We start from the raw sequence: 144,179 nt of genomic DNA on the forward strand, positions 1-144,179 counted from the left end.
GTAGATCTTACTATGTGAAATAAATGTGTACTTTATATACCAAACTGTTCCAGAGACGAAAAGTTTTAATAGGCTAACAGACAGATAGATGGATAAAAAACGATAAAAATATTTTTCTCGTGTGTTATAGTTACAAATTAGCAATTTTCGGATTTTTTCCTTTACTTGTACTACGCAACCTTGCTTTTTGCCAATTTCATGATTCTAAGTAAATGGGACGTACCGTATAGTTATCTGACATAAATGGCAGTAGCTTTTGATTGAAGTGACTAAGAAGCTTAAAACTGTTACGCCGCCAAGGTATCATAGAATCTAACATGTGACAGACAGAAGTACAGACAGACAAAAACGCGATACTACACGGGTTGGTTTTTTACCGACTGAGGTACGGAACCCTAAAAGGATGGTAATCACACTTGCTCACGGCAAAAATTCTCAAAACATATTTATCTTTTATATGAACGCATGATGTCTGTTCTTATTGGCACAGTCACCACGCGGAATCTGCATCTTATTTCGGACGTGTCCGACTGAGTAGAAAAAATGGTTCAAATGGCTCTGAGCACTATGAGACTTAACATCTGAGGTGATCAGTCCCCTAGGCTTACACCTAATTAAACCTAACTAACGCAAGGACAATACACACATCCATGCCCAAGGCAGGATTCAACCGTAGCAGCAGGACGGTTCCGGACTGAAGCGGCTAGAACCGCCTGGCCACATCGGCCGGCATCGAATGAACAGACGCCACACATTTATATAGCTGATTCGCCTACACTGGCAATGGATCCAGCTTCTTCAGTGCGGACGCACAAGTACCTTTGATCTGTGGGAAGCTCAGAGTAGCATGGAGAAAATGGACAAGAGACTGCCGATAGGTGGCGCTCGGTGGGAATGACGAGATGTCCGCGCAGTTGCGATAACACTGTCTTCTGGATGGTGCGGTGGTTAACACACCTAGCAAGTAAGCAGGAGATCCTAGGTTTGAATCCCCGTCCACCATACATATTCCTATCGTCGCCGCTGATTCGGCGCAATGTGTCGGTATCAGTCATCCATTCCCTTACCTTTCCTTTGCGCGCCCTTCACCCTCGATTTAAATAAAACGTATTTATTTGTTGAAGTAAACAGGGACACAAAGGTCTGAGCTTCACCTTCGTCACTTCGACGCAATTTAAATGGACAGCAGAGTCTGTACCGGCGCCGCTTGCCGCAGCGTACAGTGGCGTCGACCGCCGACCGTCCCCCCTCCTCCGCCCTCGGGCGCCGCCCCACCCAACCCATAGCTCCAGCCTCCAGCCGGTTCAGCGGCTGCTCTGCCATTCATCTATTCTCGTTTTTCCCGCCCGCCACTAGCGTCATGTTATAATTACCCCAATTACAAAGGAATTCGGCCATAAGGAGCAGTTAAAATTCCGCACGCTACGTAGCCGCGCAGAAGGTGTTATTTTTGCGGCAAAAAGTATATGGGATTGCGTAATTGAGAAAATCACAGAATGAGTTTCCTGCCTCTTCTTCTGCTGACACGCGGCGTATGAAATGCGGAGTCCATTATTACTCGACTTCATTAATCTGGAGCTGCTATAATGTTTCTTCTTATCCCCGCCTGCCCCCTCCTACGTGTCCTCCCTACCGCGCTTCAAACTCTCCCCTCCCCCCCCCCCCTCCTCTCCCCAACAAAGCCATTCGAGCCACGCTCCTACAGGACGAATAGACTCCAAAGAAGCATCAAGCCCTAATTCTGTCAATCTTGGCACTGCCTAATTTCAGAAAAGAATTTTGTTCGCGAAAAGTCATAGTTCGCAAAAAATGTTACGTGTGCTTACTGTTTTTCATAACATCTGCGCTAATTTCTCACACATGGAGCGGCAGTAGAATGAATGACGCTCATTAGCACTTCAGGAAATGGAGCCGCGGTTTGATGAACCATGTCTCGGATTGCGCTGCCGCTCGCACAGGAGGTTCGAGTAATTCCTCGAACATGGATGTGAGTGTTGTTCTTAGCATAAGTCAGTTTAAGTACTGTGTAAGTCTAGGGACAGATGACCTTAGTAGTTTGGTTCCTTAGGAATACACACACACACACACACACACACACACACACACACACACACACACACACACACACACACACAATCAGTTTAAGTAATGTGTTAGTCTAGGGACAGATGACCTTAGCACACACACACACATCAGAAAAGAAAAATCTGCCGAGAATGCCCTGCCTCAAAAACAATTACATTTAGTTGATCTAGAAACCATTACTTCTAGGAAATCGATCATAGTTTCACACAGGAAGGTTATTAGTTTCATAACGTGAGATCATATCGCAGTTACTGTGATTTCAGTAAGGACTGTATCTGGCGATACACTACTAATACCCAAGTTAACGCCAACATGCATTGAAGCATTGATCGCTTTCTAGTCACCACCTTTCTAACATCATGAATTTCAATATTTACAACACATTTTAATAAATTCTGTTTCTAACGCAATTCATTTCAATATTTACATCACAATCTAATAAATCAACCTATATAATATAATGAGTTGTTTTTTATAACATAGATTGCCAACAGGTTTTAGAACTTTTTAAGTTTTCAGTTATCATGACAAGATTCTTTGTTTGTTCTGTGTAACAATTAGTTGCTACTGTTTAATCGTCGAATTCATGTTGTGGCAGTATACTCCAACAGCGAATATATCTTTAGGAAAAAATGGTTCTTATGAATTATAGATTTTAGTCCTACTGATCAAATATACTGACTGTTGGATATATCTTGTCTGGCCTATAAACTGGCAAAATATGGAGCACTCATTCAGTTGTACAGTTGTACTCTGAACATGAAATGTCAACCCGTGCCCCAGGTACATAGTGACGGAATGGAAAATTTAGTTGTAGTTGATGTGTGACACTGAACCACGATATTACGTATCAACAAGAACTGTATTTCACAAAAAATGGCTCTGAGCACTATGGGACTTAACTGCTGTTGTCATCAGTCCCCTAGAACTTAGAACTACGTAAACCTAACTAACCTAAAGACATCACAAACATCCATGCCCGAGGCAGGATTCTAACCTGCGACCGTAGCGGTCGCTCGGTTCCAGACTGTAGCGCCTAGAACCGTAAGGCCACTCCGGCCGCTCCGGCTACTCCGGTCGGCTACATTTCACATCCCGTCACTTTATGCTTAGAGTATGGCACTATATAACTGAACCGCGTGTTACATAACAACACACAAATTCCATATACTGCCACTAAGTGTATGGCGCGACGTCATCAAGTTCGGAACACAGAGGAGAAAAGATATATCGAATTTTCAGCATACGCGACGAATAGGATCAAAACCTATATTTTCAGTAATTATAGCTTTTTCTAACATTACATGCAGTTTCATCTATGCCATCTGCACTGTGCCGGCTGCGGTGGTCTCGCGGTTCTAACCGCGTAGTCCGGAACCGTGCGACTGCTACGGTCGCAGGTTCGCATCCTGCCTCGGGCATGGATGTGTGTGATGTCCTTAGGTTAGTTAGGCTTAAGCAGTTCTAAGTTCTAGGAGACTGATGACCACAGCAGTTGAGTCCCATAGTGCTCAGAGCCATTTGAACCAACCATCTGCACTGAAGGTTCGAAAAACGTCTTTATTATGATTTATACACTGAAGAGCCAAGGAAACTGGTACACCTGCCTAATGTCGGATAGGGCCCCAGCGAGCACGGAGAAGTGCCGTTACGCGACTTGGCATGGACTCGACTAATGACTGAAGTAGTACTGGTGGGAACTGACACCATGAATCCTGAGAGACTGTCCAAAAATCCGTAAGAGTACGAGGGGATGGAGAACTTTTCTTAACAGCACATTGAAAAGCATACAAGATTTGGTCAATAATTTTCGGGTCTGGGAAGTTTGGTGGCCAGCGGAAGTACTGAAACTCAGAAGAGTGTTCCTGGAACCACTCTCTAGCAGTCCTGGATGTCTGGGGTGTCGCATTGTCCCGCTGGAATTGCCCAAGTCCAACGGAATGCACAATGGACATGAACGGATGCAGGTGATCAGACAGGATGCTTAGGTACGTGTCACCTGTCAGGGGTCCAATATCACTCCACCTACACACGCCCCTCCCTCACCATTACAGAGCATCCACCGGCTTGAACAGTCCCATGCTGACATGCTGCTAGGTGCACGGTTTCAGGGGGTTGTCTCCTTCCCCTTATACGTCCATCCTCTCGATACAGTTTGAAACGAGTCTTGTCCGACCAGGCAACATGTTTCAAGTTATCAACAATCCAATGCCGATGTATCAGGGGTCCCAGATCACTCCAACTGCACACCATTACAGAGCCTCCACCAGCTTGAACAGTTCCCTGTTGACGTGCAGTGTCCGTAGATTCATGAGGTGTCGCGCGGGGTAACCACGCCATCTGAGGAAAGTTGCCACGGTCCGTGGTATCATAGACCTCCCGTCGGAGGTTCGAGTTCTCCCTCGGGCATGTGTGTGAATGTTGTCCTTAGCGTATGTTAGTTTAAGTTAGATGAAGTAGTGTGTAAGCCTAGGGACCGATGACCTCAGGAACTTACTACAAATTTCCTTAAAAAAAATTCATGTGGTTGTCTCTATACCCACACACGTACAACAGTTCGATACAATTTGAAATGAGACTCGTCCGACCAGGCAGCATTTTTCCAGTCATCAACAGGCCAATGTTGATGTTGACCCGCCCCGGGAGACGTAAAGCATTTTGTCGTGCACTCATCAATGGAACACGAGTGGATCCTTGTTCATGGCCCAGCATTGAAATTTTCAGTAGTCAACAGAAGGGTTGCAATTCTGTCATGCTGAACGATTCTCTTTAGTCGTCGTTGGTCCCGTTCTTGCAGGATCTTTTTCCGCCCTCGGCGATGTCGGGGATATGATGTTTTACCGGATTCCTGATATTCACGATACACTCGTAAAAAGGTCGTACGGTAAATTCCCCACTTCCTCGGAGATGCTGTGTCCCATTGATCTTGCGCCGACTATAACACCACGTTCAGACTCACTAAAATCTTGATAACCTGCCACTCTAGCAGCAGTAACCTTTCTGACAACTGCACAAGATATTTGTTGTCTTTTATACGCGTAGCTGACCGCAGCTATTCTGCCTGTTTACATATCTCTGTATTTGAATACGTGTTTCTATATCAGTTTCTTTGGCGCTTCAGTGTAATTGGACAGATGCGAAATGAAGGATACGAAATTATGAAATAGGTTTAAGTCCACAGGTACTCGTATGTCAATATTATATAATCTTATGTCTCTTTCTTACGAAAGTAGCATATTCCTTTTCTGCATTACGTGCAGCTGCACTAAATGATCCCCTTAATGTCTAAACAATTCCAAGAATAGCACCTACTGGTGGTCTTACAATAAAAACGTTATTATTAGTTTTCTCTCTGAAATACTGGGAGAAGGGAAGTTTCAATTAGTTGATTCTAATTAGTAATAGCTTATAACTAGCTCTTAGAAGAAACAGGTGCAAAGGAATACAAATGGCCGGAAGGACTTTCGCTCGCAGGCAACGAGCACAGTAACACGTGTTAAGTACCTAAGGAAGAGTGATAAACGTGTATATTTTTCGCATATAACTAAATTCAAAATGTAATCAATTAAAAATCTGTGCAGTTAATTAGGGGATGGACCATCAATAAAGATGAATAAATCGAAAAAAATAGAGAATAGCTGTTCAAGATGAAAAGTATTTAAGAGTCCATTCTGTAGTTTTCTCTGTTTTCTTAACAACTAAATGTTGTATCCTGCCTACTCGTCAAAGATGGAGTGCCTAGGAAACCTGCTTCCTAGGATCGCTAGACAATTCAAGCAACACATATTAAAGAGAATGAGATTTTCACTCTGCAGCGGAGTGTGCGCTGATATGAAACTGTGTGCTGGACAGAGATTCGAAATCGGGAGCTTTGCCTTTCGCAGGCAAGTGCTCTACCAACTCAGCTACACAAACATGACTCACGCCCCCTGCTCACAGCTTTAGTTCTGCCAATACCTCTTCTCCTACCTTCCAAACATTACAGAAGCTCTCCTGCGAACCTTCCAGAACTAGCACTCCTGAAAGAAAGGATATTGCTGAGACATGGCTTAACCACAGACTGAGGGATGCAACAGAGAGTGCGCCGATATGAAACTTCCTGGCAGATTAAAACTGTGTGCTGGACCGAGACTCAAACTCGGGACGTGTCCGCGATAGGTAAAGGTCCCTAGTTCAAGTCTCAGTCCAGCACACAGTTTGAATCTGCCAGGAGGTTTCATATTAAAGAGTTTTATTACAGAAAATAAATGACAATACTTAACTTTGAGAAATACAGATGTGTTGCAAGCAACGGGTGACATGCAAATAAGAAATCTCTTCAGTACAAGAATATATAGTTTCTATAAAAGAGAAGTGTTACAGTGGACGCTTCCATCTAAGTCGCTCGTCTTGACGGTTCTGTAGAACTCCCAGAACTGGGGTGCGAGTAGGCGGCGCGGCTCTTATGTCTTCTCTGTGAAGAGGGCGCTGCCGTCGCGTTGTCGTGCTGGAGAGACGTCGGTCAGCATGCAATTGGCTGACGTCGTCTCACAGTCCCCTCTCCTCTAACTTTCTCGCCTGGCGTGCTGGCGCTTGATTTTACACCGGAACAGTAACCAGTAGTTAAATAAATAAAAGACACTGCTGACAAATCCTTGTACGTAATGATTAGCTGAGCACCTTGATACTGTAATAAACGTGAGAGGAACACTGGCCTCATACCATAACCGATTTTATAACCATCATCATAAACACCCTTTGGATCTGAGAAATGGAGAAGTTTATGGAATTCAGTATCTAAGAGGAACAACACAAGATAACAGACTAAAGAACCTTGTCAGTAAGAAGCGTGGGAAGAAATTGGAAGCAGACGTGTGCTTTATCCTCCAGTTTTAAATAATGAAACTACCTCCTTTCCTAATGTAATCTATGTCAACGATGCACAGAATTGAAACCTGTTTTCTTCGTTCTTCTTTCACATACATCATATCTAGGACCGGAATGCACTTCCAATTCTTCTAGGACAACAATCCTGCAGTATACTCCTCAGATCGTTTATTACGAGTAGCTGTATTTGGCTACACGTGATGAAGTAAGTGTCGTTTCCGCTTCCGATATCTATGGCTTGATTAAATGTATGAAATGTATTCGCTAAGACGAATAAGGACAACTATCAGCTGTACTGTGGAATGCCGACAGTGAAAATCTGTCCCGGACCAGGACTCGAAACCGGATTTCCCGCTTAACATGATCGGTCGCCTTACCATTAGGCTATCGGAGCACTCTTCATATCTAGACCCAAACTTCCATATCTAGTCAACCATATGTCTCCAACGTGCATTCGTACATGCATCACGTACATTCCTGTCCAGGGTAGACGCTTTAATTGAAAGTCGCTTACCCGGTGTCGGCGGATAAATACGATACTGCAGTGGCTGTGTTGTTCAGAAGTGCGATGCAATGTTCCTTCAGACATGCGACTTTCAATTAAATTGTTTCCTCTTTCGGGGATGTAAGTAATGGACGTACATATGTAGACACGTGATTTATGACCTATGGAAGCTGATCATGATGTGTGCTCGAATAGCCTAATGGTAAGGTGGTTGCTCGTGGTAAAGTGCCGCGTATGGCAACCAAAAGTTCCTGCTGTGAAAAGAAATGGCATCCCACTCCATCATTTCTGATTTACGAGTCGTGAGGCGTGTCTGCACATATGTCCTGAGTCATAAATCTGACAGAAACACAACTGTCTTCAGTGATGAGTCTCGCTTCGTACTGAGGACCGATGACCGGCGATGACGTGTCTGGAGGCGCACCAGATACTGGTGGGATGCCAAACTGACTGTCACCCGCCATATGGCCTGACAACCAGAAGTGATGGTCTGAGGTGCCATTTTGTTTCACAGCAGGACCTCTTTCGTTGTTATTCCCGTTCACAGAATACAGCTATACGTCGACGATAATCTACGACCTGTTTTGTTGCCCTTCATGGCGAGCCACCCTGGACTCACCTTTCAGCAAGATAACGCCCGCCCGAAATCAGCGAGAGTTTCTTTTGCTTGTCTTCATGCTTACAAAACACAGGTTTACTGTAACTCATGGACCTTCTCATTGACGATGAAACACAGAAATTGCATCGGGATTGAATAAAAAAAGCACAATGCCGACTTATGTCCAGGGGGATGGATTCCGATGCACCACTGCAGGTTTACTGTAACCCTTGGACCTTCGCATTGACGATGAAACACAGAAATTGCATCGGCATTGAATACAAAAGGCATAGTGCCGACTTCTGTCCAAGGGGAGTAACGCTTCAAACAGTCTGTGTTGGAAGCATTCCTGGGAGACCAGTACTAGATTCTGATGCACCACGGCAGTACTGTAACCCTTGGACCTTCACATTGACGATGAAACACAGAAATTGCACAGGGATTGAATACAAAAGGAACACTGCCGACTTCTGTCCAGGGGGAGTAACGCTCCAAAAAGTCTGTGCTTTGAACCTTTCCTGTGAGGGCACTATTCTAGATCTACATACATACTCCGCAATCCACCATACGGTTCGTGGCGGAGGATACCTCGTACCACAACTAGCATCTTCTCTCCATGTTCTACTCCCAAACACAACGAGGGAAAAATGTCTCTGTATGAGCCCTAATCTCTCTTATCTTTGTGGTCTTTCCGTGAAACGTAAGTTGGCGGCCGTAAAATTGTACTGCAGTCAGCCTCAAATGCTGGTTCTCTAAATTTGCTCAGTACCGATTCACGAAAAGAACGCCTCCTTTCCTCTAGAGACTCCCACTGGAGTTCCTGAAGCATTTCCGTAACACTCGCGTGATGATCAAACCTACCAGTAACAAATCTAGCAGCTCCCCTCTGAATTGCTTCCATGTCCTCCCTCAATCCGACCGGATAGGGATCCCAAACGCTCGAGCAGTACTCAAGAAATGTCTTATTAGTGTATTAGATTCCGATACACCACTGCAGGTTTACTGTAACCCTTGGACCTTCGCCAGAAAGTTCGCCAGATCTTTCCCCAGTGGAGAACGTGTAGAGCATTATGGACAAAGTCCTCAAACGAGGCTAGGATTCTGACGAGCTAATGCGCCATTCAGACAGGTTTTGGCACGTTATTACTTAGAAGGGTATCAACTCTTATCAGTCAATGCTAAGCCGAATAAATGCTTGTGTATGGGCCAGCAGTAGGCCAACAACTTATTCACTCGCTCAATTTGTGAAGCTCTTTCTTTGTAGTGAATCATCCATTATTTCTGATATTGTAATCATTCATTTGTTTGTACATGTACATAACAACTGCTGATTTCCATCACATTCGAATAAGTGGTGACGGTGAGACGTTGTTGGGATTCAGCGAGGAGCGGTCGCGCGCTGTCGCGTTGTTGATAGATAGTAAAAATAATTTGGTAGAAAGGTAATTAAGAACTCAAAGCGTTACGTCACATTATAGAAGAAAACTGTTTGAGTAATTCAGTCATTTCCCTTCAAAGGTGAGTGGGATTAATTATGAAATTTATGACTGAAACAGTGTTGAGGGAGAACATATTGATATTGAAATGTAAATGAAACGTCTTCCGTGATCAGTATTACCTGTCTGCTTAGTGCGGAAATGCAACTTAGCAGCGGCTATTTTAGATTGAATATGAAAAAAGAATGACTGTTAACATGAGACTGTACAAGCTTAGCCATTGTTAGGGAAGTGCTAGAGGAACAATAAAACAAAGTTATTTGAGTTGTACGGCTAGTATTTCAAGGTGCCGATTCCAAACTGAATACCTTTAATATTTGGGAAGTATGAGAGACACATATTCATATTTGGCACACGATCAGATTCACTTGTTTTAGACCGATAGCCACAAAAATGAATCCAAAATAAAGAGAAAGGACATTGGCGGAGCTTCGCAAGACGCCAAAGCCCATGGGATGTATTTGTTTCCGTTCAGTCCTGGTAGAAATAGCTTTGATATCAAATGGTTCAAATGGCTCTAAGTACCATGGAACTTAACATCTGAGGTCATCAGTCCCCTAGACTTCGAACTACGTAAACCTAACTAAGGACGTCACACACATCCATGCCCGTGGCAGGATTCGAACCTACGATCGTAGCAGCAGGGCGGTTGTAGACTGAAGCGCCTAGAACACCTCGACCACAGCGGCCGACCTTCCTGACTTCCCACATTAAGACATTCTCGCAGCTGACTTCTAACAACGCATTATGGCTTTCACGTGGGGTGACCATATCATTTCCATAGAAATCCGGGAAACAACCAACTGATCTCAAATAGAACCCCCGGCCTAAATGTTCCAAGGCGTTAACTTTTTTAATTTTTTTTATTTATGTTTTTGTAGTACATTTTATTAACCCATTGATAGCCTACTTGCTACCAGTAAAAAAGATAAAAGTAAGGTACTCTGTTTAATTTCTCCAATATCTTTTTGATTACTGAATTCTAATAGATGTAATAAAAAGTTTATTATGAATTTTTAAAGTATCACAGTCCTGGAATTTCGGTAAAATAAAATTAACAGAAGCTTTAAATATTACTAAACCCTTATGGCTGCTTCTGACTGTCCTTGTAGAAAAGAATACTTCTCACCGCCTCCAGCCGTTTCGTTCATGTATTCGTTCCTTGAGAGGTAGTGGTAAAATTCTAGCGTCGATTTCCTAGTCGTAAGGAATCCATAACGGTGCTTCTGTTGCTTTTATCAGTCCTCTAGATATTCATCAATGAAAATATTCTTTCTAAATTGGCATTACGGGGCGATATTGCAAACAAATACTTGTATCTATTAACATCTCAGAGTACTGCTGAAGATGGTCACAAGTTTCAAAAACAGACTCACCCACTTTTTATGGCACTGCATTGGTACGTCATCATAACACTTGCGTAAATTTTCTTCAACGAGATTTTCACTATCTCGAACTAATTGGAGAGAATGCAGATCTTGATTCCAGTTTTCCTCCTTCAAATAAGGAACTGTTCAACATATTCCCAGTTCGGCAGGCTCTCACGTAATGCTCTGTCAAATTCCGAAATAATAAATATGAGACGCTCCACTTCCTCAGATATTCTATGCAAGTGTCATCAAGTTTGATTTTAAAGTCCTTCCCTGCTCACCGTGTTACTTTTGCCCTTATAAGCACAGGTTTGACATTAATAGAGATGAACTGCTTCTCCTTTCTCATATTGGCGGCTTCAGAGGTGTTTTTCAGGACCTCCTTTACCTCCGTTACGCTTTTCGTACTCCTTCAGTTTCTATTAATCCGTGTTGGAAACTGCTGACTTTCTGCGAATGAATTCTAAGTAGGCATCACTTAATGGATTACTGAAAAATAGAACCAATATTTTGGGTATTTTGTCTTCATTTACACGAAAGCAAAGATTTCAATCAGCCTGGTGACTCGTTCATCTGGTGGAGATAATGATAACCAGTGGGTTTTCGAACGCCACATTATGTTCACCCGGACAGTCCCTACATAACTGCAAATCATCTTTCTGTTTTTCTAGCTGTATATATAAAAAAGTATGAGTATACGCCAAAATGATAGTTTCATCATCACAGCTCAAACTGCCTGCATTAAGTTGTGTAAAACTTGTAGGGCAGCGTATCCCTTTAGTGTTTTCATACAGTGTTCTCTTTAATATGTTAAATACGTTCCATTTGCCTTGTCTTTGAAACCACCAAAATTAGTGCTCGCATTGTCCCCACAAAACACCACGTATTTATTCTTTACTACACAAAATATGTAAACTGTTAAAGTTTTGTTAGACATTTCAAGAGATAGGGCAGTCACCTTCAAAAGCTTGCACTGAATTCCTTCAATAATATCGAAAAAACTGAACAACAAACGGAAAAATTTAACAGGTTTATGACTGCGGGCATCAGTACACATCACGTAGAAAGAAGAATTTTTGATATTCTCAAGCCTTTTCTTTAAGTTGTGGGGAGCAATGAATCCTTTTACAAAGCCGGACACTTACATTATTGGTGAAATAAACATTTTAGCAACGGGAGAATCATCAAATATAACGCTATTCAGTTTATTAGTACAATTACTATATCTAATGGTGTGATGATGTTTTACTGTGTGGCAGAATAGTGTAAGCTCGTGTGCTCACACTTCTGTCTCATCACTTGGTTGAGGTTTTATAAAATAATTTTGGTTCAGTACAACCCTGTACACTAAATCTGTGTGAGACGTCACTGAATAGGAAAGGGTCTTACACAGTGATGAGTAGGTACTGGCCCACACAAAGGGATTGTCACCACTGCGTAGACTTTATCATAATAGACTGTACAGATTAATCCACAAGGTTGGTTCGATATGTTATTAATATAGTTGCCGTGCACCTGTTTACGTAGACGATTCTAAGGAGTTCTCGGAAGAGTGGACCAGGGACACAGATTCCACTGCAACAGTTCGTAGTCTCCATAAAATATGAAGGCCCTGGAGCACTTTCATAGTAATATTTTACACGCTTTTGACATTCCTGGCTTTTTTCCATGTAACAACAGGTTTAGGTTCCCATATTGCAATCTGGTGGTCCGACACTGTTAGTTCCCCCGTTCCTAACAATCTCCGTCATTCAGGGAACATATTCCCAGCGATCAACCATAATACAACGAAGCAAATTCTCTCATTGTTGTTGTCAACAGAGTTCGATTTATTATTTACTTCATAACATGTCGTTTGCGTGATATAAGCTGGCACTTCCATTTACGATCATCAGAAACCCACCCGAGGGCAATCTTAGTTTTTGCGCTGGTCATTGGACGCTAGATAAACTTTGATTCGAAACGCAAACGTAACTTATTAAGAGACACTTATTTATTCAGCAGCATCGATACGAAGCTACTTCGGGAAATGGAGGTGTAGACTGCCAGGAAATGCTTTGTCAATCCCTTTTTCATTTGAATGTGTTGATGTACATAGTGGAAGGGTGCGATATAAGGTGTATAAACAAAATTTCAAATGTACAAGTTCAAGGAACACATACAAATGGCAAATCTATAACACTACATATTAAAAATAGATTTATAAGAGGAAAATAAAACTGGAAACCGCTACTGTCTGTATTAAGCACAAAATATTTGATTAATACGTACTCATAATGAGTACTTTGGAGCAACACAATATTTGCCCTGAGGATATAAATCAACGATGTCCTCTGTCAGTCGCACTCATGGTCATGCTGTAATCGATGCGTGGATTTCATAGCATTTTGTATCGCAAACTGAAGTTCTATTTTTGTAAGTATGAGGTCTGTATGCAGTTATCGATGTAACGAGAAGACTGGATTGCGCTGGCGGCGAAATACTACCGCTTAATACGTTTCTGCATATGTATATTTACAATTTTTAGTCAGTACGTAATGGAAGTTAAGTAGATGTATGAATATCAAGAGCTTAGATGGAGAACCAGTCCTAAGCAAACAAAATGAGCTGAAAGGTGGGAGCAGTATATAGAGATTCTAGACAAGGGAGATGTACGTGAGACCAGTATTATAGAAATGGAATACGACTTAGATGAATATGAGATGGGAGACATGATGCTACGAGAAGAATTTGACGGAGCTCTGAAAGATGTAATTCGAAATAAAAGCATGGGAGTACGGGAGTAGACTACATTCTGTTAGAACTAGTGATAGCCTTAGCAGTCAAAGCCACGACAAAACTCTTTCCTTTCGTGAGCGAGATGCATTAAACAACGAAATACTCTTAGATTTCAAAAAGAATGTAATAATTCAAATTCCAAAGAAAGCAGGTGCTTAATTCTTCAGCTTTGTTGTGAAACCTTTCTTACCCACAAAAGTCATGATTCTAGGCCAACGGGAAATAGCTTACAGGTTTTGATGAGTGACTTTTTGACTATCGAAATATGTGACACGAATGGCCGTATCTCTTGACTACATTGACTTAGCTGCTTACATTTATTTCACCGGGAACGCACCGTATACCTTAGTTCAAATGGCTCTAAGCACTACGGGACTTAACATCTGTGGTCATCAGTCCCCTAGACCTAACTAACCTGAGGACATCACACACATCCATGCCCGAGGCAGGATTCAAACCTGCGACCGTAGCGTTCATGCAGTTCCAGACTGAAGCGCCTAGAACAGCTCGGTCACTGCGGCCGGCTTGTAGAAATAGGATAAATGACTGAAAAAGGAGGAAAAAATATACAGGTGATTCAGTCGCCTATAGGTTTTATGCAGCCCGCCACACCCTCAAAAGTGTATGATTTTAATACTCGCTACAGATCATTAATCCTACATAACAAAATGAATAGGACCCTTTTTTTAGGAAAACTTTTTAAGTTTACGTTTGTCTTCCTTGAATAATTCAAAAACTGTGATCTCTAGTGAAAAAGTATCCCAGTACAAAATTTAATAACGTTAAATATCCTACTAAAATGTCCAGTTCATTTTTTTTTCGTAGAACTAATAGTTTGCAAGCAGCGAGCAGGAGCATATGAAAATTTGGCTAGTGATATTTGGAGGCGCTGAAAGCAGCATAAAATCAATGGGTAACGGCAATGGAATCACCCTGCATAAAGCAGACTATATATACACTAATGTGGTCAAATGTATCCGGACACCACCAAAAACATACGATTTTCATATTAGGTGCATTCTGCTGGCAACTACTGCCAGCTACTTTGTATCAGCGACCTCAGTATTCATTACACATCCTGAGAGAGCAGAATGGGACACTGCGGAACTGACGGACTTCGAACGTGGTCAGGCAATTGGGTGTCACTTGTGCCATGCGTCTGTACGCGTGGTTTTTCACATTGCTAAACATCCCTAAATCCACTACTTCCGATGTGATAGTGAAGTGGAAACGTGAATAGGCCAGGTACAGCACAAAAGCGTACAGGCCGACCTCGTCTGTTGACCGAGAGAGGTCGCCCACTAGAGAAGAGGGTCCAAATGTGTAATAATCTGACATCTATCCAGACCATCACACAGGAATTCCAAACTGCATCAGGATTCACTGCAAGTGTATGACAATTAGGCGGGAAGTGACGATACTTGGATTTTATTGTCAAGTGGCTGCTCATGAGCTACACATCACTGCGGTAAATGCAAAACGACGCCTAGCTTGGCCCGTGAAGAATGAGCTCCCATTCCCCAAGAATCCGTCCAGTACCTTATCGAATATCTGGCTGTGAGAGTGGAAGCTGTCATCAAGGCTAAGAGTGGGCCAACACCATAGTGAATTCCAGCGTTACCGATGGAGGGCACCACGAACTTTTAGGTGTTCGGATACTTTTGATCACATAGCGTATGTAGGTATGCAACGTATGTATGTAAGTATGTGTGCGTGTCTGGGATCTCCTCCCAATCCCTCATATCCTTTTCTACTAAATTCAGCACATAAACATAAAATTTCACGAATATTGGCAGTGTGGGATTTATAGCCTCCTAGCTCCAATAGCAGTGGAGAGATAGGGAAGCTTTTTTTTTTCAGCCACTACCATATGGGCTATCTCGCATGACTAGCGTGTTATGGGAGAATAGTATTGGCCTGTGTTATTGACATGTTTTGCAAGGATTCCATACGTGTGTGTGTAAGTATATAATGGAGGAGATGATTCTGTGGATGGTGTTGGCAAGCCATTCAGGGGCTATATGTGTAGATGTGCATAACTGACTAGAGAGAGAGAGTGGGGAGGAGATGAATAGTGAGAGCATATTCTTGCCTTTTACTAACAAACTTTCCCACATATCAAACGTCAGAGCATAGCAACCATTCGTCCTCTTCTTGCAGGTTTTATTCGGAAAATATAGATTTCCGCTAGTGCTTAGCTACTGTCAGTGCACCATTTCATAGTATCAGAACATGTTGTAGTATGTCAGTCCCCTGTTGTTTGGGGTTCTGTCATAGTTCTAATGAATCTTACGTATAATGTGCATATCTCTTGATCCACCTCCTGCTGACCCCTGTCCACCGATCACCTCATTGAGCCCTGTCTTTCAGTCTCCATCTCCCACCTGTCACACGATTTCTTCTTCTCTGTCCTCCTTCTGTCCGTCTCCTCGTTCCTCAACCCTTTATCTGTCCCTCATGCCCCCTCACCCTAAAACTCCTCCTTCCCACCCTTATTCATATCCTACCTCCCGCTCTCCCCAACAATCTCCTTCTCTCCTTCCATATCCATCACAACCTCCTCCTCTCAATCCACGCTCTCTCTGTTCCCTCTCATTCTCCTCTGAATATTTCCATCCATATTTGCAATAGAGGTCGATGGAGAAGGTTGGTACTAAACCATCAATGCACATCTTGTGCAGAACAGCCTATATGCTAAGGGCTTGGTAACCTTTTTTTCCGGTGTCAATTAGGCTGCCACGCAAAGCAGCCCTATAAAACATACTGACACTACTCCAGCACAACATCCCTATACGTTGGCAGCTGCAAAACTGTTGCTTGTTGCTGGTGTGTACACTGCCCCCCAACAAAAGCAGGTCGATAAAACAGGTTTACACTGTTCCCGTAAAACACACCTGTTGTGCATGGTAGCGTGAATGCCAGGGGCTTAAAAAACACACATGTCTGTATTTCTGTAAATATTATAGTCATGTTTGTCTTCGCAGGGCAAGGAGTTCCTGTGTCAAATTTGGGCCACTTCGACCCAGGGGTGTGAGAGGAGTTCTTACACATACATATTCAGCTTTCTATATATATACTAGTCTTTCTCTGCAGCTTCACCTGTGTACAAGCGTGTCACATGCAATGTGCTCATTTCTTGTTCCATCGCCTACTCCCCTCTTTGCACCTCACCTCCTCGCCTCCTGAACCTCCCATTGTGTCTTTACATCGCTTCCTGCCTCTTTTCGACTACATCTACACCTACATCCACTTAAATTCTACATAAGCAACAATACGGTGCATTGCAAAGGCTACTGGTCTGACTACTAATGAGTTCTTTTCCTGTTCTGGTCGCAAACAGAGCGAGGGAAAAACGACTGGTTATATGCCACTTTATGAGCCATAATTTCTTGTGTTACATCATTGTGGTCTTATGTGCACTGTGTTTTGGCAGCAGTAGAACCATTCTATAGTCAGATTAAAATGCCAGTCCTCTAGATTTTCTCAATTCTGTTCCTCAAAAGGAAGGTAGCCTTCTCTCCAGGGATCCCCATTTGAGTTCTCTAAGCATCTCCATAATAATTGTGTGTTCTTCAGAGCTACCAGTAAAAAATCTACTAGTCTCCCTCAGAACTGCTTCAGTGCATTCTCTTAATCTCACCTGCTGTGAATCCCATATACTCGATCAGTATTCTATATGCCTCTCCCTTGTAGATGAGCTACATTCTCCCAAAATTATCCTAATAAAACACAGTGGAGCATTTGCCTTTCGTAGTAACTATCTGACGTGAGCATTCCATTTCCTATCGCTATGCAGTGTTATGCACCGATATTTAAATGATATAACTTTGTTCAGCTGGGCACTTCTAATGCTGTAATCGAACGGTATAGGATTGCTTATCCTAATCATCTGCATAATTTACATTTTTCTACATTCAGAGCTAGATGTCATTCATCGCACCAACTACAATTTTGTCGGAGTAATCATAATCCTCTTTTTCTTTTTTTTTTTAATCGTAAGTCTTCTGAAAGGTTTGATGTAGCACACTACGAATTCTTTTACTGTCATGTCAGAGTAGCATTTGCTGGATGTATTCCAATCCCTGTCATCCTCTATAGTTTTTGCCCTCTACAGCTCCCTCTAGCACCATGAAAGTCATTCCCTGATGTCTTAACTGTTGTCCCATCATCTTGCCACTTCTCCTTGTCAATGTTTTCCACATATTCCTTTCCTTCCGATTCTGCACAGAACCTCCACATTCCCTACCTTTCCAATCTCCCTAATTTTCAAATTCGTCTGCGGCACCACATCTCAAATTCATCAATTCTCTTCTGCTCCGGTTTTCCCACAGTCCATGCTTCACTACCATACAATGCTACGTTCCAGACGTACACTCTCAGAAATAGTTTCCTCAAACTAAAGCCGATGTTTGATACTAGTAGACTTCTCTTGGTTAGGAATGCCCCTTTTGGCAGAGCTAGTCTGCTTTTGATGTCCTCTTTGCACCGTCCGCCATTGGTTATTTTGCTGCCCCTGTAGCAGAATTCCTTTACTTCATCTACTTCATGACCATCAATCCTGATGCTAAGTTTCTCGCTGTTCTCATTTCTGCTACTTCTCATTCCTTTCGTCTCTCTTCGATTTACTTTCAGTCCGTATCCTGTATCCAATAGATTTCAGTTAGCAGATCATATAATTCTTCTTCACTTTCATACGGGATAGCAATGTTGTGAGCGAATCATATTATTGATATCCTTTCACCTTGAATTTTATTCCTTTCCTGAATCTTTCTTTTATTTCCATCATTGCTTCTTCGACATAGAGATTGAACATCAGAGACTACATCGCTGTGTTACATCCTTTTTAATCCGAGTACTTCGTTCTTGGTCGTCCACTCTTATTATTCGCCCTTGGCTCTTGTGCATATTGTATGTTATCCATCTCTTCCTATAGCTCACTCATATTTTTCTCAGATTTTCGAAAATCTTGCTCCATTCTACATTGTTGAACCCTTTTTCCAGGTAGGAAGATCCTATGAACATGTCTTGATTTTTCTTTAGTCTTGCTTCCATTATCAACTGCAACGTCAGAATTGCCTCTCTGGTGCCTTCACATTTCCTAAAGCCAAACTGATCGTCAACCAACACATCCTCAACGTTCTTTTCCACTCTTCTGTATGTTGTTCTTGCAAGCAACCTGGATGCATTAACTGTTAACACCAACCTGATGGTTCTGAGCACTATGGGACTTAACATCTCAGGTCATCAGTCCCCTAGAACTTAGAACTATTTAAACCTAACTAACCTAAGGACATCACACAACACCCAGTCATGACGAGGCAGAGAAAATCCCTGACCCCGCCGGGAATCGAACCCGGGAACCCGGGAGTGGGAAGCGAGAGCGCTACCGCACGAACAAGAGCTGCGGACGAACACCAACCTGACTGCCACCTGAAATACGACCAGACAACCAGCAGTGATGGTTTGGGGTCACATTTCATCTCATAGCACAACCATAGTCTGTCAAACGCATCAATTTTATGTCACAGCAATACGTCGACAGTATACTATGCCCTGTTTTGTTTTTCTTCATGGCAAGCCGTCCTGGGCTTACCTTTCAGCAAGAAAATGCCGACCTGTAGACGGTGAGAGTTTCCGCTGCTTGTCTTCGTGCTTCGCGAACCCTACCTTGGCCAGCAAGGTCGCAGGATCTCTCCCCAGCCGAGAACGTTTGGAGCATTGTGAGCAGGGCCATCCATCCGTTTTTCAATTTTGACAATCAAAAGCAACAACTGGACAGAAACTGACGCCATATCCCTCAGGAGGAATCCAACAACTTTATCAAACAATTTCAGGCTGAATAACTGCCTGTATAAGGGCCTGAAGTGGACCAACCGATTATTGACTTAATCGACTTGTGAAGCCCTTCCTCTTGAGTAAATCATCTAGTTTTTCTGAAGTTGTAATCATATTTTTGTGTGTATATGTACATCACATATGCCGATTTCGGGCTCATTCGTGTTATTCTTTCGGCGTGGGCAGTATATGTATGATTTCAGAACAAAAAACTGACCAACATATTTACAACTGATTTAGACTTTGTAGTTCGCAAATACCATCATGAAGGTCTCTGTAGTGATGAAGAGTAAACGTAGGAATAAATTAAAAAAGAGAAGTAGTAGTTAGGGACATTAATAATTAACTGACGTTAAAAAACTCTAAAAATGATGTGCATATTGAGGTAAAATTTAATGTAGTGAAACTAAAAGGAAAATTGTCGTAGGAAAAACGCATCTGCTTACTCAGATTTATTAAACAACTGTTTTTAATCTAATGTTGATAATTTAATATCGTCATATTCACTTTGATATTTGTTACAGAATAACTGCTGACTACGTTCCAATAAGATGGATGTGTGTTTACAGTAAATATTGCTTGTTCTCAATCAGTTACGAGATACTTTCACTCGTTAAAGTTGGATACATAGATTATTGGTTCAAGAAATATACAAGAAGTCTCAGTTTCTTTCTTTATGAAATAGAACTAGGTGAAGTCCTTCAGACCGAGAAATAATACCTCACATTGAACATTATGCAAGCAGGCACGATCTATATGAAATCTTACATTATAAGTGTATCAACTGAATCTCAGTTTTATTATTATCAACAAATGCCGTTAAAGACTAAATTTACTGTGACCGGCAGGACGTCTGGTAACTGCAATATTACAAAACAGCTGGTGGAGGCAGAGATACTATAGTACTATTTAGCAATTTTCGGGTACTTAGTGACTCTCGGAGAATCGTAGTTAACAATCATTCTCATTACGTGTCATACAAAGACAAATAGCATTGCGATTTGGCAACGTCCATTCTTTCTATTCAGGAGAAAAGTAGTTTGTAAAATATATAGCATGAGGTTAGCTTTTGTTTGCAATTCCTTTATGTCGCGTACATTTCATTGTCTATATTGCAGTTCATAAGGGATATCCTCTGGAAATAAACCTCCTTTCCCCTTTCAACCTCCAAAGGATTGACAGGGGCTCCTTTTTTTCCTGGTTTGGTTTGCATGTGGCCCCCACGTTGAGCAGTTTTCTTACAGTTTCTATTTCAACAATGATCCTTGTTTACTACAAGAAAGAAAGTTTCGCATTCGCTTCCTGCGATGCAGAGTGATATTCTATGAAAGTTGCGTGAACTGATGGTCTAAAATGTGTGATCAATCTGCTTTAACACTCGTGGAAAGCAGGCGAGTGTGACAGGTACTCTCCCTTCTGTATTTGCAGTATTTCTGCAAGCCGCCATATTTGAATTCAAGTTAATTACAAAAATTTTCTCGTTAAGCTACGATAGTAACATTAGTGTAAACAAGGAGGTTTGTAACTGAACTTGAAGGACTTTCAGAATATTGTTCATCTTTCTTGTGAAATATTGTCATATATTTCAAGACTAAGTGAAATCCATTCTAGTGATGTATTTAAGCTCTATAGAAATTCAGAATGGGTGTACATTGGTTTGATACCACGAACGTGCACACGGTCCAGTTCCGTAACGGAACAATCTCACTCACCATGGAATTGTGTTTTCTCTGTTTAATCAATTTTTCTTGGACGGACCTATCTAAATGATTTACAGAGGAGTGTATTGTCATACAGAACGACAATCTCCGAGTGATGTTTAGAGAGTATTTCACCCAAATTTTTGAGTTACAGGATCACTACATATTTGGCATCGAGAGCATCTCAGCAGCAGAGGACAGTCTCCATCGAGCTGCGTAATTCAGTCAATTATTTTCAACACAAATTACCGGCGTCATTTAGTGATGGAGTCGTATACTGCTACAGACTACCACTAAAAGCGTTTTTTTTTCTTTTTTTTTCAAAGCTACGTAAAACCATTTAGAGAAATTTAATTCCTATATAAATTTTAATTACTTAGTTTGCACTTCAAAAATTCATTTATTTTATTTGAAACTCATTAGAATCTAATTCAGAGATTATCGTAAATTTACTGTCTAACGCTGGACATCTCTCAGGGAAACCGTTTACCCTCCTATGGACTGGAACTTGTATTGTAATTGCTGTGTGTTAATGTATGTACGTGTGGTGGAGTTGGCGTGAATTTCAAGGGAGTCAGATTCATTACAAACGAATTCTCGTCACTGCAGAAGCACAGTTAATATTCTCAAACTACCACACCTGTGTGCCAATTGACTCTAGCAGCTGTCAAACTAATTGAAGTATACCAGTTGTATGATTTTCACACAGTAGTTAGAGTAGTATTAATAAGTGAATGCTCCACAATATTTTCCAATAATAAAGTGATAAGATTAACAGTGTTCTTATAAGAGAGTGACATTATTAGGAAAGATTATCTATTTAATTTTTGTGTTACGGTCAAAACCAAATTTCAGTTTAAAATGCACCGTCAACAAGAGTTAAACGTTCAGTCTGGTAGTGAGGATTCTGATGTTGGAGAGGATGCAGCATCAGCCCAGATTGTAATGGGCCTTCTTGTGGAGATGTTGAACCATTTAAGACTACTGCAGTTGCAAACATGTTCTATGGAAGCAGATAACATTGCAGTCAAGCAATCGGAATTGCCTTCTACCGAAAGATACGCCGCATTGCCACGAGTTAAGATTTCGAATCTGTAACGGCTTAAGTTTCTCCGTTTGTGCTAAGGCGAACTTAAATCTCTAATGAGTTCGTAGTGCTGGGCCAGGCTCGGGCGAAATCTTCGCATGAATTACAAAATGTAACATAGAACCTATTGAGCATGAGAGGTGTAAATCACTGCCCATCAGTTATGCGAAACGATTACTGGTACGTCGTCACGTTATGATGGTTTAATTCCAAGTAAGTTTGATGAACATCAGACACAGTTCACGAATAAATTAGAGGACTTGGCAATGCTAAAGAGAACAGAGTGATCCATTGTGGCCGGCCACTGCTGCTCGAGTGGTTCTAGGCGCTTCAGTCTGGAACCGCGCGACCGCTATGTTCGCAGGTTCGAATCCTGCCTCGGACATGGATGTGTGTGATGTCCTTAGGTTAGTTAGGTTTAAGTAGTTCTAAGTTCTAGGGGACTGATGAACTGAGATTTTAAGTCCCATAGTGCTCAGAGCCATTTGAACCATTTTTGATCCTTTGTGCCAACAAGTGAATAGGAGACACCGTAGCTAATTTATCCTTAGATGACTTACCTTCAAAAGACCAATGTAAGAAAGATTTGAAGGAAGTCCAAGATCTACTCGGAGCTGACCCTGCTCAGAGGAGAACAGACCGCCCAAAAATTTTTGAACGATGTTGATGAGATTCGAGAGGAGATCAAACATAGTATCACCAGGTGCATGGTGAAGCGAGGTAACAGACCTCGCGTCCAGCACCAGATTCTTGCAGCGCACGTGCTCATCATGCGTGTGTTCTCAGCCAGTAGTCCACAATCTACGCACTGTATTTTATTACCCACGGTCTGTTCTCCGCTGAGCAGGGTCAGCTTCGAGTTGATCTTGGACTTCCTTCAAATCTTTCTTACATTGATCTTTTGAAGGTAAGTCATCTAAGGATGAATCCTTATCGAGGAAGAACATCACAAGCTCTAACAGTTTCAGCCGTTTTGTGCAGATAAGGAAACTGTCATTCCGGTCATTTTCATTCGTGAACCTTGTGGCGTATTACCCTCATAATGGTCTGAGTATCGAAAGGCAGGGTACGTACAAGGCGATGTTGCATTATGGGAAACGGATGTGTTGGACACTTGCCAGACATTGAGTTCTTTTATCGTAATGCCTGTCGCTTGTTACAGAGAGTAGGGCAAATAAAAGTGGCCTGAAAAACACAGAACCAGGGTACAAATAAACACAACACAGAAAGGAAAATAAGTACTAATCTCACTATAGAGGACGTTCAAAATGTCGAACGTCCATCTCTTGGCATATTTTGCTCCTGGTCAGGAAGTTGCTGAAGGCAGATCGAAGCTGAACCTGGAACTGCTACAGTCTCATCAGAAATGTTCTGCAATTCTTCAAGACCATTACACCTTAGACTTGAGGGCCCCACACAAAAAGTAATAGTACACTGACAGGTCAGGTGACCAGGGTGGGCAGCTATTGCCGCGACCAGACTAACCTCTGCTAACAGCTGTGGCAGGCGTGAAGATTTTGTAAATTCACTCCAAGGTTCGGCCAGTTAGAAGTAGCTTTAGTGAGCCATGATGCGGCTCGCGTTAGTGCTGTTTGAGGGATTCCGCCCTTTGTTGGAGGCCAGACCACATCCTTAAGTTGGCATTGTTGCGGTTGTTTGTCTTCTTCTCGTCTTGATTAGCACCACTCGTTTAGCAAGCGTTGCCTGTCCGCTAGTGGCAGCAGCGGCCGTTATCGATATGTAGTAACTGTTGCCCTGTCTTTGGGGCGTCGTCGTTTTTCCGTGTCGTGTGAGTGTGGCAGTTCGGTTGGGGACTGAGGAGGAGCCAGGTCCGCATAGTGCGAGAACACGCCGGGACCACTGGCGGCGCACATGGACTGCCGGGTGGAAGGGCTGTGGTCACCAGGGTGCACGACCTCGTCGTAAGCCAGATCCTGCAGGCTTTAAGATGAGTGCATTTCAATTCAAGTAAAGAAACCTCCACCACTGTGGCATCTCACGATTCTTCAGTGACTTGGGATCGTGTTACTGTCTGTAGTGTCGCCAAGGCGAAGAGCAGCGAGTAGAGTGCTAGGGTAAAGCGGATCTGATTAGCTTTCCTCGACTTCTTATTTCTATTTACTGCGTTAAGCTTGTTACAATTTGTTAAGTTCAATCAGCGGTATTTTTCCTGCCTGCTGGCCGCTAACACCCCAGTTACCTGACTTGAGGCTTAGGGGGTTAGTGTACGTAACAGCAGTGTACGTTTCCTCGCCTTGCCGCTGCTGTCGTGCAGTTTTCACAGCTTTCTTGATTGTAGGCTGTTTGTCATTCTTCTTCTCTGGTGCTAGTGATTCCTTTCTCGTTCGAGGGACTCTAAGCACAGTATTCTGGGGGCATAGTGCAGTCCGCCGGTTCCGGCTTTGGCGTTTTGTTCCATTCTTGCATTTGGTTTATTGGACTCGGGTAGCTTCAGCAATATTATCATTTGACATTGTTTAGACTGCCACTAGTCTTACGTACCATCCTGTGAAGTGAATGCAACTCTTGGCTGCCTGTCTCATCGATCACGAAAGTGTTTGTTGCCAGACCTCCTCAGAGGTGGATTCCTGGAGCACCGTCTATGACCGGTCCTTGTGTTTTATTATGGTATTACTTATTACCATACCTTGTAATGCCTACATAAAAGATTATGTATGTCTATTTAATAGTTCCGGTCTCCTTCTGGAATAAAGTGTAAGGGTTGTGTTACAAGGTTACCATAATCTTATTTCACCCATTTGGTGGTGAGTTGCTTGTTTCTTTTAATTAACCTTTTCTTGTATTTGCTGTATTACAGTGGGTCTCTAAATTTTTTATGTAATTGCCGTTCCTGGCGTGTTAGGCTTCAGCTGTCATCACAGTTGCTTTTTTTTAACATTATTAGTATCTGTATTTTATGGCGATTTGCTAAATTGTAACGCACTGAAAACACTATTATTTACACAGTTGTTTATTCCTTAATTTACAACGTGTGGCATTTTTTATTTATTATAGAGTATAGAATTACTGTTTCAGATATAAATGTGTGTAACTGTAAAAGGCAACCATTAGTAACTGATTACGACCCCGTTTACAATCGTAACCGAATCCTGCCTTTCGTTGAGTACCATCAGGTCACATGTGGGTCTTTTCTCCCTCCGTTAATGCTGCCACAAATGATATCCACTCGTCGTTCAGGTCGCTTTTATTTGCCCTCCTTGTAGAAGAATGTTTAATGAAGAAGGTGTTGAACTTGGGTCTCTTCTCGTGCAAGAGTGGTAGTTTAAGGCGGTATTTTGAGAAATACTAAACTAAAGCTAGGTATTAGGACGAACCCATTACACATTAGATTTTATGAATCTTGAAAGTAAAACTGCCAGCTGAAATGCGTGAAGAATTTATTCACGCTAACGAAGAGTATCTAGACGAATTTATGTTGGTAGTATATTTCTATCGACGTGATACAAGATCATCTCACGGCAAGATTTGGCCAAGGAAACTTTAGTATTCCAGGCTCTAGCTCACGCAATGGATGTCCAATAACATGCACGAAACAATGCTAGTCGCTAGTAACACTCTCATTATAATTATAACAATAATGAACAAGATAATAACAATCATTGATTAAATGTGAAGGGACACGATTTTCGTCCAAACACAGGTAGACTGAATAGGCCAGAGTGAAGATACAACTCAGTCTACAACAACCATCATTGCAATGCGTAAGGTCACCAGTGGAATAAACATAATACTTATGGACAGCAGTCACAGCAAACGAACCAAAACTGGCTAGTGCAGCCACCGATAAAAACAAACGTGTCCGATCACATTTCTCATCAACATGAACAGCGTCTGTTAAACTAGGACCCAATGTGTCGTGCCCTCAAGCAGCGGTCGCGAACTCGTGTATTGGCTGTGTGCAAGAGGTGAAATTTTTTCGTCCGAAGATGGTGTAATAAGTACGACGTGGAAACCTTGTGACGACAAAAACGCATGTGAATGAGAATGTACATCAGTTCTGATTTCAGCGACTAAGGCTACATTAGGGCGCATTCCTCCAACTGGGATTTTTGACACTAAAGCATACATCAGTGTGATTCCAACAGCTTTTTTCAGTGAGTATCTCAAACAAAAGTGCCTTCTCTTCCAGTCAATAACAGCAAGATAGATGGAGCAGTAGACACTCGGTTGCAGAGTGTTAAGATACCATGTTGGAATTCAACTTAGGACATGTGGCGGCAAGATTCTCGTTCTTAGTAATAAATAAATTAATCGTCGACTATATTTCAGATCTGCAGAGCATTCAAGAGAGGGACGAGAAAACCGGCTTCTCAGTGGGAAAAGTGATATTTAAGATGGATGGAGAAGTGGTCCAAATATACTTAATAAGAAAGGAATGTTCACTTGGTAGATATTGCCGAAGGGCTAGCATCCATTTAATACTGAAAAATAACTGACTAATCCAGAAGCGTCTAGAATAGAAAGTAGGGGTACTAGGAGTATACAACCAAGTACAGAATAAATTAAACGAGGCAGGGTGTTTTACCCAAGAGAAAAAGAATCAACTGTCTTGCCTCCTGAACAATTATTTTCAAGTTCTTGAGGAAAATACAGGAATAATCAAGGGCTGTATCTCTAATTTGGGTGTTCTCCAATATAATGCCTTTTCCCACAGTTTCTACTCGATTCCTTGGAAGCAAAAGAAGAACGAATAAGTAGGGTGATTGAATGGGAAGATTAATCCGTGTTGGTACTAGCGAACTTGACTGAAAAGGCCAGGCAGAGGAAGCAGCAGTTGCTGAGGATACCCCATATTCCTTATTATTAAACAAGGAAAACAAGAAGCGGCAACTGTTAGATGTGGGGCCATTTGTTATACTTTGTACACCATATCCCGGTTCATACTTACTACGATATCCAGATACAAAGCATATTAATGGTTTACACCCACATCAAGCTATTAAGAGTTACAATGCATGATGGGTATGCAATGACTAAGAATGATTATTAAAAAATTTGATGATATGTCTATGGGTACTATTTTGTTGAATGTAAAATACTAGATATAGTCTAATGAAAGTTTTAATTTACACAGAATATAACGAATGATGCATGATTAATTAGGAAGTTTGAAAAATTATTTATTGGGTGTATATATGTATGTGGACTAATGAATATTTTGTGCAGAATTATGTGAGATCTGAAATTATTTCTACAAATCCGATGCGTGTATCTGATGACTTCTGCATTTGGAGTCAGTATTAGGAAACTGATACTATTATTTAGTAATATTAAACTTTTTCAACTTTTCGCTGTAAAGACTTTCAGCGTTACCTTGAACGAAGGATTAAGCCATTGAGTGAAGTCTGTTCTCGAATGAGATTTTTAAAATTGATCTAATTTCAATTACATTTTGATTTTTGCCACTGCAATGGTAGACTGTGTTGATTCCACTTACGAGGGATGTATGATCCTTTCTCAATGAAGTGCGAGTATTATAAGCGCACTCAGATTTCTGAATAAACTTCATTATACAGGTATATCCATATACACTCCTGGAAATGGAAAAAAGAACACATTGACACCGGTGTGTCAGACCCACCATACTTGCTCCGGACACTGCGAGAGGGCTGTACAAGCAATGATCACACGCACGGCACAGCGGACACACCAGGAACCGCGGTGTTGGCTGTCGAATGGCGCTAGCTGCGCAGCATTTGTGCACCGCCGCCGTCAGTGTCAGCCAGTTTGCCGTGGCATACGGAGCTCCATCGCAGTCTTTAACACCGGTAGCATGCCGCGACAGCGTGGACGTGAACCGTATGTGCAGTTGACGGACTTTGAGCGAAGGCGTATAGTGGGCATGCGGGAGGCCAGGTGGACGTACCGCCGAATTGCTCAACACGTGAGGCGTGAGGTCTCCACAGTACATCGATGTTGTCGCCAGTGGTCGGCGGAAGGTGCACGTGCCCGTCGACCTGGGACCGGACCGCAGCGACGCACGGATGCACGCCAAGACCGTAGGATCCTACGCAGTGTCGTAGGGGACCGCACCGCCACTTCCCAGCAAATTAGGGACACTGTTGCTCCTGGGGTATCGGCGAGGACCATTCGCAACCGTCTCCATTAAGCTGGGCTACGGTCCCACACACCGTTAGGCCGTCTTCCGCTCACGCCCCAACATCGTGCAGCCCACCTCCAGTGGTGTTGCGACAGGCGTGAATGGAGGGACGAATGGAGACGTGTCGTCTTCAGCGATGAGAGTCGCTTCTGCCTTGGTGCCAATGATGGTCGTATGCGTGTTTGGCGCCGTGCAGGTGAGCGCCACAATCAGGACTGCATACGACCGAGGCACACAGGGCCAACACCCGGCATCATGGTGTGGGGAGCGATCTCCTACACTGGCCGTACACCTCTGGTGATAGTCGAGGGGACACTGAATAGTGCACGGTACATCCAAACCGTCATTGAACCCATCGTTCTACCATTCCTAGACCGGCAAGGGAACTTGCTGTTCCAACAGGACAATGCACGTCCGCATGTATCCTGTGCCACCCAACGTGCTCTAGAAGGTGTAAGTCAACTACCCTGGCCAGCAAGATCTCCGGATCTGTCCCCCATTGAGCATGTTTGGGACTGGATGAAACGTCGTCTCACGCGGTCTGCACGTCCAGCACGAACGCTGGTCCAACTGAGGCGCCAGGTGGAAATGGCATGGCAAGCCGATCCACAGGACTACATTCAGCATCTCTACGATCTGACCCCAGGAATGTGTCAATAAAGTTTCCCCTTCCTGGGACAATGAATTCACGGTGTTCTTATTTCAGTTTCCAGGAGTGTATCTTATCTGTAAGTTATAATCAATGAGTTCGTCAATATCAATCTATGTAACATATATGGCCATACGTTTTGACTGCACTAACTCAGTAGCACAAATTTTTTACACTGTCAAAGGACTGTAGACCTTAGTTTTCGACATACATTTTCACTTGATAATTCTATCCATCCCTGAGAAAATGAGGTTTTTACAGAAGGACATACAAACAGACGGAAAAAATAATTTTTCATGTGATATAATTACAGTTTATGGATTTTCAGATCTTTTTGAACACTTGTGCTGTTGAACCTTGCTTCTTGCTAGATTTCATGATCTTATATCAACGGGGAGCACCCTAGAAGTTTCGATGAGTGATCTCGAGAGTATCAAAATATGTGACATAAATCGCTGTACCTTTTGAATCCACTGACTTAGAAGCTTAAATATTTACACCGCCTCGCTCCCTAGGGTAAACCTTAATATTTGATACATATTTCAGCTTCATTTTCTCTACCTGCTACTGAAAAGAAAGTGATCCTAACAGGTGTAAAAATGGACATTAGAACAACAAGTGATCCTGAGCTGTGGTAATACTGCTGCTTTGAAGAGCGCGCCGCTGCTCCTAGTGTGAAGCAGTCGCTCTCCGTTTCTGGCGGTGGCGCCGCTGTGGCAACCGCAGCTTCGGTGACTTCCCCAGGCGCCACTGGAAAAGGGGAAAGGTTGCCGGTTCACGTGCATTTAAGGGGTCTATGAGCTCGCCAGTTGGTCAGTCTGGGTGAGTCTGGGGTCAGTCTCTCGTCCCCAGCTTGCTAGTGTCTCTCTCGTCCTAATTTGAGAGGCTGTGTCTGTCGGTCGTCTGGAGTGTTAGTATGTCTTTCGTTCGGATCAATCTTTAAAGCTGGATAAATGAGAGTCTTTCCACATCGCCAGTAAGAGCACTCAGCGGTCGGGGCTGAGTTCCTGCATCTGAGTCTGCGCGTTAGGCCGCCAGTCTGCTCGATTTGCTCAGGCAATAGTCATTGGCGGTTGGATCGATCAGTTGGTCGGTCGCGCACTGAAACACAAGATGACTTGTCCGCCTTGAGCGTCGGCGCATGTGAGGTTACCACGTGAGTCCAGTGGGCCGCGCCGTATAGCAAGGGGTAGTGGCTTCGCGGCCGACAAGAGAGCAACCACGACATCCGTCGGGCCGGTGCGAGCTGCAACGCCATGAGATGGGAGAACGGCGCGTCTTCCAGCGTCTGTTGAAGTGGCTGGCAGCGGACGTTTTGGGAGAGCGTTGGGGGTGCTGCACCAGGTCTTCTCGAGAAATCGCAGTTTATTAGAAGTTAAGTGATCGGTGATATGTTGTTTCATTTACTTGTTAAATTCTACTTGTTTTCTTGGTGATGTCACCAGCCGCTTAGTTTTGGGTTCGTCCCACTATTCTTCTCCGTTTGCCCATCCGTGGGAAGGTGATTATTTATGAATTGGGTGGTCAGTTTTTCCCTTGTGGAATAGGGGCGGGTTACAGCAACCTGCGGTTCGGATTGTTCGGTAATCTCCCTGTTAATCTGTCGTACGTTAGTAGCTGCCTCTGTCATGTTTGTCGGATTCATTGTGTTAACGAATTTATTGCTTGCAGTTTAACGGCCTAATTCCTGAAATATGGTTTTATCTTGTCTATCATCTTGAGATGCGGTATATGTGTATTGTAGAGAATGTTAACTCGTTTGGCCAACCTTGTATAATTTTGTATAAGATTGCATTTCATGGGCTTTTATTAAAATGGTCATTTTAGTATATAAAGTTGCCACCAGTACACCGTAAGACTTTTCTTAGAAGTGAAAATCAAGCTGCACCTTCGGTGAAAAGTTAATCTTTTAATTTTAGTGTTTTGTATCATTTCCATCCCTCCTACGGGGTGCATAGTTGTGTGCTTGTGTGAATTGTCAAAACTTTTAGTTTAAAGTAATCTGGTGTGTTGCAGAGTTGCACCAGTGTAGTGTTTCTGAAGTTGTTGTGAGCAGTCATGACTACGGCCGTGTCAAAATGGAGCGGCATGGTTCTCAGCTCGAAAGCTCATACAGTCAAAAATTTGTTTCTTTCTGCCTCTGTATAAATTGTAACTTAATTTTTAGAGCGTGCTTTCTGATTATAATTTTAAACCTGTTTCTTTAAAAAAACACTTTTATGAATAAAATTCCCCTTTGTTAAAAGCTATTTGATCATGCTTTTATCAGTTACTCCCTGGCAGATACTTCCACGCTCACATAGTGTGATTAAATGTGTTAATGTTCTTGATCAATCGCTAGCAAATAAAATAAATTTTTAAGAATATTCTTTGAAAAGAAATCGATGGTTGAGATCGTATAAGATTTCCGTTTTAACGACTGAGGTACGGAACCCTTAAAAGCGCTGGTTTCGCAACGAATTGCGTAAAGACCCCTATAGATAGCACACAAAGATGAGAGAGATTCTCCAGGGTTAACTTCAATAAGAAAACGTCTTAAAAATTTAACTTGATGCACCTGATAAACGGGTTAGAAATACACAGACAACACACTTTTTGCGACCTGAATTGTCTGTCTACTGGCTGAAATTGCACTTGACACATCTGTGTTTTGACCATAGAAGGCAGCTGTACCTGAAAATTGTTTGTAGAGTTTCGTTACGCTCACATGGAACCTGAAAATGGAAAAAAAGTAACCAGATTGTAGGATATAATATCTTTATTAGAAGGGAAGCAAATGCAGCATGGCTCATGTTATTAAGGTAGACAGGAATCAGTCATGAAAGAGTTTTACTCTAACGATAAATGTTCAACATTACATGTCATGTCTACGCTCATGAACTAGAACACAACATAATTTAAAGTAGTGAGTGTTCAGCCTTTGTTTTAGGCCCATCTGAAGTCTTTGCACATTGGTACAGATACGCAGTGGGATACTAGCACCCACGGCCATTTTTTTTACACTACGCTGAAGAATCAGTAAGGAAATGGCTGTTCTTCTTACAGCGACACAAATCACACAGTAATGTGTACAGTTTGAACTGTACGAGAAAACTGCATTCCGTCGCAGGCAATCTCCCCTTTTTCACACTAGCAACTTTTGAGCGTTACAATACACATTCATGTTAGTTCCTTCTTATTGTGTAACAGGTACACATAGTGTAATTCACGCTGGAAATTTAATTTTAATGTCATCCGTACGAGTGTTTAGGTGCTCGGTTCTGAATGTATAATGGAATATAGACCTTGATGAAGAGAGCTGTTTGTTCAGCTATCGTAGCAGTAGCTTCTTTAGCATGAACAAGTGCTTTTAGTACTTCCACAGGCAATAAATCTCTTTCGGTATAGTTGAGGGATTAACTAGCCCAAACGGTGCTATCAGTTCTTTGTGATGTGTACACGATGTCTCTGTGAAAAGCAAAAGGGTGCATGAATTATACAATCTGAAAGACAGATATCACGCTCTTAAATACTGAATGCTGTTCTCATTGATATTTATACATTGGACTTCAGTTCAACAATGCTTAACTCGCAGTTCAACAATGCTTAATTCGCATAAACAAAAATCTATGCTAAAGTTGTTCGCTAAACAACTTCGAGGCCAATTACTTCTCATTCCTCTCCAATGAATATTCCTTCCTTAGTTGGCCTTATGATAAAATACACACACAAGTTGGTAAAAAGCGTATTTATGCCGTCAGCTGTACAATTTTACTTTTACTTTCTACCAGTTTCGATTGTTACAGTCATCTTGAAGAAGATAAACGTTGTACATCAGTGAATCAGCGTCTAATACCAGCCATACAAATGGGGAACATACGTAACTGTAATAACAGTCCATATAAACAGTTTGTGCCTGGGCACAATTACAGCAATGGACATGTAGTGGTAAGTATAAACAGTAAGAAAATGTGGAGTTATCAGCACATGTACACTAACGTAATGGCGCCCAGGGACAATATGTTCAAATGGACGATGTTAAGACAGACTATTATTACAACTGTGTACGTCTCACATTTGTATGGCTCGCATATGAAGGATGCGTATCGTTGATCCATCCTTGTAAAATGTTTTTCTTCTTGAGAATGATTGTAATAATGGAATACGGTAGAAAATAAACGTAAAATTGTACACCTGATGGCAGAAATGGGGTTTTTCCAAATTATTTAACACCTCTAAACAATCACTTTCGGAAAGCCCTACACGAATATTTGCAAAAAGTTAAAAAGTGTGTGCTGTACTGCGACTCAGCCTCGACCTTGGCCTTTCATAAGCGAGGTTCTTACTGAATGAGTTATCTCGTACTGGTCACCACACGAACCTTGCAGAGAGACGCCGGTGTTCCACCAGGAAGTTTCGTAAATGACTGCACTCCGCTATAAAGTGAAAGACATTCGGCTATACATAGGAAGAAGATTGCGTAACGTGTTTTCTGTCTCGAGCCATATGCAACTCTGCTTTGCGCTCACGCGTGAGTAGTCCAGTTAGGTGCTGGCAGTGTTCGCTAAGAAAGTGTGACGGACGAGATGGGTCGCGTAACTCGGTAAGTGCACTTGTACGCTGCTAGTGTGAAGGGGGCGGTCAGTGGGGCGCTAAGCAATGCTCGTCCAGTCCCGGGGGCGGCGTGAGCGCCAGGTCGACGGTGAGGCCGGCGCACAGGTCCGGGGGCGTCAGCGCGTCGCACAGTTCCGGCAGTGCAGACGACGAGCAGGGCGTCAGCGACAGCGGCGGCGTCAGGCACGACAGGAAGGCCGCCGAGGCGGAGGCGGCGGCGGCGGTGGCGGAGGCGGCGGGAGCGGCGGGCGGCGGCAGCAGCAGCGTCTGCGGGCGGCACAGCGTCGACACCGGCGGCAGCGGCGCCGCCTGCGCGGCCAGCTCCGGCCTCTCCTCCAGGGGCGGCGCCGCTGCCGGCGACGACGCCGACACCGCCTCCAGCGAGCGCGTCAGCTCGGCGATGTAGCTCATGGCGAGGCGCAGCGTGGCGATCTTGGTGACCTTCTCGCCGGAGCGCTGCTGGTGCTCCGAGCCGTCGTCGGAGCCCGTGTAGAAGCCGGAGGCGGCGTCTTCGGCGCGGTAGGCGGCGGCGTGGGGCGGCACGGCTCGCCGCAGAGCCTCGAACGCGGCGTTGATCTCGCGCATGCGCTCGCGCTCCCTGGCGTTGGCCGTCCTGCGGCGGTACCTGCTGAGCGGTGGCGGCTTCCGCTTGGCCCTCCTGCCGCCCCCGCCGCCCCTGCCGCGGCCGCCGCCGCCGCCCCCGCCACCGCTGTCCTCCGACGCGGGCGACGCCGCGTCCGTCGAGCCGTCGCCGCTGCACGAGCGGCCGAAGTCGTCGGCGTCGTCGTCGTCGACGATGAGGCGGCGCTTCTGCAACGAGCGCGGCCGCAGCGAGTACTTGATGGTGACGACGTCGGGGTCCCTGGGCTCTGCGGCGCCGGCGGAGTCCTGCGAGCTGTGCTTGGAGTCCCCCGTCTCGCTGCCCACCGCGCCCCCGGCGCTGCAGCCGCTGCTGCTGGCCGCGTTGTTATTCGAGTCCAGACTCGGCAACGTGTTCACCTGCAGTAAGTCGTCCATTCCCCTGGGAGTGGCAGCCGGAGGCATGGCCCCGACACTTCTTGCTACGTTCAACGACCGGGACGCTTTCGTCACTGGGAAGAGCCTCTAATACATGCAGTAAACCCTGTTGCGATCTCGACATCACCTCTTGTGTTCATTGTTCCTGTAAGGAAAAAAAAAACATTAATTTAGGTACTGAGTCAATATGCTCGCCTTTTTTTCCATCTTCTATAACCTAAGCGTAAGGTCCATCGCCGAGTCAACTAAAGCCAGCCTTTTTGTAACATTAAAGTTTTGAAACAAATTGTATAATTTGATTTTATTGCTATTTCTTATAACTCGTCTCCACCTTACTGGGGACCGACCGTTCTTTCTAAGAAATAGCTATCACTTAACTATTAACGACTTATCATCTTTATATGCAGACTTAGGCCATGGAAGCAAATTTCTACTGGCACACATATAACACTGCAGGATGTAGTTTTTAGTAGAGTAGGGTAGAGTAGATAGCATGGTAGGTTAACAGTAGGTTAAATAGTAGGAGTACCCATAGAGTAACTAACCTTCCATCCTGTATTTGATACTAACAGTAAGTAGATAAAGTCTTGCTAAATGCTGACGAAAATTACTAATTTTGTATGTTGCTTCGGCCCACTAATATCTTAGGTGGTGGGTAACTTTGTATGATATTGGTTTTGATGAATAAAGATTTTTTTTTAAGTGTACCAAGGCCAGGATTATAACCTCGGTCTCGTTCTCGCTAGGCAGATGCATTCACCACCACACCGCCCAGCACAGCGGCTTTGCACAACTGTGAAGACTACTCTACCACGTCTCCCTCCTCGATCCAAATCCCCATTCACGCTTCAGCTCACTTGGTACTCTCTCTAAATTCGAACTTAATTGCAGTGGTTCTCCCTCTGTATTGGAAGATCATCTCAGCATAGAACTAAATGGCGGATCCTGCCAGAAACCGAGCAATATGTCCTTTAATTAAATGCGACTATACAGTTCGTGAGACTTTTTCAAGTCTCAGACATGCATTTAAATGTGCAGACTGAAGCGACGAATGAAAATTTGTTCCAAGGCCAGGATTCGAACCAAGTTCTGGTGCTGACTAGCCCAACGCGCTAACCACTACGCCACAGTGATTTCGCATAACTGCACGGGCTACCAAAGGACGCATCCTGTTTGAGATTATTGCTACTAGCAAGTGGGCTGAGGCCTGAATGGGAATTTGGATTGAAGAGGGAGGCGTGCTACGGTGGTCTGTGCAGTTATGCAAGGCCAATGTGCCAGGGTGGCGTAGTGGTTAGCGCGTTGGGCTAGTCAGCAGTAGAACACAGTTCGAATCCCAGCTTTGGTAAAAGTTGTCATTCATCGCTTAATTTTGCACATATGGGCTGCAACATACACGTCTGAGACTTGAAAAGGTCTCCCGTACCAGATAGTTTCATTTTATTACCAATTTTACCATTAAAACCATACTCTTCTTAATATTTAAAGCAACTGTTAATAATAATAAGAGAGCACTAACAACTACAAATTGTGAGAGGGTACATGTGAAATGAAGAATACAAGGGGAAAAGAGTAAACAAAGAACAAATTTGTCATTAGTACAAATGACTTGTGGAGAGTGCTACAAGTACTACGTCAGTTTTCGATTAATGTAATGTCGGTGGCTAGAGAACTCTACGTCCAGTTTTCTTTTTGCACTAGCTTCAAGAACTTAGTGGACCTGTAATGTACTAAAGTATTTCTTGTCTCACCTCCAGTGAGATAGGTTAGGTACTGAAGATATAGTCTATCTTTGAAAATCGACCTCCAGTCCGAAGAAAACTCGGGTTTGGAAACGAAGATAAGATGATAGATACTACAGGTTTTTCGTTTCATTGTATTTCTTTCTACAACAGATGAAACGCCATCTGGATGTCTGTTCCTTTTATTAGAAATCACATGTTTCTGTCTGAACATCAGATCATCTTCGGATCTTAGTTGGGAAAAGGAAATAAAAATGACACAAGACAGTAAAAAAGTTCTGTAAGGGTAACACTATATATAATACCGTAATAGGTACTAAAAATAACATTAAAGCCCTAAGAACTTCTTCACTAGCACAGGCGGTATTATTTATAGAACTAGACTTTTGTATTTTTTTGTATTGTCACTCGTCTTCTTTTTTCCATTTCCCAACTTAGATCTGAAGATCATCTGCTAGTCAGATCGAAACTGGACATCTTTAACACAAGACAAAGTGATCCAGACGATGTTTTCCATTCGTTATGATCATGGTTTCCTGAGACATGGCTTCAATAAAGAGATATTTATTTCCTTCCGGTATCCAGAGCCGTTTCACTCCTCCGGTGCACATCACATCATTGTGTCACGGGGATGGCTTAGCTATTCATCTTGCTCTCGTTTCGCTGACCTAATAAAACGAAAGTCGTATACTTTCTTCAAAATTTACATTGTAAGGGGTGTGTCAGAACTCTCCATTACACCGAAAGCAATGTAGCCAACTTAACGTTATTCTTTGCATTGTCCAAGCACTCAGATATCGATAGTAACAATATGAGTGCAAAACATGGGATCGCGATTCTGAGCATTGGCTTGACACGCCTTCTGTCTCCGAGCTCTCAAACGACCATACTACTTCCACCCCCCGAGAAAGACCTCGTCTCACAACAATGCTTAGAATCGTGCTCCTATGTTTCGCCCACAGATTGTTACTGTCGACGTCTGAGTGCTCGCACAATGCGTTACTACCGATATGCAAAGAACAGCCTTAAGTTGGCCATATTGTTTTGAATGTAATGGACAGTTCTGACACACTCCTTACAACGACATATTCCTTCACCAAACATCCAAATCCGTATTCCGCAAGACGAGACCGGCTGTAGAGAATGATGCTTACTGGGGCAGTATAATTGGAGAGTGTAAATATGAAACGTTGTAACTTCCATATCTCCTTTGTGTGGAGAGTCCTAAAACATCGTATCTCTTTTTGTATATAACTTATTTCAGTCCAAAAAAAAACTGAGTAGGTATTATCATGCCACAGACTTATGCGGTTTACCTCATCATTGCAAAAAATAATGAGACAAATTGGAAAACATATATTGTATTACGAATTTTCTGGGTCCGAAGTATTGAAAGGTTGTCAGTTCCATTTGCTGTTAATACTGAGGCACTACGTTTTATAAATACAGGAACATAGCAGTAATTTTTAACTACTAGAACTGTAGTCAACCAAAACCATTTTCATACTTTTACATTATTTCTAACGGTACAACAAAATTAAATTCAAGAAAAAATCTTTTACTAAAGACTTTTCTTTCTTGCACAACTCCATTCCTGCAGTCAGATGTTGCTATGATTATTGTATGACTCCCTGTGCTATTGAGGAAGGAATGACAAGATCGTTAACAAGTCTTTCGGTTTTGCAACTGATAAACGTGACTGATCTGTTAAATGAACTACGGCGTGGCATCATATATCAGCCATGGTGTTCCCTCTTTGAAACACACTGATATTTTTCAATTCTTCCGCTTCAGAGTAGGAATATTTAATAGCTATTTTAGATGGATAAATATGACACACTATATTCATAATGTATTTGCAGATCGTCAGTACCTTCCTTGACAAAAATGTTTCAGCAGCATCTTCAAAATTAAAGAAGTGAGTCCATTAGTGTCACATAGACTTGTTTGATCGCTTTATCTGTCTCACAGTCATGTGAAAATCTTTTGGAACAAAGGCCTTGCTTACCTTCTATCCCTTCTCTGTAATTGCAAAATCTTTCTTCCATTACAAAAGTGTTTTACTCACATAGTTCTTCTTACCAGAAAAACTGAGTTTGAACTGACTGGAAGAGACCTTGATGCGTACCACTTGGAAATCCAGAGGGAGGCACTGCTTCAAATCAATACCATTTGCTATCTATTAATATACCTGTGAAACGTTTTCTTCGTGATACAACAGAGTACAGAGAGCAAAACATCAATAAAAAATGGCACTTGGAACAGTTGGCATTTTCACTATTCAGTTAACGGTCCCTCCTATTACATTACAGGAGTATTTGATTCAGTGAACATTGCCTTCCCGTAATTCCATGCATCTCTATTTCTGGGCTATTGCCGGCGTGAACATTATGTGATATGTTTTTCAAAGTTTGTCATATATATCTTGACTCCTAACGGTCGTAGGTTTACGGTATTTCACGATCGCCATTTCTAGAGTCTTGTACAGGAAGTTGATTGGCCGTATAAAACATTTCCAGTTTAGTATCTACATTATTACCGAGTTGTGAAATTACCTTTTTCTTGTCTTTCTGTTCTGTTATTCCAATTTGTGAAGGATTATAGACAGGTGGACATTAATGAAGCATAGGTTATAAGCTATACGTTAGCTGGGCGTAAGTTCACTCGCAGTGAATCTCGGTCAAGCATCTGTCTGGCTGGTACCTAGATTACCTCGCTTGTTCCTTGTTAATTAGCTCTGGGATCCATGGTTTAATTACAGGGCACACAATATTTTACCCATTACGCTTTCGTTATTGACGGTTTACTCGAAGTGAAAATTTAATGCCAAAGCAAGTGAAGAGTCTCGTGTACTGTTAGATACAGCTCATTTGCAAAGGAATCGAGGAACTCTTAACAGTTCCGTAGTTCATGTTACTCTCATACTTCTCCAGGCGGAGAATCATAGCAGGAAATCTTTTACCTATACCGTTACTCCATATCGTAATGGCAATTATCAAAATAGCCATTTAAATCTCCTGATAGTGACGCAGAGTAAACTACACTAAAATGGAATAAGTTTATTTTTCAATCCACGACCTTAATTGTTGTGGCTAAGATCTTAAACGTATTATGTCTCCATTTATTCGACACTAAGATACAAAATCTCAAAGATTGATTTACCATGAGGCTATTGATTTGTAACTGCTGAAAAGAAACAGTTTTCCCACAGTGAACTTCTAGATGACACGAAAAGTCAAGGTATTCTTTGAGCCTGACTTGCAAACGTCAATTTTGTGCAGTAAATGTCCCAAGCTCTCACACAGGAATTACAAACTGCATCAGGATCCACTACAAGTACAATGACAGCTAGGCGAGAGGTGAGGAAAATAGGATTTCATGGCCAGCGGCTGCTCATAAGCCACACATCACGCCGGAAAATGACAAACGACGCCTCGCTTGGTGCAATGAGCTTAAATATTGGACGATTGAACAGTGGAAAAACTTTGTGTGGAGTGATGAAACACGGTACACAGTGTGGCGATTCGATTGCAGCGTGTGGGTATGGCAAATGCTCGGTGAAGGTCATCTGCCAGCGTTTGTAGAGCCAACAGTAAAATTGGGAGGCGGTGTTATGGTGTCGTTTTCATGTAGAAGCTTGCACCCCTCGTCGTTTTGTGTGGCTCTATCACAGCACAGGCATACATCGATGTTTCAAGCACCTTCTTGCTTCACATTACTGAAGAGCAATTCGGGAATGGCGAGCACCTGTTCATAATTCACGGCCTCTGGCGTAGTGGTTACATCCTTGTAATGAACTGATACGAATCCTATAGAACACCTTTGGGATGTTTTGGAACGCCGACTTCGTGCCAGGCCTCACCGACCGACATCGATATCTCTCCTCAGTGCATCACCACATGAAGAATGGTGCGTCATTCCCCAAGAAACCTTCCAGCACCTGATTTAAGGTATGCCTGCGAAAGTGGAAGCTGTCATGACGGCAAAGGGTGGCCGAACATCATATTGAATTCCAGCATTACAAATGGAGGGCACCACGAACTTCTAAGTCATTTTCAGACAGGTGTCCGGATACTTTTGATCACATAAGGTAAGTGAGGAATGTATTTGATACCATATTACCGGCGCTTTTTGCTTGTAAATCTATATTAGTTTTCTACTTGATTCGCTAAATGTAAGACCTGCAGACAAAATTATGGTCCTCATAAATTTCAAAAACATGGTTCAAATGGCTCTGAGCACTATGGGACTTAACATCTATGGTCATCAGTCCTCTAGAACTTAGAACTACGTAAACCTAACTAACCTAAGGACATCACACAACACCCAGTCATCACGAGGCAGAGAAAATCCCTGACCCCGCAGGGAATCGAACCCGGGAACACAAATTTCATAAATTGCAATCTGCAGCGAGGAATCCTTTCAATTACGAAGAAGTAAAATTCAGAATGTGTAGTTCTCGATTTAATATTTTGTACTGATACTGACCGCAGTGACGCAGAACACCCGTGAAAACAATGCAGTCACACGAAAATTGTTCAGTAAAAGTATAACAAGTTTTTTGTGAGTTATGGAGTAGGAGAAAGGGGAGGAGAAGGAGGAGAAAGAAATGAATAATAAACTAATGAGAGGGAACTGAAAATGTGTGAATGAGATTGGAAGGAGCACTACTGATAAAAAGTAACAATGAAAAATATAGCCTAGAATAAAATAAGGCACGTTCATGTTTCGTACGGTATTATAAATTGCATGAGAAGATAAGAACTGATTTATACGTGCCATTCTGTTCAGATCTCTCAGACACCGGCCAAGACGACAAGAGCAAATTTTTCACTTTGAAATGCATGCTATTATCCAGATTAAAACAACCCGACTCTAGGTGAGTGTTAAAGACTAAGCCTCCTTTTTGAAATACGGGTAGCTCTTCAGGATTGATTTGTTTCTCACGGGCAAAGCGGGTTTCCAACTGCGTGACCCGAGCCCTCCTCATCAAAGCTAAACTCAAACATTTCCTTATTCACAACATCTTTCTAAGTTTCTGAGGTGCATTAATCTATTAAGGACGGCCTCTGCAGCATCTGAACTAAGAGAGGTTTCATTCTGCACGATCCGCGATTTATATCTATTAGAGACTTGCATTGTCCACTCATGTTCTTTTGGGACAAGTGTAACATATGGTATACAAATAGAGTCTCATCCTATATACGGAGTTGAGGAGTCTTTACGAAGGACCAATTTTTCGACCATTACGTCCACAATCTGGAGGCTATATGTGAGGTCTCGTACCACGTAGCTCTTCCTATGCCAGTGCGACGTAATTTGTTGTGCTGAATATGATGAGACATCATCAGACATTTTTCTACACAGTTACTCCTCTAGTGCATGTTATGTTTAGAATTCTTACTCCACTTAGTCGTTTAGTATTAACCGCTGACGCTAAACTACTGTCTATGTAGCAGATGGGAACATGTGGGAATAATATACATCATGAAAATACATGGAGCACCCTTTTATGCTGAATATTTACTATAGTAGTATATAATATTAGTATTTTTGCAAAATACTAAAGCGAATTCCTTACAGACGAATGGAAAAACCAGTCTAAGCCGACCTTGGGGAAGATCAGTTTGGATTCCGTAAAAATATTGGAACACGTGAGGCAATACTGCCCCTACGACTTATCTTAGAAGATAGATTAAGGAAAGGAAAACCTACGTTTCTAGCATTTGTAGACTTAGAGAATGTTTTTGACAATGTTGGCTGGAATATCCTCTTTCAAATTCTGAAGGTGGCAGGAGTAAAATACAGGAAGCGAAAGGCTATTTACAATTTGTACAGAAACCAGATGGCACTTATAAGAGTCGAGGGACATGAAAGGGAAGCAGAGGTTGGGAAGGGAGTGAGACAGGATGGTAGCTTCTCGCCGATGTTATTCAATCTGTATATTGAGCAAGCAGTGAAGGAAACAAAAGAAAACAAAAGAAAATTTGGAGTAGGAATCAAAATCCAAGGAGAAGAAATAAAAACTTTGAGGTTTACCGATGACATTGTAATTCTGTCAGAGACAGCAAAAGACTTGGAAGAGCAGTTGAACGGAATGGACAGTGTCTTGAAGGGAGGATATAAGATGAACATCAACAAAAGCAAAATGGGGATAATGGAATGTAGTCGAATTAAGTCGGGTGATGCTGGGGAAATTAGATTAGGAAATGAGACACTTAAAGTAGTAAAGAAGTTTTGCTATTTGGGGAACAAAATAACTGATGATGGTCGAAGTAAAGAGGATATAAAATGTCGACTGGCTATGGCAAGGAAAGCGTTTCTGAAGAAGAGAAATTTGTTAACATCTAGTATAGATTTAAGTGTCAGGAAGTCGTTTCTGAAAGTATTTGTATAGAGTGTAGCTATGTATGGAAGTGAAATATGGACGATAAACAGTTTGGACAAGAAGAGAATAGAAGCTTTCGAAATATGGTGCTACAGAAGAATGTTGAGGATTAGATGGGTAGATCGCATAACTAATGAGGAGGTATTGAATTGGATTGGGGAGGAGTTTGTGGCACAACTTGACTAGAAGAAGGGATCGGTTGGTAGGACACGTTCTGAGGCATCAAGGGATCACCAATTTAGTATTGGAGGGCAGCGTGAAGGGTAAAAATCGTAGAGGGAGACCAAGAGATGAATATACTAAGCAGATTCAGTAGGTACTGGGAGATGATGAGGCTTGCACAGGATAAAGTAGCATGGAGTGCTGCATCAATCCAGTCTCAGGACTGAAGACCACAACAACAACAACCCTTTTTTGAGTTGTACATGAAAATTCCATGTTGTGTTTTGTTGGAAAGGTCGCTTAGTATTACTACTGTAGATACTTACTATGGTAAGTAAGTGGATAAACTGAATGGTGATTTAGTAGTCAGTGTAGCATGGAGGATGGGGATATCAAAAATTCCGATTACACGCTGCGCAGTGGACTAATGAAATAAAACAGTCTGAACGAAAAATAATTTTAAAACGATGTAACCACTCAGTATAAGGAAATTATCACCTAAATTATTGATTCTGCATTTTATGATGTATATTTAGTGGTTTTCACATGAAAAAAGAATTGCAAATATAATCCTCTGAAAGAGATAATGTTTGTTGCAGTATTTTTTACACTGTTATGGTCGGTAAAATGTTCTTAAAAGCATTTGCATGTAGGTGCCAGTCTAACTGTTACAATATACTGTTTGATGCTTACAAATGTGTACCATTTACTTATTTTCACATTCCTTTCTTATCCCGGTTTCCTAATTTGTCCTTTAGTGTTTATTTATTACTCATTCTCTGTCTCTCGAACAAGTCTTCCCATGCACAGACATAAAGCATAAAGAGACACACACTCTGTCGCACACACACAAACAGTGTTCTGGGTAGATATTCACATTGAAAATATTTGTGGTCTTCAGTAATAAAGTAGTCAAAATTGAACTGTGGTCTCTTGTATCGTTTGCTATCCGCCTATCGCAGAGACTACATGTAGCAAAGAAACTACTACGGCTAACTCTGATTTATCTTCACTCAGCCTTACACTCTGCAGTCGCGCGTGCACCAGTAATTATCTCATATTTCTCTCACAGCATATGGGGACACCCTCATAGCTCACATACTCTGCTGCAGAGTGGTAGTTCCATACAACAGTCAGTCTCAGGCGACATACAGTAGGTGTCACGCCACACACCTTTTCGTAAGTGTGTTCGTCCACCGTGCAGAATATGGAGGTTTATTACAAATACTGGTAGGCTAGATGTTAACGGGAATTTGAAGACTTTTCCAGATGCCTTTTTTGGCAGTGTGATGCCTGCTATATGCAAATATTCAGGCCAACTCTCTATTCACAGATTTTTCCTGCCAGGAAGGTGTTCAGACGAGGTCAGGTGGTTATTATCTTGTACAATGTGTACAACTTTGCTTCCGCCGTTTTTTCCCCAACAGTTGAGGCTTTAATGAAGCAAACTGGTTACACATGTATAATTCAAAGTATTTTCCATCGCTGGCCATTACTTTTCCCCATTTTTCGGGCAGTGTACGAATTCCACATTGAAAAAATTGTTCATCTTTTGAAGCGATCCACGAATTGATAAAATTTGTGACTTATTCATGAGATCGGAAGGGTTGGTCAGCCAGGCCATGCGCCATTGATATAAACAGGTGATAGGGGTAGCAATGTCTGGAGAATACGGCGGGTGGGGTAAGACCTTCCATTTGAACGTTACCAAATACGTTTTGACCTCGAGCGTTGTCGTGCTGCAAAATCACTTTATCGTACCTCTCGCTGTATTGCGGCCGTTTGTCTTTTAATGCTCTGCTCAAACGCATTAATTGCGTTCGATAACGAGCGCCTGTCGTTATTTCACTTGGTTTTAACACGTCATAGTACACGACGCCGAGCTGGCCCCACCAAATGCAGAGCATGATCTTGGAGCCGTGAATATTCGGTTTGGCCATCGACGTGGAAGCATGGCCGGGATATATCCATGATTTCTTGCCTTTATCGTAACGAACCCATTTTTCGTCCCCTGTGACAATGCGGTGCAGAAATCCCATCCGTTTTTGCCTCTGAATCAACTGTTCACAAACACACAAACGCTGTTCAACTGTATTGGTTTCTGGTCACACGGGACCCAAGTTCTTTCTTTCTGAATCATGACTATAGCCTTGAGACGTCTGAAATGGCTTGCTGTGTCACTCCCACTAATCGTGTCAATTCTTCTTGAGTCTGACGCGAGTCTTCACTCCGTAATGTCTCCAATCCCGCATCATCGAAAACTTTCTGTTTTCCACCACTATGGTGGCCTACGACGTTAAAATCACAGTTCTTGCAGCTTTGAAACCACTCACGACACGTCCTTTCAGTAATAGTCTCCTTACCACACGTGCTAGACAGCATTCGATGAGACCCAGCTACTGTTTTCTTCATACTGAAACGAAACAGTAACACTTCCCGCAAATGACGAGAATTAGGCTCGTAAAGTGACATTTTCAATCAAGACAACTTTATGATGCGGACACAAATCGACTAATGTTTGAATGAGGTTATGTTGACCGACGTCCAAGTAACTGCCTAACGTCTGTGATCTTTTTCTTTCGACCGCTACTGACCGTTGTCGCCACATATCGGCAAACAGCGGAAGCACAGATGTACACCTTGTAGGTATATACTGAAAAGTAGCATACTCGATTTTAGTCACTAGGAGCGACGAAATAGTTATTCGGAGAGGAACGAGTGCAATGTTCACTTAGAGAAATAATTGCTGTCTGAAAATTTATCATCTATCATGTCTTCTCCACTGGCATCCTCTTGTAGTCATCACCACATTATTTAAATATAATAATATGATTTCCTTCGGAGGAGATAATTTGCGTATCCTGTGTAGTAAGATGCACTCATACAATTTGTGAAATGAAATAAGGGGCTGTACATCTCTAGAATGCGAAACGCATTGCGTAGGTACATGAAAATAAAGAGAGCATTGTAATATGAGTTACAGAACTGAGCTTCGAAATGATTAACATGCACCCTTTTTAGGCCTACGTCAGTGAGAAATTTCTACAGGAGGTGCTGGAAACGTACATGCTACAGGTAACAAAGTGTATGTCAAATACGGGGTTTCAGTAGGCTCGTAGACCCCTCCTGGTAGCTGGAGTGATTTCTGGCTTACAGTTGTGGTTCGTCCTCAGTGACAGCTCCCTTCTAGCAGGCGTTGTTACCGATATCGGAAATGGCCAGGAACAGCTGCCAGCGGACTGCGGTGGTTGTCTTCTGGACGAGGCGCGAGGTGGCGGAGCTCCGTCCGCTTTCACTTCCTGCTGGCCTGCTGTAAGCTTTCGCAGGACTCACCGAGCACATGGTCGTCGACAAAAGCCTCATGTCGACGACGCATAAGAGAAACTCGCACACTCATCGGCTACGGCTTAGCTTTCCGTTCGCTAAAGCTCTCCTAACAAGTCAACCTGCTGTGGCAATAAAACATGTTTCCTGTATACGAACAAACGTTGTGGCGATGTTCCATTCACCAGATAGTGTGTTTTCGACAGATCTTCTCACTTTCTTTTTCTGAATGACAAGCAGTAAGTACTTGCACACTACAAAAACCAGTCAATATTGCTAAGAATGGTTATTAAAAGGAATTCAAGGAACATGCACGTAATGTCACAAATCAGACTGTCCGTAAGGAATGTAGTAAAACAAGAACAGAACAACTAGCCACAGAACAAGACATCACTATTGAACCGAATGGAAAGGGTACAAATGATTACCACAGCTAAAAAATGTATTTAGTAATCACTTCCTACACATAGTAGAAAGTATACGGACAAGCACTTCAGGAGCAAAATCATAGCAATATGTTGAAAATTTAACTCTAATAAAGTTAAGTCATACGAATCTATCACCAACTTCTCCTTCTGAAATTAAGAAAATTATACATTCTCGCCGGCCGCGGTGGTCTCGCGGTTCTAGGCGCGCAGTCCGGAACCGTGAGACTGCTACGGTCGCAGGTTCGAATCCTGCCTCGGGCATGGATGTGTGTGATGTCCTTAGGTTAGTTAGGTTTAAGTAGTTCTAAGTTCTAGGGGACTAATGACCACATCAGTTGAGTCCCATAGTGCTCAGAGCCATTTTTATACATTCTCTCAAAAATATAAGCTCATCTGTTTTCGATGGTGTTTCCAATAGAGTACTAAAGATCTGTTCCAATAAGCCCAGTCTTATCCGAAGCTTGTAACACATCATTAACTCAAGGCATTTTTCCATAGAGACTAGAATATGCCGTTGTTAATCCCCTTGTTAAAAAATATGACAAGAGAGCTGGCAAAAACTACCGACCTGTTTCACTGCTGACATCATTCTCCTAAATTTTCAGAAGGTGATTTATTCTAGAGTAGTATCTCACCTTAGTAACAATAATATCCCTGCCAAATCACAATTGGGGTTTCATAACGATTGCTCTACTGAGAAGCCATTTACATGTTCAGTCGCCATACTTTACAACTATTAAATAATAAAATGGCGCCCGTTGGTATTTTCTGCGACCTCTCTAAGTCATTTGACTGTGTGAATCATATTATTCTCGTAGATAAATTGACGTATTATGTCCTCAGCTCGTGGTCGTGCGGTAGCGTTCTTGCTTCCCACGCCCGGGTTCCCGGGTTCGATTCCTGGCGGAGACAAGGTTTTCCTCTGCCTCGTGATGACTGGGTGTTGTGTGATGTCCTTATGTTAGTTAGGTTTAAGTAGCTCAAAGTTCTAGGGGACTGATGACCATAGATGTTAAGTCCCATAGTGCTAAGAGCCATTTAACGTTTGGGACTGATGGTATAACCAACCAATGAGTAATGTCATATCTAACCAAAAGAATGCAGAATGTTGTTTTTAGTAATTCAAGCAATGAGGTGCAGAGACATAATTCTGATTGGGGAGAAATTTTGTACGGATTTCACAACGTTCAGTCTTAGGTCTACTACTTTTCCTCATGTATGTAAACGAACTGCCATCTAATATACAACAAGGAGAAATAGACTTCTTCTTTTTTTGTAGATGACAATAGTGTTGTAGTCAATACAAGCATATATACAGAATAGTAAATGGTAAACAAAATTCTTAAAAGTATCATGAATGATTTCCTGCGAATGCTTTCACCCTCTTTATCAAAAAGACACAACATATTCAGTTCTGTACATTTAGGTGTCAGGACCAATGATAAGCGTAGCACATGGTGAGTATATAATAAACAGGGTGCAAATTTCACAATTCTTATCGGTTCATATCGAAGAGAATTTAAACGGGAAAAAGAGACGATTTGTAACTCCTAAAGCAACTTAGTTAAGCCACATTTGCGCAAAGAATCTTTGCAGACCTTGGAGAGGGACAATATTTTGCATATTCTCATTCAATAATGTCATATGGAATAATGTTCTAGGATAACTCATCTTCATGAAAGTAAGTCTTCATTGCGCAAAACGTGCTGTAAGAATAATATATGATGCTCACCAACGACCATCTTGCAGACTTTTGTTTAAGGAACTGGGCACTCTGGCTAAAGTTAGTTGAAAATAAACGGCCGTTGTGACCGGGCGGTTCTAGGCGCTTCACTCTGGAACCGAGACACCCCTATGGTCGCAGGTTCGAATCCTGCGTCGGGCATGTATGTGTGTGACGTCCTTAGGTTAGTTAAGTTTAAGTAGTTCTAAGTTCTAGGGGACTGATGACCTCAGTTTTTAAATCGCGTAGTGCTCAGAGCCATTTCGTTTAAAATAATTCACTACAGTTCAAAAGGAACAATGATGTACATAATAACAATAGCGGAAGAAAAAATGACATTCACTGCTCCAAGTGTTGTCTTCAGCGCAAAAAGAGCTGGCCAACGCAGCATAAAAATTTTTTGTTCACTTATCCAGTAATATATAAAGTCTGACAGACAGGGAAGTAAAATTTGAGAACAAACGGAGGAAAATTCTTTTCACAACTCCTTTTGTTCTGTAGAAGAACTTCGATTATCGTAATGTGTAAAAGATGTTGGTAGGAGTTACTAAGTGACAGCTGTGTATTTCTTTTTCCTTTTATAGTGAAAAACTTTTAAAAATTTAGAAATTTTCAGTGTATAACCGAATGTACAAATTATTGTGTGATTTGAATGTAAGATGACTCGTTCACATGACTACGATCTACGGAGAAAAAATTTCCAAAGAACATGCAGCCGTAACTAACTAACTATTTCGGCTTTTACATGTTCGATATAGCAGCCTTTAGTTGAGTGCGAGATGATTTATGGTACACTTCCTTATAGGCTGCAGTACCTATTAATGTTCCAAACACACATGCGAAACGTGAGGGCTTATTTATTGCTTATTGGTTACCTACGAACGATTAACATTTACGGCATATCGTGCGGATTATATTCTATGATGTCTGACGTTCACCGCAGTGTATTACAAGTGTTTATAGCACAGGTCGCATAGTACATGTACGACTGAACAGTTTTATGTACGTGCATAATTTAGTTCGTGGGGTCTACTTCTACAATCGCACGTTTTCCATTTGCGTCGTAGTTTCATTCCCTTGATATGTCGCTCGCAGGATGTAGAAAATAATTATTTTACTGAAATTTCTGCAACTTTCATTGTGTCGTTTAGAACGTTCCAGTAGATCGGACACGTAGAACACTATTAATTACATGCAGTCAGAGGCTCAAAACTAACAGAACAATTACCGTGCACTGATCTACTCAGTTTCAGAAACTACATCGTAACATAATAACATGGAAAACATTTTACTTGTTGACTAGCAAATAGTACATACGGATCAGTGTACCAAATGTGGATAAAACAGTTCGCAACCACGAATCGCTGCACTCAGTAGCCTCCCTAAGTTGCCAACATCTGAAAGCGTTGATTCCTACACTACGATATTATAAAGACAAAATAATGAACTCCTTTTTCAGTAGTAATGGTGTTTCAGCATACTCATACAGTTGTCGTTTCATTCTTCGGTCATATATCGCTGTAATAACGCCCCTAACTATCGTGCAGTTTTATTTTTCGTCTTCATCAGCAGGGAAAGAAGGCAGATAAACCTCACGTGCTGCCAGGAACTGGGAATGTACCGGAACGACGAAGAAAGGAAATATTTCGTAACGAGAGAATAGCTGTAATGTTTGCTCGTGAATTGCGTTCAACACCTTTTACCCACGTCCGTGACCCAGATCTCACTCTTTGAAAATTATGGAAATTTGTGGGGAGGTCTTAGGGACCAAAGTGCTGAGGTCATCGGTCCCTAAGCCTACACACTACTTACTCTAACTTCAACTAACTTACGCTATGGACAACACACACACACATGATCGAGGGAGGACTCGACCCTCCGACGGGGGGAAACCGCACGGACCGTGGCAAGGCACCTTAGACCTCGCGGCAACCTCGCGCGGCTTACTATGTCTACTGTAATTTATTCACAGAACTAGTTTCGATTTAAGGAAGCACAACAGTAGTCAGCCATTGTAGTGACAGACGAAAGCGTTTTATTTGCCTCTTTGAAATGTTCTACACCAGAAATATCCGAAAATGACGATCGGATCTGATTGTTGGTAAGAAGTTTTCTCGGTAAAAAGTTGAGGAAGGTGTTTCAAATGCTAAAAATGAGCATGAAGGTATGTTACATTTATTTCACGTTATTATTCTTAGTATAAGTGCTGCTGAAAATTTAGTTTAGATCCATTTTAAATTTAGGATGTGATTTTCGTTTTTTATCATATTCAGCAATTCAAAATGTGTTTACTTAGACATTTTGCTTGCAAGATATCCGTTTAGTGCGCCAAATTTACTTGTAAGACTAATCAGTAATCAGCCAATCTGTGCAATGAAAATGTACGTGTTTGATAACTGAATGGAACCATTATGAAATTTTCCTTGTTCTAAGAGATCAAGATGGTGAGAAGAGTCTATTAGTGAACGCACAAAATGCTGGATCTGAAAGAGTCGTTTATTCTCAGTAAATACTTCCGTGTAGTGTAAAGCTGGATTCTGATACACACTGAACTATTATATACGTATGATAGACGAAACTTAAATAGTCTGTGAATGAATTACGCTGCTGATGGCAGCCAAGAAGGCATGCCACTTACTTTAGGTTGTTAAAATCGTGAAAACATTCTACTCCAGCACTCAGAACCGACGATGCCAGTGCGGTGGTAGTCGATCTGAGGGGGTGTGTTCGAATCTCGGTGGTGGACAATGTCTGCGGGAAGGAGAGAAGAACTGATGGTCAACAATTCTTGTACCAGTGATTGTACGACTGTGGTTAAACCCTATCCGCATTTTACAAAGAACTGAGAAATGGCAATATTGATTGTCTAGCGTCTGTGGTACACACGCCAATATTTGATTGCACTCTCTCCCAAGATAATTAACATCCTAAACACTATACTACAATTTTCACGTAGCAGTGACAACAATATTCAATGCGCACACTGAAGTCACAGTACATATACTTGGACAAGGAGAAAGTCTAACATAAAATAGGAACGAAGTTCTCCTTGTGAATCTATGTGAGCTATCTATTGGTCTCCCCTAGGCAACGGTGCTAAGAAATTCTTTTTGGCTTTTCTTTGTTCAGGACTTCTGAGAAACAATATTTTTTGGGTGGTCATGTTTCAAATTTTCATATCCGGCCACAAGATAAAGAGCAATGAGGAGAGCAGGGTTGAGGAAGGTAACTGCCGCAACATCTGTGAAAGAGGTATTGCACAAGTGACGCGAAATGTTTCTTTCAAATGATACTAGGATCAGTAATGTATCTCCCTGCGTCGGAAGTTGAGTAAGTTAGAATGATGAGGGTATGTCACACAGTCGTACGAAGTAAAAAGAAACAGCTACTAACTTCCATAAATGCACTACCGGAAAAGAAATCGCAAAACCAGAAAAAGTTGTGCTACATAAACGGAAGTTGGTACCCGTGTTTCTGCATCTGGAAGATGATTTCTATAAATATTTTTCTCCAGACACCTAAGAATGGAGCTAGCAGCGTCACTACTGTATACTCATACAGGGTGGTACAAAAAGGTACGGTTAAACTTTCAGGAAACATTCCTCAAACACAAATAAAGAAAAAATGTTATGTGGACATGTGTCCGGAAACGCTTAATTTCCATGTTAGAGCAATGGGCGAGGCAATTCTTCGCGCAGTTGACGATAACCCTAATGTCAGATAAGATGCTGCTGTACAAAGTAACGTTGACCACGTCACTGTATGGAGAGTGTTACGGGAGAACCAGTTGTCTCCGTACCATGTACAGCGTGTGCCGGCACTATTAGCAGCTGATTGGCCTCCACGGGTACACTTCTGCGAATGGTTCATCCAACAATGTGTCAATCATAATTTCAGTGCAAATGTTCTCTTTACGGTTGAGGCTTAATTCCAACGTGACCAAATAGTAAATTTTCGCAATCAACATGTGTGGGCTGACAAGAATTCGCAGGCCATTGTGCAATCACGTCATCAACACATACTTTCGGTGAACGTTTGGGCAGGTATTGTTGGTGATGTCTTGATTGGGCCCCATGTTCTTCCACCTACACTCAATGGAGCATGTTATTATGATTTCATACGGGATACTCTACCTGTGCTGCTAGAACATGTGCCTTTACAAGCACGACACAACATGTGGTTCATGCACGATGGAGCTCCTGCACATTTCAGTCAAAGTGTTTGTACGTTTGTGAACAACAGATTCGGTGACCGATGGATTGGTAGAGGCGGACCAATTCCATGGCCTCCACGCTCTCCTGACCTCAATCCTCTTGACTTTTATTTATGGGGGCTTTTGAAAGCTCTTGTCTACGCAACCCCGGTACCAAATGTAGAGACGCTTCGTGCTCATATTGTGGACGGCTGTGGTACAATACGCCATTCTCCAGGGCTGCATCAGCGCATCAGGGATTCCATGCGACGGAGAGTGGATGCATGTATCCTCGCTAACGGAGGACATTTTTTACATTTCTGGAACAAAGTGTTTGAAGTCACGCTGGTACGTTCTGTTGCTGTGTGTTTCCATTCCATGATTAAAGTGATTTGAAGAGAAGTAATACAATGAGTTCTAACATGGAAAGTAAGCGTTTCCGGAGACATGTCCACGTAACATGTTTCCTTTCTTTGTGTGTGAGGAATGTTTCCTGAAAGTCTGGCCGTAATTTTTTGTAACACGATGTATAAATCAAGTTCGCTTTAAGTAAACGTTGCAACGGTCATGAAGTTACTTACCTTTGATGTTGGACGTAGCCAGTTGATGATAGTCAAGAGCGCCTTTAAAAGGAAAAAGACGCCATTACCAAAACTTCGCTGAGTTTCAACTAAGTAGTGTAATAGAGCTACGAAAAGCTGGATGTTTCTTCTGCACTATTGCTGAAAGACTCAGCAGGAACATGGCTCCTGTAAGTAGTGGTCATGGAAATGTACCGTCGCTAGAAGGTCGGGCTCCGAATGGCCGCATGTCACCACCGAGAGGGAAGACCATCAGCAGTTGGCTACACTGTCACACCACCAACTGTTAAAACTCGCTTACTTCGAGGTTAGCTCCAGCCAGGAGCCCTGTAGCGAGCATTTCCCTGCCCATAAACAACCACCATTTGCGACATCAGAACTCATTGGAGGGCAGGATGGATGTCTGTTGTGTTCTCTGACGAAATGTGGTTCTGTCGTGCTGCCAGTAATGGCCTTGTGCTTCTTAGGAGGAGGCCAGTTGACGACTTGTCCGCGCGCTAGACACACGGGACCTACACCTCGAGTTATGGTCCTGGGTGCGATTTTGAATGACAGCAGACGCTCTCTTGTCGTTAACCCCCGCACCCTGACTACGAATTTGTGCGTCAGTTTGGTGATTCGACCCTTCGTATGACCATTCACTAACAGCATTCCAGGGGGCGTTTTCCAGCATGATAATGCTCTTACTCATACCGCTGTTGTAACTCAGACTGCTCTAAAGAGTGTCAACAGGTTGCCTTGTGCTTCTCGATCACCAGATCTCTTCAAATTTTCAAATGTGTATGAAATCTTATGGGACTTAACTGCTAAGGTCATCAGTTCCTAAGCTTACACACTACTTAACCTAAACTATCCTAAGGACCAACACACACACACCCATGCCCGAGGGAGGACTCGAACCTCCGCCGGGACCAGCCGCACAGTCCATGACTGCAGCGCCTTACTCCGCTCGCACCAGATCTGTCTCCCGTCGAGCACGTATGGGACATCATTGGACGACAGCTCTAGCGTTACCCACAAACAGCTTTAACCGCCCCTGTATTGACCGACCAAGGGCAACAGGCATAGAACTTCATCCCACAAACTGACCTCCGCCACCTGGTCAACACAATTCTTAAACACTTGCAACATTATGGCTGTTATGCCACTTATTAATGTACCAGGTTTACACATTTGCAATGGCGTATCTCGCAGTTACATTAGCCTAGGAGCTTGCAATGTTAATTACTTAAATATGCTACCTAGACTAACGTATTCGCAAAATTTCATTACACTAAATCAATTATTTTTTGGTGCTGAGATTTTTTTTGCGTCAGTGTAGAAGCACAGAAACCAGGAACATGTTAATGAGAAGCTGTGTTTGGAGCACTTCTTTAAATGGATAAGAAACGTGGATAGTGGGAAGAGAGAAATATATTAGAAACTTCTTACGCCTGGTAGTTCAGTATCAGGTGAACTGGTCTAGAGTCAAGACCACCACAAGAGTTTCTTATACGGTCCATGGTGATGGAAAGTCTACATCTACATCTACACGGATACTCTGCTAATCACATTTAAGTGCCTGGCAGAAGTTTATCGAACCTCCTTCCAATCTCATACAGCGCGCGGAAAAACGAACACCTGCATCTTTCCGTGCGAACCCTTATTTCCCTTATTTTAATACGATGATCGTTTCTCCCTATGTAGGTCGGCGTCAACAAAATATTTTCGCATTCGGAGGAGAAAGTTGGTGATTGGAATTTAGTGAGAAGATTCCGACGCAACGAAAAACATCTTTGTTTTATTGACAACCACCGCAAATTCTGTATGATTTCAGTGACACTCTCTCCCCTATTTCGCAATAGTACAAAACGTGTTGCGCATCTTTGAATTTTCTCGACGTAATTAATCAATCCTATCTGGTAAGAATCCCACTCCGCGCAACAGTACTCCAAGAGAGGACGGACAAGCGTAGCGTTGGCAGTCTCCTTAGTAGACCTGTTACTTTTTCTGAGTGTCCTGCTAATAAAATGCAGTCTTTGGTTAGCCCTCCCCAAAATATTTTCTCTGTGCTCCTTTCAATTTAAGTTGTTCGTAAGTGTAATTCCGAGATATTTAGTTCAAGTTCAGTCTTTACATTTGACTGATTTGTCGTGCAATCGAAGTTTAACGGATTCCTTTTAGCACTCATGTGGATGACCTCACTCTTTTCGTTATTTGCGATCCATTGCCAATTTTGCAGCATACAGATGCCTTTTCTAAATCAGTTTGCAATTTGTTTTGGGCTTCTGATAACTTTACATGTTGGTAAACGACAGCATCATCTGCAAACAGCCTGAGACGGATGCTCAGATTGTCTTCTAAATCGTTTATATACATAAGGAACAGCAAAGGGCTTGTAACACTAGCCGGAAATCACTTCTCTTTTACTCGTTGACTTTCCGTCAATTACTGCGAACTGTGACCTCTCTGACAGGAAACAGTTCTTTGTGGACATCAGCTGCTAACTAACACACGCGCCTTGTCTTTCTTATTCACTTTTCAACTCAACGGAATTCACTGATGACAAATTGACATGCTTTGATTTCAGAGCCAAATGCCATTATTTTCATGCTTCATACGTGAAAGCACCAATCACTCTAAATTAGAAATTTATTCCAATAATTGTAATTTTGGATGGGTTTCATAGCACGGTTACGCAACAATAATCTTGTCAGTCCGTACATTCTTAGTCAACTACACTCCCACAGTCCTAAGTCACCACGGAAGCTACAAGTTTATCGGTGTCTCATTAAGTTAATAGACGAGACCGCAAGTACAGTAAATACTACAGACTGCAAATTTAAATTGATTACATATCGTTGTAATAAGCTTAAAGATGAATCGATGCATACACATCTGGCACCATTAAATGCTGCTGATTTGGGACAAGGAAGGCATACAAAGTCTCTGGAGTCATGAAACGAGACAACGAGAAAGAATGCCTACCGAAGATACTTAATTGTTGGTCACAAGGTTCCTTGTTATGATGTGAGTCGTGGAAGAAAATTGACTTGAAAGCATGGGATCGGGGCAAGATACGGTTATTGTGAGTGTTAGTGATGAAGTATTAATAATCGGCTCGAAAAATTAGATTTCTCTCTTTGGACTGGCGCATGTCTGCAGGCATGGCACGCATTGACCTCCCCATTCCACAATATTGCCGCACTCCGTTAGAAGAACCAAAGCGAAATGGCACATGTCATTAATAAAATGAAGATCAGCTTCCCCATTTTGTTTTAGCTCTTCTAACGGCTTACAACAGTACTGCAGTTTGATTATTTCATTATGTACCGTGACTCCAGAAAAGTACCTGCGAGGAAAAAAATATTCCGTAATTATTTTTCTGTTTTTAATTAGTTAATTTATTTATTGTATACATTTTTGTTGTGAAGAGGTTCACACGGGATAGAATAGCGTGGATAGCAGTATTAAACCAGTGTCCGGACTGAAGCCCACAATAACAACGGCAACAATTGAAACATGTTTACTACCCTTCGCAAGGCAGAGCGACAATGACATTTATGCTGAAACGAAAACGGTATCTGGCAACTAACTTGAATGGGGAACTGCATCAAACCAATCTTGGGACTGATGAGTGAAAGAACAGTGTACCTCTGGAACACAGCAGCGAGTGGAAGCGAACGTAGACCTAAGGAAATCAGTGTAAGAAGAAAAACTGAAAGCATTTAAATCGTAGAGCTATCAGTCAATATTAAAAATTTAGTGGACGGATTAAGCAGAAAACGAAGGAGTACTAAAATCAATAGGTGAGGAGAGCAAGTCAATGGAAGACCGACACCAAGAGAAACATCAGTTTATGCTGAAATCTGATGGCATCCAGCAAATCTATAACTAAGCATAAGCGAGACTGGTCGAGGGAAAGAGTAGTAAAGGCAGACGTATCATATAATATACACAGTGGGAAAAGTGAAACCGGCCCGTAGTACACGCTAATTGGACAAAAATTTATTCAGCACAGTGTGCAGGGGTAAATGAAGCGATAAGCCTTCATAGACAGTGCAGAGATCGAGTCAGATGCTCAACCTCACACCCACTGCCTCTGTGAGTCTCAGGCCATAGGGACCACAGAAACATTTATGTTTCAAGTGGACTTCGTTACGTAAACATGGTTAAATGTAAGGATATCACGGAGTGGAAGAAAGGTCTAATAGCGTTTGGCCGTGACCGTGGCCTTGCGGTGTATGGTGTTGCGGTATTCGTTGGTGTTGCCCGGTGGACTGTTCAACCTGTCTGCAAGCAGTGGTGTAACATGCGTGGCCATAGAACATGACGTCACAATTGTGCTCGGAAAAAGATCCTGACTGGAGGGGTCGGAGAGGTGTTTCACGGTTTGTGAATCAACTTCCAAACACGGCAGGAATCGCCGCAGGCGGTGAATGCTGTTCCATTCCAAATTGTTAGCGAGAGAACAGAAGATAGCATCAGGCTGGAATGATACGTGGCTGGTTTTCTCAGCACTGTAACACTGGCCCATCCTATTACAACTTTATAAGTCTACCCAATCAACCGACATCAACCCCGTAGGAAATATGAGGGACATGTTGAAACAGCGCCGACATCAGCATATCAACCACTAGGTTGAACTGCACGTTCGAATCCTTAGCAACTGGCTTAAAATGGATACAACATACCTTAACATGGGTGCAACATAGCTGCAAAACCTTTTGGACTCACTTCGCAATAGAATCCAGGCGGTTATCAAGTCCAGGTCCGGAATTACGCTTTATTAAATGATGATGTTTGTAATATTTTTTCAAAGGGTGAACAATTCTTTGTCAGGTGAGCTTATTTCAAGCATCTTAAAATGGGTGACGAACCTTACACCTCATACAGTCACTTCACATGATGAAACGGCTCAAATGGCTCTGAGCACTATGAGACTTAACATCTGAGGTCATCAGTCCCTTAGAACTTAGGATATCTGAGGGACATGTTTGAACAGCGCCTACATCAGCATATCCACCACTACGCTGAATTCGACCTTAAACGTAACTACGTAGACCTAACTTAAACCTAACTAACCTAAGTACATCCATGCCCGAGGCAGGATTCGAACCTGCGACTGTTGCGATCGCGCGGTTCCAGACCGAAGCTCCTAGAACCGCTCGGTCACACTGGCCGCCGCAGATGATGAAGTTCGGCTGCCTACCTTAAGGGGAATGAAATACCAGAGCTACTCGCGAATATCAAAAAAGTTTTATTTGTAACAGTTAGCTGCTGCACCTTCCACCTACGTCTCTACACAATCGCCCCTCCGACTTAGTCATATGTCGTAACGTGGTACCAATTTTTCAATGCCCTGATCACAAAAGGCAGCTGCCTGTGCTTTCCGCCAATTCTCTACGCTGGTATACAGTTCGTTGTGTGTTCCAAAATGTTGTCTTCATAGTCAGCGATTCATGTGAGCAGAGGTGAACATCAAAGGGAGCCAAGTCGGGGCTGTAAGGGGGTGAATTGATTCCACATCGTTGTAAAGAGTTTAAAGATGAAATCATGCACGCATACTTGGCACCATTAAATGCTGATTAGGGGAGACAGGGAAGGTATAAAAATTCTATCGAGTCATGAAACGAGACAACGAGAAAGAATGCCTACCGAAGATACTGAATTGTTGGTCATGAGGTTCCTTGTTATCAAGTGAGTCGTGGTAGAAAACTGAGCTGAAAGCATGGGATTCGGGCAAGATACGGTTATATGTGAGTGTTAGTGATGAAGTATTAATAATCGACTTGAAAAATTAAATTTCTTGCTTTGGACGGGCACACTTCCATCGAAAACTCTGCAGGAGCGTCTTCTTCGTCCCTACAGATTGCGCCCGAGAATTGTTATGAAGAACGAGGCGTATGATGGGTGCGTTATGTGGGCTGCATGACATCAGGCCAAATGTGTTGGCTGCTTGAATTAGGGGGGGGGGGGGGGGTGGAGGGGACCAGACAACGCCAGGTACGGTCCCATTGGATGGGGAAGGAACTATCCTGGCACTTTCGAAAAGCGGTTTAGGGAAGTCACGAAAAATCTGAATCAGGATGGTAGGACATGGATCTGAACCGTCGTCCTCCGAAATGCGAGGCCAGTATGCTAACTACTGCGCCACCTTGCTCGGTGGAGAAATCTTTCACCAGGCCTTCAACCTTGGTGGGAGACAATATTTATCTAAGAATCTTCATGTGCTCGCTCAGGGCACAGAACTGAAAAGAGCAACGTGGCGCGATCGACGACCATACTGGAGACACTGTCAATCACATGTGTGCGAAGCTTCATCAGATTTTCGTTGTGGTTTCCATTTTGCACCCGAGCGGACTTTACTTTGGCAGTTGCCCTCGTGGGCTGTAGAGCGTGTTTTGTATACTCAAAGTAGTTAGCTAGTGAGTAAACCGTTAGCTGAAGGTAGAGAAGGATATGGAAGGTAGATTGAAAATAATGAAGAACTGTAGGAGTAACAAACAAAGTAAAAAAGTTTTAGAACGAGTGTCTTAAGTTATATGTTGAACCACGTCTATTGGTCAGAATAAATTGGAGGTACACTACTGGCCATTAAAATTGCTACACCACGAAAATGACGTGCTACAGACGCGAAATTTAGTCGACAGGAAGAAGATGCTGACATGAGGAAAGTTCCCAACCGATTTCTCATAAACAAAGAGCAGTTGACAGGCGTTGCCTGGTAAAACGTTATTGTGATGCTTCGTGTAAGGAGGAGAAATGCGTACCATCACGTTTCCGAGTTTGATAAACGTCTGATTGTAGCATATCGCAACTGCGGTTTATCGTATCACGACATTGATGCTCGCATTGGTCGAGATCCAGTGACTGTTAGCAGTGTAAGGAATCGGTGGGTTCAGGAGGGTAGTACTGAACGCCGTTCCGGATCTCACCTGCCTTGTATCACTAGCAGCCGATATGACAGGCATCTTATCCGCATGGTTGTAACGGATCGTGCACCCCGTCTCGATCCCTGAGTCAACACATGGGGGCGTTTGCAAGACGACAACCATCTGCCCGAACAGTTCGACGACGTCTGCAGCAGCATGGACTATCAGCTCGGAGACCATGGCTGCGGTTACCCTTGACGCTGCATTACAGACAGGAGCCCGTGCGATGGTGTACTCAACGACGAACCTGGGTGCACGAATAGCAAATCATCATTTTTTCGGATGAATCCAGGTTGTGTTTACAGCATCACGATGATCGCATTCATGTTTGGCGACATCGCGGTGAACGCACATCGGTAGGGTGTATTCGTCATCGCCCTACTGGCGTATCAGCCAGCTTGATGGAATGGGGTGGAATTGGTTACACGTCTCGGTCACCTCTGGTTCGCATTGACGGCACTTTGAACAGTGCACGTTACATTTCTGATTTGGTACGACCCCAGGCTCTACCTTTCATTCGATCCCGGCGAAACCCTTCATTTCAGCAGGATAATGCAGGACCGCACCTTGCAGTGCCTGTACGGGTCTTTCTGGATAATGTTTGACTGCAGCCCTGCCAGCACATTCTCCAGATCGCTCACCAACTGAAAACGTCTAGTCAATGGTGGCCGAGCAACTGGCTCGTCAGAATACGCCAGTCACTACTCTTGATGAAATGTGGTATCGTGTTGAAGCTGCAGGGGAGGTGTACCTGTTCACGCCATCCAAGCTCTGTTTGACTCAATGCCCAGGCGTATCAGGGCCGTTATTACAGCTAGAGGTCGTTGTTCTGGGTATTGATTTCTCAGGATCTATGCACCCAAATAGCTTGAAAATGTAATCGTATGTCAGTTCTAGTATAATATATTTGTCCAATGGATACACGTTTATCATCTGCATTTCTTCTTGGTGTAGCAATTTTAATGGCCTGTATATATTGGTTGCGTCAAATATGGGCTAAAGTGTTTCCTTCTTACATGGCTGCATCGCCTGACGTGTGCCAGACTTTTTACTTTGGACCTGCGGCCCTAGAGGCCAGTCGGGTGGTTGTGCGCGGCCAGCGCCTGCGGCGGGCTTCTCCGCTACCGAGCGGCAGCGGCCGCGAGCGCGGCCTTTGCATGAATGGCGCTCTCGCGTTTCATTCACGATCTGTATTCATCGGAGCGTGAAAGCTGCCGCCCTTCCCTTCCCTCGTGCATGCGCGGCCAGCCTACCGCGGCCTCGGCCGGTCACCGTTTGTTTAATTAGCGGCACGCGCCGCCGGCCGTATCTCTGCGGGGCGGCGCTCGCCGCTGCCCGCTGCGAGTTTTATGCATATAGGTGTGGCCCGGCCGGGCCCGGCGCGGCCCGGCGCGGCAGACGAGGCCCGAATAGCGAGCCGCGCCGGAGATTTATGAAGCACGCGGGAGCCGCGCTGTTGCCTTGTCGGCCGCGCAGCGGGAACAAATAAAAGCGACCGGGTGCCCAAAGAAACAGGGAGGTGCCGCGCGGAGCCGAGCCGGGGGTCCGGCGAGTGTGCAGGGAGTGGCGCTGGCAACTTTCGCCCGCATCACCTCTGCGCCGGCCGGGATTGCCGAGCGGTTCTAGGCGCTGCAGTTTTCTTTCAGGAGTTCTAGTTCTGCAAGTTTCACAGGAGAGTTTCTGTAAAGGTAGGAGACAAGATACTGGCACAACTAAAGCTGTGTGGACGCCGCGTGAATCGTGCTTGGGTAGCTCAGATGGTAGAGCATTTGCCCGCGAAACGCAAAGGTCCCGAGTTGGAGTTTCGGTCCGGCACGAAGTTTTAATCTGCTAGTAAGTTTCACATCAGCGCACAAGCCGCTGTAGTGTGAAAATCTCATTCTGGAAACATACACAACTATTGGGCACGTTGATTGTTATAAACCCAAAAGTTAATGAACAGGGTGATCAGAAACAATGTGGAAACCTTTTAAACCGAGCGAGGTGGCGCAATGGTTAGCACACCGGACTCGCATTCGGGAGGACGACGGTTCCATCGCGCGTTCTGCTATCCTACTTTAGGCCTTCTATGATTTCCCTAAATCGTTCAGCAAATGCTGGGATGGTTCCTTTAAAAGGGCACGACCGATATACTACCCAATCCTTCCCCTATGCGATGGGACCAATGAGCTCACTGTTTGGTGCCCTCCTCGAAACGAACCACCGAAAAGCTTTCAAGCGTCTTGCAGTATAGGTTGTGCTGAGAAATAATGGTTGACAAATAAATTCGATATGTTGCAGTATTTCAGAGTTAATTAGCACTGAAGTTAAACTATGAGGCCACTGCATACGCAAATTCGCCAGATACGTTCCTGTAATGGTTTCCTAAAACCAGTCGTCATATGGTTTCCGGAAACGAAACAAGAGATCAATGCTAAAATTGGCTCTGGGAATATATCGAACTGCTTTCTTAACAGTTACTTCTCAGCACACCTTGCAGTGCTACACCCTTATAAGATTTTCGAATTCAGACTCTTTCTGACTGTCTTATATGCATATGAGTTTGTTTGTGTTTCTGTGTGTGTGTGTGTGTGTGTGTGTGTGTGTGTGAGAGAGAGAGAGAGAGAGAGAGAGAGAGAGAGCATATTTAGACATACATTGATACTTACACATACAAACATACTCAAACACACACACATTATATATATATATATATATATATATATATATATATATATATATATATATATCGCTAAAACATTGCAGGACTTTTGATATATATATATATATATATATATATATATATATATACTCCTGGAAATGGAAAAAAGAACACACTGACACCGGTGTGTCAGACCCACCATACTTGCTCCGGACACTGCGAGAGGGCTGTACAAGCAATGATCACACGCACGGCACAGCGGACACACCAGGAACCGCGGTGTTGGCCGTCGATGGCGCTAGCTGCTCAGCATTTGTGCACCGCCGCCGTCAGTGTCAGCCAGTTTGCCGTGGCATACGGAGCTCCATCGCAGTCTTTAACACTGGTAGCATGCCGCGAAAGCGTGGACGTGAACCGTATGTGCAGTTGAGCGAGGGCGTATGGTGGGCATGCAGGAGGCCGGGTGGACGTACCGCCGAATTGCTCAACACGTGGGGCGTGAGATCTCCACAGTACGTTGATGTTGTCGCCAGTGGTCGGCGGAACGTGCACGTGCCCGTCGACCTGGGACCGGACCGCAGCGACGCACGGATGCACGCCAAGACCGTAGGATCCTACGCAGTGCCGTAGGGGACCGCACCGCTACTTCCCAGCAAATTAGGGACACTGTTGCTCCTGGGGTATCGGCGAGGACCATTCGCAACCGTCTCCATGAAGCTGGGCTACGGTCCCGCACACCGTTAGGCCGTCTTCCGCTCACGCTCCAACATCGTGCAGCCCGCCTCCAGTGGTGTCGCGACAGGCGTGAATGGAGGGACGAATGGAGGCGTGTCGTCTTCAGCGATGAGAGTCGCTTCTGCTTTGGTGCCAATGATGGTCGTATGCGTGTTTGGCGCCGTGCAGGTGAGCGCCACAATCAGGACTGCATACGACCGAGGCACACAGGGCCAACACCCGGCATCATGGTGTGGGGAGCGATCTCCTACACTGGCCGTACACCTCTGGTGATCGTCGAGGGGACACTGAATAGTGCACGGTACATCCAAACCGTCATCGAACCCATCGTTCTACCATTCCTAGACCGGCAAGGGAACTTGCTGTTCCAACTGGACAATGCACGTCCGCATGTATCCCATGCCACCCAACGTGCTCTAGAAGCTGTACGTCAACTACCCTGGCCAGCAAGATCTCCGGATCTGTCCCCCATTGAGCATGTTTGGGACTGGATGAAGCGTCGTCTCACGCGGTCTGCACGTCCAGGACGAACGCTGGTCCAACTGAGGCGCCAGGTGGAAATGGCATGGCAAGCTGTTCCACAGGACTACATCCAGCATCTCTACGATCGTCTCCATGGGAGAATAGCAGCCTGCATTGCTGCGAAAGGTGGATATACACTGTACTAGTGCCGACATTGTGCATGCTCTGTGGCCTGTGTCTATGTGCCTGTGGTTCTGTCAGTGTGATCATGTGATGTATCTGACCTCAGGAATGTGTCAATAAAGTTTCCCCTTCCTGGGACAATGAATTCACGGTGTTCTTATTTCAATTTCCAGGAGTGTATATATATATATATATACGTGTGTGTGTACATCAATAAAATATTGCAGGTCTGTTGTACATTTATTCAACAATAATACAACCGTTTTGTGTGTTTTCGATCTGAAGCATGGACTGTAGATCCATATTTTTTCCAGAAATCAGTGTTCCTATTATGTAGGAAATTTGTAAGTGTATGCAGCACATTACTTTTCTTTTGTTTACACCCTGTGTAGTCTCATATCACACTTATTTGTTAGAGGCTTTACTGTCACCCTGTCAGTTCTATGTTGTAGCTACACGATTCTCCGCTCTACTTGTGTGGTACGTCCCAGCTCCTGCACGCTCTAGTGAAAGGAAACGAGCTACCTAGCAGGAAGCCACTGCAGCACTACCCAGTCTCAGACTCGCCATACTCGCGAAACTACACTGTAGAGGGGGAAGCCAGTACAGCACGTAACAGTGCTGCCTTGGTTTGTATGTATGCAACCTTCAGCTCCGTATTCACTCCATTCACGATCTGTATTCTTGTCTGACAGGCCTATCCAGAGTGTACCTCTCCCCAGCCTTACAAACTTCGCAGCAGAAATAATCCTGTAGGCTATGGATAACACATCACTTCCAATATTACTTCTTGGTTGGGTTGTTTGGGGAAGGAGACCAGACAGCGAGGTCATCGGTCTCATCGGATTAGGGAAGAACGGAGAAGGAAGTCGGCCGTGCCCTTTGAAAGGAACCATCTTGGCATTTGCCTGGAGTGATTTAGGGAAATCACGGAAAACCTAAATCAGGATGGCCGGATGCGGGAATGAACCGTCGTCCTCCCGAATGAATATTACTTATTTCACTAGGTCTAACCCTGAAACGTGTGGTAGACAGCTTCTGTTAAAATTAGGAAACGTGTGAAGATGGGTGGTGAGTAGTGTTTGGATGGCTGAGACAGGCAAAGTTAATTGTTTGCGTCCCACACTGCCATACATATTTAAGCAGCAAGTAAGTTTCAAAACTGCGCACACCAAGCTTCAGAATGAAATATTCACTGTGGGAACACTCTACAGCTTTACGTGTGCATCAAAATCTTTGAGTGTCACGAGGAGGACACGTGTTCGATTTCTATTCCTGTTGGGATGTCGGAGGCGGGGTGCAATCATCATTGTGAGGCCATCTGAGGAGCTACTTGGAAAATAAAGTCGTAAAGCTGATAACGGCCTGCAGGGTGGCATGGTGACCACATGTCTCTCAACGCCAGAACAAGATTACGTAGGCAGGTGATCACGTGGTAGCCAGCAACATCACACATTCCTTAGAGCCTGCCTGTAAATTACGTTTTCCTTCCTGTAAACTACTTTTTTTTCTTTTTACGAACAGCGCGGTAACTTGAGAGACGGTTTGAAGAGCCGTCAAATACTTTTTACGCCTTTTAGTGCGGTAGTACGGCCAGCATTATTGTGGTCTTTAGGCGTTTTGACATTATTTTAAGCAATTACTCGCCTAGTACCGATTCTCCACAGTAGAAAATAAGATATACAAACAGTTAAAGTACGATAAGAAAGAGAATGATGTTTATACGAATCAGAGAGCGACTAGTCAAGCGATCACCCTCCCTAAAATTCACTGACGAATTTCATGACTGGAAGGACAGCCGGCCACAATTTAAAAATAATCACGAAAAACTAGCCGACCACGGGCGGCAGAATAGACACTATAGAAAAAGACAGAGCTTTTAATCAAATGGTTCAAATGGCTCTGAGCACTATGGGACTTAACATCTGTGGTCATCAGTCCCCTAGAACTTAGAACTACTTAAACCTAACTAACCTAAGGACATCACACACATCCATGCCCGAGGCAGGATTCGAACCTGCAACCGTAGCAGTCGCCCGGTTCCGGACTGCGCGCCTAGAACGGAGAGCTTTTAATCCTCACATTTACTTCGTTAAACACTTCCAGTGAGTTGGTAAATAGTTAAGACATTCACATCGTACTTGGTACAAGAGAAACAGGTCTCAATCCCCAAAAGACCATTGCAGTGGCATTATCTACCATTTTCGTAAAAAAAATCATCAGTAGACTGCTATAACGTTTCCTTCAGCAAGACTATGTCTGATTTCCTTTCCCTCAGGGAAGATCTAGTTGGTAGTCCCGTAACACACTGTACCTGTATGTGCCTCTCCCCGTCAGTTACTTAGTGGTCAATTGCCTCCTGCAGCCTTATCCAGAATAATTAACGCTCGCCCAACAGTGTCGAGACATTAAACATTTCGAATAAATGCCTCCGCTATTTGTGTCCAAGTGCACTATGGAACTGTTCCTCATAACCTTGACATCGACTGGAAGTTAAATGTTCGTTGCTGTACTATCACCCATGCGAAGTCCTTTCTCTCCTATCACACCTACTGAGTTCCCATCACGGACGAAAATACAATACGGTACTACAGATGTACATAAAAGCATTTGTCTTGTGTTGTCTCTGCTACCTTTGCGCCATTTTTCGTCATTACTTTGAATGCATGTTCTTAGAATTCTAATAGTAGCTCTTGCGGAGCTAAGCACTAATGGAGCTTCATTTCCGAGTCATTAGTCTTCTGACAGGTTTGAGGTGACCAGCCACGAAGCCCTCTCTCGCGAGAACCCCTTCATTTCAGAGTAGGAATTGCAACGTACTTCCTCAATTATCTATTCCATGTATCTGAATCTCTGTCTTTCCCTACAGTTTATACCTTACACAGCTCAGACTAGTTTCGTCGAGGTTATTCCCACATCTCTTAACACATGTCCTACAATCCTGGCTCCTCCTCTTGTCAGTGTTTTCCATGTTCCTTTCTTTACCTTAGAAGTCCATCTCATTTTCAATATTCTTCTGTAGCACAATTCTCTTCTCTTTGCTCACAGTCCACTGCTGTTTCACTAACATAAAAAGCTGCACTCTAAACGTACATTCTCAAAAATTTCTTCCCCCAAATCAAGGCCTATTTTTGATACTGGCGTATTTCTTTTGACCAGGAATTCCATAATAGTCTGCTTGTTATTTCCTTCCAGATTCGTCAGTTAAGGGTTATTTTGCTTTCAAGATAGTAGAATTCCTTAACTTCGTCCATTTTATGATCATCTGCTTTGGTGTTAATGGTCTCGATGTTCTCATTACTTTCGTCTTTCTTTAGTTTCTCTCAGTCCATATTCTGCACACATTAGACTACTAATTCCGTTCAACATATCTTCTAACTCTTCTTCACTTTCTCTGAAAATAGTGATGTCATCAGCGAATCTCATCTCTGACATCCTTTCACCGTGATTGTAATCCCACTCTTGAAACTTTCTTTTATTTCCGTCATTGCCTCTTAGATATATAGGTTGAATAGCAGGGGCCAAACACTGCATCACGTACAACGTACACATTAGTTAGAGCAGTTGGTACTTGGTGGTCATCCACTCTTATTGTTCCCTCTTGCTTCTGTAAATATCATGTATTACCCGCGTTTCATTATAACTTACTCTTTTTTTCTCTTAATTTTGAACATCTTTCACCATTTTACACTGTCGAACGCTTTACGCAGAGCGACTACTCCTATGGACGTATCTTCATTTTTCTTCAGTCTTGCTTCCATTATAATCCGCTACCTCAAGATTACCTCTGTGGAACTTTTACCTTCCCACAAGCTTCTTTTGAATTCTTCGATGAGCAAGGTAGATCAGTAGCAAAAGCGCAAGACAACCGGCAGGTATAATGATGAAGAGAATCAACATTCTCTGCACCATCCAAGAGGCTGCCAGATTTTTACTCTGGCTTCCCATTTATTCCATTCTCCATCAGAAAAGTACGCAATACCTGACAAAAGGATGTGTCAGTCATATATTTCGAACACGATCTACATTTCTTTCAATTGTGCTCAGTGGATCCTATGCAATGGTTTTCCCAGACGATCATCTGTTCATACATATTGCTTTACCTTTGTTTACTTTTACATCAGACGTCACATTATCCTTGAATTCAATCTAGATTTAGCCACCATTTCTTCAGGATGTTATTTTCATGAAAACAACAGAATCTCACGTAAGCAATTTCACAAATATTTGGGTTTTGCATATCAAGGAAGGTTAGTGTAAATTTACTGGTAAAAATTTCGTCACATTTACTTAAGGATTCCTGTAAACTACACTGATCTCAGACAATGACTTGTATTCTACAGTGCTCTGCATCTGTGAAGAAACTATCAACCATCAACTTGAGAGAGTGTGCACATAGTCCACTTTAAACTGTGAGAAACTCACGTTATTTACTTCACCCATCTTACGGTCTGAAGATGGACTATGATGGCCGAAATCGCTAATTTATTATCGAAATTGTGTGTGACTACTCCGGAAAATAGATTGATTTCAAGAGAGTCAAGGCCAGTGGCCACATACACGGGAGTAGCTTTACCCTCATTTACTGCAAATATTAACAGCTAACGTAAGAATACTTTTTTAATGCCATCATATCTATACCCTTTCTCTAAATTTGTCTCTCAAATGACGTTGAAGTCAAGATGATCCGAACTAATTATTTGTCTCCTTGACTAACAAAAATTACCTTGCAAGTCGTCCAGATTAAGTGGTGACTATGCTGAAAGCAGTCCTGCCTTTCTATCGAGTCTGTTCCAGTTACTTACCATATTGGCATGCAGGAACGCGGAAAGCTCGCGAAACATCACGAGTTAAGTATAGCACTCTGTCTAACAAACGATCCAGATGTTCTCCTTTCTTATGGAGGCACATGTAGAACATTGTTTAAGTGTTTATAAAACGTATCCAGCGGCGGTGTGACATATCGAGTGTTCTGGAAAAGAAACTTCGACCTATAACTGAATGGTTGTAAATCAGTAAGCCATGGAATAATAACACTAAATATCTAATATTCCGTGATTTAACAGTAATTATAGGTTCATCAGGCACCACTATAATATTATTACATTTCACAATACGGTTACTGCGTAAACCTTAGTAGTTGAAATCTGAAGAAAAAGCAGTAAATTAGAGGCTTTAATAGTGCATACACCATTAGATGACACGTACATATTTAAGTTGCAATTATCACTCCGAAGACTAGGGTGCTGCTGCTTTCCACGTTAGTGTGTCTTGTGCTGTAGTACATAACTACCAAACCGAACATTTATTTGAAGCTGCTTACCGTATCCAAGATGTGGTCTCCCGCAACGATTGTTACCGATCATTCGCCGTTCTATTACCAAAATGACTTTTCCATGATGCCCCCTTATGTGTCCAATCAATCTATGTAAGGCAAGTTATACTATAATTCTTTCTTTCTCCCCAATTCGCGTCTGTAGTGCCTCAGTAATTCTTATACATCATTTAAAAAGCTCTTCTTGTCTGCGCTGTTTCCCACGTTACACTTCCGTATAAAACGACACTCAAAATACTTGTAGGAAGAGACTTCCTAGAACGTAAGTTTGCATTAAACTGTTACATATGTTTGTTTTTCATGAAAGTATTCCTTGCTAGCGTTGGTCTACATTTCACAATCTCTTCGCTTCCGCCGTCGTCACATATTTTCCTGCTCAGATATTAAATCCTACTACTTTTACAATCTCGTTGCTTAATCTGATTTCTTCAGCATCACTGGACTTACTTGGACTAAATTCCTTTACGTTCATATGTATGCATATAAGTATTCATATGTGTAGATCTACTATATACCCCATAAATCACTATACAGTGCATGGTAGAGGACACTTTGCATCAGAATGGTCGATTCCTTGTCCTACTCCGTTCGCGTAATGAGTGAAGGAAAAATAGCTGTCTATATCACTCTTATAGTCATGAACCCACACGTGATATTTCCGCGAACGCGAAGCATTCATATATAATTTCTTCGAGCATTTCGATAACTGAAGTATACGGTCAAAAATTAATGGCTGTGCCTGGGACTATACAGAGCGTGTAACTTCAAAGCTCGCTCGTAACAAAACTAACTATGGAAAATGAACTATTTAGACGTGTTATATATTGCCATCAATAACGTTCAGATGCCAATACGACAAACTGACTAACATGGTAAGTGCGACTGCAATAAATTTTATTCCAGCAGAGCGAAGACAAGAAAGAAACAGTTCTACTTCAGCGAGTGTTCCGTGTTTTACCCGTGGACGCTATGAACATGATAAAGCATTAGAGACAATGAAGTCAGACGCAAGCCGGACCCCCCGTTGTACCGTTAGAATTTTTTAAAACATCTCTGTTCTATGATGAAACAATTTAGAAATATGTCTAACTCCTTTCCATGTTCCCCTTCCTGCCCGATGTTATACAGCTGCGCTGAGCTGTACTTAGACGCGCAGTGTAGATAAAATTTGCAGATACCTTTTAAATTATGATTTTGGGTAATATATACTGCAGCTCATTATGACAGCATATTCAATAAGTCTTTTCTAAGAAAGCACATATTTTCGTTCTCTTGAATGAGTAGACCGTTGCACTCTTATGGATAAATATGTCGTCGTAAGTAAGAAAATGTGAACAAGAAACTAGCCATTATGATGCTGAATATTTTAGAATTATGATTTTTTTTGCTCCATTGCGTTGAATGCTTTATTTTACAAACTCATGTTTATACGATAGGAAGAATATAGACCGCAGTTCAAAGAGAACAGCTATTTTTTTTACATACTGCGAAGTAGAACATGCTTAAACAAACTGAATTTGAGAGTTATAAATATCATGGATCTAAGTATGGTAGTAGAGACGAGAGGGGAATTCGCGTGTTTCACTAATCTTTCGACGTTGTTACTATCTCTCCTACGGGACAACTTCCTTAGCCAAAGAGGCACCACCGATCCCTTTCTTTCTGAAGTAACATGTTTAGAATAATTCTTTCTGGTTTCGTGAGCGTGCAGTACTAAAGCTAACCATCAGAATAACTTCGTAGGAAACGTGAAACAAGAGAGCTCCTCTCTACATGCCACAGATAAAAGTGTTGCAGAAGTCCAGCAAAACGTCCCAAGCGACTGGAAGAAAGCGCAGGTCACTCCAGTATATAAGAAGGGTAAAAGAACTGACCCGCAGAATTATAGGCCAATTCGGTTTGCTGCAGAATCTCAGAATATAACACACTTTGAGACTGAGAAGCTAATGTTCACGAATCAGCATACCTTTAGAAAGCATGGCTACTGTGAGGCTCTGCTTGCCCTTTTCTCACATGATACACTGCAAACTATGGATGAAGGACAACAGGCAGATTCCATATTTCAGGAAAGCATTTGACATGGTTCCCCACTGCAGGCTGTTAACGAAGGTATGAGCATGTGGAATAAGTTCACAGAGACATGAGTGGCTCGAAGACTTCTTAAGTAATGGAACCCAGCATGTTGTCCTCGTCGGCAGTATACTTGAAAGACAAGGGTATCGTCAGGAGTGCCCGGGGAAGGGTGATGGGCCCGCTATTGTTCTCTAAACGGGTAAATGAATTGGCGGGTGGGTTGGGCAGCAGTCTGCGGTTGTTTGCTGACGATGCTGTGGTGTACGGTAAGGTGTCTAAGTTGAGTGACTGTAGGAAGATACAGCACCACTTAGACAAAATTTCTAGTTGATGTGATGAATATTAGTTAACCCTAACTGTGGAAAAATGTAAGTTAATGCCGATGAGTAGGAAGAAATAACCTTTAATGTTCGGAGACAGTATTGCTAGTGTCCTACTTGACAGAGTCAAGTTGTTTTAATATCTCGGCGTACCGTTATAAAGCAATATGAAATGAGATGAGCATGTGAGAACTGCAGCAGGGAAGGCGAATGGTCATCTTCGGTTTATTGGTAGAATTTCTAGAAACACTGGTTCACCTGTAAAGGAGAACACACATAGGACGCTGGTGCCACCTGTTCTTGAGTGTTGCTAGAATGTTTGGGATCCGTACCAGGTCGAATTGAAGTTGGGTTCGAACAACACGCAAGTGTTACAGAGAGGCTTCGGGAACTCAAATAGGTTTCCCTAGAGGGAAGACAACATTCTTTTCGAGAAAAATTATTGAGAAAATTCAGAGGGCCGGCATTTGAAGCTGACTACCGAACGTTTCTACTCCCGTCAAAATAAATAGCGCGTAAGGACCACGAAGATAAGATGGGATAAATTAGGGCTCATTCTGTGGCATATAGACAGTCGTTTTTCTTTGGCTCTATTTGCGAAGAGAACAGGAATGGAAATGACTAGTAGGGTACCGGGTACCCTCTGTCACGCACCGTACTTTGTCTTATTGATGCAGATATAGATCTAAAGAGTTGGACTAAAAAGTAAGGAGACAAACTGCAGAGTGATGCTCATTATACCGTAGAAAGCCCAGTATTTGAGTTCTCTAGTGAGCTAGGGCAGAAAAACAAAATACGGCAACAAAAAAATACAGGAGGATTCAATTTTTCTGCGTTCTTCTTAAGACACGAAACTGCCACTCACATAGGTTAATCTTAACGGCGAAGAAGAGCTGATATGTGATGAGCGAAGAATACAGACGCTATAGATACGATCTGTCATAACTGTGTAGTTTCGATAAAACAGAAATGGTTCAAATAGCTCAGAGCACTATGGTACCTAATATCTGAGGTAATCAGTCCCTTGAACTTAGAGGTACTTACATCTAACTAACCTAAGGATATCATATACATCCATGCCCGAGGCAGGATTCTAACCTGCTACCTTAGTGGTCTCGAAGTTCCGGATTGAAGTGCCTAGAACCGCTCGGCCACAGCGGCCGGCGATAAAATATACGAGCCCTTCCCATAAGAGATACACTATCCAAATTATCTCAGAATATTTAGAAGAAAAACGGAGATTAATTATGGCAATATAAAATTGTATTTTCAGTATTAAATGAGAATATTTCGATGTGTTTTACTGAGGCTGGGACATTTCATTTTTCCGGAAGGTGTGTAATGAAGGTAATAAAATTATCATCCCATCAAACTTTACAATAACTTGAATTTAATCTCCAAATGTTTCAGCGTAAGACAAGGTTCCGTTACCACAAGAAGGAAAATAATTTTCTGGTACTTATCTTAGCTTAGTCTAAGGATACAACATTATTTGCTGGTACAATGTGGAAACTCCTTTGTCAAAACGTAAAGTGAGACTGCTGTGTACCCTTCCCGAATCATCAAATCTGCACTCAAAAGACATACAGACAGACTGACACACTGACAGTAGATAACAGCACGTACCATGTATCCGGTTGCCAAGAAGATCTTCTCTATCCCCATAAAATACAACTATTAATATATAAATTATATGCCATAGTGATTAAAAACAATTCTAGAGCAATATACGAGTACGTTAAGAGCAAGAAAAATATGAATTAAATTTATTTTTTATTCCAATAACCTAGTTATAAGTTTGCAGCGTTGCAGTGAAAGTGAATACTCAACGTCCTACTAATTCAGTCTGCCTCCAAAATATGAAACTTTTCAAGAGTACGAAACGCAATGTAACTGAGTATCAAGGTAATTGGTGCAAAATATGACGGACATGTATTATTCATAAAAGGTTATCAAATGATTTTGCAATGAAATCAACGAGAGTCGTCAAATGCTCGCAGTTACTTTTTATAATGCGTCGTCACACTGCCTGAGCAAATGTTTTCCATAAAATGTTGGTCGGAAGTAATTGAGACTGTTCATCTAGTTGTTACAGGCTTTCCACTTTCCGGTGTCTTCATATGTACTATTTTTACCACATCTTTTTCGCATATACAGAAAAATACAGATTATTCATAACGAATCTGTGACACTGCGTATTTTCTGAGATGGACTGGTACGATTTCGTATTATTTTCTACTTTAATAAGAGCTAATAATAAATTATTTCCGATTTCACTAATTCAATAGTGGGAAGAGGAAGTTGCAGGCAATACTCTGAGATGAAGATTTTGCCACAAGAATTCGTGGTCAGCTCCATCAAACCAGTCAGAAGACTGATGACTCAAAGGAAAGAGAAAAAGGAAAGAACTGTCAGTAACTTATGCGCTTTTGTAAGAAGTAATTCGGTCATTTTCTCGTTTCGTTTTTACAATGCGAACGCGCTAGTATCTTAATAATTCCGTAGCTAGTGCAAACTTACTTAAGTAATGGATTGTATTTCAAACATTGCAAGATTGTAGAAAAGAAGATGGAAGATGTTAGCGAACTTGGCGATCAGTTTGTCATTACATTTAGGCTTAAGTGGAACTACTAAAGTAGTGTATTTTCTGTGTAGATAAAAAGAAAATCGTTGATTCTTTATATGGATACCATTTAGAAGTTATCATCTTTACATATTATGTTTCGGTTGTAAAAACGTTCTTGTTTTTGTAAACGACTAATGTTAGAGGCAGTTATTTTGTCTCCGAAATAAATTTGTTAACTTAGTAACAGCATATACCTTTATTAATGTAGCTTTGCTCATAGTTGAGAGCTTTCTCATGTACACGAATCTCCTTTCAATAAACTATCAAATCCGAAGTTTATACTTAAAATCAGTCAATGGAATAAGACTGGTTTGCAGACCAATAGAATTATTTCAGTACTGTTTTCCAACACAGAAGTGTAGGTGTATTTCGCTTTTAGACTGCTCCCTGCATCCATCGCAGCAGGATAGCGCTCTTGCCTCACAGTAGCCTCAAAGACAGAGTTCAAAACCACAGGAACAGGGGGGAGCCAATGCTGATAAGTTACGTGGTGCGCAGGTCTTTCGAAGACACTGTTCCTCGCTGGCGTCGTTATAATGAGGCAAAAGGGAACGTATATAATGTACTAACTCCATGATCAGCAGAAACTACAAAAGTCGAAGGAACGCATGGAACGAAACGAAAGAAACTCTGTGCAAAACACCTGATAATGTAATACTTTCATTCGATGAGTACGTGGTAAACGACAGATATTGTATTGTATTGTATGATACTGGGTGGACAGTCACACTACTAATCTCAGGATCGTCTGGCAGTTTCTAAGGTTTTTCCCATACATTTAGCCTTGGTCGACTAGCTACTACTTCCTACATATTTTTGGTAGTAAGATACTCACTGAAATTTTAGGCATCTTTTTTTTCCCACTGCATCCAGTTGAATCTTTTAGAGAAACAGATGGACAGTCTTTGACACTAATTGCTAGCATCGTTTCCCCTTCATTGGCGTAAAGCAGACTTAATTACTCAGTGTCGAATGGAATATACTGAATATACTGGATATACTGGAACTACAACAACTGTCACACAAGACCAAGTCGAGCGTTAGTCTGGTGGGACATGTATACATTTCCCACCAGCCTGACGTCCGACTGGGAGCCTCTTCTGAACACGTTACGTGAAACAGTAACAAAAATGGTTCAAATGGCTCTGATGGGACTTAACGTCTGAGGTCATCAGGCCCCTAGAACTTAGAACTACTTAAACCTAACTAACCTAAGGACATCACACACATCCATGCCCGAGGCAGGATTCGAACCTGCAACCGTAGCAGTCACGCGGTTCCGGACTGAAGCGCCTAGAATCGCTCGGCCACATCGTCCGGCGAAACAAGCAAGTAGAGTAGTATTGATGAAAAAAGTCTGTAATAATATTTCACTGCTGCAGATTATAGTAAGCCAGAAATTGCTTCTTTAGCCCTGCAACTACTAAACAGTATTACCGTTTGAATGCGTGTGGTGCATGGTTGACGTATGACATTAAATGTGCATGAAATCACCATGTCGGTTTAATGGATTTTGCGTAGACAGGCAATCGTAGTAGCCAATTAAGTGACGATTCGTTGGAGTTAGGGGAAGCTCCAGTATCTAGATGGCGCTGATTAGGAAAGAAAAAAAGAAGGAAATCTGATAATAAGACTGCAACAGCATGTACAATGTTGAAGCAACCGTGCAGAATAGTAACCTACTTGCGATACGCGTACTGCATTAGAGTGGAAGTTCGGACTTTTCTCACAGTTCAGTTGAACGTGTGAAGAATATAATTCAAAATATATGACGAATGTATCTGGAAAGTGTATTTTGTGCAGTAAGAGAACTGACGACACCATACAATAAGTAAAAGATAAATACCTACGTGTTGTGATGTGGCAGACTACTGTTATGGTGAAAAGCAGTAGATGTAAGTATTTCCAGCTGTCATGGTGTCAAAGTGGTTGCAGCGTACCTATGAAACAAGCTCGGGGACATTACGTGAATGTTAAAAATAGTGCTGTACGTCTTCTGTGCGATTTAGTGTCTATGGTAATCCGCATATATTTATATCGAGTCTCTACACTTTTCTTAATCTTGATTTAATACAGTATTTCAATAGTTATCACAAGCCTACAGTGCATGTACAGCTACGGAGTCTATGTCTCAGGTGTTGCGTATTTTCTAATAGTATAGTACATCATTACCCACTAGGAAAAATTATAATCGTGCAGAATATCCATAAGAATATAAATTAAGACTGTAACACAGCAGTTTAAATTATAACAAGTATTAACTACGGATTCCATACTTACTAGAGAAATGACTTACTGAAGATATCATCAATGTTCGTTACTACAGCGAAACGTTTTGCAAAAATGGTAAGAGTACGGTCACTAGAAAGGCTGAACAGTAGTATAATAAGTGACAACACCAAAACAAAACATAGCTCCGAAATCGACATTTCGACCTACTTTTGGGATCTCTCCAGATGCACTGAAAGTGACTGAGGCACACATAACGTTATTGTTAGGCACGGTATACGATACAGGGCGCGGCGTTTGCCGACGGCGGCAGCGGTGGGGCACAGTACCGGTAGCGGCATGACCGAGTCCCGTATGCAGCGTAGCATCAGGTTAACCTGCGCGAAATTTTCAACATCGTTGCTGCTCGTGGTCGTTCATCCGGAAAATATATGTTAATTTGAAAGAGCAATTACCCAGTTCACATCTGACTGTTTTCCCCACTGACAGCCTCAGAAATAACAACACACAGTTGTTGCACTGCGATTTGACAGTCCGTCATTTGCTATCGATTAGCTGCATTTCTTCACAACGTTAGGGGAACTAAATGTTGTATTCCTTTTAAGTTACGATATATGTCTGTCAGTCATATGCAGTTCTCTATAGAACGGCAATTTCTCATTTGAAATCTACTAAAGGTCACTGGAATTTGGTAAGTGTTCCTGTCTCTGTCACGCATTGAAGTCTCCAAACCAGGAAGCTGTTGCTGGCGTGTGTTCAACGTAACGTATTACATCCAGTCGCAGAAGCAGTAGTTTTAAATACTTTCAGGTTCCAAATGAAGGTAATTGCCTAGCAATTTAGAATGACAATAGTATGGACAGTGAAAGAATACACACTGAAAGCGCAAAAACCTCGTCCGTTTTCTACATAGAACCTCAGGAGAAATAGATTTCTGCGCAGAACCAATGTACAGATGAACTGTTCCTAAAGTTTACAACCTACGGTATACAAATAACACTAACAATAATTGATAATAATTTAATCATTTATGGATATAGTACCTTATCCTGTTATCTGTGTGAAAGCTGGAACTGCGTCGGGAAAATACTGCACTCCTCTCTTGGACATTCGCCACGTCGATTCAGCCAGGGATGTCTTGCACAATACAAATAAACAAATCAATGAAAATTAAGTCTCACGGTCGAGCTATGAATGTATGGGCAATCAATGTCTTCGACACTTCAGGACGATAGGAAGTCTTCAATAATTTTCACACCTGTTGCTGTTACATTTGTCAATAAAGCGTGCTGGCGGAACGTGTGCGGGGAAATATCGGTGCAAACCTATATCTGGCTCTGAGACGCGATCAGAATAATTTTTGTGGTAGTTCACCATATGTACATATGTATTTTCTCGATAATTTTCAATACTTTACGCGTCATTGTTATTCACACGCAGAATACTACGCGGCTTTAGTTACTCATAAGACCGATACTGAAATCAGTAAAAAGAGCGACGGAAATGTTTGTGTCTTGGCCATGCGTCAAAGTCTGCACTGCCGCGCTCGTTGTTGGTGCCTGTTCACCGAAGTTTGACACGACGCGTCCTGAGTCACGCCCTCGCGTAGACCGGCCAGCGCGCAACGTTCCCGCGGCGCCTACCGCATCGACACTGACTGGACTGGAGGCTGGCTGGAGACGGGGCGGCGGCGGCACGCGCGCAGCATCCAGCGGGATCTGGAGCCGGTCCCCCACTCTGCACCGCAGCGCCGCACCGCGCCGCGCCTCGCCGCTCCGCTGGCAGTCCGGAGAGGCGGGCCGCAGTAGGCGTGCGCTCGCGCTGCACGCGCCGGAGGCGTGCTTGCGCTCCACTCGTTTCACGTGTCTCTGGCGGCGTACACTGGTGCCGGCGGTATAGGCTACTGAAAGAGCAGAAAAAGGAAGCCTACTGTTCATGTTCTCCTATTATACACACTTCATGTACACAAATAGTGGGAGAATAAACGGCATCTGGTTCTTTGAAACAAACTGTTATGACCTGACGAAACTACAATCGTGAGAGATGGTTTGTTTCCAGGAGCACCTTCCATTCGTCACTGCGGTTTCCAGCAAAACGTCCCCAATGTTTTACGGTATAAACAGGCACTGTCGACTTTGCTGTGACATCGCGATCTTGACGATACCATTGAAACATTCTGCCAGTCACATGAAGTGATATATGGTAAGTACGGAAAACCTGTGAGTAATTTGGTTTGCTCTGAGAGGAGACTGCGTGGATACTATAACACGTAAAAGATTAAGTCACTTTATTACAACATACATGAATTACTTAACTGCAGAATCCATTACCACAAGAATGTTACATGTGTCTCTGGCGGCGTACACTGGTGCCGGCGGTATAGGCTACTGAAAGAGCAGAAAAAAGAATCCTGTTGTTCATGTTCTCCTATTATACACACTTCAGACACCATGTACACAAATAGTGGGAGAATAAACGGCATCTGGTTCTTTGAAACAAACTGTTATGACCTGACGAAACTACAATCGTGAGAGATGGTTTGTTTCCAGGAGCACCTTCCATTCGTCACTGCGGTTTACAGCAAAACGTCCCCAATGTTTACGGTATAAACAGGCACTGTCGACTTTGCTGTGACATCTCGATGTTGACGATACCATTGAAATATTCTGCCAGTCACATGAAGTGACCTATGGTAAGTACGGAAAACCTGTGAGTAATTTGGTTTGCTCTGAGAGGAGACTGCGTGGATACTATAACACGTAAAAGATTAAGTCACTTTATTACAACATACATGAATTACTTAACTGCAGAATCCATTACCACAAGAATGTTACATGTGTCTCTGGCGGCGTACACTGGTGCCGGCGGTATAGGCTACTGAAAGAGCAGAAAAAAGAATCCTGTTGTTCATGTTCTCCTATTATACACACTTCAGACACCATGTACACAAATAGTGGGAGAATAAACGGCATCTGGTTCTTTGAAACAAACTGTTATGACCTGACGAAACTACAATCGTGAGAGATGGTTTGTTTCCAGGAGCACCTTCCATTCGTCACTGCGGTTTACAGCAAAACGTCCCCAATGTTTACGGTATAAACAGGCACTGTCGACTTTGCTGTGACATCTCGATGTTGACGATACCATTGAAATATTCTGCCAGTCACATGAAGTGACCTATGGTAAGTACGGAAAACCTGTGAGTAATTTGGTTTGCTCTGAGAGGAGACTGCGTGGATACTATAACACGTAAAAGATTAAGTCACTTTATTACAACATACATGAATTACTTAACTGCAGAATCCATTACCACAAGAATGTTACATGTGTCTCTGGCGGTGTACACTGGTGCCGGCGGTATAGGTTACTGAAAGAGCAGAAAAAAGAATCCTGTTGTTCATGTTCTCCTATTATACACACTTCAGACACGATGTACACAAATAGTGGGAGAATAAACGGCATTTGGTTCTTTGAAACAAACTGTTATGACCTGACGAAACTACAATCGTGAGAGATGGTTTGTTTCCAGGAGCACCTTCCATTCGTCACTGCGGTTTACAGCAAAACGTCCCCAATGTTTACGGTATAAACAGGCACTGTCGACTTTGCTGTGACATCGCGATGTTGACGATACCATTGAAATATTCTGCCATTCACATGAAGTGACCTATGGTAAGTACGGAAAACCTGTGAGTAATTTGGTTTGCTCTGAGAGGAGACTGCGTGGATACTATAACACGTAAAAGATTAAGTCACTTTATTACAACATACATGAATTACTTAACCGCACAATCCATTACCACAGGAATGTTACGAGTATTTACATCTGTCTCTGAACATTGAGGTATCACTTGATACAGACAAATACAAGCCTCTCACTCAGTGTACATTTGACAGTAACTTTCGATCGTCTTCTACATGATATCGCACGGCTGGCCTACTAGAAGACAATGCAATCGTCTTGGTTGATGGGTTGATGATCGTGGACTAGTGCTGAGCGGTCCTGTGCTAGGCTGTAAGTAGAAGGGCCGATGTGGTAACATAGGGAAACGTTACTGGGAGTGGCTACGGCAGTGCCGCTCGTTCGTCTCCGCGGTCTGCAGCGACTATCCTTTCGTGTGACTGCCATGTCAACTTTGCTTTGGCGCCTCACTCTTCACAGGACTCCACTATTAATTATTCCTTTAGAAGTATCAGAACAAAGAAATATAAAAAAAGTAATTACTGAATACCGAAAACAAGTATCTCAAAGAGAAAATATCTGAGTGCGAGTGCGTGGAAGACCAAACGAGCATTTAGAGCTGCTCAAGAAAATGTTCTTCGGTGCTGGATGCGGGTCAGTTCCGGAAGCAGGTCGTGCAGTGAGTGGTCTGTTCTAATCCGCAATAACTGTTGCTAGCTATGAGTGAAAATCCCAACTTTTGGAGATTACATTTCGGTACTCCAATTCCATAGCGTAAGCAGTTAAGAGCACGCTGTGTAGTCTACTTCTCTTGGTGCCCAGGGCGGATGTTTCCGGATTGTTGAGGTCAAGGAATGTCGTTTGCAAGTTGTCCTTTCCGTATTCTGGTCGTATTTTGGATGTAGTCTATTACGAGATATTGTTGGTTTTTTATGAATGTTTTCCTGGACGTTTATATCTGAACGGCTGGTGTAACGGACGGCTAGGTTTGTATCTTCCTCTTGCTCATCTTGACAAGCAACCCCATACCTTCATCACCCATTAGGTGAAGATCAATATAGAATTGTAATAAAACTTACTTCTTTCACCATAAACAACATTTGTGTTCATCTTTATCTCTGTGTACGTGAAATTCTGGAGACTAAAGAATGGAAAAGACTCCATAGGAATGTCAATGAACTCTAAAAAAAAGGTAAGTGGCAGTTGTGCTTGAACTACAAGAGAGACGAACTAACTTTTTCATGGAACCAATTCTTGCCCCTATGTTTTCCTGTAGAGGACGAGCTATAATTTATTTGTTTCATTTGCTAACCATGTTTCTCAGTCTGCATATACAAATAACAGTCACTCTGTTGAACTTGGAATTTAGCTGATCTTTACTTTTGGTGCCGTATGAATAATTGTTACATGATCAATTTCTACAGCATCACGATACCTGCTTGTGGGACGTTATTCGCTTATCATACCGCTATTTTTCTGCAGTAACTCTTGGAAGCTACCTAAAAGTACATCCGAAGAGATGACCACACCAGATCTCCGGCAATGAAACTAATCAGTTCAAAGGTCGCAAGACTTTTTAATCTCCCCTTGGTGATCCAGGATGGTTTCCGTAAATCGCCGAAAAAGAATCAGAAATCATATTTCAGTATGAGTACCGTAACTGATTACATTATTAAAGTATGGGATATGGTCCACTGCCCGACTATAACTTTAGGGAACTACGAGGTCCATGATGAAATGTGTAGACGTAACTGAAATAGAGCAACTTCTCTCAAACGTTCGTGTCGAAAATGTTTGCTCTCCTGGAACAGCCCATGTCGATTTCCTTTTATAGTAGTCCAGTCAACGTGATGTCCCTTTCACACATAATTCAAATTGTAGGAAAGTAAAAGACACTGCGAACACATATGGACAATACGTCACGTGGCTCTTTCACTAGCAGGTTAGGTAACAATCACAGTCAACATGCAAAGGGCTAGAAGTCGAATGTCACCCGTGGCGTTATTTAATTGCCAAGGAAAAGGTTCCGGGAAGGAGAAAATATTCGAAGCCACTACGACACAATCAGAAGCATTTCGAAATGTCCTAACTGATTTTGAAAAGCTACTAGTCATCTTCAGACAATTAATCGATACAAAGAGAGAATAATCATTAATAAATTACGTCTACCAAGTAACCATTTACGTAATGATGAAAAAGAATAAAATTATACACAAAAGCACATGCTGCAAACGATTTCCACTGTGTTGTCAAAAATACTAAAGGCAACAGTAGGTAGAGTCCGAGGTTATGTAACTAGCACATCAACAATACTATAAGCAACATTTCCAGTAGCTTTGTTTGTGTATTACCGACCTACAAGGCTACAATAGAACGTCAAAATTCGTAATTTCAGATTCGTAACGGAAACGTTGTGTAGTCAACATCCAATTAGGAGTCATTGCCACTCGATGGTCAATCTTCTGATTAGGTTTTGCGTGATTTCGTTTGAAGTAGTTCGAATAGGCTGTCATTCTTTTCAGAAAATAGTTCAAATGGTTCAAATGGCTCTGGGCACTATGGGACGTAACTGCTGTGGTCATCAGTCCCCTAGAACTTAAAACCATAGCGGTCGCGCGGTTCCAAACTGTAGCGCCTAGAACCGCTCGGCCACTCCGGCCTGCCAGAAAATAGTGCAAAATATCACTTTATCACTTCACATTACTGAATCATTCAAGTATCGCCTCTAGTGTAATTTATCACTATCATCAAAGTTGTATGTTCCACTCATATACATAGATGAGTAGCCATAACGGATTTGCCCTGTTGCCCAATACGTGCACGATGTTTCCGAAATGACACGCGTGCTGGTTCTTCTCAATACTGATATTTTTGTGTGTCGTGCCACAACCATCGGGATTCACCAATGGTTTTTGTTTTGGCCAGTACAATCTGCTCGAAAATTTCGCTGCAGAATTTCTAAGATCTGTGTTTCTCTTTTGACTAGATTTTGGCCTCTGAATCCAAAAATTACCGCAGTTTTGGTCTATCACGGAAAATTTTAAGCTACAGAATACCCTGTCTTTGACTCAAAAATACCAAATGTGCACACAAAGAAAAATGTAGGGGAAATTTTCAAATATACTGTTATGAAGTAATAGATTTGTTCATATTGAAAATTAAATGACTTTGATACAAACAGCGAAGTTTATTTACCAAATGGTAAACATACATGAGATGGTAAAAATTATCGCTTCAAACCTTTCTGGAGTGTTTAAGCCTTGGACGTAGTTACTTGACAGTAGTGAGGCCATCCCAAATGTTGTATCATGTTAGTAACACTCTCTCCCCTATTTCACGATAATGCAAAACGTGCTGCACTCCTTTGAACTTACTCGACGATCTCCGTTAATCGTGTCTGGTAAGGAAGAGGCTTGCATGACACAGTTATGCTCATGGCGTACATAACATGACACTTCTCAGCCTTTGGCTGGGTTTCGACACTTACTTCTGTCTCATGTCCAGTTTTTATACCGCTCTCTTGTTCGGCTCCAGTAAACCAAACGAAGGAAGCGTTTGGCGACACCATCTATGGTGGTCCACTGGAATTTATGAGAACAACGGCCTGATTGGCTACTTTCAGTGCTAATTAACTCGCAAACGGCGCAACGAAGCGAGTTTTTTCCTGAACAATTATTTCTCAGCACAAGCTACCCTGCAACACCGTTACACGATTTTCAATTTCTGACCACCCTGTATAAATCCTAAGAATTCACATTCAGCGCAACAGGATCGCAGAGTCGGGCAATCGACTCGTCATATAGATCGGCACTGACGACCCACCTGGCACTAAACAGTGCGTCTGAGGATTGGTACCAATAACTTTGTTCGATCACAGTTTCAAGGGAGAGGGAAGGTCCACGTCCTTGGCAGTTTGCTCTCTCCTGAAAGGTGGTGGATCATTTGTAGTGTTCTAGGCACCAGTTTCTTTCTGCACGTTGCTGGAGACACTGATATACAATAGCTGCCGTTGCAAATAGGTTTTCCTGCTGTGCCTCCTTAATCAAGCTGTTTAGGTAACAAAAACAAGCAGTGCTGTTAGGATGACTCAGATTCTTCAATGGAGTCCATGGGCGACACGGTATCAATAGTTGCTTTTCTGAGATTATTATTTGTTATTTATTGTAAATAGCGCTGCTCAGAGTTCATCTTCTCCCTTCTGGTCTACTTTTTAGTTTTCTGCTGTACGAAATTAAATCCCTACCGTCCACTATCGCCGTTGTTTTTCTGTAACCTGACGTTGTTTCGTTGTCTGCTTACGTGGTTATTGTCACTTACTTCTTTTACAAGAATATGGTATATCAAGGACATAGTGATGCTAACGGAGGAACATTAGCACGTATTGTGACACAAATGCTCAATTTGTTTGACGTATTGTAGAGGATCAGTACCTCGGGGAGGTTAAATTATTTTCTGCAATGTATTACTATGACGGAGTCTTCTCGAGTCATCATCCGAGTCAAAACGTCGTTCTGCGGCAACGTTTCGACAACTTTCCTATTCGTCATCTTTAGGTGAAGAGTAGCAAACTTGTTGAAACACTGAGCGATACCTTGACTCGACTAATAACCCAAGAAGACTTCATCGTCGACATCCGCCGAGAAAGCCTGCATTACCATATTATATTATTAGGCTTGCAGTAGTGCATCATTACATACAAGACAACCTTATTTACGTGAGTAGACTTGGTTTACACCGAATTGAAGCACGCTGTGCCGCATACAAATATATTTTTACCGTCTGATTTATGAAATTAAAAACTGGCATACACCGTTATTGTTATTGATATGTATACTTCGTCGTAAATAATTAATTCTAGATGATACGGCATGGAACGTCGGAGTTCAAATATAAATGCGCTGTTCCGCTAAGTGGATTAGAAGCAGAGTTACGGCATTCGTTGAATTAGGCACACCCAAAAGCCGCTACAGTGCAAAGCATGGCGCAAAATATGTTTTAGCGGCAATGAAGGCATGGTTTATGATGTACATGTCATCTATACCGTACCTGCTGTGGCGTATAATTGGTGTAACTGCTACACGTGTGCTATTTCTTTTTCCATTTGCAGTCAGACGAGGCAGTACAGTCCGTTCCATAACCCGATGTTCGGTGGCCTGTGGTTCCCCGGTAGACACTGGAACTCCGTAAAAACTGTTAGTTCTTTCCTAGAAAGTGAAAATGTTCATTTTTTTCAGATAAATTTTTTGTTCGGGGGGGGGGGGGGGGGAGGATAACTTTCACAGGGGGAGTTTCAGGTGCATAAGGTATTTATGCTCGTGTGCTTCTCTGAACTCATCTGCTCACAAGCGAAACATAAATAACGTGTTTCTCATCAGAGACTGCGGAAACCATCGTAGTTGTCTGGAGAAGCAAGTTTTAAGATCAGGAGAACTACAGTCCATGGAAACGTGAAACATTAAGACTTACACTGCACTGATCGGACGCTTTCTCTCCGCGGAAACATCATCTGCAGTGAAAGTAATTCAACAGTGTGCAACTGCAACGTTAACTTCCTGCTGAAATGTTAGAAATTACACTTCGGTTGCCCCAAACACGTGTCCATTGAACAGAGGTTCACGCTTGGAGAGTACAGTTTGCGATAATGTGTGGCACGTCTCTGCACCGTGAAGGAGACATATCACGTCGACACAAATGTTCACTTGTGTGAGAATCAGCACTGTGGCTCCTTTCCTTGAATATGTGTTTCCTTTCGATATCCACTGCTTCCGCTACAACAGTCAGTGCTCCTAGTAAACGGTATTTTGAGTTACTATCGATGCTTTGGCAACTAGGATGTCGTGTATTCGGAGCCGGAGGTCTTGTTTCAGTATTTACCACACTCATTTCTACAGAACATTAGTCTCAAAACTTCTGAGACTATTTTCTCATCGGTGCCCCTTGCCTTAAGGCTAACACAATCGGTTGAGAAACACTTCAAAAAATTTTTTGTCACGTTACGTTGCTATAGTGCCAGCCTCTAATGGGTGGCGTTCGTTTATATCTGAGAAAAAATTATTCTACTAACATGTAAAATAATTTTTTCGTCTTATTTCTTAATAAATAACGCACAGCTACTTTACAGATCTGATTCGGACCTGTCACTGTGGAATACCATTTACTTACCTGTAACAAAGGGTAGGACTGGAGCAGCATATCAATGCTAAAATAAAATAGCCGATCACTAGAGGACTGTGTGGAAATGAACACATTATGACAGACATCTGACGTGATGCAAAAATTAATGGTATAGATCATCAAAGAAAAGGCTATATAACCCCTATTTGCCAGAATACGTTTTCCATCGTCACTACTAAAATGCAGTAGTCTTAACTAATTCATTGTGTTTATTAACGTGGTTGACGTATGGAGAGTGAAAGGGAATGTGGAAAAAGGGGTATGAAGAAAGAGAAAGTGGGAGGTGGTCGAAATGTTTTATGTTCATTACTTAGATACCTGTCACTACGAGAGGCCTTTGTCAAGACACTTATTGAAGGAAGCCGGAAAGCGTTAGTAAATGCGTGCGTTACAGCTTCCTGAAGAGATCAAAATTGTAGAAAGATAAAGACGAAAAGTATTTTACCATTGTACACTCAAAAGCTATAGATATATTGTTTTGCTCCTTCGGTTTCTTTAATTGAATTTCCGTTTCTGATCATTTAGGAAATAGATCTTAATTGGTTGAAATGGCTCTGAGCACTATGGGACTTAACATCTGTGGTCATCAGTCTCCTAGAACTTAGAACTACTTAAACCTAACTAACATAAGGACATCACACTCCATGCCCGAGGCAGGATTCGAACCTGCGTCCGTAGCGGTAGCGCGGTTCCAGAGTGTAGCGCCGAGAACCGCTCGGCTGGATCGTAATTGGTTCAGTAACGACAAGCATTCAGTACACATAGTAAATAAACAAATTTTCAAAGATTATACGCGCAAGCGAATGTATGCTAAGGCGACATTAGTTTGACGAAGTACAACATTACTATCACTGAGAAAATCTCGGGTCATCAGATGCGTGGTGGCGCCGTCTTGTCACAACGTTTCAGTGCGTTTTGTAACCATAATCTACATCTGAAGATGATCGTAAGAACTGATTGAAACGTTGCGACAAGGCGACGTCATCACTAGGCTGACCACTCGAGAACATTTCGTCACTCGGGTAAGTTGACATAGCCTTCAGTCACAAATATTGTCATTGCAACAGTATCAATATGTAAATGTAGTGTTGCCCTGCCCCCCTTAAACTATAATTATTTTTGTTTTGGTTAGTAAAATAATAGTCGTTCCCGCTTCGATTGAGTAATGCACTTGTCATCTTCCGAATATTCTGATTTGTCACGTATTAAACAAATAACTTAGTGATATGAACGGTTTTGCAAATTCCTGTCGTACAGGGTGGGCAGAAAACTGTTGTTAATGTCATTTATTCTGACTAGCCGAGAATCGGAGTCCGCGTGATATTTGAAACTGCCAACTGATGTACATGTGTGTGAGACTGGTTTGTTTACAATATTACGGGAGCTCCATGTGTTGGGCGCGTCAGTGTGTTTGGAGTAATTGAATGCATTTCTGGGTACGTAATTACTTATTGTTCGACAGTATACTTGCAGAAACTATATTTATTAATAGAGGGTAAGGTTTATTTAAACTTTTTATTCCTGATTTTTGCATGCGAGTAAAGATACGGGGCGAGTTCGAGAGTAATTTTATTCTCTTGTTTTGCGCAGTACGTTAAATGTAGTTCTTTTCGACTCAGAATCCCACAACTGGAATTAATCACTCTGGATTAAGCCACTTAATAGTTCAATAAGGTGACTCGATTCAGCTGTCAAGAACTGCAAGTTTGTCATCAGCTTCACACATTTATTCTTTATTCTCTGTCAGTTTTAGTCGTAACGACCATCTTGACAGGTGAAAATGAAGCTGTAAATTAGTTGGATACGCAGTTAAACTTTACATTGGATAGACTGAACACTATCACAGTCTTAAAAAGTTTATAGAACCGCATATGAGAGGCCATGATACCAAAAGCTGACGTAGAGCTGATGGCAAACATTGTTCTAACGCACTTAAGTTCACTCAGTGTATCGTAACGACGTTAGACAATTTTAAACATGACTGAGAGCAGCAGCTGTTTCCATGGAGAACTTTATTTCGTATTTTATGCTGTGTGACATGAGCTCCTTAGCTCATCATGTATGTTTACAATTTTTAAGTCGTGTATTTTATGTGATTTCCTTCTAAAGAAGATACCTTTAGTGGTATCGAAACCTTGTGAAGTTTTTTGCATTAAACTTATACAACCGGTTGGCTGTGTACGGTACTGTATACACTTATAAAGATATTAAGTCACCATTTGAGCCGGCCAGCGTGGCTGAGCTGTTCCAGGCGCTTCGGTCTGGAACCGCGCGACCGCTACGGCGCAGGTTCGAATCCTGCCTCGGGCATGGAGTGTGTTGTCCTTAGGTTAGTTAGGTTTAAGTAGTTCTAAGTTATAGGGGACTGATGACCACAGATGTTAAGTCCCATAGAGCTCAGAACCATATGAGCCATTTGATTTGTCACCATTTGATCACACGGACACTTCCATTATTTAAATTTACGTCGACCAGTTGCGTTGTGTTATAGAATGACGTAACATCTGACTGATTGTAGAATATTTACGTGTCTTCAGGTGGTGAAGAGGCGAAAACAGCAAAGAGTATCGGAGAGAACGAAGTGCTAGGATCGCGCAACGTGCGTTGCGGTCAGCGGCCGGCAGGCGCCGCCTGTATATCACGTCTACGACGGTCTACACCAGGGCCGGCCAGAAATTCTGCACGCGTGAGGTGCTCCTGCACATGTGCAACTTCCGGGTCGCTGCGTGCACGCCACAGCCGTCATCGTTCATGTAGTGTATGTTTCTACGCACATACGTCGCTTTATCCACTTGCTGGGATACTCTGTACCGGCGCATTCTAGTGCTCTTTCCACAGCTTGCAAGCCAACCAAGGGAAGGTATTTCGCGAATTAAACATTTAAAATACTGTCACAGTCTACTTATTGAGACGTCTACTTTTATGTTAACATTTTAACCCAGTAAGACAAGTAATACAGTTAACAACCGTGAGTTTTTATTAAGGCAGCTTGACTGACGGCACATAAATACGCGTAATGTTTCTGATCTAGTGTTTAAGAAAGAGAGCACTTAGCGACTTCCAACGAACCTTATTCGTGATATCAAATAATATTACACTAAAGCAAGGTGCCCTCAGTTACACCCAAAAAATAAGAATGGCTCTGAGAACTATGGTACTTAACTTCTGTGGTCATCGGTCCCCTAGAACTTAGAACGACTTAAACCTAACTAACCTAAGGACATCACACACATCCATGCCCGAGGCAGGATTCGAACGTGCGACCGTAGCAGTTGCAAGGTTCCGGACTGAGCGCCTAGAACCGCTAGACCACCGCGGCCGGCAGAAACTAAGAGTTCAAGAAGTATCAGTTACTTTGACTACAGTAAAATCGAGTTTATGTGTCTCATCCATTTTCTTAAGGACATTTAATTTTGCTTGTCGTTCTTCACTGTTGAGTACACTCCACTCGTCTTGGTGATAGGTATTGTATTGTCTTTCAATTGAAAACTTACTCTGGCCGCCTATTATTCGGCGGCACAGAAAACGCTGTGAATTTTCACCAACGGCTACAAAAAAGAATTGCAGTTCCCAGTCATTTTTAAACGACTGATAACACAGATCTCCCGTCCTTTGCTTTTCCACAGTACCTGCCATTTCTCAGTAGTTCTGTGTTAAGGTTACGGTCACCAGAGGTAAACGAGACTGGGTATCTCGCGCTCTTGCTTGTACGACATAAACAGGGAAGTGGAGCCGCCGCCGTTCATTTAGGACACATGTCTAATAACAGATGTCGCTGTGGGACATGTGCAGCACTTCCGCACGTCTGCACACTGTGCAGCGTTTGGCCGGCCCTGGTCTACGCAGTGCATTGCCATCAGTAGGCGTCATTGCGGCCCGCTCGCTTTTACTAACGCTCGTGAAGAAATCTCACAGCGTTTTTCGCAGTTATAAATTATATATTTCTATAAAGCCGGGCCTCGTGCCGTTATTTACATAAATTTCGTCAGTTTTGTGTGTCTCCGTACGCCGGGTCCCTATATCATAATTTCGCCGGGAACCCGCCCGACGTGTTTTTGTCCGGATCAAATTTCGACAGCGGACGCCAGTTCGACCGGGAGGAGCGACAAACACACACACACACACACACTTCATGCGGCGGCAGCTCCCCGCTCTCACGAAATTAGGAGTTGAGCGGCGGAAAACAGGACAAACGGGAACAGCAGAAAACCGGTCACTCGAATCTGAACAGATCCGGAGTGACGCTAATTAAAACTGATTACAGATTCGAGCTGCTGACCGAATCGAATGGTGGGAGTTCCCGCCGGCCGGCTGTGTGGACGGCGCATCGGGCTGGAATCCCGGCGGCGGGTGACCTGGAGGCTGGACGGCGCCTGGGCGGCGGGGAGGGGAAGGGAAGGGAAGGGAAGAGGCGAGGCAGGAGGCGCGTAGCGCAGCGGCCCGCCGCGGGAGTCACTAACCTCGGCGCGGCGACGCGTGCAGCCCACGGGCTCCACCCGTGCCAGCTCCGGACCCGAGACCCGCCAACCAGCGGGCGGTCCCTCCGCACCTAATGACCAAAGTCTCCTCCCAGCGGCGTGCAACATACCTCCAGTTGTTATCCGACCAAAACAACAGAAATCTTCTACATCTTCACGAGTCATACTCTCGCCGAACTGAAATACTCGTAATATAATAATCCGTATTGAGGCAAAATCGGCAACGGCCTTGCCGCAGTGGATACAACGGTTCTCGTCAGATCACCGAAGTTAAGCGCTGTCGGGTGTGGTCGGTACTTGGATGGGCGACCATCCAGGCCGCCCTGCGCTGTTGGCATTTTTCAGGGTGCACTCAGCCTCGTGATGCCAAATGAGGAGCTATTCGACTGAATAATAGCTTCTTCCGTCAAGAATCGCATCATAACGACCGGGAGAGTGGTGTGCTGACCCCACGCCCCTCCTATCCGCATCCTCAACTGAGGATGACACGGCGGTCGAATGGTCCCGGCAGGTCAATCATTGCCTGAAGACGGAGTGCTTCATCGAGAGAAAATTACTAGTGCAGTCGTTCTGAGACCATCACCCCTGAGTGCAATATGTTACCTAATACATACACCCCTCCCCTCCATACTCTTCCAACTACCATCAATATTAAGAGGGTCGTTCAACAAGTAATTCCCCACTCCTTTTTCTAAGGACACATTTATTGTTAAGAGTCAGCAATTGGTGACAATACACATCAACATGTCTCGTCCATGTCCTGTTTTTCTACACAGTCTCCATCACATTCTACAGCCCTACTCCCAAGTTGTGGAAGAGAATGTATTCCCTACTGGTAAAAGCTCTTGTCCTTTAGGCGTAGCCATGTTTTCAATGCATGACTGACACTCTCGTCATTTTCAAAGTGTGTTCCCCGTAGAGCCTCTTTAACCAGCCCAGTGAGGTGGTAGTCTGAGGGTGGACCGTAGGGTTGGTGAGGCAATGACGTCTAACCCAACCTCTTTGAATATCCGAGAGTCTCGATCATTCCAGGTGCACTTCCAATTGTGACCGACAATTGTATAGCCAATTGTAGAGTTGTGATGCGCCGGTCGGCACAAATAATGGCAACCGCAAGATTAAACAAACCTGGATCAGAGGCTGTGACTGGACGTCTCGAGAGTGGCTGATCATGGAGCCCTGTTTCCTCTTTTACTGAGGCGGTAACTTCCTTTACCCATCACCCAATTGTACTCCTATCAATTGCAACGTCGCCGTAGATTGCATACAAACGTTTATGGATGTTCACCAAGGTTTCTTTTTCTGCGCACAAGAATTCAATAACAGCACGTTGCTTGCAACGTCAGTCGTATGTAGACGCCATTTTGACGCTGTGCTACGGTTCTGCCATCTGCCAGAACGGTTCGAAACTTCACTAGTTCACAGAACAAACATCAAACGTCAAGTACCAACTAGGACGTTTGTCTTCGTGTATTAATGACTTCTTTAAAAAAAAAATGTGGCATTACTTATTGAACCCTTGTACCACCTAGCTAATTTTAAATGAAGAAACTTTTATTCAACACTTTTATTTCTAAAACGACGAAAGGCACAATAAATGTTTTATTGAACAAACTAATGAGTCAGTGAGACAATAGGAACTGCCCACTTTAATAACCTTTTCTTAAGTAAAAATACGAACCAGTTCTCAGTCCATCGCGTGTTCTATCTACATTTTCTTCTCGAGAAGGAAAGCTAACTTTCCACACTAAACGTAGACACTTGTTACAAAACATGCTTCCTCTGCACCACTCCTCGCCATACACATGCATGCTTCACTCACACCATGCACCCCCACCCCTACCCTGTTTAAAATGTATGCACTATATACGTACTCTTTGCAAATCATTTGATTACTGGTCCCCTTACTTCTGAAATGGCAGAAACCGGGAGACTTCAGACTGCCATTGCATTATATCTGACCACTCCCACTAATAACAACAGTGTATTCCGTACGGTGATGTAGTAGTTTTTACATAGTTACGGTTATTTTGTTTCTGCCGTAAAATTATTCCTTCATTCTTGCGAAGTGAATAATGAATCAGTTTCTGGTCTATTGTGGTAACTACTCTCGAGTAGGAAAAGGAATTATCATGATATAATGACGAATATGTGATATGCACGACTCACATTTACTATCATCGAAGCGTGGCACCAAGCAAAGAGTATTTATGTAGTGAGTGCACTATGTGAGGAAGGTCGTCATACATTTGTATCACTTTAACATATATTTAACGTGGGAGCCGAAAACCTAAATATAGTCATATCCACCGCAGTGTGTTGCGCGTTAGGACTAATATTGTATAAAAAATTTAGTACTGCGACCCCTTTCTTTTTCCCCAACAGAAAATTTCATTTTATCCCTCTGGTGGTAGTTATCCATTGTACTGGTGAATTCTTTAAACAGGGATACCAAGGGATCTTTCCTAAAAACTTAGAACATGACTTCTACGAATTGTAGAAACAAATCTGGAGAAAGATACCTCAGCAGAGGAATGAATTAAGTGAAACTTTGAAAGTGAACGCATAAATCGGGAATAACAGGTTAAATATTTAACAGACTTGTACCAAGGTACAAAACGAAGAGAGCTCAGAGATCATTACACAAGCAAATGACACTGTAACTGCTTCGAATACAAACGTAGAAGAAGCTTTAAGTCTCTTAAAAAATAGGAAGTTTCCAGGGAAAAATAGCATTTCCTATGAACTACTGAAATATGTAAGCTATTCACTAACCGAACAATTAACCAAGATGGTTAACAGCGTGTAACTGGTAACAAAATTCCAAATAAAAAGAGAACTGTTATTAAAATTTTCGCGTACAGAAAAGGAGATAAGAAAGATCCATCCAATTGCACAGGGATTAATCTACTGAGTTAAATTCTTAAACTTATAACAAGAAAATATTAAATACGATAAAACGTATTACAACCCTTGAAGAGAAGCAATATGGTTTTAGATCTAGTGGTCATGCTGAGCTGCATTATTCATCCTGACATCGGTTGTAGAGAAGTTTCCTGAATACAACAGACCTATTTATCTTCCTTTTGTTATTTACAGGCTTTCGATAGGCTTTACTTAACAGAGCTTTTGAACTCGCCCTACGATAGGGGATTGCCTGCAACTTATTAAAAACAACTGAAGACATTTATTCCAACAACTACTGTACATCCAGGCAAAAATTGGTTCCAGGTTAACTATCTGCACAGCAGTTAACAGTGGTGCTAGACAAGATGACTCTTTGAGCCCACTACTTTCTAAAATAGTCACTATCAAAATGATAAAAAAGGTAATGACTGATGATGGTTATAGCACCGGGAACGAAGAAATAAAAACCAGTTGTTTGCTCACGGTGCAAAATATATTTAATGTGGCAGCCGAAAACCTAAATATAGTCATATCCACTCACAAAACCTAATCTGTGACCCCATCTCTGCAACCAATTAGATGAAAACTACAAGTGGATTGAAAAACTATTGAACAAGTAATGCCCTTTAAATATCTTAACATTGAACTGTCCAGCAACGTAAATTTTGAAAAGGAAGTCACACAACAAGTATCAAAATAAAGCAAATTATAGTGTGTTTATATGGTACAACTTCGAAAAACAAGCGCATAGGAAAAGATGCGGAGGGAAGAATGTACATCATAATAGTGAGACCAACTACGATATACGGAGCTGAGACAATACCGGAAACATCAAGAAACAAAAATACTTTTGGGAACCAGGGGAACGAAAATTCCGCGAAGGGTTACAAGGAAGACACTAGTAAATAGAGAGAGAGAGAGAGAAGTGAAAATATTAAAAAAGGATGTAAAGTGGACTCCATTAATGAGTGGTTGCATAAAAGAAAGCACGAATGGAATGGATGGATGAACGGAAGATTGTGAAGACCGTAAAAAATAACTCACCTGCTGTTGAAAGAAATATTGGCAGTCCAAGAAGAAGATGGAGAGACAATTATGATAGACTACAGGATACTGAAGGAAACAGGCTTTCGCCTAGGAAGAAACGGAGAAGAACAAAAACTGAAAAACTGAGTACAATGAACTGACCGGGGGCCAACTGGTGCTAGCCTTTCTGTCCGACGCCACTTTGACAACTTGCACGCCGATGGAGAGGAGATGAAATGATTAAGACGGTACAAACACTCAGTTCCCGGCCGAAGAAAATCACCGATACGGCGGGAAATGGAACACACGACCGAGAAGTAGCGACGCTAATCACTTCCATTTTTTGTGAGTGGATTCCGCAGTCAGACAACATTTACTTGGCGTTACGAGAGGTGATTGTCCGCCACCATAGATGATTGGTGAAGACAGATGATTGCCGTGCAGGGAACCCGGGTTCGATTGCGGGTACGGCTAGGGAGTTTTTCCGTCGTAGAAGGACTGTTTCAGGGTGGACTAAGTCTCGTGATGCAACGGAGGTGCCACTCGATCCAGAGGTAGCGGCTCCAAGGTCAAGAAACACGGCAATGGGCAATGACTAGGAGAGTAGCGTGCTGGTCGCTTGGGTCTCCATACCGCATCCGATGACGCCACTGGCAGAGGCATAGGATGACACGGCGCTCGGTCAGACCCGATTGACCGATCTAGGGCCACGAGGTTTTTACCAGACGTGGTAAGGGTCTGTTATTGCCGGCTGAAAATGGATGCTTCAAGTGTGAATCGAACCCATACCTGGACCATACTGAACTGGTATCAGTACACCAAAATAAATTTTTACAATACAAGCAGACGCAATCGGCTTAAGCTCGTAGTGATACTTTCATAACACAATTTTCCTGGAGTGACTTCCAATCTCTTTAAGCAACTCGTCTTGGTAGAACTTCTTCATGTACACTAATAAAATGATTTCTTCGTAGAAACAAACCAAATAAATCTCCTCCAGGAACACTGATAAATTTTGTCATATGAGGAAAGGATGTTATAGTGATATAGAGGAGAGAAAGAAATGTGATTCTTCTAAAAAGCCAACAGCAATTCGTCTCTCAGTGAGAAAAAAGATGTTGAGAAAAAACACTAAGCACAAAGAATCTTCATGGCAGATAGTTAAACGTTTCTTGAAAAAAAAACAGTAAAACACTTCTTCAACAACACATAATATACTTGTATGTCAATCTCAATCTACATGACCGAAACAGGTATCCAGAAAACTGTAGAAAATTTCTTTATATTTCTGTGTCGCTGATTTAAATGGTCTCCAATAACCCGTTGTTGCTAGTGCTGAAGTCGTGAGTGTGTAAGAGACAAAGTGAGCCACATGCTATACATAGCTGTCCTTCTTTACAGGACATCGGTGCCAGTTGGCCCTAATCGATTTTTAGTGGTATTGCCAAAGGTGCCGTGCGATTGATAAGGGCCAGTCTTTTATGAACCATTGGCAGAGTTTTGTTAAAATCGGTGTTCGCGAAAGGGTGTCCTTGGGTATGTCGTAGAGAACGCTCAATGCGATATGACAGTGGTACCATTTTGATTCAATATAGTTTCTGTCGCGTCACCACTTTCTCACTGAATGAGTTATACTGTTGTGGCTTGACGTTGGCAAGCAGCAGAGATTGATATATATTTATCCAGGCACGCGGTCAATTCTTTCTCGGATGGATGTCCTGTCCTAGATGTATGGGAGGTGATTAGAAGAGTCTTTCTTATAGGCCACAAGCTGCGGACGGCCAGAAGTTGAGAAGATTAGGTAGAAGGAAGTAAGAGTAATAGTGACATTAAGAACACAATTGGAATTCCACTGTTCAGTGCTGAAGACATAGTGGATAGGTGGAAACAGTACTTTTAAGGCCTCTATGAGCGGCAGAGTTGTCTGATGACGTGTAGAAGAGATAGGGGATCCAGTCTTAGATTTCAAATGGTCTTTGGACTGAAAACCAAATAAGCCAGAATGGATAGATAACACTTCAGGAGAACTTAAAAAAAAAAACCATTGGGGGCAATGGCAACAAAACGGCTGTTCACGTTGACGTTATAACACTACCGCCCACTACTGTTACACTATAACCTTAAAGCTGGAGGAGTTCGTATAGTGAAGTTATTTTTATTAAAGCAATTACAGTATAAAGAAGCAATGCAATGTTACCCTCTGAAAGGAATTTTGTTGTGTTGACCGTGATGAACCTATCGGAGGTAGCTTATCGGAAGTGAAAGTCAGAATTACGGAAATATTTAAACGGTTACAAACAATATTTTACTTATCCACACTGTTCAAAGAATAAAGAAAATGGTCGCCACCTAATTATACATGAGAATGAGTAACATTCTTGTCCAAAAAAATAGATATGAGTAACTTTAATGGATAGACAAAGTCTATACTTTATCAGACGAGAGTGCAACGAACTCTGTCACTAGCAGATATTGACTTAAAGAAAATGAAAACAGTTAAAGAAGAAAAAGACTATCTGCATGAAGACAAAATATAATGACACACACGTTTGCATTCAGTGCTTAGTCAAACCGAATAATTTCAATAACATTACTACTAATGATTGCTACAGAAGTTTAAAATTTGGCATGATTTTAGTCCCTCTTTACGAAATACTTTTCTGCCTGACATGAAATTAATAAGGAGTTCACTATCAAACAATTCCTTACTGTTCTCTGAATAAGGAAATGTCAAGAATTTTCTATCAGTGAGCACAACAGACGAACTATGGATCCTGTTGCACTGGTAATAAGCACTTCCAACACATATGAGGATAAAGAATTTAGCAAGTATAGGTATATTGTTATGGTTGGAAGGAGAGCCAACACTGTGTCACTAGAGGAGGCCGAAAGGCACGCGTTTTAGCTCATGCAGGCTGACGTGAGGTCTGGAACAGGACAAGGAAATTAGAATTTAGAAAAACGGACGTAGCTGGTGGTATACTTAACTTTAATCCATTAATGACGAACGTCGCTCTTGACGGTACATGATTCACAATATCAATAGTAAATGAATATGGCGCCTTGCTAGGTCGTAGCAAATAACGTAGCGGAGGGCTATGCTAAACTAGTGTCTCGGCAAATGCGAGCGTATTTTGTCAGTGAACCATCGCTAGCAAAGTCGGTTGTACAACAGGGGCGAGTGCTAGGAAGTCTCTCTAGACCTGCCGTGTGGCGGTGCTCGGTCTGCAATCACTGATAGTGGCAACACGCGGGTCCGACGTATACTAACGCACCACGGCCGATTTAAAGGCTACCACCTAGCAAGTGTGGTGTCTGGCGGTGACACCACATATATAACTTTCAACAGGGTTTTAAACTTTTGCTGCAATGAGACACAAATTGACATAGTTATAAAACTATGTCACACCTTTTTGCACTATTTCAATAGACTGCAAAATAATTGTTTAGTAAGAAGAGCATTTCGAGCCAAACATTACTATTATTTACTTTTGGAACTAACCTCAAGATGGTTTATTGTCTGTCTTTATTACCACAGTCTTTTACTTTAAAGCCAATGATAAATAGGTAACTTTGAAAGGAAACAAAACTTTAAATTGTATTGCTTCAAATAATGGGAGGCTCTCACAAAACTACACTTAATGCCCCCCCCCCCTCAAATTTCACAGCAAGTTTAAATAGTACTTTTTACCAAATTTCAAATAAAATTAATTTACTAACTGTTTTACTTTATGACTTTCATTTTTCACAACATGGACACTCGATGATCGTAGTTCAAGCGGAGAGGTACTTAAGAGTTGTTGTGATAAGGTATAAAGGTATAAAGGTAAACGCAGCAGAAAGACAATTCTAGCGTTGCGGTCGATAATGCAAGCAAAACTGAAGAACAATCAAGGCACCTTCATAGGATTTGTGGACCTGGAAAAGGCTTCGACAACATCAAATTGTGCAATGTCTTTAGAATTCTGAGAGACAGGGTAAACTGTTGGGAACGATGGGTAATATACAATATGTTCAAGAACCACGATGGAACAGTAAGAGCGGAAAACCAAGAACGAAGTGCTCGGATTAAAAAGTGTATAAGAAAGGGATCTAGCCTTTTGCCCTATTATTCGGTATGCAATGACGGAAATAAAAGAAAGGTTCCATAGCGGAATTGAAATTCAGGGTGAAAAGATATCAGTGATAAGATTCGCTGATGCCACTGCTATTCTCTGTGAAAGCTCCCGGCCAAGACAAGTCTACTAGTATCAAACATAGGCCATAATTTGAGGAAGAAATTTCTGAGAATGTACGTTGGAGCATAGCGTTGTATGGTAGTGAAACATTAACTGAGGGAAAACCGGAACAGAACAGGATAGAAGCATTTGAGATGTGGTGCTACAGAAGAAACTTGAAAATTAGATGGATTGAAAAGATAAGATATGAGGAGGTTCTCCAGAGAATCGGCGACCTGATGAATATATAGAAAACACTGACAAGAAAAAGGGTCTTGATGGTAGAACATCTGTTAAGATATCAAGGAATAACTTCCAGGTTACAAAAGGGAAGAGTAGGGGATAAAAACTGTTGCGAAAAACAGAGACGGGAATAAATCCAGACGTAGGTTGCAAGGGCTACTCTGAGATGAATGGGTTGCCACAGGAGACAAATTCGTGAAGGATTGCATCAAAATAAATAAATATAGAAATAATGTAAAATAAAATAATGTAATATAATACAATATAATAAAAACATTTGGGATTAACTTCTCCTTGGTGATGCGTCCTGGGGGGACGATGGGAAGGAAATTTTCCGCGACCCTTCAAGAGACATTCAAGACCTTCGCCACAAGCGATTTAGGAAAGCCACGGGAAACCTAAACCTGGATGGCTAGACGCGGATTTTGACCGCTGTCGTCCCGACCTGAAACCTAGTCCATTGTCTCGCCTCTGCGTCATCTCACTCGGTGAGAAGGACGGGGAAACAGCTAAGGAAGACAATGGGCACTAGAAAGGAGTGCGACATTTGGAAGCAAAGTGGAAATCAGGGTTCGAATCCAGGGTTTGGCTCCGGTGGGAAAGGTTTCACAGTTACTGTCTCCTCCCCTCAGAACCAAATTTAGTTTTTTCATCACGCCCCACTAATTCGTGGTATTTTCGTAACAAACACATCAAAAAAATTTTGCATCTCCTCGGTTCAGAGACTTCCGGAACCTGTACAGAAAGTTGGAATAAAGATGAACATAAACATCATTTCCGTCCTTTTTATTTCTCATGAAAGCCACAAATTGCATGTTCTACCACCATACAGGGAGACCTTTAGAGGTGGCGCTCCAGATTGCTTTACACACCTAGTAGCACGTCCTCTTATACTGACGCATGCCTGTGTTCGTCGTGGCATACTATTCACAAGTTCATCAAGGCATTGTTGGTCCAGATTGTCCCATACTTCAACGGCGATTCGGCGCAGATCCCTCAGAGTGGTTGGTGCGTCACGTCGTCCATAAACAGCCCTTTTCCATCTATCCCAGGCATGTTCGTGTCTGGAGAAAATGCTGGCCACTCTAGTCGAGCGATGTCATCCTGAAGGAAGTCATTCAGAAGATGAGCACGATGGGGGCGCGAAATATTGTCCATAAAGACGAATGCCTCGCCAATATGATGCCGATATGGTTGCACTATCGGTCGGAGGATGGCATTCACGAATCGCACAGCCGTTACGTCGTATTCCATCACCACCAGCGGCGTAAGTCGGCACCACATAACGCTACCCGAAAACAGGGAAACTCCGCCTTGATACACTCGCTGGACAGTGTGTTTAAGGCGTTTAGCCTAACCAGGTTGCCTCCAAACACGTCTGCGACGATTGTCTGGTTGAAGGCATATGCGACACTCATCCGTGAAGGGAACGTGATGCCAATCCTGAGCGGTCCATTCGGCATGTTGTTGGGCCCATCTGTACCGCGCTGCACGGTACCGTGGCTGCAAAGATGGACCTCGCCATGGTCATCGGGAGTGAAGTTGCGCATCATGCAGCCTATCGCGAACAGTTTCAGCCGTAACACGCCGTCCTGTGGCTGCACGAAAATCATTATTCAAACTGGTGGCATTGCTGTCGGGGTTCTTCCGAGCCATAATCCGTAAGTAGAGGTCAGCCACAGCAGTAGTAGCCCTTGGGCGGGCTGAGTGAGGCATGTCACTGGCGGTTCCTCCATCTCTGTATCTCCTCCATGTCCGAATAACGTCGCTTTGGTTGACTCCAGGACGCCTGGACACCTCCCTTGTGGAGATCCCTTCCCGGCACAAAATAACAATGCGGACGCGATCGAACCTCTGTACTGACCGTCTATGCATGGCTGAATTACAGACAACACGAGCCGTGTACCTCCTTCCTGGTGGAATGATTGGAACCGATCGACTGTCGGACCCCCTCCGTCTAATAGGAGATGGTTGTTTTTGCATCTTTGGACGGGGTTAGTGACACATCTGAACAGTCAAACAGACTGTGTCTGTGATACAATATACACAGTCGACGTCTATCTTCAGGAGGCCTGGGAACAGGGGCGATGCAAAACTTTTTTGATGTGTGTATTAATAGCAATACATTCGATATGTTTTTTGAAGTGATAATCCGTTTAAATCATCCCACTGTATAAAGCGTTAGCGCAGCTTAAAAAAAAATGCTGTTTAGCTAAATATCTCATCAGAAAAGCATTCATCTGACAGTGTGGCAAGTAAATGTGTCACACACGTGTTCTAACCACAATAATGGCAATAAGTGGACGTGCTCCACCAGCGAGAAGGGCGCTAGAGTCCGGTCCTGGACCCCCTGGGTTTAATGCCGAATAGTGGCGGGCATATTTTCTCGTCTTAATCCCTTCACGATGGCCCCAGCTCCACTCAGAGTGCTATTAAATGATGACCGGGGGTCTTTCCAGGAGTTACAAGGCGGCCGAGACGATCAGCTCGTAACCCTCCCTCCCACAGAGCTGCGGGGGAAGAAAGGTTGTACTTAACCTACAGTTGGAGCACGAACCTGGTTGTGGGCTGTGCGCCATAGACTTATTTAATTAATTAATCTGAATATTTAGCGAAGTCGTAGTTTACACGATAAAAATCCAATGAACACTTAACTGTATCAATATAACACATAAAACTGGTACTGTGAAGACATCTGCAGATTACAGCTCTATGGGGTTGTTTACGGGGGGAAGTAGTTTTATTCCAAATATGTCCATCTCTGCCTTTGCGTCTTCTCTTAGCTATCTTTAGCTTGCTGTTTGCAGCAGTGGACACACAAACCGTGTCAGGTTGGTTGCTAATTGCTTGTGCGCGTCCACCTGTGATGGGCTCTTTTCCTAGCTGTAATTTTTTCGGCAACAAGTCAGGGCACATACCCACCCAAGTGCGTGATATTTCAGGCTAGCAACTGAGTTTATAAAGTAGTGGTAAGATCGTATGGGACCAAACTGCTTAGGTCATCGGTCCCTAAGCTTACACGTTACTTAATCTTACATTAACTTACGCTATGGACAATACACAACACCTTCACTATATGTTTTTTTTCGTCTTCTTTCCTTTCTAGTAGTACCAACCCCCAAGCTATACAGAGCACAATACTAAAACCTTTTCCTCTTTCTGAGCTCAACATCTCACTCATTATGGAGGGATGCTGACTCAGTTCTTCAGGACAGCAAATGGGAAGTTGCGGTACAGAAAATGGCCCAGAGATCACCAGTGTGTGTGTGTGTGTGTGTGTGTGTGTGTGTGTGTGTGTGTGTGTGTGTGTGTGTGTGTGTAGTGAGTGAAGAGTTATGAAACAATGTGTGTATAGTGTGTGCAGTGACTGATAGTGAGATATGAGTGAACAGTGTGGCATTATATTATTTGATAAGTTATTTGTAAGAAAATTATTGGAAACCAAGAGCGAATCTAATGAACGCATCCAACTAGGGTTCTGTAAATATATGTGTTGTGGTTGGCAGAAGAGCCAACCGTGTTCCTAAAGGAGGCCGAAATGCACGCGTTTTAGCTCACGCAGGCTGGCGTGAGGTCTGGAACATGACAAGGGAATTAGAATTGAGAAAAACGGACGTAGCTGGTGGAATACTTAACTTTAATCCATTAACGGAGAACGTCGCTCTTTATAGTACATGATTCACAATATCAATAGTACGGATACTGGCGCCTTGCTAGGTCGTAACAAAGAACGTAGCTGAAGGCTATGCTAACTATCGTCTCGCAAATGAGAGCGTAGAAGTCAGTGAACCATCTCTAGCAAAGTCGGCTGTACAACTGGGGCGAGTTCTAGGAAGTCTCTCTAGACCTGCCGTGTGGCGGCGCTCGGTCTGCAATCACTGATAGTGGCGACACGCGGGTCCGTCGTATACTACCGGACCGCGGCCGATTTAAAGGCTATCACCTAGCAAGTGCGGTGTCTGGCGGTGACACCACAGGAACTGGCAACAAAACGACTATTCACGTTGGTGTATAGAATATATGAGTCTGGCGACATACCATCAGACTTTCGGAAAAGCATCATCCACACAATTCCGAAGACGGCAAGAGCTGACAAGTGCGACAATTATCGTACAATCAGCTTAACAGTTCATGCATCGAAGCTGCTTACAAGAATAATATACAGAAGAATGGAAAAGAAAATTGAGAATGCGCTAGGTGACGATCAGTTTGGCTTTAGGAAAAGTAAAGGCACGAGAGAGGCAATTTTGACGTTACTGCTAATAATGGAAGCAAGGCTAAAGAAAAATCAAGACACGTTGATAGGATTTGTCGACCTGGAAAAAGCGTTCGACAATATAAAATGTTGCAAGCTGTTCGAGATTCTGAAAAAAGTAGGGGTAAGCTATACGGAGAGACGGGTCATATACAATATGTCTGCAATCACTGATAGTGGCTACAGCGGGTCCGACGTATACTAACGGACCGCGGCCGATTTAAAGGCTACCACCTAGCAAGTGTGGTGTCCGTCGGTGACACCACAATATGTGTATACGAATTAGCTTATTTTAAATTGATCTAAAGTTGTAAATACTTTGACATGTCCTATATACTTGTAGAAAGAGATCTACAGCTGAATAGAGCTACTACTACTACTACTACTAACACCCACACACACACACCCATGCCCGAGGAAGGACCCGAACCTTCGACGGGGGGAGACGCGCGGACCGTGACAAGACACCCTATACCGCAGGGCTACTCCATGCGTTGCAAGCAACTGAAAAACATCCTAAGGAGATTAACTTTGCCGCAGATATCTAGAATTGCTTGTATATTTCGCGATTCGTAGATTCCGCGCTTTATTCTGCGAAAGTTATCTGAAACGTTGAAAATCTGACATAAGAGTACTATTGCTTTTTCAACATCCTATCGGTCGCGAAGCGGAAACGACAGTGAAAATCAAAAATTTATATGTGCAACATTTAGCTACACCTTGCAACTACTGCTCTACATAGTTTCCGCTCCGACTTCGACATTTCTCGTACTGTAATACCAGTTTTCTAATACCCTCGTAACAGAAGGCAGCGACCTATGGACTTCTCCTGTTACCTACGCTGGCCTGCAACTGGTTGACTGTGCTGGCTGTCCTGATAGCTAGAAGATGACGTGGGCGAAGAGATGAAAATCAGAAGGATCCCACTGCGGAGTATAAGGTGGGTGATGAAACAGCTACCATCGTAAACGATGCAGGAGTGTCTTCGTTGCACCTGATACGTGCGATCGAGAATTGTCACGAGTAAGGAAATGCAATAAGGTTAACGTTACGTGGGCTGTATGAAATAAGGCGAAACCACTCAACATTCACTTCATACTTGGCAGGGGACTACTGTTGTTGGCATCTTTAACTGTTCACTGTGCATTCATAACTGGAAAGTGTGACATGACGTGATAGACCGGCGTACTAGCGACTTTGCGCAAACTTCACCGGATTTACACTGTGGTTTAATTTTGCGAGTGATCGGCGTTTGGAAGGAAAAGGTCTCGTATGTTATAATATTGAAGAAAATTTTCTTTGAAGGAGGAAAATGACCGTCATGCCCTCTCCCTCGTTTCCGCACATTACTGTACACGTCACCCAATGAACTGACAGCTGAAATGAAAGGAAGACTGATTTTTGTCGGACAGGTCTTCAGAGCCAGCGATGTCATATTGTCCAGTGAATATTGGAAGTATACTAGGAAGTGCAAAATCACCACGGTGCGGGTGAAACAAGCTGCAAAAGAGTTAGAAAGGAAAACCACAGAACAGGCGATCAACGGGGAAACGTACAGAGGACTGATAGCCACACGTACAAAGAACTCAAGAAACCATGGAAACAGTGGAGGAGCTAATTTGATCCACAAAGATAGGCTGAGAGACCAAACGTGAAGGTTTTGGTAGTAGAAAATTCGGTAAACTTGAAAAGCGTAAGCTAAATATCCCAAATGCAAGTAATGAAAATATGGTACACTAAAGGCGCGGATAGGACATTCTGTCCAGAAGGAGAAGGCGTTCGGCTTCCACAAATGAAGCGAGCGGCACTGGTTAGTTATTTCTCTCCAAAAACTATCCTTGATAAATAAATAACTTAAAATAATATTAATAAAATCACTCTGTCTTCAGGCCACAAGTGGCCTATCGGGACCATCCGACTGCCGTATCATCCACAGCTGAGGATTCGGATAGGAGGGGTGTGTGGTCAGCACACCGCTCTCCCGGTCGTTGTGATGGTTTTCTTTGACAGGAGCCGCTACCATTCGGCGAATAGCTGCTCAATTGGCATCACGAGCCTTAGTGCACCCCTAAGAGGTGGTTGGGTTTCGGGTTCCGCTGAATAGGTCAGGTGTTGACTATACGCAGGAGGCGGCTACACGGGTAGGTAATATTGGCGGAGTAGCCTTTTTTTCCCTCTACAAGCTTACATCTGTTTATAGAAGTAAATTTACAAATCATAACTGCCAAAGGGCCTGGTGTTGCTGAAAAAAAAGTGAAGGACCAGAATATTTGGCGCTAGCCAACGGATATAGACAATTAGCGAGTCAAACTACGCTGCCAGGGACAGATAACTGCCGATATGTTTTCCGTGATTTCCCTAAATCGCTTCAGGAAAATGCTGGGATGGTTCCTTCGAAAGGGCACGGCCGACGTCCCCACCCTTCCCTAATCGGGTGGGACCGATCACCCCGCAGTTTGATCCTCTCTCCCCAAATCAGTCAACAGTCAAACGTTTCGCAGTGCTCCCTGACAGAACTGGATGTTTTATTATGCTTCTGACGAATGTTTACCAAGAGAGATCCGTAACTATCCACGCGTAGAGCAGCCTTGTTTGATTTGTTTACGAAACAGTCCTCACGCAAGGCGTCATTCCTACTTCATGATTTGCTTCCCAGAGTTATTCCAGTAAGGAAGTCCGCCTTGAACACTGATATTGTCTGAAAATGCGTGCAATAATTCGATTAAGATATTAATGGGTTTCGCACATCCCCTATATTCCTCATTATCTTAACCCGAAACAATATCTCGGCACTCCTCTAAGCTTTCTTAGGCTGCTTTGGTAAGTACTGGCAATGACGCTATCTCCGAATGCCCGCAGAGACACAGTATCTGCAAAGTACTCGTTTCTAAATGTTTTACATTCGATGTGTCTGAATACCGTGCTACAGAATGAGTTGTTTTACATCTCGGCGTTTGTAGACCTTAGTTCTATTCAGACAAAATCGGGTGGTGAGGTGAGGGAATTAATCGAAAAGCCTTTGTTCAAGTACATCACAGAAATGTTTGTGAAGCTAGTGCGCTTTGTGTGTGTGTGTGTGTATGTGTGTGTGAACGTGCGACTGTGTGTGAGCCACAGTCGAATGAGTTTGCAGAGAGTGAAGTGGATGATTTGCTAAAGTAGTAACCCAAACGTTAGGAGACGTTTCGAGTATTCGCTCCCATCGTTTACCTACTTACTCTACCGGTGTTTCGAATACTTTTTGGGAACAAATTCTTGTTTTCAAAACATAAGCGTCATGCCTCCCAGATCTACGAAACAAGGGTCGGCTGAATTACCAGTACGTAATTCAGATCACTGAAGTGCGCCAATCAGCGCAGTGCCGTTCTAATAGAAATTTATACCCTTCAGTACCTGTAAAACACAGTTCTCTTCGACACTGGCACCGTATTATGCAAGACAGATAGTTGCTGCTCTGGGTTCCTATTAACATTACCAAGAACTTACCCATAACTGAAGTCAAAATAGAGATTCAATGCTAATGACGCTCTCTGACTTCAGTTTGAAGCTGACATCTTTCTGTAAATAACCTCTTCATAAAACAATCTGCACTGCCACTTGACAGCTACGTAGGAAATTAACTGTACGATTTACATATATATACGGACACTTTACGTCGGACTTGACAGTTGTTATGCGCGGAAAGAAGATATTTTGCTCCTCATACTAATCGCTTACTCCTTGCATAATGGATTTTCACATCGCGTATGATGCCCCATCATACAGCATCAGAGCCTAGTAATATTGTTTTAACCTCTCATAAATCTTGACTCTCACAATACCCAGGGCGTTGGTGGGAGATGGGACGGAGGGGTACTTTGTGTTTCCCTTAGCAAAATATTGTAATCTACATAGTAATGTACTTTTTTGAAAAAATAAATGTTTTTAATGGTTTCTTCAACCAAATTCCGCAACGGTTTTTAATTACTCAGTAAAGAGTATCCGAAAAATGTAATTCTTAGCAGGAAAATAATGACAGTATGGGACTGCGGATCCGCCTAGATGTAAAACGCTTTTGTTTTTTATTTATTCTCCCCCACTAATTTCAGCGACAAATTTCGCTGTCATAAGTGGGTTCTTTAATTCTAAAACATGTGACTTTTCGCAACAAATGCCATATTCACATCTTCAGGTTCAGGGATCTTCTTACACAGTCTACATATTAAAAAATATGTTGTGAAAAAAAGTCAAAGACACTTAACGGAGTTTGAACTTTAAAAAAGTGCGGTGGTTATAATGTTCCCCTCCAATCAGTGTACATGTTACGTAAAGTGCATTGGCACTGCTAAAAAAGTCAGGTTCTGGGCGTTACTTATACATCAGTACGTATTAAAAAAGTATTCTGTTAGTAAAATTTAATAGTTAATTGTTGCCCTGTTACATATCACAATTAAATAATGCTTCTGTAATTATTAGCGTTATGTATTGGTGTGATCGGTGTGGAATTAGACAGAACCAATCTTAAGAAGTCCTGAAATACATATCTCTAGCAAATTCTTTAAGTAGACTGCTACTAATACAGTTTATGCAGAAAGTCTAGAAAGATCAGTGAGGAGAAAAGTCTGACCAGAAGAAGTGATGGGGCTTCCGTTTGTCAGCACGCCATAGATTAATTTGCTCTTATAATTAGTAGGGTAGCCTAATAGTGGCATCAGATACGTGATGAAACTGGTATCGCAGATTTTTTAGCTCGTTTGTTTAATAAGCACTCAGAGATTGAGAGATAGATATTAGTTGACAAGAAATGTAGGACTGCATAAAAAGACTGACGGCTCTAATACGGAAAGGAAGTACGCCTCACAAACAGGAACTGGTAGCCGCATTCCGTCACAAGAATGGAATTCTGATATATTTTATTTCTGAAATTTTTGTGGATCTAATTAAACTGTTGGTTCTTTTCATATACCATCCATTTCATCAATGTGTCTCTGTCAGATTTACCGATATGTGTCGTTTGCTTACCACAGTTACGGCCGGGACAGGTCTGGTTTCGATGAAATAATTTGATAAAGTTGAGGAAGTTATTAGGCAGACAGGAATGACGAGACGAACTGTAGTATACAAAAAATAAAGCTCTCCCTGGGCGTTGACTTTCTTACGTGTACATAATTCGTCGCAGATTATCACTGAGTCTGCTAGACGTACTCTAATTTCAATACAAGTAAGTGGGTATCATACGTGATGTGGCAGCGGCTAGATGGTGTTGCGTATGACAGTCATTAAGCAGAAATTACTTTCCCAAAAAAACTGGTCTCTCTTTCTGGAGCATGCGATTTATATTATTTTCTGGTAGTAAATCACTGGTAGTAAAGCACTGTGAAGAGGCTTCGACCTTAACCCAGGACATGAGACGACGTTCGGTGTTGGGAAATCTAACGCAGGAGTCGAGCTGGCTGCATCTTAACTAGTCGCTCCGATATCGATGCATGATGGGTGCCTGTAGTGTGAATCGGAGTGAGTTTGTCACGTGTTGCAATCGACTCTTGTTCCCCGTCAGCATGTAACTGGTAATAAAAGTTGTGGTAGGTGCTGTTGTTGTTCCCAGTCCAAAGAATGCTATGAATCAGCTCTCCTCGCTGCTCTGTACTGTGCAGGCCTCTTCATCTCCGAGTAACTATTGCAACCTACATTCTTCTGAATCTGATTACTGTACTCATCTTATGGTTTTCCTCTATGATTTTTACCCCGCACGCTTCCCTCCAGTACTAAATTGGTGATCTCTTGATGCCTGAGAATGTTTCCTACCAACCGATCCCTTCTTCTGGTCAGGCTGTACCACAAATTTCCCTACTCTCCAGTTCTATTCAGTACCTCCTCATTAGTTATGTGGTCTACCCATCTAATCTTCTGCATTCTTCAGTAGCACCACATTTCGATATATTGTATTCTCTTATTGTGTAAACTGTTTACCGTCCATGTTTCACCTACATACATTGCTACATTCAATATAAATACTTTCAGAAAGGACTTCCTGACAAATCTTTTATACTCAATGTTAGTGAATTTCTCTCCTTTAGAAATGATTTTCTTGCATTGCCAGTCTACTTTTTATATTCTCCCTACTTTGAGCATCATAATAAGTCATTTTGCTTCCAAAACAGAGAAACTCATCTACTACTCATTTCCTAATCTAATTCCCTCAGCATCACCTGTTTAATTCGACTACGGCTCTACACCTAAGATTAAATAATTTCGTTTATTACTTTGACGGACTGTGCCTGTATGCGTAGCTGAAGTGGTGTAGTGAAATACTGTGTAATAGCGAAAATTCAGATATAATACCTTCTACATAATCCAGAATCTTAGCCGTTTAACATCCGTTGATAACTTGCACTGCACTTTTGATTCTGCAGCTGTAAGCTGTATTACAGCACCTATATTTGACAGGAAATCGATGTACCAGTGTGTTTATTTTTGACTGTATGTAATGTATTGTAATTATAATTAAGATGTTGTAAATTCCTGGGTAATAGCCAAGTGAACTTTATTGAAATATAGCGACAGCAACGAAAAATGGCAGTAGCTGTGTCGTTGTTTATCTTTTCGTATGGAGAGTCTCTGTCGTGTTGCGAGCAGAGGGGAGGCAGAGCAGCTTCAGCCATGAAAGAGTGCGGAAATGTTTTTTGGGCGCTCTCGCTGCCGCGGTGTGCAGCTATTCTCGCACTAATGTAGTGGCGCCTAGTTCGTTAACGCCTGGGTCGTTAACCTGCGAGTACTGAGCGCACGGTAGGAGTCTAGAGGCGGGGGAAGCTGCAATTCCAACTACTGTCTGTCCCATAATTATCCGTGGCTCTGGAAACGACTCGGGGTTCTCATCGAACAGAAGCAGCTCATCATTGGCGTTGGCTATATTCGCCCTCGTCCTCACACCTACAGCTAACACTATTACGTGAAGACTTATGAACTTACGGTGACATTGCCTAGCAACATTTCTTTCACAAAGTATGAATAACTTGGATAATAACTGGCGTAGTTAAAACTTGTAGGGCACCTGCGCAGTCATTTTCCTCAGATATTATTACCAAGCTGGGTCCCTTTCCTTCATGGAATCACCGAATGTCGTACGAATATGAAAATTGACTAACTATTTACTGGCAGTTTCGTGTATTTGCTAATGACCAGTTGAAGTCTAAATTTTCTGCCTCAGCAAGTGTTCATTCTGTTATTGCTTAACAGAGGCTACTGAAAGTGAAGTAAAATTTCACTGGCAAAAGTAATACACTCCTGGAAATGGAAAAAAGAACACATTGACACCGGTGTGTCGGACACACCATACTTGCTCCGAACACTGCGAGAGGGCTGTACAAGCAATGATCACACGCACGGCACAGCGGACACACCAGGAACCGCGGTGTTGGCCGTCGAATGGCGCTAGCTGCGCAACATTTTTGCACCGCTGCCGTCAGTGTCAGCCAGTTTGCCGTGGCATACGGAGCTCCATCGCAGTCTTTAACGCTAGTAGCATGCCGCGACAGCGTGGACGTGAACCGTATGTGCAGTTGACGGACTTTGAGCGAGGGCGTATAGTGGGCATGCGGGAGGCCGGGTTGACGTACCGCCGAATTGCTCAACACGCGGGGCGCGAGGTCTCCACAGTACATCGATGTTGTCACCAGTGGTCGGCGGAAGTTGCACGTGCCCGTCGACCTGGGACCTGAGCGCAGCGACGCGCGGATGCACGCCAAGACCGTAGGATCCTACGCAGTGCCGTAGGGGACCGCACCGCCACTTCCCAGCAAATTAGGGACACTGTTGCTCCTGGGGTATCGGCGAGGACCATTCGCAACCGTCTCCATGAAGCTGGGCTACGGTCCCGCACACCGTTAGCCCGTCTTCCGCTCACGCCCCAACATCGGGCAGCCCGCCTCCAGTGGTGTCGCGACAGACGTGAATGGAGGGACGAATGGAGACGTGTCGTCTTCAGCGATGAGAGTCGCTTCTGCCTTGGTGCCAATGATGGTCGTATGCGTGTTTGGCGCCGTGCAGGTGAGCGCCACAATCAGGACTGCATACGACCGAGGCACACAGGGCCAACACCCGGCATCCTGGTGTGGGGAGCGACCTCCTACACTGGCCGTACACCTCTGGTGATCTTCGAGGGGACACTGAATAGTGCACAGTACATCCAAACCGTCGTCGAACCCATCGTTCTAGCATTCCTAGACCGGCAAGGGAACTTGATGTTCCAACAGGACAATGCACGTCCGCATGTATCCCGTGCCACCCAACGTGCTCTAGAAGGTGTCAGTCAACTACCCTGGTCAGCAAGATCTCCAGATCTGCCCCCTCATTGAGCATGTTTGGGATTGGATGAAGCGTCGTCTCACGCGGTCTGCACGTCCAGCACGAACGCTGGTCCAACTGAGGCTCCAGGTGGAAATGCCATGGCAAGCCGTTCCACAGGACTACATCCAGCATCTCTACGATCGTCTCCATGGGAGAATAGCAGCCTGCATTGCTGCGAAAGGTGGATATACACTGTACTAGTGCCGACATTGTGCATGCTCTGTTGCCTGTGTCTATGTGCCTGTGGTTCTGTCAGTGTGATCATGTGATGTATCTGACCCCAGGAATGTGACAATAAAGTTTCCCCTTCCTGGGACAATGAATTCATGGTGTTCTTATTTCAATTTCTTGGAGTGTAGCTAAAGATACAGTACAAATTAATACTGTGCGATTTCATTAATTGTGTATTTAGCTTAGAGAGTAATTTCTGCTGGCTTGGTATGTATTTTATTGTTATTTTTAAAAGTAAAACCAATTGCTCATTTGTTTAAAGTAATTTCAGTTCAGCCTTTCAATAAACAAAAGTAAATTGTTTGCCCCTTTTTAAATTTTGCATTACGTTACACTGAGGTTACTGAATGTAATTGTTTTACATAACAGAATTTAAGTCAAGTCCTCATTTATTTAACAAGAAATTTTAATTAATTTTGCTTTCAAAGTTTAGTATTTCAGAAGACGTCAATGCCAACGTAGTTCATACTGATTCATTCATTTTCTCGTGAACTATTATGCTGTGGAGAAGCGTGACAACCTTCTGTTGCCACGCCAGTGACTATTTACTTAAATTTCCTTCCCATTACCTTTTTCAAGATTCTGGAGATTCATTACCCTAGTTGGCTGGCGACCGGTTATTATCCCTTCTTTTTTGCTAATCAGTGTTTTCTTTGTGTTATCAATGAATTTTGTTGCAAATATTACGTGGTACCTTTTTTCCCCTGTGCAGTTGGTTAGCGAGTGCACTATACTCTACACATTTCGAGATTATCATCAGGACTTAGCTTATGTTTAGAATAGATTCTTCCTTCAGAAGAGTCTGTTGTAGACTTTCCTCCAACTAGCCGGAGTTATTTTCCTTGGGTAATAGTAGCCTTATTCACTGTAAAATAGGATTAGGCATATACGATCACGGTCAGTTATATCGCAATCCAGTAGGTTGATTAGGAAGGGGGAGTTACAACTGTACCCCAATTAATGTTATTAACTGGTTCGTCTGAAAGATCGAACGTTCACTGATCTAAAAAGAAATGCTCTGGATCAACGAAACTACTCGCAGGGATTAACAAAAGCATTCCAGGTATGTAAGATGGATGTGAGCGGCAACGCACAATCTATTATTTGGGCTGGTAAAACAATTAACACAGGACTCCTGCGTACAAGATGATTATGTGGTGACGTAAGACAGTTTCGGGGATAATGGAGAAGGGTAAATGTATCAATTTCAATTAAGGGACCCTCTTCCGGAAACGGCATGTCGAAGTTGCAAGAGTCGTTCAACAAGTAATCCAACACATTTTTCTCTCCGTCAAATTCGGTTGAAAAAATGGGGGTTTGTTGTGCGACATCACAAAATATTCCCGCTCAGCTCCTATAGTTTCATACAAGACCGAGCTATTGGTAGCCTTCAAAAAGGGAATCTGTGACGGACGTGTGTTCCAAGCCTAGAGTTGTCAATGAGTTTCCTTAGGAGGAGAGCACAGAAGATATTCATAGGTGCTTGAAGAATGCCTACGGACAGCTGGCAGTGAACAAAAGCACGGTGAACCGTTGGGTGAGGTGTATGTCATCGACGCAACGAAGTGGCATCGACCTGTCCGATCTCCCACGTGCCGACCGGCAAAAACCAGCTGTGACTCCGGCAACGATGGAACTTCAGCGCAGTCGTCGCTAAAAAAATTCAAACGAACTTCTCCTTGCCCATGACAACGTAATGCCTCATCTACCCTACAGCCTGGATCTCGCGCCTTACAACCTCCGTTTGTTTGGCCCAATGAAGGATACACTCCGCGAGAAGCAGTTCGTGAATGTTAAGGAGGTTATTGATGCAGCAAGACGCTGGCTGCGACGTTGTCCAGTGATAGTACAATGCGAGCATACAGACCCTCCCAGTAAGATGGCGTAAGGCCGTAACATTGAACCCTGATTATGTTGAGAAATAGGGTCTTGTAGCCATGTGAGAGGGGGAAGATTTGGTGTAATGAAATCCTGAATAAAACTAACTTGCTTTCAGAAAAAAAAGTATGGCATAACTTATAGAGAGCGTTCATACTGTTGTTGCTAAGACTGTAGGGTAGGCAACTACCAGTGGAGGTATCACAGACCATAAAAAAAAAACTGCCCAGTAAATATGGGCTATAAAATACATCATCACGGAATAATTCTGCGTATTCTTAAGGCACCGAATGAGGTGGCACAGTGTCTAGTGCACTGGACTCGCATTCTGGTGGACGACAGTTCACACTCGCGTCCATACATCCAGAGTTAGGTTTACCGTGATTTCAGAGGTTGGCGCCAGAAAATCTGGTGCACCGCTCTTCACAGGTTGTCAACCCTGTTGGTATTGTTGACACGCACACAAGCGACATAAGATTTCCTCTGTTTGGAGTTTGCACGATGTCTGAGACTGACATTATGCCTGTCTTTTCTCGGCAAATTTGAACTTGACGGACTCAGTCTCAAGTCCAGTCCTAACAGGTGGCCATTGTGTTGTATCTTCTCTCCAACAAGCGACCAAGGGCCATGTATCGCCAAATGCACGCTATGCTGTTCCTTTGTCATCTCCCTCGCTCACGTCATTGATAATGGATAATTAATAATGTCTGTATATGGCGAATTGTCTCAATATCACGCGTCCAGTTTCGTGTTGACGAATCAAAATATTTGTGTCACAACAAAGCTAATATCTGTCGTATCTGTCAAAGGGCCTTTTCATACCACATCTCAGTTTACCGTCCTACATTTTTGGGAGATTTATGAAAACGGAACGTGCCCATTCACAAAGAGAAAAGCTATTTAAGACGAGGAGTAGAATTTTTTCGCTATTTTTTGTTCTCGGCACATGTCTTTGTATCGGTGAAAGGATAAAGAGGACATTATCATTATCAACAAGTACTGTCTTTTCTGTAAAATGAACTACAGTCACCAGAAAATCATTTGGATCGATCAGGATGACAGACAGACCTTTGATGCGAAGTAAAGGTTTCAACTTAATGTTGTTCTTTTCCGTACCGGAGTCTACTTCGGAGGAGTAGTTCATTAGTCTTAGCAAATCGTTTTTCTTGTTGATACACTTTCATATTTCTTTAATGCTCTTGGTTTTGTTGTCTTCTGCAGGCCACATCTGCAAGTAACTGACATTTTTGTGAGATGTTTCCCACCGCAACGGTACTGCATTGCCCACAGTATCCGTCCAGTTTTTCTTTACATTTACCAAGTCTTCTGCAAAACTAAGAATCCTGCTTTATACAGTTAACCCTCACTCAGAAGAACAAATAATTCTAATCAAAGATCTACATTCACACTGTGTAATCCACTGAGACGTGTCTGGTTCAGAATACTGTAACTCTAACGTGTGTAAAGGTTTTTTTCTAGTTCCATTCGCGTATGGAAGAATGACGCTGTCTGATTTCACGAGGTAGCGCCAGTTCAACCATTTCAGTATATCTATGGTGCCTCCTGCGAACGAATGAGTGAAACAAGCCTGTGGCCATTGTTCCACCCTTCCTTGCACACGTTCGAGATACTCTGTTGGTGCTGTTTTGTTTGGGCTCCACATGCTTGAGCAATAGTCTAGGATGTCTGAAGTAGCCAATTTCCGTTGCAGACTGACTGCATTTCCCCAGTTTCTAGATATGTACCAAATTCTGTCATCTGCCTTACTTTCCACGGAGTCTATGCCATCATTAAAAATCATATGACTGCATTTCCCCAGTTTCTAGATATGTACCAAATTCTGTCATCTGCCTTACTTTCCACGGAGTCCATGCCATCATTAAAAATCATATTGTGACAAAATATTACAATCGGGTATTTGAGTAAGTCCACTGTACCATTTGCCTTAATTCATAATGTAATCTTAAGATCCTAAGTCTACGCCTCTTAACCGAGTGAGATGGCGCAGTGATTAGCACACTGGACTACTCGCATTCGGGATGACGACTGTTCGAACCCGCGTCCGGCCATCCTGCTTTAAGTTTACAATGAATTCCCTAAACCGCTTCAGAGGAATGCCGTGACGGTTCCGTGGAAATTTCACGGCCGATTCCTATCTCGTCCTTCCATAATCCGTGCTTGCGCTCCGTCTCCAATGACCTCACCGTCGATAATGTAAGGTAACTTAACGGTCGCTGTACCGCATTGAAATCTTATCATGATCTAACTTTATGTTGTTGTTGTTGTGGTCTTCAGTCATGAGACTGGTTTGATGCAGCTCTCCATGCTACTCTATCCTGAGCAAGGTTCTTCATCTCCCAGTACCTACTGCAGCCTACATCCTTCTGAACCTGCTTAGTGTATTCATGTCTTGGTCTCCCTCTACGTTTTTTACACTCCACGCTGCCCTCCAGTACTAAATTGGCGATCCCTTGATGCCTCAGAAGATGTCCTACCAACCGATCCCTCCTTCTGGTCAAGTTGTGCCCCAAAACTCCTGTTCTCCCCAATTCTATTCAATACCTCCTCATTAGTTATGTGATCTACCCACCTAATCTTCAGCATTCTTCTGTAACACCACATTTCGAAAGTTTCTATTCTCTTCTTGTCTAACCTATTTATCACCCATGTTTCACTTCCATACATGGCTACACTCCATACAAATACTTTCAGAAACGACTCACTGCCACTTAAATCTATACTCGTTGTTAACAAATTTCTCTTCTTCAGAAACGCTTTCCTTGCCATTGTCAGTCTACATTTTATATCCTCTCTACTTCGACTATCATCAGTTATTTTGCTCCCCAAATAGGAAAACTCCTTTACTACTTTATATGCGTGCATATTTCTTAGGTTACTTTAATGTTGTCTGGCAGGTTGTTCACAAACAATATGAACAGCAAGGCTCCCAATACATTACCCCGGTGTACACCTGACACGGTGTTGAGTAAAAAAAGAGGCGTTAAACATCTAAGCCTTGCACAACGGCAACATACGCACAAGTGACCACCGACGCCGCAGGTGACGTAATCAAAGAAAGTTCGGTGGCTGTCCCTATGCGGTTCATCACCGACGACAAGATCCTCTGGAGGTTTTAGATTTATGTGACAATGTGGCTGAAGTCGTATCTTCAATAATAGTTGTCAGTAGGTTCCCATACTGCGGTGTGGAAGAATCGTGGCTTTCTCGTTGTTCGCCTCGACGGCAGATCACCAAGAGCACGGGAGGTAACCTGTGCTACTACCACACCTCCAACACGAGGTTGTTATGCTGCAAACATTACTCGCAACAAAATTATCAAGTTTTTGTGCGGAACGCTATAAATAACTAAAGTAGGGTAACAACTTGCAAAAAAGTTTTAAAAAAAGTCCATTGTGATACATAGTCCACACGTTTAACACGAATGTGTATCACACAATAACACAAAATTAGGCTCTCGTAGGTTAGCAGTTTCCTCCACCAACACTTTCAGTTCTATTAACGGCAAGTTATATTCGATGAATCCATGTTTTAATTAAAGATATTACACATGTAAATGGTCTTTTCCTAGCAGACGATCGTCTGTATCCTAGTCATCTTGTGATAGAAATTCTTTTGCTATAAGAAACATCCGTCTTTGAATCATTAGTGGACTAGAACTGGTATAATTGTGTGTGTGTGTGTGTGTGTGTGTGTGTGTGTGTGTGTGTGTGTGTGTGTGTGTGTGTGTGTGTGTTAGAAGAGCACAATAGACGTTCTAAGACTCAAACCACAACCGAGTACCAATAACAAAACAATTACTTGGAAAGACAGTGATATGTGTTATCAGTTTCGTAATCTAACCAGAAGGAAGCATGGAAGCAAGTGAATGATGATTACCAAATTAGCGTGAAAGTACAGATCTCTTGTATGGACTGAAACATAAGAGTGAAGCTAAATTTCAGTTATATTTGGTCCTCAAATATGTCAGTTATTATCTGAACTCATAGCCTGGAAAACTGATGTGGTATTGCACAACACTCGGTCAGGATGCAACTATCTGAATTTTCAAGTGGCATTTAACAATATGGTTAAAAGTAGAAAGAAAATCTACAGCTGTGGTGGTCTCACTTACAGGTTCCGCATTACAAAATAACATTTATTTTATTTGCGGCTGTTACCTCAACTGTGATGCCAACAAACAACTTGCTCGAAACGTGTAAATTGGAGGGAACAGTGAAGTTATTTTGTGATAACTTCCACACCGTTCGTAAACAAACATGGACGAGCTACTGATGTAGCAAGCACGACCGTTTGCTTTAGCCGCAGCTACCGAATCTCTCAACATTAATCAGAACGTGCCACTATAAATTCCAGCGCAACATTTCCTTTTGCCGTAATCTCTGTAGCCGAATGCGGCCATGGTTTTTCAATCAAGAATCCAACCGGTTCCTTCAAATTGGTTTCCAAAATCCAGACTACAAAGTTATCCTGTTAACAGCGCGGCAGTCGGAAGAATGTAAAGCTAAAATGCATAAATTAAATACGACAATCAACGGATCCCGTAAATAATTTTGCTATTCTTAAAAGACCTGTAGAAAACTGTTGCTTGGTCGTGCATAGGGACACGCTGGATGTCAAGGATAATGAACTGCTAACCGTGTACTTTTTTTTTTTAAGAAAAGGAAATATGTTTCAGTTTGCTGTACCTTTCTCCCAAAGATTAAGCCTATCGTGTTTTGAAAAAGTTCTTTTGTAGTTCAACGACCGCTTGTGATCGAGAGAAAACTTTTCGGTTCGGATATGACAGAGTGGATTAACAATGGGAGCTAACCAATGAGGTGAAAGTAGCTATGCATATAACGGGAGCGATAGATTACAGAATTATAACTTCTATTTAAAAAAAGAACTGCATTCTGATTTTACTTCAGACACATCAAGAAATCATTAATAGGAAATTAGTAGCAGTTACCTTTTTAGCTACATACTAACTTCCTAACTAACTTTAAATTTCGGTCAACTAGCACTTCAATGGATTTATGATTAATTCTCACTGCCAACAGCCTCGTTTGCTGCTGAGAGTTTTACACAGAGTGTGTGGACAGTGTTTTTGAAAATATCTAATTTTTAGACCTTTCAAATTCATGTTCATTTCTTTTTCCTTCGGTAATCATAATTCAATAAAATTCCCCCTACCGATGTATTTTTTTTATATAAATATTTGGAAACATGTAATTTTACCCTGCCTTGCGTCGGCTTTTCTTTTTTGTTTTATTCACTGTGGCACATTCGCATTTCAGAAATGGTCCCATAACTTAAGTCTTTTTCATGTAAGCACCATAGAATATTCTTTATGTTAGAAAGTACATACACTGTTCTGTTATTCATATGTTTATGTTGCAAATAGACTAACAAGCAACGAGCAATAAATTTAAGCATCATTCATGATGGACAGTTTGCCGCGCTTCTCGGTGTTTATGATTTCATATCTCCCGAACATCGTGTTGTATCATGATTTTATTTTGGAGGTACATTAATGCCTCTCTGTCCGTATTAAGTAACGTGTGTTTCATAGGAAAAAAGTATGAAATGATACCTTCTCCCTAACAACAGTTTCATCTGCAGTATTTCATTTCTTGCAGCACCAATGATTTAGTTCTAGCATTCGCGTTCCAGAGAAAATATTATATTGATGGTGCGTGAAAAATTATGTCTCCCTCTTTCGTAGAGTTCATCCCAAAACCCCGTGTCGTCGGAGTCGCCAGTTAACCCAAAGGAAGCAACTGGCGCATAACACCTCTCTGTGAGTTGTGTAAACTTATTTATTTTAACTACTCTGTATCGGATTTTCTGGGACACAGATTCAGAGTGAGCTCATCATGTACTTGAACCAGTGTGGAAAATAGCTTAAAAACCACGCACTGTCTGGCTGGCGTAGAAGTCCAGTTGTCGTTAATCCTTCGCGCAGGTTCGGTCCTGATACATCTCCAAAGTTACCAAGCTATGCGTTGCAGTATACGAGTAGGTGATATGTGATAAAACAGCATCATCATCATCATCATCATCATCATCATCATCATTTAAGACTGATTATGCCTTTCAGCGTTCAGTCTGGAGCATAGCCCCCTTATAAAATTCCTCCATCATCCCCTATTCACTGCTGACATTGGTGCCTCTTCTGATGTTAAACCTATTACTTCAAAATCTTTCTTAACCGAATCCAGGTACCTTCTCCTTGGTCTGGCCCGACTCCTCCTACCCTCTACTGCTGAACCCATGAGTCTCTTGGGTAACCTTGCTTCTTTTCCCATGCGTGTAACATGACCCCACCATCTAAGCCTGTTCATCCTGACTGCTACATATATAGAGTTCATTCCCAGGTTTTCTTTGATTTCCTCATTGTGGGCACCCTCCTGCCATTGTTCCCGTCTACTAGTACCTGCAATCATCCTAGCTGCTTTCATATCCGTAACCTCAACATTGTTGATAAGATATCCTGAATCCACCCAGCTTTCGCTCCCTTACAACAAAATTGGTCGAAAGATTGAACGGTGCACAGATAACTTAGTCTTGGTACTGATTTCCTTCTTGCAGAAGAGAGTAGATCATAGCTGAGCGCTCACTGCATTAGCTTTGCTACACCTCGCTTCCAGTTCTTTCACTATGTTGTCATACTGTGAGAATATGCATCCTAAGTACTTGAAACCGTCCACCTGTTCTAACTTTGTTCCTCCTATTTGGCACTCAATCCGTTTATATTTCTTTCCCACTGACATTACTTTCGGTTTGGAGATACCTTTACGGATATCAAATCCCTCAGGTATCCCTGGGATTTCCACACATAGAGCTTTATACACCAACCCAGATGCAATTGAAGATCGTCTTTCTTAGCGTTATGCTCGCATTTCTGCATTACCACCGTGCTTTTCGTTTCCTGAAACAGCAGGTGAAAGGACAACACCTATTTTTGCTCTACATCTCCCTGAGCCATATAATGCTCCCTTACTTGAGTGGGAATTTCTCACTACCCTTGCTGATTGTCCTGATATAATCAGACCGCATCCATCCCCATAAGATTAAACGTTTGTCAAAGGATTACCAGCGCTACCTCCTTGGTGCCTTCAACCGCAGCTGGAGCGGTGGCGAATTTCTGTCACAATGGCGAGGGAGTGACATCGTTTCAGTGCTAAAACCTGATAAGAACCCGCTAGGTGTGGATAGCTATCGTCCTATCAGCCTCACCAACGATCTGTGCAAGCAGCTTGAACGGATGATGAGCCAGCGGTTGCGTTGGCTACTTGAGTCTCGGTACTTTTTTGCTCCCCGAACGGTTTTTGCCACCGTCGCTCCACCACAGATCATTTGGTCTACACGGAGTCTGCCATCTGAACGGCCCTTTCCCTCCGTCAACACGTTATTTCCGTCTTTTTTGACAGGACCAAAAACTATGTTACTCTCAGATCAGATGATAGCAGCATAAGACTGTAGAAACCGGTGCTCTTGTCATCTTGGAGCCGTAAATGTGTCTCCACTGCGACCGCAGCGTATGAAGTGCGTCTATTTCCAAGAGCTTTAGAGCGTTCGGAAATTGTGAACTGCAGTCTCGCACCACACTTTCGTCAGCTGGTTACACAAGCCCATCAGCCACTTCTGAATGTCTCCCTCCACCACTTCCATCACTGACCGCTGTGTAACCATCCTTGAATTCTCTGCACCACTATCTCACAACACCATCACACATAACCTCATACTCATGCATACTACACAATCGACGATGAATCTAGGTAGCAATGACGCATCCTGCTTGTAGGAACTGAATGAGAGCGAACTTCGTAATTGGTGGAAGGCGCAATAATTCCATTTTTCATCGCTTATTGCTTACACATTGCTGAGCGCAACATAGACCTGACTCACGCAAAGTAGCCTACAAAGTTTCCTCCTCCAGCTAAGGAAGAGTCATGAAGCTGCAAGCATTTAGCTGGCCGCTGTGGCCGAGCGGTTCTAAGTGCATTAGTCTGGAACTGCACAACCGCTACGATCGCAGGTTCGAATCCTACCTCGGGCATGGCTGTGTGTGATGCCCTTAGGTTAGATAGTTTACGTTCTAGGGGACTGATGACCTCAGATGTTAAGTCCCATAGTGCTCAGAGCCATTTGAACCATTTTTTTAATTTTTAATAGGCAGTCCTAGATTAATTTATGAGTAGTCGTATTTGGAGAGCCGTCACAACACGTGGTGCCTCCGTGGAAGAGGGACCATCAGTCCACTCGTGGCTGATACTTCCTTTCCAATACCTGCATCTTCCTCTCAGTCGCTTAGTTCCATGTGCATGACTTTTTAGGACTAAGGATTTCGATTTCCCACAGATAATGCACAGTGCCCACAGCGGTAAGGTTTCGTTGTGGTACAGCCTGACGAAGCTTCCGTTATAGTTCCTTTTCATGTGTGAGGTTTCTTAGTGAGAGCTTGGCCCCAGCTTTGACGACGTTTCCTTCCTCCATTATAAATGGTGATAAAATGTGCTGAACCAACGCTGGAGTCAATCACGAGTCCAGCTGAGGTCCGAAAACAACTCAAAGTCGTCACGAGTCAGAGCAGAAACTCCTCAAGCGTAAACTAGCTAACACAACCGACATGCCAAACTGCAGAGGTTTCCATTCACCACAGGCAGTGCTGCGTTGCTATTTGAAGTAGAGGTCGTAAATCTTCTAACGCAGGCTCACTACTTTTAGTCGAGCACAGCACGCACCCTGTTGGCGTCCCGTGTGGTCCCGATGAGAAGACGACGAGCAGGAGACTGCTAACATTTCTGCTTTGAAATCTAATTGACATCCCCGTCACAGAACACTAAAAATACCATGAGCGTGGTTGTACGTTGACCAACCATAGTAAATGTTTAAGCTTCTCTTTGTGACACTTCTAATGGCATCTACCAATCGTGATCGTATCTACAGTACATTTCACCATAAAGCAACTAGAAGACATACACCATGCTCCAATTATGTTAGCTGATGTTCATCAGCAGTGCGTGAGATAGTCTCTGGGTGGTTTTCCTAGAAGGGAGAGATGGTCATGATGGTGGTGCTGGTGGCGGCGGTGGTGGAGGTGATATGTGTAGGGCGCTCAACGGCGAGTGTATACAACTAATAAAATACAACTGTGGTTATGAGTTGTTAGGATGCAACAAAACGCGAAAAGTGTTATGATCTAGTAAAATCTTACGAAAAAGTTACTTCTTTGTCATTTGTTTGTCGACCATCGTAATGTTCGACCACCGTCTGGCACGAATTCCCTGAAGACTGCGAGAAGCTTTCGAGTGAAAATTTATGTCACGTACTAACGTATCCGCTCCCTTCATTGTGTACAAAATAGAAGCTTCTAAGTCAATGCAATCGCACAAGTCAAATTTTTTTGTAATCGAAAACTCATTCCGCTGACATCATGAAACGGAAGGTTGGTGAAGCAATCTACGCAATTAAATCTCCTTAATGACTCTTAGTTTCTGCTGGTGGTAGGGCTCAAGTTTCTTTGATAGATTGTGCAATTCCGTGTTTTCCATCGCGGCATTTTCGATGCTACTGTGAGACAGTTTAAGCTCCTGCCGTACAGAAAATCTCTCCACTTGTCACTGCCAGTCGATGGCTATGGGATCAATCAAAGCAAAAGCAGTAATCAGCCAGTGGAAATTTGAATAAAGAGTTCATTGGATCACTGAATCGCCAAACAACGTCACATATTTTGGAGACAGCTGTATATGAAACTCTTTGCGCAATGGCCAACACATCACAACCGCTACTACCGACGCAATTCACAGATGGTTTCCAATGTATTGTAGGATTGGCATCGTCAGGAGAAAAGAGTACATAATTTGCTCAAAACCTTAGGGTTTTGCTGAGGTGATGTTTGTCACTCTTTGAAAAACCGTTCGCTGCGTTTAAGATACATTACGACCGCTAGAAACTGTCGGATTGAACCCAGGAAACTGAGACATACGGTAATGAATTCTGTGAGTAATTGCACTCATAAATTATATTCCTGAAAGTAACGCTCATCTTGCCAGGAAAGCAACAGCGTCGTGGGACAGAGAGGCATCTATCAGCAATGAGTCAGTCGGTCAACAGCCGCCACTGGCTTCTTATGTTCTCTAAAAGGAGATGGTCCTGGGCTGGAATCGTATTCAAAGGATTCCGCAGACATTGTGTAGCTAAATTGCATCAATACCCAATATGCAATGTTGAGAAATTAGCTTAGTTACTGTTGTAAAGGGCATTATTTTCTCTTATGGTGTCTCCGCAGTTAATGGTTTAGCTGAAAAAAACATCTTTCCCTTACGATGTATAGGTACTGTAACTTACAGCATGACATGTACGAATGACTGCCAACATATCAGCAGAAATGGCTGTGTTTATTTTAGTCTATTCTTGGGCGTGGAAGAACGCACTTCATGTAGCGATGTACAGATCACGGAAGGTGATCGATCAGCTTATGGATTGCTGTGGTTAGTATCCTAAGAATATTCTGTTGTGAGTGGACGACTATGCAGAAGAGTTGTGTGATGTTCGAGTTAAACGAACCACCATCATAAACAAAATATAGCTGTTAGTTCACTCGTCCTCAAATTAATTAATCTGACGGAAGCTTTAATAACACAGAATAAACTTTTTGATTGTAGAAATCTATAAGAAAAAAAAAACTATTGCCTTACTAGGTTATTAATCGGTCTTGCGGAGTGGATCTTTCGTCAGCCGGAAAAGCACTCGACATGCAGTATCAGTCTCAGGTGGAGTGGACACTAATTAGCACCGCCGCCAGCACGTAGCTGACATCCGGAGTGGCGGCGATGCCTAACGGAAAGCAGAATGTTCCGGTTTAGCAGGAAGTGAGGAGGATGTACGCGTCAGTTTCCACGTGGAAATCCCATTACACTGAGCGGAAACAGATGTCACACAACCCTCTGCGATATCAATTGAAAATGACGAGTGAGATATCATCAATTATAAAATTTAAATATGAAATGTTCCAGGTTGTAAAAACGAAGTAGAACAACGCTAAACGTTTTCATTAGGTTTAATGAATGGCTTTAAAGATAATTACCAAATTGTCGTAACTTTAAGACCAATCTCGATGATGGGATAAGCGTCAGAGAAATACGAGTATTTACACAGAGGTGACAAAAGTCATGGCATACCTGATAATACTGTGTCGAACCGCCGTTTTCTCGGCTTAGTGAAGCACCTCGATGTGGCATCGACTCAGCTTATCGTTGGAAGTCCCCTGCAGAAATATTGAGCCGTACTGCCTGACGACTGCAGGTGCTATATTCCTAAGCACAAAAGAGCCGGATGGGCTCGTCTCTGACTGTATTTCGGACGTCTTACCTTCGTACTATCCTGTGCCTAGCATTCCCAGAACCTGCACGGCGTTCCAACACTACGATCCTCACCATTGTTAACTCGTGATGTGCCCCCTTGGTACCAGCGGACACCCCACATTAAAAACAGTACACAATAGCTTTCTGCCATTTAGGACACAATGTACTGCTTCCAACTTCTACCTACATTCTCCTCCTCTGCTGTAGAAGTGGTGTCTACCCTTTGGTGAGGGCCGTTCTTCCCCCGCCCCCATCCCCCCCCCCCCCCCAAAAAAAATTACCGGACACTGACTTGCTCTACATCTGCATCTACACACATACTCCGCAAGGCATCGCACGGTGCGTGGCAGAGGGTATCCAGCACCATAACCAGTCATTTCCTCTCCCGTTACACCAGAAAACAGAGCGAGGAAAAAGCTACTGTCTATGCCTCAGTATGTGACCTAATTTCTCTTATAGTCGCGGTTGTTATGCATAATTTTCATCGGCGGCTGTAGAATCGTTCTGCTTTGGGCTTCAAATGCAGTTTCTCGAAATTTTCAGAATAAAGTTCCTTGAAAAGAACGTTGCTTTCCCACGAGGGGTTCCGATTTGAGTTTCGGAAGCATCTACAACGTACTTTCATGCTGCTCGAACATACCGGAAACAAATCTGAGAGCCTACTACTGAATTTCTTAGATGCCTTCCTTTAATCCGACCTTGTGCACTCGAGTAGTACTCATGAATTGGGTGCACTAGTATCCTTTGCAAATGAACCACGGTCTCCTAAAATTTTCCCAATAAACGGAAATCAGCCATTCAAATTCCTTACTACAGTCCTCACATTCTCATTCCACTTCATATCGCTTTTCAAAGCTACGCACAGATATTTAAGCGAAGTGACTGTTTCAAACAGCACACTACTACTGTTCAGCAGGAATCTGCTTAACACATAGCAAATAGCATTACCAAATACACATTTAAACAATTCTCCAGAGTAAGAAATTACTGTGGAAATTGATAGTTAGATATGGCAGTCATTGATGTTACTTTATTCAAATTCGTGCTCTCATTTCCAACTGGTAATTAATTTCGATTGAATGTGTTTATTAATTCAATGGAGTTTCATTATCCTGTGGGGCATGATCAGACAAAACCGGTCACGTAACAATACCTCAGTCAGATGCAAATGCTTATTCGGCGTAGACCTTTAATCTATCTCTGAGGAGTAGAATATAAGGCGGCTCCCCGATATTAAGACTCCTTCTTCCCATCAGGGATTCATACGTAGTAGTTCAAACACGAGAGTGCGTTGTACGGTTATCATTCAACAGCCAGAAAAGGTCGTTGGCTATTCATAATAAGCATGACGGATGCTAGAGAAAATCTTTTTCGCTATCAGAATTTACTAGAGGGCAATGTGAAATTATTTTTTTTGTTTCTAACACTGACGCCCGTACAATAGGTGTAACCAGGACTGTCGCACTTCTAGAGACCAACATTAACAAATTACTCCGGTTTTGCAGGCACACGGAGTAGGAGTTTATTGACTAGCCAAAATATTACGACGACGTGTTTAACGGAGTGTGGCCACCTCTTTGAAATGCAATACAACAGTGATTCTGTGTAGCATGGATTCGAAAAGTCTTTGGTAGTTTACGGGTTTGCGGAGATCTGTTACATTAGAAGTCTACACACAAGTTACTCATTATCCGTGAAATAAGGGTTGGTAGTTTATGGGCGGCCAGCCGCTGTGCCCGAGCGGTTGTAGGTGCATCAGTCCGGAACCGCGCTGCTGCTACGATCGAAGGTTCGAATCCTGTCTCGGGCATGGATGTGTGCGATGTCTTTAGGTTAGTTAGGTTTAAGTAGTTCTAAGTCTAGGGGACGTTAAGTCCCATAGTCCTTAGAGCCATTTCAACCATTTGTTTGTGGGCGCAGAACAAAAGCCCAATAGCACTCTAGATGTGATCCATCACGATCAGGGCAGTCGAATTTGGTGGACAAGACATCGATGTGAGTTCACTGTCATGCTTCTAAATCCACTGTAGCAGCATTCTGGAACTGTGACATGGACAGTTACCCTCCAAGACAATGCCATCAGTTTTGGCAAAGACATCATCTATGAAAGGATCTAGTTGGCTTGCATTAACGTCCACGTAATCTACATCCGTCGTCGTATCTTAGATAACTAACGCAAGTTCTATGAGATCCTGTGCGATTGTCCCACACAGCATAATACTGCGCCCACCGGCCTGATCTCCTGGCATGGTACACGCTTCGAGCATCACTGCGCCTGAATCACAGAATATCCGGACATGGCCATCGAACTAGTGTAACAAGAAACGTAATACATCCGACCAAACGACACGTTTCCGTTGAGCCACAGTATATTCTTGGCGATTCCAAGCCTACTGCAATCGTAACTGACGATGTTGCTGGGCCACCATTGGAACACGTAGTGACCATTGGTGCAGGGCCCGACGTTGAGCAATGTCCGCTAAACGGTACGCTCTGCAACACTTGTACCTGTACTGGAAGTGTCCTACCTGCCACAGACAGCCGTCTGTCCAGCACTGCAGACCAGACCGGTTGAGCATGCGACCTCTTGTAACGAGACGTTGAAGCAACACACTATGTCGCCTACTATTGGTTTCATAGCTGTTCAAGTAACTTCCAAACACGCTCACGACGGTAGCACACAATTTTCCGATCTGCTTCGTATTTTCTGAGATGTTCCTTCCCAGGGACAGCGCTGTAACATGCTGTCCTCCGCTGAAGTCTGTTATAACAGTCGATTTCCCCTCTTCCAAATCGTTTTGTCGCCAAAGCGATGCTCGATTCATCACTGCTCTGCTTATTTGCTTTCCTTACCGCAGCATCCAATCGGGCGGTGAGCAGCGGTCACTATGTTTCAGCTCATTAGCGTACGAGATGTACCTATGCAAATTATTTTGGTTGGTTTGGAGAATAAAGGGAGTAAACCATAGGGTCATCAACCCCTTTACCTCATTCAAACACGTCTCGGATTGAAACCATTCCCCAAAAAAAGCCCGGGAAAGTAAAAAAGGCGTGAAATTAACAGGGAACCACGCTGAAAGACAAAACGAAAGAAGCAAGCCAAAGGGGGAAAACGTGCAAAAAAAACCACGGTAGACGGAATTAAAATAATTTACCAGATAGCCTGGACTAGCTGATCGCAAGAGCCGAAAAGAATTAGCCAGCCACACTGCAACGCAGTAAAAACTCCAGCCTAAAAGCAAAAGGGTAGAGATAGAGAAATGACTAACATCCTGGCGAACAAACAGCTAACAAAGAGCGATGAATAGGTAAAACGGTGGGAGGGTGAAGGACTGGGAGAAAAGGCCCGACATCCACCCTTAAGGTGAGTGATAACCTCCCCGCCACCCCCCTCCCACCCCAAAAGAAAACGTAAAACTAGATCTAGCGTTGAGGCACTGTCACCTAACATCGATGGCAGTGTGGGGGGAAGGTTAAAACTCCGCCTCATGGCGGCACAAATTGGGCAGTCCATCAATATGTGGACCACAATCAAGTGGGAACCACAGTAACACTGAGGTGGTTCCTCACAACAGAGGTCGTGACCGTGTGTCAGCCAAGTATGGCCGATGTGGGGTCGGCAAAAGTTAATGGAGTCCCTGCGAGTGCCTCTCATGGATGAGCTCCACACATTCGTTATCTCCTTGGTCAAACGTAGTTCATTTGGTGGACTGAGGGTGTGCCATTCGGTATCTCATATCCCTAAAACTTGACGACGTCAGACCGATCGCAGATCAGTCTCCGACATGTTGGTTTCTAGAGTCGGTTTACTGGTAGCCTGTTTGGCCAGCCTGTCAGCGAATTCATTTCCTAGGATTCCAAAAGTACTGGGGTCCAGATGAAAGCCACTAAACGTTAACTGTTTTAAAGGGCGTAAGTAGACTCCTGGATAGACATTACCAAAGGATGACATGGGAAGCACTGGTGTAGCTTGTAGGCTGGTTTAGAGCTTGTAGACTGACTTGTAGGAGTCACTACAGATGATGAAGGATACATCTGCACACAAGTGGATATGTTTAAGAGCAGTGAAACGCTGCAGCTATCTACCAAGGTGCGCAGTTCAGTATGGTCAACGTGAGCCTAAGCGAAGCCAGCGTGACCATCGATCATCGAACTGTTGCCGTATACAAACTCTGAGTCCTGGAGTTCGCCGAGAATAGAGAATAATTGGCGGCGGAGGTCCTCAGGCGGAAGAGTCTTTTGGGCATTGTGATAGATCCAAACGAAGCTTTGGCTGAGGCATGGACCATGGGGGTGAGTGGACCTGGAGGAAAGGTGGTAGAAGGAAAGTCTCCTGTTCAGTGAGAAGGGACTGGACATGGACTGTAATTGGAATCCCTGATTCGGCCTGCCGTTGCAGGAGATGAATCGCCGTGGTAGGGAAAAGGAGACGATGATTTGAGTGTTTAGATGAGTTGTGGATATGCACGGTATGACTGGCAAGCATCCATTGTCACTCAATCCTCAATGGGGTAACCCCAGCTTCCACAAGGAGGCTGTTCGCTGGGATCGTTTGGAAAGCTCCCATCGTAAGCTCAACTCCACAGTGGTGTGTAGTGTCCAGCATTAGCAACGCTGAAGACGATCCTGAACCATACGCCAGGCTCCCATAGTCAAAACTGGACTGTCTCAGGGCTTTGTACAACTGCAGCAGTGTAGGACGATCTGCATCCCAGTTGGTGTGACTCAGGCATCGAAGAATATTAAGATTCCACCAGCACTTTTGCTTAAGCTGACGAAGATGGGAAAGCCAAATAAAGCGGGCGTCTAAAATCAGTCTTAAGAAGCGATAAGTCCCCACTATGTTAAGTAGTTGGTGATCGAGTTAAAGTTCTAGATGTGGGTGGACAGTATGATGACGACAGAAGTGCGTGATAAAAGTCTTGGAGATCGAAAACTGAAAGCCGTGAGTGCTTGCCCATGACATCGTCTTTGGCATGGGCCCCTGCATTCCACATTTAGCCACAGCAACAGTAGCTGAGCAAAAGGAAATGCAAAAGTCGTCAGCGTATAAGAAGGGTGATACTTCGACCCGGTGATTATTGGCCACTAAAACAAGTGGAACGCTCAGTACAGAGCCCTGCAGGACCCTGGTCTCTTGGGTATGGGGGGAACTGTGTGAGGCACCGTCGCGAATTCTGAAGCTGCGGAGAGACGAAAGGTTCTGTCCCCAAGACGTGCAAAAAGTTTCTTTAAAACCTGACCAATGAAAATGATTGCAGTTTCATTTCTGTATTGTTGTTGTTGCTGTTGTGGTCTTCAGTCCTGAGACTGGTTTGATGCAGCTCTCCATGCTACTCTATCCTGTGCAAGCTTCTTCATCCCCCAGTACCTACTGCAACCTACATCCTTCTGAATCCGCCTAGTGTATTCATCTCTTGGTCTCCCTCTACAATTTTTACCCTCCACGCTGCCCTCCAATGCTAAATTTGTGATCCCTTGATGCCTCAGGACATGTCCTACCAACCGACCCCTTCTTCTAGTCAAGTTGTGCCACAAACTTCTCTTCTCCCCAATCCTATTCAATACCTCCTCATTAGTTACATGATCTACCCACCTAATCTTCAACATTCTTCTGTAGCACCACACTTCGAAAGCTTCTATTCTCTTGTTGTCCAAACTATTTATTATCCATATTTCACTTTCATACATGGCTACACTCCATACAAATACTTTCAGAAACGACTTAATGACACTTAAATCTATACTCGATGTTAACAAAATTCCCTTCTTCGGAAACGCTTTGCAGTCTACATTTTATATCCTCTCTACTTCTACCATCATCAGTTATTTTGCTCCCCAAATAGCAAAACTCCTTTACTACTTTAAGTGTCTCATTTCCTAATCTAATTCCGTCAGCATCACCCGACTTAAATCGACTACATTCCATTATCATCGTTTTACTTTTGTTGATGTTCATCTTATATCCTCCTTTCAAGACACTGTCCATTCCATTCAACTGCTCTTCCAAGTCCTTTGCTGTCTCTGACAGAATTACAATGTCATCGGCGAACCTCTAAGTTTTTATTTTTTCTTCCTGAATTTAATTACCTACTCCAAATTTTTCTTTTGTTTCCTTTACTGTTTGCTCAATATACAGATTGAATAACATCTGGGAGAGGCTACAACCCTGTCTCACTCCCTTCCCAACCACTGCTTCCCTTTCATGCCCCTCGACTCTTATAACTGCCATCTGGTTTCTGTACAAATTGTAAATATCCTTTCGCTCCCTGTATTTTACCCCTGCCACCTTTAGAATTTGAAAGAGAGTATTCCAATCAACACTGTCAATAACTTTCTCTAAATCTGCAAATGCTAGAAACGTAGGTTTGCCTTTCCTTAATCTTTCTTCTATGATAACATTCGGGAGGACGACGGTTGAATCCCGCGTCCGGCCATCCAGATTTAGGTTTTCCGTGATTTCCCTAAATCACTCCGATGACCTCTCTGTCTGGTCTACTTCCCCAAAACAACCAACAACCAATTCTATGATAAGTCGTAAGGTCAGTATTGCATCACGTGTTCCAAAATTTCTACGGAATCGAAACTGATCTTCCCCGAGGCCGGCTTCTACCAGCTCTTCCAATCGTCTGTAAATAATTCTCGTTAGTATTACGCAGCTGTGACTTATTAAACTGATAGTTCGGTAATTTTCACATCTGTCAACACCTGCTTTCTTTGGGATTGGAATTATTATATTCTTCTTGAACTTTGAGGGTATTTCGGCTGTCTCGTGCATCTTGCTTACCAGATGGCAGAGTTTTGTCAGGACTGGCTCTCCCAAGGCCGTCAGTAGTTCTACGAGAAGGTCATGTCATAACCAGGATTCAAAATAATGGTGTAGAGATAAAATAGTAAACGACTGCTATATAAGATACCCGTTAAGTGTTCGATGCAGAGCGTACTTTCGTCACACAACGTGATCTGGGAGTAAACGAATGATACATTCAGCCTGTTCTAGTGTAAGCGCCTACATGTCAGTATATACACACTTTATTTATGAGCCAAACAACATGGAATCCTGCAGTCTCTTCTCCTGGCTTACCTGGTTTTATAACACAACATCAAAAACGCTAAAAAAAAAAGGCGGCCGCTGTGGCTGAGCGGTTCTAGGCGCTTCAGGCTAGAACCGTGCTGCTGGTTCGATCCCTGCTTCGGGCACGGATATGTGTGATGTCCGTAGGTTAGATAGGTTTTAGTGGTTCTAAGTCTAGGGAACCGATGACCTCAGATGTCAAGTCCCATACTGCTTAGAGCCATTTGTACCATTTTTTTCTTGCTGTGATAACTCTGTCGGTAGAGAGCTCGCTTGCGAGAGGCAAAGGTCGCAGGTATGTGCCCTTGTCAGATGCACAGTTGCAATCTGACAGGAACTTTCATATTTGCACACAGTCCGATGCATTCATTCCGGAAACCTTGTATATTTATTTGTATCCGCTTCTGACAGTCGCAAAAGCTAAATTACTCGTAAAGCTGAAGAAAATACTTTGTCTCCCGTTTCCTGAACACAGAGAATATATCGCAAAGTTGTTGACGTCAGTAGCAGCAGTAGTGATGCGTGTTGAAGAAGTTGACAGCGAATCAGAAGGACGAGCAATGCTAAGGTGTGCGCGAGCTGACGGTGAGTCAGCACGGTGAGGGCAGCAAGAGCAGCACGTGTCGCTGAGTGAGAGAACAGAATTTTAATTAGGCGTCGCGCGGCTCCATCGGATGCACAGATCAAAAAGCGTACTGCTGCTACCGGAAGCCGTTAGGAGAATTACTCAGGTCAACGGCACGAGAACACGCGGCGCCGGCTGTCTAATGAGGCGGGCGTTAACAGTGTTTGACATCTGTGGGTGGAGGCTTCCGGTCCGAGACCACTCGATCTTCGAGTCACGACCGTCATTTGATACATTAGCAGTGAGAGCGGAATTACGAATCGTACTTCACCCTCACGATTAACATGACTGCACAATCCAACGTCGAAGAGCAAGAGTGCAATATCCTAGGAATAGGTCTACGAGAGTATTACAAGTTGCTTTAAAAACTTGATAGGACTGGAGAATAACTGGCACGCAGCTGCAGAGTTAAAGGTTTATCAACCCTCACCATGTGTTCGATAAATATATAGGGTGTAAACGGTACAAGGTCCCAAAATTATACAAACGGTACATCTCAGTGTGCTTTACAGAAATCTCAGTGAAATCTCATTTCATCACGTTCTTTGTTCTAGTATATCTAAAAGACGATATTTGTAAGTTTGATAGTACACGAGTTTCTGTTTACATCGTCAGCTGACGGCGCATGACCTTGCTTGCTTCTTACCGACATCGACGCGGCCTCCAGAGAAAGGTAACGGACGAACCAGAACAAAGTAGACATTGAACGTGCACAACGAAGTGCTGTGGAGGCTACGTGCTACCGAAACAAGCGATTTAACAGTCAGTGGGTAGTTGAGAACGTGTAATTAGTTTTACGTAGGTAATAGATTAAATACAACCAGACATTACCCCTTTTACAACATTAGTACAACGAAGGTTGTGGACGTACAGAAAAGCTAATATCAAGTAGAATGTGTTTCTCTTGTCATGTTGGCGGGGTCCTCAGTCCCGAGACTGGTTTGATGAGCTCTCCATGCTACTCTATCCTGCTTCATTTCCCAGTACCTACTGCAGCCTACATGCTTCTGAATCTGCTTAGTGTATTCATCTCTTGCTCTCAATCTACAATTTTACCCTCCACGCTGCCCTCCAATACTAAACCGATGATCCCTTGATTTCTCATAACGTGTCCTACCAACCGATCCCTTCTTCTAGCCAAGTTGCGCTACAAATTCCTCTTCTCCCCAATTCTGTTCAATACCTACTCATTAGTTACGTGATCTTCCCATGTAATCTTCAGCATTCTTCTGTAGCACCACATTTCGAAAGCTTCCATTCTCTTCTTGTCCAAACTATTTATCGTCCATTTTTCACCTCCATACATGGCTACACTCCATACAAATACTTTCAGAAACGACTCACTGACACTTAAATCTATACTCGATGTTAACAAATTTCTCTTCTTCAGAAACGCTTTTCTTGCCATTGCCCGTCTATATTTTATATCCTCTCTACTTCGACCATCATCAGCTATTTTGCTCCCCAAATAGCAAAACTCATTTCCTACTTTAAGTGTCCCACTACCTAATATAATTCCTCAGTATCACCTGAGTTAACTCGACTACATTCTATTATCCTCGTTTTGCTTTTGTTGATGTCCATCTTATATCCTCGTTTGAAAACACTGTCCATTCCTTTCAACTGCTCTTCCAAGTCCTTTGCTGTCTCTGACAAAATTACAATGTCATCGGCGAACCTTAAAGTTTTTATTTCTTGTTCATGCTCAGCCGGCCAGAGTGGCCGTGCGGTTCTAGGCGCTACAGTCTGGAGCCGAGCGACCGCTCCGGTCGCAGGTTCGAATCCTGCCTCGGGCATGGATGTGTGTGATGTCCTTAGGTTAGTTAGGTTCAATTAGTTCTAAATTCTAGGCGACTGATAACCTCAGAAGTTAAGTCGCATAGTGCTCAGAGCCATTTGAACCATTTTTTTCTTCTGCATGGATTTTAATACCTACTCAGAATTTTTCTATTGTTTCCCTTAGTGCTTGCTCAATATACAGATTGAATAACATCGGGGAGAGGCTACAACCCTGTCTCACTCCCTTGCCAACCACTGCTTCCCTTTCATGTTCCTTCACTCTTATAACTGACACCTGGTTTGTGTACAAATCGTAAATAGCCTTCCGCTCCCTGTATTTTACCCCTGCCACCTTCAGAATTTGAAAGATAGTATTCCAGTCAACACTGTCAAAAGCCTTCTGTAAGTCTACAATTGCTATAAACGTAAGTTTGCCTTTTCTTAATGTAGCTTCTAAGATAACCCGTAGGGTGAGTATTGCCTCACGTGTTCCAACATTTCTACGTAATCCAATTTGATCTTCCCCTAGGTCTGCTTCTACCAGTTGTTCCATTCGTCTGTAAAGAATTCGTGTTAGTATTTTGCAGCCGTCATTTATTAAACTGATAGTTCGGTAATTTTGACATCTGTCAACACCTGCTTTCTTTGGGATTGGAATTATTATATTCTTCTTTTAGTCTGAGGGTATTTCACCTGTCTCATACATTTTGCTCACCAGATGGTATAATTTTGTCAGGACTCACTCTCCCAAGGCTGTCAGTGGTTCTAATGGAATGTTGTCTACTCCAGGGCCTTGTTTCGACTTAGGTCTTTCAGTGCTCTGTCAAACTCTTCACGCAGTATCAATCTCCCATTTCATCTTCATCCTCTTCAATTTCCATTATATTGCCCTCAAGTACACAGCCGTTGTATAGCCCCCCTATATACTCCTTGTGATTCTGTTAGTATTACGTAATTAGGTGTTTCTCTTAGCACTACGTAATTTGTTGTGTGTTAATTACAATTATCTGTTTCCTCTTTTTACAACAATACCATAACGAAAATTAAATTCAGATTATTTTCCTGTTCTACAACAGCGCGGTAACGAAAATGACACCCCTATTACTTTGTTCCTGTTACACCAATATTACAGTAAGTGTTCTAGATGCCCTCCATTTGAGTCGACAGATACTTCATTACTGTGAAACCAGTTTCGTCCCACTCGCTCACACACGCACACATCTTTTCCTTTGTGGTACTGGTAGTATCGAAAATTCTCTGTGTAAGTTCGTCCACATTATTTACTTGTTGGTCATGAATAAGTTCCTTTATATAGCCCCAAAAGTAAAATGCAGTGGATTTAAATCAGGTGTGCGTACTTGCCATCGACGTGTACTGAAACATCCTGTCCTTCGACCTGGAAATCGTCTGTTTAATAATCTTCGCGCTCTGTGATCAATGTGCGGTGGAACGCCATCGTGGAGAAACCACATGTTGTAACGTGCGGCTAACGGAATATCTTCTAATGAAGTTGGTAGCTACGTTTCCTCGTGAAAGGTTCCGTAGTTGTTATCAGTAAATCGTTCAGGTAAAACATAATGCCCGATACCGTAATCATCGCCCATACTTTTTCGGAACAGCGGCTGTTGCTACGACTTGGCGCGGATCGTGTACACTCCACGTGTTCATGTTATGGAAATTGGTTATTCCGTCGCGAGTGAAGCGCGCTTCATCTGTGACGAGTATTTTGTTTACAAAATCATGCTGCGGACTTTGTTACAAAAACCACTCTGAGAATTCTCGTCGCGGAGGGGAATCTTGCTCTTCCAACGCTTGTACACGTTGAATATGGTAAGGCTGCAGACGCCCCTCTTTCTAAGTGCGGTGAATGACAGTGAGCTATTTCACAATTGACGGGCGAAGCTTCTGGTAATCTGAGTGATATCTTCGTTCAAGTGTTCCAGAATTCGTTAGTTTCCAACGTTAAGTTCCTCGCCTTGTGATCCTCTGCCCTCCGAGCGGGATAGTAAAGAGTCTGGATCTCTCAATCTATGCAAGTTAAATACGTACTCTTAAGCTGTATTCTGTCTTGATTTACTTAATAATAAAACCAAAGCGTATCAGAAAAGACAATACGTTTCGCATACAGAATTAAAGGTTCGCTGAATAATTGAGTAAAAGTAGTATGATGATACAAATTTTTGGTGACCAGCGACAACTGTCAGTGGTGTTGGAAGTCTTCGTTACGGAAAGCGTTGCCGATAAATTCGTACAGCTGCCCTCGCAACGCCTCTTGCCTCGCCATAAATTAAATGAATATCGCTTAGTTGAGTGGCATTAAATCTCCCTTCCATCCCAACATCCAACGGAGTTGCAGTAGCGACTGGCGACTCAACCACCCAGTCCGTTGAGGGTAGTACGTGTTTGCGACTCTCGCTCGAGATGTCAATACGCTCAGCGGTAATGTCTACTTTTCCAAAAACATTGTCCCAACATGACCTGGATTTTTTTAAATTTTCTGTTACAACTGTAAGAAATGGACAAACAGGATACCAGACGTTTCAAATCAATTACTTGTGTTCTACTAACAGCTTTTTATTGGCAACTTATACTATTTACACCCTGTACATTTGTCTTCTTTAGAAGGAAAATGCGCCAATTGAATACAGTGTTGCAAAATAGTTACAAACGTCAACCAGAGAAGGATACAAGGCTAGTGACATAAACCGAAAGACTAGTATGTCCAGGCAGTAGCGATGGGTAAACTGTGGTAGGTGAAGCTCATTGCGGGAACGAGTGTACTCATAGCCGCACTGAACACTAACTGCCTGGTTCATCGTCGACATACATCTACAAGATGGAATACGCTTTCTTCTATTGCAGACTCGGATTCCTTCTTCTGCCTATTATTGTTATGCTAGAATCTACTCCCATAGTTCGGTACGTTAAACTAGCGATCTTTTCATAAACATTACGACGCAACTTCTTGCTGAGGAAAATGTGATGTACCACGTATAAAAATCCTTGGACGTAGGGTCAAAAATACCAACCTTTAAGGGAAAGATCACTTTTCGGCGGTACGAAACGGCTAAAAAATCAATAGCAGATCATGGCCTGGGGCTAGGGAACCACCAAATTCGATTCTACGAAACTATAGTTTCATCAAGGTTCAGAGGACATCTCTATCTACACCTACATGAATACCCTGCAAATTACATTTAAGTGCCTCGCAGAGGGTTAATCTAAACTCCTTCACAGCAATTCCGTATTATTCCTATCTCTAAAAGTGCGCGGAAGGAACTGACAAATGAATCGTTCGGTGCGAGCTCTCATTTCCCATATTTTATTATGGTGATCGTTTCTCCCTATGTTGGCGTCAACAAAATATTTTCACATTCGAAGGAGAAACTTGAAGATCGAAATTTAGTAAGGAAATTCCGCCGCAACGAAAAACGCCCTTGTTTTAATGATGTCAAACCCGAATCCTGTATCATTTCAGTGACACTCTCTCCGCTATTCCGCGACAATACGAAACGTGCTGTCCTTCTTTGAACTTTTTCGATGTACTTCTTCAGTGCTATTTGTTAAGGATCCCGTACCACAAAACAATATTCTAAATGAGGGCGGACAAGCGTAGTGCAGGCAGTTATATTTTCTAAGTGTCCTGCCAATAAAAAACATATTATGTGTGTTCCTTCCAATTTAAGTTGTTCGTAATTGTAACTCCTAGATATTTAATTGAATTTTGAGCCCTTGGATTTGACTGATTTATCGTGTAAACACGAAGTTCAACGGATTTCTTTTAGCACTCATGTGGATGACCCCACACATCTCGTTATTCAGGGTCAAATGCCAATTTTCGCACCATACAGATGTTGTGGCTTACAGAGACGCCGTAGAAATTAAACAAAACAAAAAGGAAAACATAAAAAGAAGGACTGAATCCAGACGAGTTGTGGGCCTCAGTGCTAAATAAAGAAAACGGCACAACCTTTTCCACAGTACAAGTTCGTTATAACACATGTCGGCACGACAGCGCCATCGTTGGCGGCGCTCGCATGACGTCACGACCCGTCCGTTGACCGGTTACCTACAAACAGTTTGGCTTGCTGAACTGGTTTGAGTTCGAAAATAGTGATGTCTCCAGCGTTTGGGCACGAAAGGTAAGATACAGAAACATACCTTAAACCACGACCTAATGCGCATACAACCAAAATCGCCATGGACGTAAATACCGGCAGTGGAAGTCAGCATTGGTGCTTGTCGAGAAAAGCTAAACTTTTCAAAGGAACACGGTAGAAGAAATGGCATTAGTTAGTTCCCTCACCTTTGTCCTACGGTTCAGACACACCTCGAGGATACCGAATTTTCTGAGGGTGGAGAGGAACTTTATTTCGGCAGCTGCGCATCGATTCTACAGTACTATTGGACGGAGTCTGCGCTGCACTGAGCTTGCACGCATCACGCGCAACGCGTGCTATCCCCAGTGAACTGTAAGCTAATGAAGCTACGTATGCTGAGCCGTGATACCTGGGACAAGATAAGTAGCTTAACGTACCGCAATAAGGAAGCAGATTCTGCTGTACATACTTATAGACATAAAAAGAAAATGGAAGGTCTACAAACGAAGCGAGTTTCTATTCCAGCCATAGATACGGGCCGTAGTGTCATTAATAGGTAACAAATGCTGCTGTCTATGAATGAAATATGCTCATGCTTACCAAATGGAGACTACTAAGCGATTGCACGATGCACATGGCCAACTGTAGATATTGTTGCTAATAACGAAACTAGACTGTGTAATTTTGAAACCTTTCAACTCTATATATACAGGGTTGTACATTGATAGTGACGGAGCCAAATATATCACGAAATAAGCATCAGACGAAAAAACTACAAAGAACGGATATCAACTGCTTTTTTTAAAAAATAGGAACTCCATTTTTATTACATATTCGTGTAGTACGTAAAGAAATATAAATCTTTTAGTTAGACCACTTTTTTCTCTGTGTGATAGATGGCGCAGTAATACTCGCAAACGTATAGGTACGTGCTATCACGCAACATTCCGCCAGTGCGGACGGTATTTGTTTCGTGATACATTACCCGTATTTAAATGGACCGCTTACCAATTGCGGAAAAGGTCGATATCGTGTTGATATATTCTCTTTTATGATCAAAATGCCCAGCAGGCGTGTGCTATGTATGCTGCTCGGTATCCTGGAAGATGGACAACATCATCCAAGTGTCCGGACCGTTCGCCGGATAGTTACGTTATTTAAGGAAATAGGAAGTGTTCAGCCACATGTAAAACATCAACCATGACCTGCAACAAATGATGATGCCCAAGTAGGTGTTTTAGCTGCTGTCGCGTCTAATCCGCACATCAGTCGCAGACAAACTGCGAGATAATCAGGAATCTCAAAAACGTCGGTGGTGAGAATGCTACATCAACATCGATTGCACCCGTACTATATTTCCATGTACCAGGAATTGCATGTGACGACTTCGAAAGTCATGTACAGTTCTGCCACTGGGCACAAGAGAAGTTACGGGACGATGACAGATTTATTGCACCCGTTCTATTTAGCGACGAAGCGTTATTCACCAACAGCGGTAACTAAACCTGCGTAATATGCACTATTGGGCAACGGCAAATCCACGATGGCTACGACAAGTGGAACATCAGCGACCTTGGCGGGTTAATGTATGGTGCGGCATTATAGGAGGAAGGATAATTGGCCCCCATTTTATCGATGACAGTCCAAATGATTCAATGTATGCTGATTTCCTACGTAATGTTCCACCGATGTTACTACAAGATGTTTCACTGCATGAAGGAATGGCGATGTGCTTCCAACATGATGGATGTCCGGCACGTAACAGGTGTGCGGTTGAAGCGCTGTTGAATAGCATATTTCACGACAGGTGGATTGGTCGTCGAACACCATACCATGGGCCGCACTTTCGTCGAATCTGACGTCCCCGGATTTCTTTCTGTAGGGGAACGTTGAAGGGCATTTGCTGTCGTGATCCATTGACAACATGCGTCAGCGCATAGTCAATGCATGTCCGAACATTACGGAAGGCAAACTGCTCGCTGTTGAGAGGAATGTCGTTACACTTATTGCCAAAAGCATTGAGGTTGACGGACATCATTTTGAGCATTTATTGCATTAATGTGGTATTTACAGGTAATCACGCTGTAACAGCATGAGTTCACAGAAATGATAAGTTCACAAAGGTAGATGTATCACATTGGAACAACCGAAATAAAATGTTCAAACTTACCTATGTTCTGTATTTGAATTTAAAAAATCTACCTGTTACCAACTGCTCGTCTAAAATTGTGAGCCAAATGTTTGTGACTATCACAGCGCCATCTATCACAAAGCGAAGAAAGTGCTCCAACTAAAACACTCATATTTCTTTACGTAGAACACGAATATGTAATAAAAATGGGGGCTCCTATTGAAAAAAGCTAAGTTGATATCCATTTAACCTATGGCAGCGCCATCTAGCGGGCCAACCATAGCGCCATCTAGTTTCCCCCTTCAAGCTAGACAAGTTTCGTTCTTTGCAGTTTTTTCGTTTGACGCTTATTTCGTGAGATATTTGGCCCGGTCACGATCAATGGATCACACTGTATATCAACTAGTGAAAGTTTACGTCTTTTAAAACCTTTCTTAAGATCTCTTCCAGTGTAGCTTACTATAACTTTTATACTTCAACTTTTCTGTCTGTCAGACTGTCTACGTAGATTAACAAATGGTTCAAATGGCTCTGAGCACTATGGGACTTAACAGCTGTGGTCATCATTCCCCTAGAACTTAGAACTATTTAAACCTAACTAAATTAAGGACATCACACACATCCATGCCCAAGGCAGGATTCGAACCTGCGACCGTATCGGTCACGCGGTTCCAGACTGAAGCGCATAGAACAGCACGGCCACGCCGGCCGGCACGTAGAGTAACAGTACGAGAATTGGTAGTTGTATGTAACAATTAATTGTGCTGGATATGAAGCTTCTGTGTTTAAAGTACCTAGGTGTACAATTACGTGCGTTATCTTTAAGCCTTCTCAACACTATGCATCTAACCTATTACTCGTGAATATTACGTAACTACACAAAATTTTATAAATAATCTCGATATTTGTATCTCCAATACAAAACATTTACACAACTATATTGAGCTTAAGAATATCAAAATGTGTACCAAACCAGTTATTTTTCCACCAAATGTAATCTGAATGGTCAATCACTGCTCCCTAAGTACCCACCACCACACACCGTCAGGTGGCTTATGGAGTATGGATGTTGATGTATAAGTGCCAATATCTCTGTTTAATTCCGGGCCTAATAGTTACTTCGCTTACATGTTGCATTTTTGCGAAATAGGCTGAAAGAAATCACGCAGCTTTTGCCATCATTTAAAATAAAGTATCAGAATGTAATGCAAGTGTGTAAGTGTCAGCAGATCACAAATTAATAATCGGGATCGAGGACTGCAATGCGAGAGGGAATTGTTATGTTTTAAAAACTTTACCAGACACTTGTTGTTGGTGGTATAGTAATTAGAAAAATTAGAAAAATGTGAAGAAGACCGCATTACTAATCATTGTTACCGTAATGTGGATACGAGACACCAAAGTCATTAAATTAATTCTTTAGCCAAAACTACTTGCTTTCGTGAAATTAGCTCTTCAGCCAAATCTTACATTCACGATTTTGCAAGGAAAGGTAGTAAAGAATAATGTCTTCCTTTCCTCGATTCAGCATTTACGATGTATTTGAAACAACAGTATCGAAATACTCAGATAATGCAGGTTATGGAAATTTAGAAGCGAGAACTGAAATTGTTCCATAACTACGATGTCCCATTTTCCGCAATGCTTGCTCAAACGAATTCATAACCGGATATTGTCTTCTTTAATATATCCCAGATCAACTCTAAATCAGGCCTTCACACCAGCACACACCTGCATCGTGCAACCCACCACATAGGAGTGTTTGTCCAAGCGGACTAACTACTTGATAACAACATGAAATTTATAATCCAGGCAGCCTACTTACGAAAAGTGTTCAAAGTGGCAAACATCGTAAACGAAATTTTCCTCTTTCATAAGCCAACAGCCTTTCATTTTACACAGACAAGATGGAGACGAAATACTCAAGAAAACTGCCATAACATCCCTTCGGAGCTAAAAACCTAGCAAGAACTTAACGGAAGGTTAGAAGATAGGTATACGAGATTGAGATTCTAATAAAGACATTTTTGCTCTTTTAGTTGAATAGGGCACTGCAAAAGTAGTAGTAAGAAAAGAAGACCACCGAAGTTAATTCCATAGTGTAATTGGAACCAGGAAGACAAAGAGCGTTTAAGGTAGATACCATAGCTTATGTGGGGAGGGTAATCAACAAGCTAATAAAAGCCTCGTTAGTTTTTTTCCTTATGGCAAGAAGTGCCTCACCACATTAGAAGCGTTATCGACACAGCTGTGTGGTGCGCCAAATGTCAAAAGGCAGTATTCTAGTACGTACCATTTTTAGTTCTACTAATTGCCACCGAGCGGGGTGCCCCAGTGGTTAGCACACTGGACTCGCATTTGGGAGGAAGACGGCTCAAACCAGCGTCCGACCATACTGATTTAGGTTTTCTGTCGTTTCCCTAAATCGCTTCAGGCAAGTGCAGGGATGGTTCCTGTGAAAGGGCACGGCCGACTTCCTTTCCCATCCTTTCCTAATCCTACGGGACCGATGACCTCGCTGTTTGGTCTGCTTCCGGAAATTAACCAATCAACCAAATGATTGGCCAATGTATGGAACTGCCAACCTCTTGGAAACACCATAGTCACATGTAGGAAAAGCGGACACTTTTAGATTCGACTCACTTTCTCGAAAAATTAAGACCCCTCAGGCTAATTCCAAGAGGTACACTCTGTGCTCAAAAGTATCTGGACACCCCCGAAAACATACATTTTTCATATTACGTCCATTGTGCTGAAATCTACTGCCAGATACTCCACATAAGCGACCTCTGTAGTCATTAGACATCGTGAAAGAGCAGAATGGGGCGATCCACGAAACTCACGAACTTCGAACGTGATCAAGTGATAGGGTGGCACTTGCGTGATACGTCTGTAGGCGAGATCTCCACTCCTAAACATCCCTGGC

The 144,179-nt window shown here is 42.8% G+C and overlaps 1 protein-coding gene across 1 annotated transcript; it reads right to left on the reverse strand.

Moving 5' to 3' along the window:
- Positions 1-31,830: 31,830 nt before the first annotated feature.
- LOC126334872 (oligodendrocyte transcription factor 1-like) lies at positions 31,831-78,404 on the reverse strand. Its single transcript, XM_049997574.1, has 2 exons — positions 77,802-78,404; positions 31,831-34,845 (listed from the first exon to the last, which is right to left on the reverse strand). Exon 2 carries the CDS (start codon positions 34,725-34,727, stop codon positions 33,711-33,713), a length of 1,017 nt encoding a protein of 338 aa, XP_049853531.1. The 5' UTR covers positions 34,728-34,845; positions 77,802-78,404; the 3' UTR covers positions 31,831-33,710.
- Between the last annotated feature and the right edge of the window lie 65,775 nt (positions 78,405-144,179).

The sequence above is a fragment of the Schistocerca gregaria genome, chromosome 1 (assembly GCF_023897955.1).
Source record: "Schistocerca gregaria isolate iqSchGreg1 chromosome 1, iqSchGreg1.2, whole genome shotgun sequence".
Classification (NCBI taxonomy): Eukaryota; Metazoa; Arthropoda; class Insecta; order Orthoptera; family Acrididae; genus Schistocerca; species Schistocerca gregaria.

Excerpts from the sequence above, each read along its gene's own strand:
- LOC126334872 (XM_049997574.1), bottom strand. The coding sequence starts at position 34,727 with ATGCCTCCGGCTGCCACTCCCAGGGGAATGGACGACTTACTGCAGGTG.